This window comes from Lolium rigidum, chromosome 7 (assembly GCF_022539505.1).
Source record: "Lolium rigidum isolate FL_2022 chromosome 7, APGP_CSIRO_Lrig_0.1, whole genome shotgun sequence".
Classification (NCBI taxonomy): domain Eukaryota; kingdom Viridiplantae; phylum Streptophyta; class Magnoliopsida; order Poales; family Poaceae; genus Lolium; species Lolium rigidum.
This window is the reverse complement of record NC_061514.1, coordinates 237,752,155-237,896,333: the sequence shown is the minus strand read 5'-3', so window position 1 is coordinate 237,896,333 and position 144,179 is coordinate 237,752,155. Positions and strand designations below refer to the sequence as shown.

The window sequence follows — 144,179 nt, the reverse complement described above, 5'->3', positions numbered from 1 at the left end:
ACTTAGGGCAGAATATCTTCACGGTGCTAGACCGGTGAATATCTGATTGTCCAACAGGTAGACATGGTTGGCCACAGCAATAAACTCGTGGACATCGTCCGAAGTCATAGTTCTTATACTTCTCCAGCTGCCAAAAAAAGGGGACAAGAGTTGCCATAAACAAATTTCACCAATATGGGAGAATTTCAATTTTTTGTAAACAAATATGGTTAAGTATTAGCAAAGAAAGGTTAGCATAACAGGTACCATAGCAGCCAATCCTTTACTTGTCAGAATGTATCGTGCATGAATCAGCCCATACAACATCTCTGCAGCTGATTCAACTAACTCATTTTGTTCTTCCGTGAAAATATCACCTAAATATTCAAATAATCAAGGAGCATCAGCAAAAGCAGCAGGCATTGTAAAAGGGAGCATGCAGAATACCTTATCCAGGACAAGTTAGAGCAATATATTAAGCCACCAACCAAAGCCCGTGTAAATGACTCATGTTATACTATTGCATACAAAATTAAACATGACTTTCCATTTATGCTTTAGAATAATTACGATGCAAACTTTTACTATGGCAGAAAAGCTAATTGATGTTCACAACAAAGAACAAAATTCAAGGCCATTGAGAAATATTTTTGCCTGTAGCACCTAATGTAGTAATGTGTATTTATAAATAGAGCCCAAGCAACCAGTAAGTGCTGCCATCACTATGAAAAAGCCTTTGAGAACCTAAACTAGTACGCAAAAGAAGCCAAGTAACTCTACAGGGAAAACACAACTGCATCAGATCAAGTGCAGAAAATGCATCAAACATGTGGTTTTATTTGAACAATTAAATATTGAGAAACATACCATGAGAGGACTCGATATCCAAAATGAGATCAAGAGCATAATCATAATATGGAACTTGACTGCTAAGCCCACAAAGATTGAAGTCATCTTGTATGTAATCCTCATCGACTTCACAGAAGAACTCATTCCCTCTTAGGTTGCAATACCACGAAATCCATGAGGTGTCTTCTCCATCAGAACCACTAACATCTGATGCTTCACTGTCAGATTCAGACTCGCCTACAATGTGAAGAGCATGGAAGCATCAATGCATTTGTTTATAAAATACTATTTTTCTCGACCATGAACCTAGACGCAGATCGTTTGTGCATTAGAAGAAAACACCAAATGCAGACAGAGTTCACACCACCAAAGGTGGCCTCCGACCAAGAACAAAAACAGTGGAAAAAAAAAGAAACCTGCACAAACTAAGCTAGAAACAAAACAGAAAAGGTAGCAGCAAACCCCTAAGCTAACATATATGGCACAAACTAAACGTGCACAAAGATTCAATTTACCTTGGAGCAACTAAAATACAAGATACCGAGCAATAATCTTTATCTAACTAACAACACAAACTGCTACAGAAAGCAGAAACTGGATCTGGACTACACCAATTTCTGGACTACTCAATAGATCTGGACTACCCCATAGCAATCAAGAGAAATATAGGTATGATCTGTAGCCATTGGCAAGTCGGAGCTGGAGCGCTGCCAGCCGCGTGTGGCGGCGGCAGGGGATGGCTCCTGGGATGTGGGGGGGGGGGGGGGGCATCTCCCTCTCCTCTTATCCCTATTCGACAACTACTGTGGCTCGATGGATTCCGATGGGGGGACGATTCGCCCGTAAACTAGCACAGCCCCATACAAAAACATGTACATCTAAGGACAATTCCAAAGACATATATAAGTGTGGATTTTACAAATCACGCTGTAGCATTCTATTTCGAAGCAAACAATACACTAAGTCACAAACCCAAGAATATGTGTAGTGAAAGTAACACAAAATTCTGGCCCACCAAGGTAAAGAAAACCTCCTTGCCTGATGCGCTCAAATCTTCATAGTAATACTGCAATAGCACGACGGCAGGCACATGAGGATGGAACTTCAATCCATGACCCAATTTCTCCCACCCTTACAAGTTACAACCCAGCAACGTAACTCTATGACCACACGTACGGATCAGAGCACCACGGATTCGCCAGGACGGCACGTCGTCAGGTGGGGGAGACTAGAGAGAGGGGGGAGATCGCGTTACCTTCGGAGCAGCGGCCCTTGGGGAGGGAGGAGGGCACGACGAGGCGGTTGTGGTCGCCTCGGGCACCCGCCGATCCCCTGGACGTGGAGGGCGACGCGGCGACGGCCTTGTCCAGGTGCTTGTCGAGCACGTCGCTGATGCGCTTCCGGTCCAGCCCCGCCCCTCCCGCCGCCCCCTGCTGCTTATACATCTCCCGCCGCCGACGAAGACGCCGAACCACGCAACGCTGCTCCTTCGGCTGCCGCGCCGGCCGCCCTCTTCACGCGGGAAGCGCCATTGGAGAGGCGCGCGCGCGGGTTAGGGTTCGGGCGGGGAAGGGAGGAGGGGCGAGGCGATGGGAGGAGCACGGGAGGGAGGTGGCGCGAATTCCGAGGGCAGGGAGGGACGGGAGTGCAAAAGTGGAGGACGCGACCGGAACGAACAGTGACAGGCTCAGACAACTAGGACTACAGAGCCTATCGGAATGTCGTACAGATATTTTCGGCTGTCACCGCCCGGCATTGATTTGGTTTAGCTTTGGACAGCTTTGTTCTCAAGTTATTGGGAAGTTTACTTTTCGTCCTAACAAATACTCCTTCCAGTTTCGGTTTACTAGTTCTACATGTATCTCTAGATCGTTAATTTAACCAACTTAATATAAGATATATATTACAAAAATATATCATTAAAAACTTTAGATTTTATACTTTCTAATGGTATAATTTTTATCGGATATTCAATTTGGCTCTCAGGTCCAAATGATCCTGATATCCAGACCACTGCCTACTATGGGGATATGTGCTGGAGGAAGTATTCTGTCATGTATTCTAGTTTATGATGTCTTTTATGAACAGTCCCAAGGCCCACTTCTGTGCAGCATTAATACTCGCATGTCAGTTGTTCGCACGCGGTGGAGACGACCGACACGGTTGTGTACCGTGAAGCTAAATACCTGGACCTTTTTCAACTGCTAATCCTCCAATCTCCTCGCACGGAGCACCGAAAGAGCACGCCCATGGTAGTACATGTCTGGTCGCCGCAGACCCGCAGTTGTGGAGGGGGCGAGCCTGGGGTCAGCGATCTTGGCGTCGAAGAAGACGTGCCTGGAACAAAGGTCGTGGGAGGAAGGCCTGGTCTGCGTCGTGCCCAGTGCACCTTGGGCCTTGGCCGGCGCGCTATCGATGTTGAAGCAGTGGTGCCAGCAGAGGGCGGCTCGGCCGCCATTGACGTCCTTAGCTGGTGGTTCTCCAGTGGTGTGAGGCCGGCGAGCGCGCATGCACCACCACTAATGCGTGCAGCCTTGCGACGGAGCCATTGGCGGGGAGAAGGTAGATCGGACGACGCGGGCGACGTTATTTTCATTGCGAGACCTCCGGCGGGCCGGAGTAAGAGTGAGACCGCTTGTCGATCTAGTTCCTGGTGAACTCCCTCGCGTTGCACACGTCACACGTCTCCAAGGTTCTACGCGATGCATGCCGGGTCCAAGTTCTACTTGGGAATGTCATCACGGTATAAGAGCAAGATGTCCGTTGGAGGAACAAACATAGAACAGGGCTGCCGCCGCGTGGACATTACTGACACGAAGAATGCGTGGAGCATTACCACCTTCTTAGAGCAAAACTTCCCTGGTGAACGAGTTTAGGGACCCACTATTGACTTGCACTGATGGATACACCAACGAGTACATGTCCATCATACACACAACAAAGCAAACCTGTCCAGCTACCTCACGCTACACAAGGGGGTCGTGGCAGAGAAAACGGAACATGGCACCGCCTAAATATTCGTTCGCACTTTTGTAACACTCGCCACCATAACCTGTTTGCCAGACGCCATTGCTTCAGGCCAGACGAAGCACATCGCACGCCGCCGCACCGCACTCTACCTTTGTCCCGCTCGTCACGCTGCCACGACAAAGTTTTTCGTCCAGCTGAAGAAGCCACTGCAACCGAAGCATCCCCTGACAGTATTCTCCATGAGACGATCCGTAGTAACGCCGTCAGCCCGTCGCATTGAGTCGGCAGATCCGTGGGCCCATACCACATTAATTATCATGTACAATGATCCATTCCCAACAATACCAGCGCGCTGTATATTAGTTATATATACACTTTGGCACAAATCTCACCGTACCAATGTGTGGTCTAGATAACATGTTCATCTGGACCCATGTCCCAAAACGCTGCTCCCAATTTTTATGTTATATAATTAATATTATATGGAATAAATTGATAACCTAGGTACACGTGCATACCTAGTAAACTGAGATAGAGGAAGTACTTTTAAATAAACTCTTGAACTTTCATCCCTTCTCTCAGTTGAGTTGAAAAAATCTTTGAAAAAACAGTCCGGATTGGTTTTGATCCGGACCAAGTCCAAGCTAGTTTAGATGTTGAACCCAACATCTTAATACTAAAATTTAAAATCCGTGTGCCTTCTCTCTATCCTCTCGACTTCTCCCTCTACCAATTCACTTGAAGCACCACGCTACAAAGGCTTGCTTACTTTGCTTATGAACATCGTATTGCCTCTCTACCCTTGTGCCGTTGCCTTGAGTTGTTTGCCACCCGTGGCAGATATTTGCTTGGCTCAAGCAGGATAAGAACTAAAAGCGAATGATTCTGAAAATTAAAGGTTCATTTTAAACCAAAGAAAAGTTTTAGAAACAAAAGTGAACTTTTACTATAATTCAAGGACCAAAACTAGCCTTTGACAGATCATCTTTTTTAACTCCAAGTTTTTCTTTTACATTTTACTGTAGTACTCAAAATTACTGTAGCATCTACATTCAACATCCACCTGTCCATGCCAACTTGAAATCATCTAGGGCAAATAATTTAATTTTTTAAATGAATGATCGCCCTTTCATAATAGTGGGCCGCAACAACAACAATAGCTCTCTCATGAATCCCCACGCAAATCAGTTCTGATGCTAATTTGGCATGATAAGGTAGCCTAGTAATGAAGTAACATGATCAATTGCATTTGATTATCCAAGTACTAGCATTTCCTTTTTTGGTAAAGGTTCGTTCTTTTGCATTATTACCTTTTCTAAAAAGGAAGAAGGCAACGTAGACAGGCACAAACATATATTCTCCTCCAACTTGCATTTCCTTTTTTTTTTGTAGTTCAGGGTACATTACCAATCATGAACCTGCTTTATAAATTATAACTCCTTATATACTCTATATATAAGTATCATCAATACCTCATTAAAACTATTTACAGAAAAAACTTATCTACCAGTTTAATTTCTGAAGCAATATGCAAAATGACCAACATGTCTCACTGAGGATAATACAAATAAATCGGAACCCAAATCGAGTGTGAAAATTGAGGGTTTGAACCCATCATAAGGGAGTTCGTGCATCACTGTCCCACGGGAGTGCACAATAATTAAACTTCTGTTTTGCGATCACCAATGCCTGTGGCATGAAGAAGAAGGAAAAGGTAACCACGCACGCATTTAAATTATTTTAGGGTTTAGCCAGTTGAGATTACAGGTCATATCGTCCTCTAGCCACAAATGGGCAGCCATGAACATTACAATTTCTGGTTCCAATTTGGCTTCATTTTTTACATTGATTCACTCTGGAGTCTGAGCAATTCGCCTGCACCAGCAAGCAATTGGGGGAGTGCCTTCTAGAGGAACTCTTCATAGCTGTGACAGCTCTCTATGCCGAGTTATCGCCATCCATGAAGAGTGATTTTGCCTTGCTCATATCAGTGGATTCCTATTGACATCTTTGTACAGCAAGTACCTAGACTTGGTTTTACCAAGGGCAGCATACCTGGAACAGCAAGGCAACAGCCATGAGCTGCCTACACAATCCAAGTCCCTCAATGATAAAAACAAAGTCCGCAGACACTAACCACTGAGGCACAAACGGCGCCATCCAAATAGTATCACCTGCTTGCACCGGATACCTGTTTCATCAATGCAAAATAATCTATAGTGGGACATGGAACGTTATGGAGTATATATGCCACTAGCAAATAACAGGTGAAGTTACACTTTCAGATTAAAAAAAATGAATACATGCTTCAGAATAGTGTCGCAATTGTTAGTCAAACATATGCCAAAATGTAAAGAACAGCAGATGGAAGAAGCACAAAATGAAGCATAGTAATACATGGTAGATTATGCATATAAAAATTGCAATAGATTAAAAGTTCTGCCAGTAAGGTGGAGTAAGTGGTAATAACTCTATTGCATCACACACCTAATAAATCACACCCAAGATATGACCTCTTTCATGAAACAAACTCGATCTCCAGACCTAAAAGAAACAAAATGTTATAGATTGCGTCCTTACCAGCTGTCTCCCAATCGATATATTCCCTGTCCCTCTAAAAGCAGCAGACCATGTTGATTGTAATGAACCTCCTAGCAGAATCAAATCGAAAAAGAAGACAGAGCTTCAGAATAGGATTGGCGTCTACTGCCATGAATGTATGCATAAAAAATAGCATCACATATCCTCTGGTGAGAAGTTTTAGATTTATAAAATGGAATATGATCAAAGTTCGCCCGTGATAGTAGTCATTATGAAAAATACCATAAGATACACACAAAAATGTACAGACCTTCACATTGAGATACTCGCCTGGCTGAAAGTCCATTATCTGCAAGAGAGGGAGAAGGATATCAAAAAAGTACTCTTCAATCAACATTCCTAAAGAGACACTTATAATCCAAATGAACAGCTCTGGACTGTATATTATGTTCTTGGGCCCACACAACCTTACCTAGAAACATGTCATCAATATAACAAACTCTGAGTTGTATGGTTTAATTTGCAAGTTTGTTACTTGTGTCCTATAATAAGATTCACACAGCACAAAACCTTCCAATACCAAATGCTCGAATGCACACCATATTTCTTTGTTCCGCTAAAATCATTGGCTAAAACTCGAATGGCTCTCCTTTTCTGTGAGGGATGTTGATGATTAACTCGAAGTGGCTAAGAAAGACTTTTAAATACAATGCTTGGTTGGCTGAAACTCAATGGTGGGACGAACAATATGTTACGCAATAAGCAATTTAATTAGCACAAGATAATCAAACTTACATGGATATTAAAGTCATAAGGTAGAGAAGTGGGTAGCAGCTTCCTCAGTTCAAATACCTGGTGAAAGAACAAGAGGCAGAGGATTTCATGTCAGCACAGAAAACAGGATGTCTTAACAGGAAAAAAAAAAGCAACAAACGGTTGTATGGACGTTCAAAGGTGGGAAGGAGTCTACACTATATGGCAAAGATGATCAGGAAAGAAACAAATTGCGAGGGAAAGCAAGCCAGATGTCAGTATGTATCCTGGTTCCAAATACAATTAAGTTTGCTGATTAGTGCTTCCTTTCACATAGTATATGTAAAAATGTCTGATAAATGGCAGGCAATCCAAGTTACTTAGGTGCCTAGAGATTGTAGGAAAGATGATCCAAAAAAAAAGCACAGCAACATTATACCTCTCCTGGGGTTTCAAGAAGGGGCTGCTTATCTGTTGAACCAACAATTAGATCAGGATGGTAATCCCCAATGGCTGTGTACCTAAAGGGACATTATTGAAATAGAGCTTGGTATTAAAAGTAACAAGAAAAAAAAAGCATTAGCTTGAAAAACGTGTGTACAGTTGTACCTGAGTTAAGCACATAATTTTCAGAATAAAAAGGAAAAAAAGGATAATAATGATCATAATGATTAAAGGTCGATCCATTTCTACCATGGAACTTAATTCAATCATAGAGATTTAAAACATACGTAACTAGCAGATGAAGACCAACAAGATCAATATAGCTAGGTCTAAAATAAATGGTAAATACACATCAAATTTGTAAAGCAGTGGCAGATAACTGCTGTACCTCCTCTCAAAGATGACCAGGGTGCTTAGTTCATCTGAAGTCATAGAGTGCTTCATGTTTGGAGGAAGATAGGCATAAGAGTCTACCTGCAATCTCATCAAAACATTTATCAAACCAAACTATCCTGGTTAAGATTTACTTCTCAAAAGTTGGTAAACAAGGACAACAGTAAAAAAACATGATTATGGAAAAAAAAAAACTCCATTCTTTCAGGAGAAACTTATATGCCATTGGATAGTTCCAAAGAACCATGATCCGCAGTGCAGTGTGTACTAAATATTTCCTTATGTCCTGTCACGTTTAACACCTTACACACCTTACATGTTTTGTCCCTATTGACTACATTCCATGAGTAAAACCATAGTGGGCCTTTGCAAAGACCATTTTGCCACAGTGAGCACCACGGAGAAAATAAAGGAGCCAAATGAATCAGTATTGTTTACTGCCGACCAATCATAACTGAAGTGCCAGTTCGGTTAATTCAGTTATTTCAAATACAGAAGACAATATTGAATCTACAATTTTTAGCATATCGAAGACAGTTTCTGTTTTACAAATTTGTCCGTTATTATCTTTCATGAACTTCAGTATAAAATCAGCATCGGACCTCAGCCTTTTTAAGATTTATTTCATTTTTTTGCAACTTCATGAAAAACATGCTATGGCAATAATAACGACAAAAGCAAGACTAGAATACTAGATAGATCACAAATATGATCTCCACTGGAGTAGCATTGTCTTACAAGATCACAATCTGCAATGATTGTATATCTGCAAATGATGAGGCCAATTATAAATCTTAGTAACAAGTACAATGAATTCCAAAGGCCTGGGTTTTAGTCTGCCTTTGAACAGGCTGATGTAGGAAGAAATGCATAACTGAACCCAAAAGAAAATCCTTATGAATACATCAAGTTGGAAGCAGTGGTTTTTAAAGTAACCTAATGCTTATAAATAAATACACGATTAATCTTGTTAAACATTCACAAAAAACAAGCACCAATTTCATGAAATCTTACCAACAGAGAGTGGGATCTTTCGCTCTCCAGAGACAGTGCAATGCTGCCTTGAAGTACAAAAATAAGCCTGGAAATAAAGTGGGAGCACTAGAAATCTCAGTTAAGGGAGTGGTGGTAATTCCAAGTCAGGCCAAGAAAAGGGAGTTGATAATTGCATTACTTCATCCATCTATGGGCACAGTATATTTACTGACTTCACCGATATTGAACTCTACCTTTTAATTTTTTTTATAACATGTTCATAACAACAAAAACATGAACATAGGGCAGTACATACAAAAAAGAATCAAAAGATATCCATTTTTTGCCGCAAAACATCTATATTGTTCGTCAAACATTAGAAATTCATCTGTTACATGTGGCCTTGTAAAGATCAATGAAAGAGCATTGGCAGTAAACGGGAGAAATAACATATCTAACTAGATTCGCATTAAGATGCACAATTTTTCACCTAACATTAGGTATATCCATTTCTTACAATCTCTGAAAATGGTTATAATGCCAAGCATGCATGAGCATTTAACTTGTGGATTAAGCATTGAACCTTTCAACATCTTTCGGTGGTAGGGCTGATTTTGATCCATCTGCATAACACAACAAATAACTTATTTAGGTCTTTTGCCAGCAAATTAGTAAGTCTCAGCAGAAGTAAATATGACATATGAATATGTAATGATGTAGAACAAAAAAAAAGAGTTTTAACTTAGAGCTACTGAGCTTAGCATTTTGGCCCGACCATGTGATAGTACAGATCCAGATGCACAAAAGTTGCCCATGTTAAAAAAAAATACTAAATACAATGAATAAACATCTTGTCATCCATCTTGATAATTTTACAACTACAGTAACTAGTATTTTCTCATATGAGTTGATATATGCAGTCACATATGACTATACCCTTCCTTGTAACCATATGACACTAAACTGGAGAAATAGCATACCTTGCATGTTTGCCAAGTACATAGTGAAGTGTGCCCCAAGGGCTGGACTAATCAAATATGCTCCTAACGTGTTGGTCCTAAAGAGAGTGGATGAACAATTAATAATTTAATATAGCTGCATAACATCCATGAAAATTAGAGAGTATGTGGGAAAGGCAGAGCCGTACCAATCAGGCAAAGGACTGAATACATGGCTTTCTGGTGTTATTAAAGCATGATCCTTTTTGTAGACACTACGTGTGAAGCCAGGTAAATCTGGAGATCCATAAATAACAAAATTAGCACGAACTGGACAATATAAAAGCATCCATCTCTATTAAAATAGAATCATAGCTTAATAGCAAATGATAAAGGAACTCTCAAAGCTGTTAATACTATGCATACAGACATAAGCATAAATTGGTATAGAATTCTTAGCAAGAGTGTTATAGAACTATCTAAATTTATAATCTCGAGGCCAATCTAATCCACTTTAAATAAAAAAGAGACAAACTAGAGAGCTTGCAGATGATATCACTCTAGTCCTAGTCCCATGTGAGTGGATGACGAAAACCAATATTTCGTGAGCAATCGAGCACAATCAGTACCTCATATACAGCTCAAGTCTCATTCACACCAAAACTCCCTCTACGAACAACAGTAACATCAGGAATATTCCAAAGGTGCCCTGGTTTTCCTCAAATATGCACCCATGCAAAACACTCGCCCCTACCATTTTATCTACAATTACATCCAGAAGACTATCAAAATCATAAAACCACAACTAAACTGCAGTCCCGGCCCAGCACCCACTGGAAATGCCTGTATGATCTAAAAATGTAGGAAAATATTGGTTCCTACGGCATCACGGAACGACATCATACAGTTGTTGATATTGCTAAGAATCAAACATGCTTCTAATTTCCTTGGGTATATACTACCTAGTCAGTATGCATTTTTTTTTGTAACCTTTTTGCGTGGCCCAATATGGGCCATCAGTATCGCTGTTGTTCATCAGTTTAAATTGGGGCGTGCCATTTCCCCCTAGCTCGTTAGTTTTGCTTTCGCGCTAATTCTACCAGTGGCCGTCTACATCTGGTTTTTAGAAAAATAACAACAGCATTTCTGACGGCCACAGACATCCTAAAATCAGCAAGCCAACCCACGCAGGAGATGAGATGAGACGGCGTGTCCTAGTGCGACCGTGTAGAGAGGTAGGTATACCTTGCAGGTGCACGGGCGCGAGGGTGGGGTTGGTGACCTTCCAGTAGAGCGGAGGCCCCTGGGAGCAATCGCTGGACGGTTCCGCCGAGCAGAACCCCTCACCGGCGCCGGCGGCCGCCGCGCCTACGAGGGAAGCGAGCGGCACGAGCGCAAGCGCGAGCAGGGAGAGATGGTGGCCTGCGAGGAGCATCTCGCGCAGCGCGGGGTGGCGTGGAGTGAGGCCGCGAGGTTTTCGGACTGGGACTTGGGAGAGGGAGGAGGGGACGGCGACGGCGACGGCCGACGGCGGAGGAAGGCCCGTCGCGAGTGGAGTGGAGTGGAGCGGGTGATGTGATGAGCCTGAGCGCACCCGTGTGTGGGTTGGTGGTGGACTGTTGTTCATTCGCGGGCCCCATGGCGATGACTCGGATTCCACGAGGCCTTTTTTGCTTCCGTGCTCTCTTGGGCCATCAAAAAGAAAAACTTTTTTTGAGAACTAAAATGAAAAACTTTGGATACTGTTTTTTAAAATCAACACGGAGCGCTCACCAGCTTCATTCTTATTGAAAACGAAGCATATCAGCGTATCAGATTTTGCTGGAAGTTCAAACAGAAACGAAAAGAGAAAGCGGGGAAAGCACACTACGCACCTAAACCAACCGCCAAACTAAAATCCTTGAGACCCTTACTACTACCCAACAAGCTCATCACAAACTGATGATAGCAGGAAACAAGAGTAAAATCTATCAATAGTACCTGAACTTGTTGACCAAAATCACCTTGATCATCGTACATAGAGAATACAGATTTACGGTCATTCAATACGAGTTGGTGTGTCACGAAGGTCACTGGTGCTGTTGGAGCGGTGTATTTGATGACATGGCAAACTGCAGGATCCACCGTTAGAATTTGTTTTTGCAAATATACCTCCAAACTTACTAGCAACTGTCTATACATAAGGACTACAGTACATGACAAGTGGGGCGCAGGTCAAAGTTCACCCAATCAACACTAACCGTAAATAATTTTCCCCAAAAATAAAGCGACGAGCGATGGACGCTTTGGCTTGCCCCAATTCTGACTCGACGGGAAGATGAGGAGCGTGCTGGTGGTGGGCGACGTCTAGCACGCTCCGGCCGTCACCAACGCCACTGTTCCATCTGTCGCTGCCGGGGGAGTCCTCGCGTGGAGGGGCCCGGGCCCAGGCACGGACAAGCACACGCTCGTCCAGTGTCCACGCCGCCCTGCAGCTCGCCGGCCGCGCTCCTGACCGGAGCGGCACCTCGGAGAGGTCGAACCAGACGTCTGCCGAAGACGCGCACGAAGATCTGGCCGCCACGCCGCGCCCGCGCACCACGCGCACATTCAGGTACTGCACCGATCGTCGCGCTCGCCTTGCCGGTCGTCGTGCTGCTGCCGCGTCTTCTTAAGAGAGAATTCTGCAGGGCTAAAGGAGATTATGGCCGAGGGGTTAGTGGTCCGCGAGCATCATCGGCTTCATGGCCTGATGGCCGCCAGCGCCGGTTGCGGCATGGCCCCTCTCCACACGCTACACGACGAGCTCAGTCCCGTGCTTCTCGACCCACCGCGACTCCCTGGACCTTCTCGACCACGCATTCTCAGAGACCATGCGAGCACCTCCGCGTGGATTCCGACCACCGGAGCACCCACCCCGCCGCCGTCGCTCGTACGCCCCATCCTCCCGTAGCGGCGCAGCCCACCATCCCCTACCTTAAATCTCTCTCACCAGGCGGCTTCCTCTGCCCTCCTCTCCCGCCGCGCCCTCCCAGGCTCCCAGCACCACCAACGGCGCTCTCCCTGACACCCGCGCACCAGCTGCGCCATCCTCCGCGGCCCGCGCAACCGTTGCGCCACTCTACCGCCCCTGAACGCACGCTCCAGTGACGAGCAAGGAAGAGTTGTTTGGCGACCTGGATGGGCTCGCGGTGCCCGACGGAGGAAGTGTTGGGGCACCGCGGCGACGAGATGGGACAGGCAGCAGGGGGTGGACCGGTGGAGACAGAGGTTGGGGATGGCACCTTATCCCTTTGCTATTTTTATTTTTTTTTGATAAAGCCCGGTGGTTTCTTATTATTTCAAATAGTCCAAGTGGACGGTTAGGGGTTGTCAGATGGGCCCAGTAACTCGCCACGTCATCGAATACACAGCCCAACAACACCAGTGACCGTATGTGACACACCAACTCGTATTGAGTGACCATAAAATTGTATTTCTTCTGTACGATGACCAATGTGATTTTGATCAACAAGTTCAAGTACTATTGATGGATTTTACTCCAGGAAACAATAGACAAACTAGTAGCTGAACTAAAAAAAAAGGATCAACAACCCACACAGCTATATATCCCAAAAACTCTCCAGGAGCACCCTGCAACGATCTTCTCCTTTCTTGGAGCTGCTTCAGTTTGTCACAATGTGCGTATTGTCCGTTTATTCAGGGTGCTCCGTCAGGAAAGATCCGGAGGCATGGCCACCATATGGGGAGGGTGAAGTAGCCTTCCAAGATGAGAGCTAGTCGAAAGATGTGCATCTCAGTCCGGCATTAGTGATATCTTCAGCTTTCTTACGAGGCCAGCTTTGTACTTCTCCATCTGATCACATGCCAGGGATTTGAAAGGCACTTGCCAGGACCTTAGATATGTAAGGATCACCCCACACACTTCCAAATAATCCTCTTCATTAGAAAAGCTAATAGTCTTAGCAATCTCAACAATTTCAAACCACATATCCATCATATGTGGTGTAAAGGTTCTCCTGAAATCACATTTTTAGTTGCTGCCCATCCGAAATATCAGCAATAGATTTCATCTGCTGATTAACTATAAAATATATATCTCAATACTGAGTAGCAAGAGGTGCATTACCAAACCATGTATCCTCCCAAAATCTAACTAACTTATCATTGCCTACATTCCATTTGTACCCTTTCCAAAATGGATACTGTTTTTTCAGGACTAGAGATGATTTAATTACATTTGGGTCATTTACCAAACTATTAGTTTTTTACATTTGCAAAGATTTCTTCCTAGTTCCATTACAATGACAAAACCACGGAGCTCAGGAGAAACTAATACAAGCCTCCAACTGAGAATAGAGGTGAGATCAAACGTTTTCACCAAAAGTTTATCACAAAAATACCATGTAACACGGACCACCAAAAGACATTTTCAAGTGCGCACCACCAAGATTCACGTGTCTTCAGATGAAACACCTTCCTCACATCACCACGTGGATCGACGAACTCTCCCCCAGTTGATCATTGAGGTAGAACAGTGAGACCCGGTCGCCGGGAGATGCTCCCACCAATGATGATATCCAGGTGGAGAACCACCCAAAATCAGTGCAAGGGCATCAGTGCAAACTACTTCTTCAGATTGGTGCTCAACCTACCACAACTGACCATATTTCCCCTCCCAAACTTTAAAGTGGGCTTCCCGGTTTTTTGAGATATGATAGGATTCGGTGGCACATATGTTTCATATTTATCATGGTAGAACGGTTTAAAACTATAGTATTTTTAGTATTTGAAAGAACATCTCTCATAATATGTTTTGTGTGTTTGATGTCAATGTATGTGATACACTAATGTTTGGTTAAGTGGTACAGGGATTATATTGATACATGTATGTATGTGTGATGGATGTGGTGAGTCATGTCAAAAAGAAGCTGTAACAGGATCACCAGGCCGGATATTCGGGGCCGGATATTTCCAAAATATCTGGCCCCCAATTTTCGGCTAAGGACTTGAGGTTTTGTGGCTCAGTACCCCCCTGGACATGGGCCGGATATTTGCCCGGACTTTTGCCCGGATTTGCCCCAGGGCCGGATAATCCGGGCCGGATATTTCCAAAATATCCCCCCCCCCCCCCAAAAAAAACCGACTAAGGACCTGAGGCAATGTGGCTCTGGACAGGGGCCGGACATTTGGCCGGATATTTGGCCGGATTTTCCCTGAGGCCGGATTTTTGCTTGGGCCGGATTATCCGGCCCTAACTTAGGCCGGATTATCCGGGCCCCCGGAAGCTCCAACGGCTGGAATTTGGAGGGGGGTATTTATACCCCCTTCTTCTACCTTGCTCCTTGCTCAATCATTGCACAAAAATCTGCCAAGCTTCACCACCATTAGAGCCACCTCAAGAACACAAGATTTGCAAGATCTCCTTCCTCCCCCAACCAAAGCTCTTGATCTTTGGAGATTCGAAGGAGAAGACACCGATCTACATCCTCACCGAAGCGATTTACATTTCCCCTCATTTGTTTGAGGGCCCTCTTGCTAGTGTTCCTCTTTGGATCCCTAGTTGATTTGTGTTGATGTATTGTTGTTAATTGTTGTGTTGTTACAGATTTGGGAGCCTCCAATTCGGTTGTGGATGTGTGCCCCAAGAACTTTGTAAAGGCCCGGTTTCTGCCTCGAGGAAATCCCTTAGTGGAAGTGGGCTAGGCCTTCGTGGCGTTGCTCACAGGAGATCTGAGTGAAGCCTTCGTGGCTGTTGGTTTGGCTTTCGTAGCAACCACACTCCTTGAATGGATCGTAGCGAACAAGAGGGGGGTGAATGGCGCTACGGCAAGTTTTAGTCTTTTTCAATTTTTAGTGCAACGGAAGGTAAAGGTGATAACTTTAGCGATAGCGGTGATCCTACAATGATCCTAGGACAAGTGCAACAAGCAAAGGAATCAACAAGATAGTAAGAGTAAGGAGCGGGACAACCGGGGCCGCGGAGACGAGGCGAGGTTTGTTTCCCGCAGTTCCTTCCACAATAGGAAGTACGTCTGCGTTGAGGAGGTGCTAGTCTCACACAAGAGACTAGACGGCCACACCACGAAGGAAGGCCTCACCTTCTTCCTCGAGAGAGCTCCACGAAGGTGCTCCCCCTTCTCCACTAAGGCACCGGTCGAGGCGGTGATTCCTTCACAAGGTTGGGGCGAGCTCCACACCACAAGGAGGCTCCCAACAACCCATGGAGCTAGTACAACACCAAGCTAGCCTCCATGGATGCACTTCCTCCAATGTCCCACAATAGGAACCCTAACACCAAGCTCCACTAAGGAATATCAAGGATTGGTGAAATCTCTCTTGGTAGAACTATAGATCGGGGTCTCCTCCACCACTCCTCAAAATTTGGGCAAGATTGGTTGGATGGTTGGGGAGATCCTCAAGGATTAAGCTCAGCAACAATGGAGGAGAGAGAGAGAGGAGAGATAAAATCGTGTTGGGGAAGAAGGAGCCCTTAAATAGGCTCCTCCAAATCCAACCGTTATGCCCAGTTTTCGCCTAAGCGGTACTACCGCTTTGGGTAAGCGGTACTACCGCTCTGAGTTCGAATTCCCCGCATCTGGTCCACGTGGACGCAGAGCGGTACTACCGCTCGCGGTACCGCTCGAGGTACCGCAACGGGTCCAAACCTTACTGGACTCGAAGCGGTACCGGAGCGGTACCGCAGCGGTACTGCCGTAACTAGTTTACGGTACTCGACCGGTACCGTGAGCGGTACTACCGCTCGTGAGCGGTACTACCGCTCCAGGTACTGCAGAGGTACCGCAACTCGTATTGTGGGACAATTTCAGCGCAGAACTCAGAGCGGTACCGTGGGGCGGTACCTATAGAGGTAGCGGTACTACCGCTACAGGTACCGGTAGTACCGGCCTGGCTAAAACTGGTTTTCTCCCCTTTTTCTCTCCAGCCATGTCACCTCGCGATACACACACAAAACCAGAAAACCTATCAACTACGCTTCAGTCTTCCGATCTTGACGTGTCCAGCGAGGTCACCGTGCACTTGCAAATCTAACAATGATACTCACGGCACACGGTGAGATTACTCAAGTGTTGTCATCAAACACACAAAACTTGGGGTTTAAACTTTGCTCTTACAATCTCCCCCTTTTGGTGTTTGATGACAACACAAGACTTTACAATAACATATGATATTATGATGAGATACTTAGATTTGCAAAAACTCGACGGAGCTCCCCCTACACATGTGCATATCATGAATATGTATTTGAATACAAATACACATGTTCTAGAGACATCACTCCCCCTAGTTTCTACAAACCAAGCACATATGCAACATGGATAAATGACATGTTCAAGTAGCATATGCACAATATGGAGGCAACATAAGATCATGCAAGGAGATTTGGGTGAAGTTATCATACCATAGCCTTGAGAATACCCAAACTCACCATAAGATGCCTCCAAAGGGTTGTTGATGTAGCCACACAAAAAGATAAGCAACTAGAACCAAAGGGCTACAAACAACAAAGGTCCCCATCCACATAGGAACTTCTCCCCTTTGGCATCGGAACACCAAAAAGGAGGGTAAAGAAACTAGAAGGATGGAGAAAAAGAACATACAACCAAGCTTGCAAAAACCAAAAAGGAAAACAAGCTTGAATGAGGTTCTCCAAAAACACGAAGAAAAAGAAAGAAGAAGAAGGACAAAAAGAAAGGTCACAAAGAAACACAAAGAACCGAAAAACCCCTCAAAGAGGAGGTTGGTGGCCGAAGCCACCGTGTAAGAGTGTAGTAGTGTGAGGTCGCGTAGATGTATCTAGGACTCACGGACTACAACTCAACATGAAGCTCATAAGTCACTCAATTGACAAATAGCATATGTTTTGGATTTCTTTATGCATTATGGGGGAGGGATAGCTCAATAGATTTAAACCGCACTCCCCTATGTTCATGCGTGCCTTTCAACTAGATATAAAGGTTAGGAGTGGTATGTGCGCACGACGGTCAAGCAAAGTTCGATGGATCAATGATATTTAGCTCATGCCTCAACTCAATGAAACGCTTCTCATCCAAGGGCTTTGTGAAGATGTCCGCCAATTGCTCCTTGGTGCCAATGTAGGATAGTACAATATCTCCGCGAGCAATGTGATCCCGGATGAAGTGGTTCCGTATCTCAATGTGCTTCGTCTTGCCATGAAGAACCGGATTGTAGGCGATCTTGATTGCGCTCTCATTGTCACACAAAAGAGGCACCTTGCTATACTCGAGTCCATAATCCCGCAAGGTTTGCCTCATCCACAAGATTTGAGCACAACTACTCGCCGCGGCAATATACTCGGCTTCCGCGGTGGAGACGGAGACACAATTTTGCTTCTTCGAGGACCAACACACCAAGGATCTTCCAAGAAAGTGACAAGCTCCGGATGTAGACTTCCTATCAACCTTGTCGCCCGCCCAATCGGAGTCGGTGAAGCCAACCAAAGCAAAGTCCGTGTCCCTTGGGTACCATAGTCCGAAGTGTGGGGTATCAACTAAATATCGAAAGATCCTTTTGACCGCCACAACGTGGCTTTCCTTCGGGCTTGCTTGAAACCGTGCACACATACCAACGCTTAACATTATATCCAGCGAGAGGCACAAAGGTAAAGAAGCGAACCTATCATCGAACGGTAGAGCTTGGGATCCACCGCCTTGCCGGTCTCGTCAAGAGAGAGTTGACACTTGAGATGCATTGGAGTTCCAATCCCCTTGGCGTCCTTCATGTCGAAGCGCTTGAGCATGTCTTGGAGATACTTTGCTTGATTGATGAAGGTGCCTTGTCCCATTTGCTTGATCTCAAACCCGAGGAAGTACTTGAGTTCACCCATCATTGACATCTCAAACCTATTTGTCATCAACATAGCAAACTCATCATTGAATTTTGTGTTAGTCGAGCCAAATATGATGTCATCTACATAGAGTTGGCATACGAAAAGCTCCCCATTGACTTTCTTAGTAAAAAGAGTGGGATCGATTTTCCCCACTTCGAAACCACGGTCTTCAAGCAACTCCTTTAGATGCTCATACCAAGCTCTAGGAGCTTGCTTGAGTCCATATAGGGCCTTTTTGAGCTTGAAGACATGGTCCGGGAAATGGGGGTCCTCAAATCCCGGGGTTGCTTCACATACACCTCCTCATGTAGAGGACCATTAAGAAAAGCACTCTTAACATCCATTTGTTGCAACTTGAAGCCATGATGAGAGGCAAAGGCCAAAAGGATACGGATGGACTCAAGCCTTGCAACGGGTGCAAAGGTTTCACCAAAGTCCACGCCTTCAACTTGAGAATAGCCTTGTGCCACCAATCTTGCTTTGTTGCGGATGACCATGCCATGTTCATCTTGCTTGTTCTTGAAGACCCATTTGGTGCCGATAACATTGCGGCAATGATCGGGTCGCTTCATGAGAGTCCACACATCATTCCTCTTGAAGTTGTTGAGTTCCTCTTGCATTGCATTCAACCAATCGGGATCTTCAAGAGCTTCATTAACTTTGAGTGGTTCCACCATAGAGACAAAGGCGTGGTGCTCACAAAAGTTTGCTAGTTGCCTCCGGGTGGTTACTTTGCTCTTTAGATCACCAATGACATTACTCAAAGAATGGGACTTGAGGCGCAAGTGTCTTGCAATAGGATCTTCACGGCGAGTGACGGCTAAAGGAGAAGATTCTTGTGGGTCCTCTTGGCTTTCATCACGGTTTAGGTCCTCGCCTTGACCTTCATTGTTGTTGAAGTGGGCATCATCATCATGAGATCCGGATGACTCGGGGGTACTAGGAATGGTATTATCCATAAAGATCATCCCCGAGCCATTCGGAGAAGAACTTGAAGCTTGGCCTTGGTCACTTGATGTCGGTTGTTGTTGTAGATGAGCTTGTGGTGAATGTTGTTCTTGAACTTGCGGTAGATGTTGTTCTTGAGCTTGTTGAGGTGAGCTTGTACTTGATTGTTGTTGTAGATGTTGAGGTTGAACTTGAGGTTGTGGTAGAGGTTGGCTTGCATTTGTAAGATCAACGGAAGAAGCTTGGCCTTGTGGTGTAGATGGCTCCACTTGGGTGGAACTTGGTCCTTCCCCGGTACTCATAGAAGGTAGCTCTTGAGGTCGGCGAATGCCAACACCCATCCTTCCTATGGCATCCGGGGAATTGCATCTCCTTTCTCACAAGAAGCACTTCGCTCCTCCAAAGACCTATCATCTTCATCGAATGTCACGTCACAAGATTCTACAACCCGCCCATTTGACTTGTTGAAGACTCTATAGGCGTGAGAATCCGTAGCATAGCCAACGAAAATTCCTTCTTGAGCTCTTGAATCAAACTTAGATAGGCGTGTGTCTTTGACAAGCACATAGCATTTGCATCCGAAGACCTTGAAGTATGACACATTGGGCTTGTTGCCGGTGAGAATCTCATATGGTGTCTTCTCAAGACCTTTGCGAAAGTAGAGACGATTAGTAGCATGGCATGCGGTAGAGATAGCTTCCGCCCAAAAATTGTAGTTAGACTTGTACTCCATCATCATGGTTCGAGCGGCTTCGATCAAGGTTCGATTCTTCCTTTCGGCGACCCCATTTTGTTGGGGAGTATATGGCGTGGAGTATTGGTGTTGGATTCCTTCTTCGCCGAGGAAGTCATCCAAGGTGTAGTTCTTGAACTCCGTTCCATTGTCGCTCCTTATTGCGAGGATCTTGTTGTCGTACTTGCGTTGAACTTGATTGGCAAACTCCATCATGGTCCGTTGAGTCTCACTCTTGTACTTGAAGAAGAATACCCAACAATAGCGTGAATAGTCATCAACAATGACGAGGCAATACTTCTTTCCTCCAAGACTTTCATGAGACGGTGGACCGAAGAGATCAACATGTAGGAGCTCCAAGCATCTTGTGGTAGAGATGATAGTCTTGGCCTTGTGAGGAGCTCCATGCATTTTTCCTTGTACGCAAGCCCTACAAACACGATCTTTGCAAAAAGAGACATCTTCTTTTAGTCCGAGAATGTGGCCACCCTTGTGGAGACTTTGCAAAGTCCTCATGTTGACATGGGCTAGTCGGCGATGCCATAACCAACCCTTGTCACCTTTGGCGAATAGGCAAAGAGCGGAAGATGTTGTCTTTCCGGAGAAATCGACAACATACAATCCGTTCTCTACATATCCAACAAAAGCTACATTGAGTGTCTTGCTCCACAAGAGGACCACCATATGTTCATCAAAGAATGTGCATAGACCCATACGAGCAATTTGATGAACGGAGAGTAAATTGTAACCAAGGGTCTCGACAAGGAGGACATTCACAAGTGAGATGTCGGGTGTTACCACCACCTTGCCAAGACCCAATACCTTAGAGCACGTGTTGTCGCCATATGATACGGTAGAGTGAGAAGGCTCGAGGTCGACAACAATATTCTTGCTTCCGGTCATATGACTTGTGGCTCCACTATCAACCACCCACTTAGCGCCACCGGAAGCATAGTCCTACAAGGAATCAAGTCTTGGATTTAGGTACCCATTTTTCAATGGGTCCTAGCATGTTAGTAACAAGGGGTTTGGGAACCCAAATAGTCCAATCAACATTGTCCTCTTGAGGACCAATAAAGCGAGCACGAATATGTCCATAGTAATCAACAAAAAGAACATGAGAAGGGTTGTTAGAGCCGGCGAAACCCGTCGAGGCGGAGTTGGGTACTCCATTGTAATATCCCAGGTAATGGGGTTACAAAAATAGAGGAAACAGATGTGTGCATTGCATTCATGCATAGAAAATCTGGGGAATTTTCGCGCTTTAAAGTAAAACAGTCACAGTAACTGAAGTTTCACTTGACCTTGGTGGAATTGAAGTAGCCCATCAAGCCAAGCGTTATAAACCTCAAAGTGACTTTGCAAAAACCTTGTTTTGGGAAGAGATGATTTGATCTAAGGGGTTAGATCAAATGGAACTAATAATCAACACACCAACACTTTACTCAATGATCAACTACTTGATCTTATAAAAGATCACAATATGGCAATCCTTGTCATAACATCTGAACATCAATACAATTACAAACCAAGTAATAATAAAATGGGGAAACCATTCTTGACTTATCTTTTCCATGTCTTAAACTAATCCATGATCCTACCATGAACCTCATGGTATTTATTTCACTTCATTCTTGGAAACATGACATGGAGATTAACTCTATAAAGATATATCCTTCTCTATTCCATATTATTATACATCAAACCTAGAGAGGTGAGAGTTTTATATTATTTATTAGAGAAGCAATAACAAACCTGGAGCTAAACCTTGGATATACATCCAAGTATTCAAATCATCATCTTTAAGAGGAACCCTAGAATAACTGTTCCTAAATGAGAGAGAGCTCAACCTATGGTATTATACTCAAGATAATTGAGACAACCATAACCATGCTCATTCAAGAAACTATAAAAGAAAGTATATATTTAATTGATCAAGACAACACTTGATCTTGAGAGTGGGAAACCTATTAAATGAGAGATATCTTAGGAGCCAAACTTTGATCATTATAAATTGAGTAATGATCATAAACCCTAAGAACTTGAGGTAAAAATATTAAGAACAAGTTGATCATGCTTAATCCATGATCATACTCTTGAAGTATGTGAGGATAAGTTAAACCCTAATAGGATAAGCAGATATCATTAGCCACATGAAATTATAAGGAGATCAATAATAAGCAACCCTAGGATTAGATCCCAAACTTTACTTGTGAACCACTTGGTGATCATAAGTAGAATCCTACCATATCCATACTTCATAAATTAAACAACCTAAGAAAACCTTAGAGTTAAACTCTATGCTTTATATGGTGAGAAACCATATACCCATATGACCAAAGTTAACTATAAAAAGAACTATAACCAATGTAGTTACTTAAATGATAAATTGAGTTTAATAATAGAAGCCAATTGGTAGAAGATAAAACCAATTCCCAAATCCTTAGTAATAAGGGAAGCACATAAAATATTAAGCAAGTAACCATTTTATCATGGTTAGGGGAGATTAACCCTAGCTCATGCATTATGATGTCATCCCAATTCTATAAACTAGAATTGTATCTCAACCCTAGTTATGTATCACTATGGTGATCATAATATGAACCTAGGCCATAATTGAGATTCAAACCAATTGCCATTAGGTAAATATAATTAGAACCTTAGAATTTCTCACTAGTTAAATCCTATACTTAATTATGGAGCATATGATGAACATAGTTGAAAACCCTTTATTAAAAATCATGTGAGGTGATCAACCACTTACCTTTGTAATCAAGACCAAATCATTATGGGAACAATATTTACTCTAGGCATTTTCAAAGATAATAATAGTGTTCATCTTAAAAGAGGGTTATAAGAGAATTCACAAACCTATAATAAATAGGTGATCCCATAAATTAAAATGTAAGTGAAACAAACTCTCAATTAAGAAACCAATACCTCATAATAATCTTTAAAATGCTTTGAGCACCAATTTATACACTGTAAATAATTAAAAAGAAAGTTGTATTTCAAGGAGGAAAAGGAGTTTCTAAGACCACATAAATTCATGGCTAAATTAAAGATTTAAAAAGAAACCACAAGGATACAAACAAAATCATGCATTACACATTTATCTTGAACAATAAAATAATGCAATGATCATTGTTATCAAATCCTAATACCAATTGTCAAACACCTGCAAAATAAGAAGATTCAAATTTGAATTATAAAAACAAAAATTGAAAACAGAAAATAAAACAGAAAAAGAAGAGAAGAGGAAAAAACTCACCTGGACCTTACCTGGCGCGCAGCCCAGCAGCAGCCTGGCCGTGGCAGCCCAGGAACAGCCCAAGGCCCAGCCCCAAACCACAGCCCAACACTGGCCCGTACCCCTTCGCTCCAGATAAACTCGAAGAGGACGAGCGCGTCTTCGTCTTCTTCGTCTCTGCCTCGCCCGCACGCACTGGAGAGCGACACCGCGACGCCCACGCCACGTCCCGCGTTGCCGCCGCAGTTGTTGACCGCCAGCACACGACGGAGAACCTATAAAACGCGCCGACGCCCTCTATTCCTCTCTCCTCTGCTCAATTTTCCCCAGATGGAAACCCTAGCTACGCCGGCCAACTCGTCTCGCCGCCGATTGGGGAAGCCCCAGGCCCCGCCGTGACCACCGTCGTCACCGCCATGCTCGACATCATCACCGGGTAGGAGGAATCGAGCCAACGCGCCCGTAGTCGACCCCACCTGGTCGTCTTCCCCGACGACGGGAGCGACCAATTTCAGCGATGCCGCCCGCCATAGACCTCACCAACGAGCTCTACACGTTCCTGGTGAGCTCCTCAATCTCCCAGTAAGATCGCTTTGCTCGATCTTGTCCCGTAGCTTCGCCGCGTCGTTCGCCTGCAAGCTCCGCCACTTCGCCTCGTCGCCGGCCACTTTCCGATGACCAATAGAGAGCGGCGCCGCCATCATTAGGTTCCCCAGCATGCCGCGGTTTGATTAGGTGTAGTCGCCCGTCCTGGGGAGCAGCCTAGCTCCGGCGCCATCGCCGTTTGACCGCCGGCCAGAAGCTCCCTGGCCACCTCATCTATTTTGACTCGTCAATGCCCGCGTGGCAGCCAACCTGGCCACTGGCCCACCAGTCAGTGTCCCTGCGAGTAGACAGCCCGGGTAGGTTTAGCATTTCCTGTGTTTTAATTAAAAAATCACTAATTACTGAAACTTTGAAATAATTTAGAAAATCCAATTTAAGTCAGAAAAATATAAATAAGATATTAAAATTCTTAGAAAGGAAAACTCTATCTAATAAAAATATAAAAGGAAATTTTTATTTTTAATAAAAATTCAATTATTTAATACTTGTTATTTAAGCCTTTAATTTTAATTCTAAATTCAATAAAAAATTCAGAAATTAAGAAACCATTTATAAATTCAATAAAACCAATAAGCAACTAAAGAAAACATGTAAACTAATTTTCTTTATTTGCAATCATATAAATAATTATTAGAGAGATTTAAACCCTGATTAATAATTACCCCAATTATTAATTGTTTAAAAGAATAAAATGCCAAATTCAATATCAATTAATTTACAAGTTATTAATAACTTCAACTTTCAATTGAAGTTATTAACCATAGAACTATATGGTAAATAGCAAACCCTAGTTCCATATTGATTGATATTACAACCCCATAATTTCATGTGGTATTCTAAAACCCTAATTCATTAGGAACCCTAGCTCCACTAATCCAATTGAACCTTAATTTGTTTCTAACCTAATCCTAGGATAGAACATGAGATCATGTTACTCAATTATCATAGAGCCATGATTAGCAACTAAAGACATATCTATATTCACATAAAATGTAGAACCCTATCACTACCAATTTAGCATTCCATGTATGCAAACCATTAAACCAAGTTGATCAAGTAGGATCAAACCTAGTCCCTATCACCAAGGATATAATCCTTTATGAACCTTAATTAGCATCACACCCTTGTGATGAACCATAATAGCAACCATACCCAATATTGTGCATCATATACTATTCACACTAAACTCTACTAGTGTGAGATATTTACGAACCATCCTATTTAGGAGCCAATAATTCCTTACTTAGTGGATCCAGTAGCAAAACCTAGACAACCTCAACCCTAATTGATATACTTCTTATTATTTAAGAAGTATGTTCTTCAAAAGTTATTCTTTTGAATAAAATAGAGAGTATCCTCAACCCTACCTAACAGGACCTATAAACCCTAACTAGCTATCCCCAGCAAGGTATACCAACCTTGATAACAACTATTTATAATAAATTGCTCAAGATGCTTAGGCTTAACTCAACCCTACAAGTTCTAGCTATTGATGAATCCAACTAGGTTGTGATCCATCTACTACTTACTCCAGAAACCAATTAGAACCATAGTCAACCATAGAACCCCTCAACCTAATTATCATACTTGTTCTTTATTAAAGAACATGTTCTTCAAAAGTTATTCTTTTAAAGTATATGATAATTAATCATTAACCATGCCCTATAGTACTAAAACTGACCACTGTTCTCTACTTGTTAACATTATGCCTATTATCATTCTTTGTGTGCTCAATTGATTATTATGCTTTATTATCTACCTGTTTATAATACCAGGTAATCACACCTGAATAAGAACCTTGTATGTGAATCACTCTAAAAGTGCAACACACCCTGAACTAATCAATACAACTTACTAATCCTAAAACATCAGGGTTAGATCACGCTTAGAGCGATTGCATCTCATACTTATGCATTAATGCATCCTTGCCAATCTTTTAAACATCGTCCTTACCGGACGATGATGCTATTTCAGAATTTGGAGTTAATGCGTATCGAAGACCTTGCCTGCATAATCTTGCAGTCAAGAAAGGCAAGTTCATCACTTGCTCATGTCATTTGAGTATTTCTATCAAATTACTTGCAAAGTATTATGGTTATCACTATTGCATAAAAACCAAAACCACTACTTTCATAACTATGAATATGACTATGTGGTGGGCAATGGAACCATGGATTGTGTTGATATGGTGGAGGTTCCATTGCACGGGTTTATATCCATCTAGGATTAAACAACAAATGTCGCCGAGTGATTCTTGTGCCGTAATACCCGTGTTAACCATAAGATCCGGAGTGGGACGGAGTAGTCAAAAGTGTTTCCACCTCTCGTTCATCAACGGATGCGCTTTACCGTAGTACACTTGTAATCCAAGGGGGCAAGCTGGTGAGGCTGGGGAGTCCTAAGTCCCCACGGCATAGTCCGTAGTACACTTGTCGCCCGAAGGAGCAAGATGGTGAGGCTGGGGAGTCCTAAGTCCCCACGGTATTGCGGTCTAGGATGGGTTGCAGCTACCGGCGTAGGAGTGTATGGTAGAGCCCGAGCATCTGTTGTCGTGGTCGGGGTCCACCTTGAAATCTACAGGAATAATGGGACCGACGTGGACCCAGGGTCGGGGCATGCAACAAAGGGTGGGTGTTCGAGGTAGCGGAGGAACATGATTGGCTAGACCTTATACCGGGCCTCACACCAAAGGAAGTGTGGACGAGAACTAGACTCGGTTGGCACCAAGGTTAAGATCTCTTATGGGTAAAGCAACACACCTCTGCAGAGTGTAAAGAACCGTGACCTGTCACTCCCTGTTCCGGGATAAGGAAGCTGCGAACGCGGCCGGAAAGGAGCTCCATGAAGTTCTAGTAAACCGGTGAAGGCCGACGGACATAGTTCTTCTGAATAAAAGCAACCTCTTGAAGAAATGATTATGAAAACCTGCATTGGTATTCGACTTTCTGGTCTAATGCCGTAGCTAGTGCATTAAACACCTCTTTCCTATAATGAACTTGTTGAGTACGCTCGTACTCATCCCACTCTTAAATCCCCGGCTTAGATATGGAGGCACCGAAGGAGGATCTACAGTGCAACACGAAGACCGAGGAGTCAACAACTTCTTCAAGGGACAGGAACCTGTCAGAAGAGTCAGATACCACATCCAACAAGGAGAAACCTAGATTAGCAATAGAAAGGAACTAGCTGTAGGATAACGTTGCATAGAAAACAAAAAATTTCCTACCGCGAACACGCAATCCAAGCCAAGATGCAATCTAGAAGACGGTAGCAACGAGGGGGTATCGAGTCTCACCCTTGAAGAGATTCCAAAGCCTACAAGATGAGGCTCTTGTTGCTGCGGTAGACGTTCACTTGCCGCTTGCAAAAGCGCGTAGAAGATCTTGATCACGATCGCTTCCGGCGCCACGAACGGGCAGCACCTCCGTACTCGGTCACACGTTCGGTTGTTGATGAAGACGACGTCCACCTCCCCGTTCCAGCGGGCAGCGGAAGTAGTAGCTCCTCTTGAATCCGACAGCACGACGGCGTGGTGTCGGTGGTGGTGGAGAAGTCCGGCGGAGCTTCGCTAAGCGTGCGGGAACTATAGAGGAGAGAGGGGCGGCTAGGGTTTGGGAGGGGGCGCCGGCCATCTAGTGGTGCGGCCACCTTGTGGTGCTTGGGGTGGCCGGCCCCCTCCCCTTGGCCCTCATTATATAGGTGGAACCCCAAGAGGTGGTGTCCAAGTCTTCGAATAAGACCCGAACCAAAAACCTTCCATAGGAGGGGGGAAACCTAGCCAAGCTAGGACTCCCACCAAGGTGGGAGTTCCACCTCCCATGTGGGGTTTGGCCGGCCCCCTAAGGGGGAGTCCACTTGGGACTCCTCCCCTACTAGGGTTGGCCGGCCATGGAGGTGGAGTCCCATGTGGACTCCACCTTCCTTGGTGGTTTCTTCCGGACTTTTCTAGAACCTTCTAGAACCTTCCATAGAACCTTCCGCGACATTTTAATTCACATAAAATGACATCCTATATATGAATCTTATTCTCCGGACCATTCCGGAACTCCTCGTGATGTCCGGGATCTCATCCGGGACTCCGAACAAATATTCGAACTCCATTCCATATTCAAATACTACCATTTCAAAATCCAACTTTAAGTGTGTCACCCTACGGTTCGTGAACTATGCGGACATGGTTGAGTACTCACTCCGACCAATAACCAATAGCGGGATCTGGAGATCCATAATGGCTCCCACATATTCAACGATGACTTTAGTGATCGAATGAACCATTCACATACAATACCAATTCCCTTTGTCTCACGATATTTTACTTGTCCGAGGTTTGATCTTCGGTATCACTCTATACCTTGTTCAACCTCGTCTCCCGACAAGTACTCTTTACTCGTACCGTGGTATGTGGTCTCTTATGAACTTATTCATATGCTTGCAAGACATTAGACGACATTCCACCGAGAGGGCCCGAGTATATCTATCCGTCATCGGGATGGACAAATCCCACTGTTGATCCATATGCCTCAACTCATACTTTCCGGATACTTAATCCCACCTTTATAACCACCCATTTACGCGAGTGGCGTTTGGTGTAATCAAAGTACCTTTCCGGTATAAGTGATTTACATGATCTCATGGTCATAAGGACTAGGTAACTATGTATCGAAAGCTTATAGCAAATAACTTAATGACGAGATCTTATGCTACGCTTAATTGGGTGTGTCCATTACATCATTCATACAATGACATAACCTTGTTATTAATAACATCCAATGTTCATGATTATGAAACTAATCATCCATTAATCAACAAGCTAGTTAAGAGGCATACTAGGGACTTCTTTGTTTGTCTACATATCACACATGTACCAATGTTTCGGTTAATACAATTATAGCATGGTATGTAAGCATTATCATAAACACAAAGATATATAATAACCATTTATTATTGCCTCTTGGGCATATCTCCAACAGTCTCCCACTTGCACTAGAGTCAATAATCTAGTTTACATTTGTAAAGATATAACACCTTGGCCTTTCGGTGCTTTATCATGTTTTGCTCACGGGAGAGGTTTTAGTCAACGGATCTGACACGCTCAGAACCGTATGTATTTTGTAATTCATTTGCGTCTCAACGCATCACTCATTTACAAATGAGTCGGCATTAAATATGTTTGGTCTTCTCGGTGGAACCTTAATTCCGCGGTCTGAAATATGTCACTAATATTGTCATACACAATATAGCTTCAAAGTCCTGACACTATCGGAACTACACCAAGTTCTCAAAGAACCTTTTGATTTAACATCCTTTGTCATTGTCAAAATAATGACATACTCTGCCTTCTTTTGTAGAATCCGTCACAATATTTAGAACTCTTCTAAATCTAGCATAGACAACTTCTAGCTCATTGTGCTACCTTTTAAACAACACTTAGTCTAATTTGAGATTGAAATTATATTTTATATGTGACAAAACCAATATCGGTGTAACACCTTACAGCGATTTGTTTGTCATTTCTTCATACAAATATATATATATATATATATATATATATATATATCCTTAGTTCTTCTAAAGTACTCAAGGATATTCTTACTGTCGTCCAATGATCATCATATGAATCATTCTGGTATATGCTCATAACACTTCATAGCACATGATATCTGATTGTGTACATATTATTCGTGATCTATAATCACTCATGTGTTTTTACTCATTGAGTGTCAGATACACTCAAGTCTTGTTAAACCTTCACATGACAAGAACATTTTCTTAATATTTCTATATTGAACTACTTCAATATCCATCATATGTACTTTGACTTAAACTTATTTATGTGTTTCAATCTATCTTCATAGATCTTGACACTAAATTTGTTTCAGTCCATATCCTTTCATTGAAGTTAATTCTCAATGAAACCTTTTTAATCAAGTATATAATTACATCATTTATAACCAACTATATGTCACCTACATAAAGTATTATAAATGTGTCTTAGCGCTCCCACTTAATTTCTTGCAAATGCAAGCCTCTTCATCGTCTCTGATGAAATCAAAAAACTCTTTGACTATTTCATCTGGTGAAGATTCCAACTCCGTGATACTTACTTCATCCAATTGAAGCTTGTATACCTATCTAGTATTCCACGGACCAGCAAAACTCTTGGTTGTATCTTGTATACATACTTCCGTTAAGTAGTGTATTTTGCCATCCTACTAGCATATCTCATAAAAGAAATATGTAGTGATTACTAGAATAATCCACATAGACTATAAGCATTGCTACGGAAGATCTAATCTTATCGTATTCAACTCTTTGAACTTTGTCGTAAACAATTTTTCGATAAGTCAAGCTTTCTTCAAGGATATTTCATCCAAGTCTATCAATTTCATAGATCCATTTACTTTCATAAAGTATTCATCTATCTTGGATTTCATGGCGCATGGCCATTTTAACGGAGTCAGGGCCCATCATAACTTCTTTGTTTTGTAGTTGGTTTATCATTGTTAAAAATCAATCCTTTGTCCACAAATCATTTATTTGATCACAAAGTAAACCATACCTACAAGGTTCAATATGTACTTCGATCTCCATGGCTAAAACACTTTGTAGTCATGAGAGCCATGATCGTCGTGGCCGCTTCGAAACCAATTCGATGCTGCGCTACTTGATCATTATGCTCAGGTTCATAAACCTTATCAAATTATATTGTCCTCCCACTCAAATACTTCACTCGAAACAATTTCTCGGAAATAAGAAACATTGACAAACACTTTTGTCTTTATCTTGTGGGAAGAATTCCCAATTAAATCTCTGGGATAACCAACAAAGACATTCATCCGATTTTGGTTGACTATTAGGGTTTATACCCATGCCATAACTTGTATGGTGTCATTTCAACGGATCATGATGATGCTCTATTCAGTGTAAAAGCGGTAGTCACTAAAGCATAATCCACAAAAATATAATGGCATCAATATTTTATCTCATCATTGATCCAACAAGGTTTGGACATATCTCTTGGATACTTCATCATCACTATGATACTCCAAGAAACGTAAGTTGTAGAACAATTTCATAACTCTCTTAGATGTTCGCTAAAACTCGTAATTCAAATATTTCCACCATGATCCAATCATAGATATTTGATTTCTATTACGATGATTTCCACTTCATACTGAAATTTATTTGAATCCATTCAAATGTTTCAAACTTCTTCCTTATTGAATATATCCACATATATATACTCAATTCATTGTTGAAAGTTTTCATGAAGTAGAAGAATCTCCCGCACACAACTATGCCCAGTGAACCACATACATCATCATGTATTTTTCCACTAAGTTAGTTGTCCGTTCAACTTTTGGCCTATGAACGGTATTTTTAATCATTCTCTTTAGAAAACATTTGCAAGCGCCAAATGATTCATAAATCAAATGACTCCAAAAATCCATTTGCATGGAGTTCCTTCATGCGTTCCTTTCTAACATGACTTAAATGGCGGTTCCACAAATAAGTGGAATTCAAATCATTTGCCTTATGGCATTTTAGCGTCAGTGTTATGTATGTTTGTTTCACCATTAAGATTTATAATAACTTATCCATCGTATATGGAATAATGTCATAATTTGAACAACTCATTGTTTTCATTTGACCAGAGCAAAATAACAATTATTAAGTTCTTTATTATAAATTCTAAGGGCTAGATAGAATGCTAATGATGAACATAATAACACTTTATTTTGTTCCAGTCGTGCATTCCTATCATATTCCTTGTCAGTCACTTAGGCCATTGTATTCTTGTATTGCGTTGTTTTGTATGACACTTCATACCAACCAATATAGTACTAATACCCAAGAATTTCTTAGTGTGACTTAACTAGGAATACAACCATAACATGTATATCATTTATATACACCTGAGCTAGACTTTCTAGTCTTTTCTTTTCTTTTTGCCAAAATATCTTTTGTAGTTTCTCTTTTAGCTTTCCTCATTATTCAGAAAAACACTTCAACATCAATAACTTCTAGATTTGTTGGTCTAATACCAATAACCTTGAGGTTCTTATTTTGAAGTTAATCATCATATGACAAGTGTTCCAGATTTCACTTATTAGTAACTATGATGAACAATTTCACTCATAATTTTATCCATCAATTCATGACAACCTTTTGAGACCATGTCTGTACATGCTAGGCTCATAAAGTTTAACCTTAGTATTCGCATGTGCAAACCTGGCTTGCATCCGTTGTAAGCACACGTAGAATCTATAACACCCGATCATCACGTGATGCTTCGAAACGACGAGTCTTAGCAACGGTGCATACTAAGGATGATAACTTCATGGATATGCGAATATTATTAGTGCCCCAATAGTTGGAGGATTGTGACGTCTGGCGTCTTCAACCTTCATACATTCCCATAAAACTTATGAGTTTATGTAGTCTCACCGAATTTATATTCTATCATCTTGCAATAAGGTCTTAGATATCACATATATCTCATACCTTGATTATTTCTGAAAACTAAATTTTCAGCTCCTTACTTTTCAAACAGATTTGAACTTCAAGTTTCACGGAGACAAGATAACTTTAAGTACTAATTGAAACCATAGCTCTTTGAATCAACAAAGTGAGGTTTACTAAAAGTTTGCAATAGGACTTAATCAATTCTTGATTCTTTAACAATACGGTACTAATCCGTAAAGTTTCTTGTCAGATTTTAACAGTATTTCTATCTCAATTATAAGACTAGCGCATAGTAGTAAACGGATGCCAATACTACAAAATTAATACAAAATACTACTCGAGACTATGTTTATGATAATTAGTTCATGTTTTAATCTAATTACTAATGAACTCCCACTTAATACAACATCCCTCATAGTTGTAAAGTGGTACACGATCCAAATCCACTACACCAAAACCGATCATCACGTGAGATGATGTAGTTTCAATGGTGAACATCAACATGTTGATCATATCATCCATATGACTCGTGTTCAACCTTTCGGTTTCCATTGTCCCGAGGCCATGTCCGTACATGCTAGGCTCGTCAAGCAAACCCAAGTATTCCGCGTGTGCAACATGGCTTACACCCGTTGTATGTTGAGTTTATCACACCCGATCATCACGAGATGCTTCAAAACGTCAAACAATGCAACGGTGCATACGAGGGGAGAACACTTTATTATCTTGATATTAATGTGAGGGATCATCTTATAATGCTACCGTCGCGTTCTAAGCAAAATAAGATGCATAAAGGATTAACATCACATGCAATTCATATGTGATATGATATGGCCCTTTTGTCTTTGCGCCTTTGATCTTCATCTCCAAAGCACGGACATGATCTCCATCATCAACGGGCATGATCTCCATCATCGTCGGCGTAGCGTCAAGGTTCATGGCGCCGTCTTCATGGTTGTTCACCTCATGTAGTAACTATTACAAGTACTTTGAAATACTACCCAACATGAAATTTAAAAACAACCATAAGGCTCCTGCCGGTTGCCACAATACAATAATGATCATCTCATACATATTCATCATCACATTATGGCCATATCACATCACCAAACCCTGCAAAAACAAGTTAGACGTCTCTAATTTGGTTTGCATATTTTACGTGGTTTAGGGTTTTCGAGTAAGATCTAATCTACCTACGAACATGAACCACAACGGTGATACTAGTGTTGTCAATAGAAGAGTAAATTGAATCTTCACTATAGTAGGAGAGACGAGACACCCGCAAAGCCTCTTATGCAATACAAGTTGCATGTCGAACGAGGAACAAGTCTCATGAACGCGGTCATGTAAAGTTAGTCCGGGCCGCTTCATCCCACTATGCCACAAAGATGCAAAGTACTCAAACTAAAGATAACAAGAGCATCAACGCCCACAAAACCATTGTGTTCTACTCGTGCAACCATCTATGCATAGACACGGCTCGATACCACTTGTAGGATAACGTTGCATAGAAAACAAAAATTTTCCTACCGCGAACACGCAATCCAAGCCAAGATGCAATCTAGAAGACGGTAGCAACGAGGGGTATCGAGTCTCACCCTTGAAGAGATTCCAAAGCCTACAAGATGAGGCTCTTGTTGCTGCGGTAGACGTTCACTTGCCGCTTGCAAAGCGCGTAGAAGATCTTGATCACGATCGCTTCCGGCGCCACGAACGGGCAGCACCTCCGTACTCGGTCACACGTTCGGTTGTTGATGAAGACGACGTCCACCTCCCCGTTCCAGCGGGCAGCGGAAGTAGTAGCTCCTCTTGAATCCGACGGCACGACGGCGTGGTGTCGGTGGTGGTGGAGAAGTCCGGCGGAGCTTCGCTAAGCGTGCGGGAACTATAGAGGAGAGAGGGGCGGCTAGGGTTTGGGAGGGGGGCGCCGGCCATCTAGTGGTGCGGCCACCTTGTGGTGCTTGGGGTGGCCGGCCCCCTCCCCTTGGCCCTCATTATATAGGTGGAACCCCAAGAGGTGGTGTCCAAGTCTTCGAATAAGACCCGAACCAAAAACCTTCCATAGGAGGGGGGAAACCTAGCCAAGCTAGGACTCCCACCAAGGTGGGAGTTCCACCTCCCATGTGGGGGTGGCCGGCCCCCTAAGGGGAGTCCACTTGGGACTCCTCCCCTACTAGGGTTGGCCGGCCATGGAGGTGAAGTCCCATGTGGACTCCACCTTCCTTGGTGGTTTCTTCCGGACTTTTCTAGAACCTTCTAGAACCTTCCATAGAACCTTCCGCGACATTTTAATTCACATAAAATGACATCCTATATATGAATCTTATTCTCCGGACCATTCCGGAACTCCTCGTGATGTCCGGGATCTCATCGGGACTCCGAACAAATATTCGAACTCCATTCCATATTCAAATACTACCATTTCAACATCCAACTTTAAGTGTGTCACCCTACGGTTCGTGAACTATGCGGACATGGTTGAGTACTCACTCGGACCAATAACCAATAGCGGGATCTGGAGATCCATAATGGCTCCCACATATTCAACGATGACTTTAGTGATCGAATGAACCATTCACATACAATACCAATTCCCTTTGTCTCACGATATTTTACTTGTCCGAGGTTTGATCTTCGGTATCACTCTATACCTTGTTCAACCTCGTCTCCCGACAAGTACTCTTTACTCGTACCGTGGTATGTGGTCTCTTATGAACTTATTCATATGCTTGCAAGACATTAGACGACATTCCACCGAGAGGGCCCGGAGTATATCTATCCGTCATCGGGATGGACAAATCCCACTCGTTGATCCATATGCCTCAACTCATACTTTCCGGATACTTAATCCCACCTTTATAACCACCCATTTACGCAGGTGGCGTTTGGTGTAATCAAAGTACCTTTCCGGTATAAGTGATTTACATGATCTCATGGTCATAAGGACTAGGTAACTATGTATCGAAAGCTTATAGCAAATAACTTAATGACGAGATCTTATGCTACGCTTAATTGGGTGTGTCCATTACATCATTCATACAATGACATAACCTTGTTATTAATAACATCCAATGTTCATGATTATGAAACTAATCATCCATTAATCAACAAGCTAGTTAAGAGGCATACTAGGGACTTCTTTGTTTGTCTACATATCACACATGTACCAATGTTTCGGTTAATACAATTATAGCATGGTATGTAAGCATTATCATAAACACAAAGATATATAATAACCATTTATTATTGCCTCTTGGGCATATCTCCAACATTAGCTTCCTAAACTTAGCTCCTATTTAGCTAGAATCTATTCATAGCCCTATAACTAGTCAAATACTCTACAAATAGAGTTCGTGATAGGATTAGACTACGAGTCGTTCTTCTGGAGTTTATTTGCAGTTTTACCTCATTGTAAAGTAGGAGGCTGTGATGATCTTATGTAACAGAGTCAATGTTGTAATTCTATAGACATGCCTTGGACCCGCAAATGTTTCTGTTGTACCACTCTGAGCGATATAATACTAGTGGAACGGTGTTTCATTGGTGTTATATCAGACTTGCATACTACACCATGCAGTGGTATGCCGGGTCACCACATCCATCCCTTCTTGAGCTAGCATCACTCTCCTCAAGGTTGATCTCCATGTTCTCCTTGTTCTTCTTCTTCTTGGTCCTCTTATTCATCTTCCTCTTTGGCTTGGTAGCCACTCCTCCTTCATTGCAAGAGCCCTCTTCGGCTCCATCTTTGGCTCCAATGACTCCTTCCAAGTACTTGGTTTGAACTTGGAGTCTATCAATTTTGGCCTTCAAACGATTGACTTCATCTTCATGTTCCGGGTGTGGATGACAAATATCAAACACTTGTACTTCCTTTGCCTGTTTCACCCGGAAATGTTCCATCAAAGTTTCTTCTTGGAGAGAGTTCATCTTCATGAGCATACACTTGTCACTCTCCAACTTGGCAATGTCACTTTCATGAATGCAACACGCACGGTCCTTGCTCAAAGGAAAATACTCCTTCAATGCTTCCTCTTGCATGGTATTGACCTTGATGCGTGTAGTTGACACGTCCGTTGGGAACCCCAAGAGGAAGGTGTGATGCGCACAGCGGCAAGTTTCCCTCAGTAAGAAACCAAGGTTTAATCGAACCAGTAGGAGTCAAGAAGCACGTTGAAGGTTGATGGCGGCGGGATGTAGTACGGCGCAACACCAGAGATTCCGGCGCCAACGTGGAACCTGCACAACACAACCAAAGTACTTTGCCCCAACGAAACAGTGAGGTTGTCAATCTCACCGGCTTGCTGTAACAAAGGATTAACCGTATTGTGTGGAAGATGATTGTTTGCGAGAGAAAACGAGTAAAGCAAGTATTGTAGCAGATTTGTATTTCGAGTATTAAAAGAATGGACCGGGGTCCACAGTTCACTAGAGGTGTCTCTCCCATAAGATAAAAGCATGTTGGGTGAACAAATTACGGTCGGGCAATTGACAAATAGAGAGGGCATAACAATGCACATACATGACATGATAAGTATAGTGAGATTTAATTGGGCATTACGACAAAGTACATAGACCGCCATCCAACTGCATCTATGCCTAAAAAGTCCACCTTCGGGTTATCATCCGAACCCCTTCCGGTATTAAGTTGCTAACAACGGACAATTGCATTAAGTATGGTGCGTAATGTAATCAACAACTACATCCTCGGACATAGCGCCAATGTTTTATCCCTAGTGGCAACGACACGGCACAACCTTAGAACTTTACGTCACTCGTCCCGGGTGTCAATGCGGACATGAACCCACTATCGAGCATAAATACTCCCTCTTGAAGTTAAAAGTAAAAACTTGGCAGAGCCTCTACTAGTAACGGAGAGCATGCAAGATCATAAACAACACATATGTAATAACTTGATAATTAACATGACATGGTATTCTCTATCCATCGGATCCCGACAAACACAACATAGAGTATTACAGATAGATGATCTTGATCATGTTAGGCAGCTCACAAGATCCAACAATGAAGCACAATGAGGAGAAGACAACCATCTAGCTACTGCTATGGACCCATAGTCCGGGGGTGAACTACTCACTCATCACTCCGGAGGCGACCATGGCGGTGTAGAGTCCTCCGGGAGATGAATCCCCTCTCCGGCAGGGTGCCGGAGGAGATCTCCGGAATCCCCGAGATGGGATCGGCGGCGGCGGCGTCTCGGTGAGGTTTTCCGTATCGTGGTTTTTCGCATCGGGGGTTTCGCGACGGAGGCTTTAAGTAGGCGGAAGGGCGAGTCGGGGGCACGACGAGGGGCCCACACCATAGGGCGGCGCGGGCCCCCTTGGCCGCGCCGCCATGTGGTGTCGCCACCTCGTGGCCCCGCTTCGTATGTTCTTCGGTCTTCGGAAGCTCCGTGGAAAAATAGGCCCCTGGGTCTTTGTTTCGTCCAATTCCGAGAATATTTCGTTACTAGGATTTACGAAACCAAAAACAGCAGAAAACGAGAGCGGCACTTCGGCATCTTGTTAATAGGTTAGTTCCGAGAAAATGCACGAATATGACATAAAGTGTGCATAAAACATGTAGGTATCATCAATAATATGGCATAGAACATAAGAAATTATCGATACGTCGGAGACGTATCAAGCATCCCCAAGCTTAGTTACTGCTCGTCCCGAGCGAGGTAAAACGATAACAAAGATAATTTCGAAGTGATATGCCATCATAACCTTGATCATACTATTTGTAAACATATGTAGTGGATGCGGCGATCAAAACAATGGTAATGATATGAGTAAACAAGTGAATCATAAAGCAAAGACTTTTCATGAATAGTACTTCAAGACAAGTATTAATAAGTCTTGCATAAGAGTTAACTCATAAAGCAATAAATCAAAGTAAAGGCTTTGAAGCAACACAAAGGAAGATTAAGTTTCAGCGGTTGCTTTCAACTTGTAACATGTATATCTCATGGATAATAGTCAACATAGAGTAATATAACAAGTACAATATGCAAGTATGTAGGAATCAATGCACGAGTTCACACAAGTGTTTGCTTCTTGAGGTGGAGAGAGATAGGTGAACTGACTCAACATAAAAGTAAAAAGAATGGTCCTTCAAAGAGGAAAGCATCGATTGCTATATTTGTGCTAGAGCTTTTATTTTGAAAACATGAAACAATTTTGTCAACGGTAGTAATAAAGCATATGAGTTATGTACATTATATCTTACAAGTTGCAAGTCTCATGCATAGTATACTAATAGTGCCCGCACCTTGTCCTAATTAACTTGGACTACCGGATCTTTGCAATGCACATTTTTTGACCAAGTGTCACAATGGGGTACCTCCATGCCGCCTGTACAAAGGTCTAAGGAGAAAGCTCGCATTTTGGATTTCTCGCTTTTGATTATTCTCAACTTAGACATCCATACCGGGACAACATGGACAAAAGATAATGGACTCCTCTTTAATGCATAAGCATGTGGCAACAATTATTATTCTCATATGAGATTGAGGATATATGTCCAAGCTGAAACTTCCACCATGGATCATGGCTTTAGTTAGCGGCCCAAAGTTCTTCTCTAACAATATGCATGCTCCAACCATGAAGGTGGTAGATCTCTCTTGCTTCGAGACAAGACGGACATGCATAGCAACTCACATGATATCCAACAAAGAATAGTTGATGGCGTCCCCGGAAACATGGTTATCGCACAACAAGCAACTTAATAAGAGATAAAGTGCATAAGTACATATTCAATACTACAATAGTTTTTAAGCTATTTGTCCCATGAGCTATATATTGCAAAGGTGAATGATGGAATTTTAAAGGTAGCACTCAAGCAATTTACTTTGGAATGGCGGATAAATACCATGTAGTAGGTAGGTATGGTGGACACAAATGGCATAGTGGTTGGCTCAAGTATTTTGGATGCATGAGAAGTATTCCCTCTCGATACAAGGTTTAGGCTAGCAAGGTTATTTGAAACAAACACAAGGATGAACGGTACAGCAAAACTCACATAAAAGACATATGGTAAACATTATAAGACTCCATACCGTCTTCCTTGTTGTTCAAAACTCAATACTAGATGTTATCTAGACTCTAGAGAAACCAAATATGCAAACCAAATTAGCAAGCTCTAAGTATTTCTTCATTAATGGGTGCAAAGTATATGATGCAAGAGCTTAAACATGAGCACAACAATTGCCAAGTATCAAATTATCCAAGACATTTTAGAGTTACTACATGTAGCATTTTCCAAATCCAACCATATAACAATTTAACGAAGAAGAAACTTCGCCATGAATACTATGAGTAGAGCCTAAGGACATACTTGTCCATATGCTACGAGCGGAGCGTGTCTCTCTCCCATAAAGTGAATGCTAGGATCCATTTTATTCAAACAAAACAAAAACAAAAACAAACCGACGCTCCAAGTAAAGTACATAAGATGTGACGGAATAAAAATATAGTTTCAGGGGAGGAACCTGATAATGTTGTCGATGAAGAAGGGGATGCCTTGAGCATCCCCAAGCTTAGACGCTTGAGTCTTCTTATAATATGCAGGGGTGAACCACCGGGGCATCCCCAAGCTTAGAGCTTTCACTCTCCTTGATCATATTGCATCATACTCCTATCTTGATCCTTGAAAACTTCCTCCACACCAAACTCGAAACAACTCATTAGAGGGTTAGTGCATAATAAAAATTCACATGTTCGGAGGTGACACAATCATTCTTAACACTTCCGGACATTGCATAAAGCTACTGGACATTAATGGATCAAAGAAATTCATCCAACATAGCAAAAGAGGCAATGCGAAATAAAAGACAGAATCTGTCAAAACAGAACAGTCCGTAAAGATGGATTTTATTAGGCCACCAGACTTGCTCAAACGAAAATTCTCAAATTGAATGAAAGTTGCGTACATATCTGAGGATCATGCTCGTAAATTGGCTTAATTTTCTGAGCTACCTACAGGGAGATAGACCCAGATTCGTGACAGCAAAGAAATGCTGGAACTGCGCGATAATCCAAATCTAGTACTTACTTTACTATCAAAGACTTTACTTGGCACAACAAAACTCAAAACTAAGATAAGGAGAGGTTGCTACAGTAGTAAACAACTTCCAAGACACAAATATAAAACAAAAATACTGGAGTAAAAACATGGGTTGTCTCCCATAAGCGCTTTTCTTTAACGCCTTTCAGCTAGGCGCGAAAGTGTATATCAAGTAACATCGAGAGATGAAGCATCAACATCATAATTTGTTCTAATGATAGAATCATAAGGTAACTTCATTCTCTTTCTAGGGAAGTGTTCCATACCTTTCTTGAGAGGAAATTGATATTTAATATTACCTTCCTTCATATCAATAGTAGCACCAACGGTTCGAAGAAAAGGTCTTCCCAATATAATGGGGCAAGATGCATTGCATTCAATATCCAAGACAACAAAATCAACGGGGACAAGGTTATTGTTAACCATAATATGAACATTATCAACCTTCCCCAAAGGTTTCTTTTTAGCATTATCAGCGAGATTAACATCCAGATAACAATTCTTCAATGGTGGCAAGTCAAGCATATCATAGACTTTCTTAGGCATAACAGAAATACTTGCACCAAGATCACATAAGGCATTACAATCAAAATCTTTGACTCTCATTTTAATGATGGGCTCCCAACCATCCTCTAGCTTTCTAGGAATAGAAGTTTCAAGTTTTAGTTTCTCTTCTCTAGCTTTTATGAGAGCATTTGTAATATGTTTTGTGAAAGCCAAATTTATAGTGCTAGCATTGGGACACTTAGCAAGTTTTTGCAAGAACTTTATAACTTCAGAGATGTGGCAATCATCAAAATCTAAATCATTACAATCTAAAGCAATGGGATTATCATCCCCAAGGTTGGAAAAAATTTCAGCAGTTTTATCACAAGCGGTTTCAGCAGTTTTAGCGAGTTTCGAGTAATTTTGCGCGCTTTGCACTAGGAGTAGAAGCATTGCCAACACCAATTATTTTACCATTGATAGTAGGAGGTGCAGCAACATATGAATCATTAGCATTGCTAGTGGTGGTAATAGTCCAAACTTTAGCTACATTTTCCTTTTTAGCTAGTTTTTCATTTTCTTCTCTATCCCACCTAGCACGCAGTTCAGCCATTAATCTTATATTCTCATTAATTCTAACTTGGATGGCATTTGCTGTAGTAACAATTTTATTTTCAATATCCCTATTAGGCATAACTTTCGATTTCAAAAGATCAACATCAGAGGCAAGACTATCAACTCTAGAAACAAGAATATCAATTTTATTGAGCTTTTCCTCAACAGATTTGTTAAAGGCAGTTTGTGTACTAATAAATTCTTTAAGCATGGCGTCAAGTCCAGGGGGTGTATTCCTATTATTGTTGTAAGAATTCCCATAAGAATTAGCATAATCGTTACCATTATTATAAGGATATGGCCTATAGTTATTACTAGAATTATTCCGATAAGCATTGTTGTTGAAATTATTATTTTTAATGAAGTTTACATCAACATGTTCTTCTTGGGCAACCAATGAAGCTAATGGAACATTATTAGGATCAACATTAGTCCTATCATTCGCAAGCATAGACATAATAGCATCAACCTTGTCACTCAAGGAAGAGGTTTCTTCAACAGAATTTACCTTCTTACCTTGTGGAGCTCTTTCCGTGTGCCATTCAGAGTAATTAACCATCATATTATCAAGGAGCTTTGTTGCTTCACCAAGAGTGATGGACATAAAGGTACCTCCAGCAGCTGAATCCAATAAATTCCGCGAAGAAAAATTTAGTCCTGCATAGAAGGTTTGGATGATCATCCAAGTAGTCGATCCATGGGTTGGGCAATTTTTAACTAGAGATTTCATTCTTTCCCAAGCTTGAGCAACATGTTCATTATCCAATTGTTTAAAATTCATTATGCTACTCCTCAAAGATATAATTTTAGCAGGGGGATAATATCTACCAATAAAAGCATCCTTGCATTTAGTCCAGGAATCAATACTATTCTTAGGCAGAGATAGCAACCAATCTTTAGCTCTTCCTCTTAATGAGAAAGGAAACAATTTTAATTTTATAATGTCACCATCTACATCTTTATACTTTTGCATTTCGCATAGTTCAAAAAAATTATTGAGATGGGCAGCAGCATTATCAGAACTAACACCAGAAAATTGCTCTCTCATGACAAGATTAAGTAAAGCAGGTTTAATTTCAAAGAATTCTGCTGTAGTAGCAGGTGGAGCAATAGGTGTGCATAAGAAATCATTATTATTTGTGCTTGTGAAGTCACACAACTTAGTATTTTCAGGGTTGGCCATTTTAGCAATAGTAAATAAAGCAAACTAGATAAAGTAAATGCAAGTAAACTAATTTTTTGTGTTTTCGATATAGCAAACAAGATAGCAAATAAAGTAAAAATAGCAACTAATTTTTTTGTGTTTTGATATAAGTGCAGCAAACAAAGTAGTAAATAAAATAAAGCAAGACAAAAACAAAGTAAAGAGATTGAGAAGTGGAGACTCCCCTTGCAGCGTGTCTTGATCTCCCCGGCAACGGCGCCGGAAATTTGCTTGATGCGTGTAGTTGACACGTCCGTTGGGAACCCCAAGAGGAAGGTGTGATGCGCACAGCGGCAAGTTTCCCTCGGTAAGAAACCAAGGTTTAATCGAACCAGTAGGAGTCAAGAAGCACGTTGAAGGTTGATGGCGGCGGGATGTAGTGCGGCGCAACACCAGAGATTCCGGCGCCAACGTGGAACCTGCACAACACAACCAAAGTACTTTGCCCCAAAGAAACAGTGAGGTTGTCAATCTCACCGGCTTGCTTGTAACAAAGGATTAACCGTATTGTGTGGAAGATGATTGTTTGCAGAGAAAACGAGTAAAGCAAGTATTGCGGCAGATTTGTATTTCGGTATTAAAAGAATGGACCGGGGTCCACAGTTCACTAGAGGTGTCTCTCCCATAAGATAAAATCATGTTGGGTGAACAAATTACGATCGGGAAATTGACAAATAGAGAGGGCATAACAATGCACATACATGACATGATAAGTATAGTGAGATTTAATTGGGCATTACGACAAAGTACATAGACCGCCATCCAACCGCATCTATGCCTAAAAAGTCCACCTTCAGGTTATCATCCGAACCCCTTCCAGTATTAAGTTGCTAACAACAGACAATTGCATTAAGTATGGTGCGTAATGTAATCAACAACTACATCCTCGGACATAGCGCCAATGTTTTATCCCTAGTGGCAACAGCACATCACAACCTTAGAACTTTCTCATCACTCGTCCCGAGTGTCAATGCGAGCATGAACCCACTATCGAGCATAAATACTCCCTCTTGGAGTTAAAAGTAAAAAACTTGGCCGAGCCTCTACTAGTAACGGAGAGCATGCAAGATCATAAACAACACATATGTAATAACTTGATAATTAACATGACATGGTATTCTCTATCCATCGGATCCCGACAAACACAACATAGAGTATTACGGATAGATGATCTTGATCATGTTAGGCAGCTCACAAGATCCAACAATGAAGCACAATGAGGAGAAGACAACCATCTAGCTACTGCTATGGACACATAGTCCGGGGGTGAACTACTCACTCATCACTCCGGAGGCGACCATGGCGGTGTAGAGTCCTCCGGGAGATGAACCCCCTCTCCGGCGGGGTGCCGGAGGAGATCTCCAGAATCCCCCGAGATGGGATCGGCGGCGGCGGCGTCTCGGTAAGGTTTTCCGTATCGTGGTTTTTCGCATCGGGGGTTTCGCGACGGAGGCTTTAAGTAGGCGGAAGGGCAGAGTCGGGGCCCGACGAGGGGCCCACACCATAGGGCGGCGCGGCCCCCTTGGCCGCGCCGCCATGTGGTGTCGCCACCTCGTGGCCCCACTTCGTATGTTCTTCGGTCTTCCGGAAGCTCCGTGGAAAAATAGGCCCCCGGGTCTTTGTTTCGTCCAATTCCGAGAATATTTCGTTACTAGGATTTCGAAACCAAAAACAGCGAAAAACGTGAACGGCACTTCGGCATCTTGTTAATAGGTTAGTTCCAGAAAATGCACGAATATGACATAAAGTGTGCATAAAACATGTAGGTATCATCAATAATATGGCATAGAACATAAGAAATTATCGATACGTCGGAGACGTATCAGACCTCCATGAGCTTGGCTTCCCTTCTCTTCAAGGAGGCTATTTCTTCCTCATGATCACAACAAGTGTCCTTCTCCTTGCTCATGCGGAGACATTCCACCAAAGACTCTTCTTGCTTGCTACTCAAAGTCAATAGCTTGGCCTTGGTGGTCTCAAGAGCGGCAATTTCTTCTTCATGGTTGCAACATGAGGTCTTCTCTTTGACCAAGCGGTAATATTCATCCAAGGCTTCTTCTTGAAGAGCATTGACCTCCAAGAGAAGAGCATTGTGCTTCCTCAAGGAAGCAACTTGATCAACAAGCTCGTCATGGCAGGAATTGGGGTCTTCATCATCTTTCTCTTTGTTGGCTTCCTCAAGAGAGAGCATCTTCTTTTTGAGCTCACCAATAAAATCAAGAGCATGGTCTCGATCCTTGGTGAGTCGAGCAACAATAGCCTTGTTGGAGTCTTCAAGGACGATGACACTAGCTTCAAGAGACATGCGCAAATTTCGTTCATCTTCAAGCTCTTCTTTGAGAGAGGCAATCTCATTTGCCGCTTCCCTTTCCAACCTCTCCTTCTCCTCTATAAGGTCTTGTGCCGCACCGAGTTGACTCAAGAGAGCCCCAACATGAGTCTTGGTATCCCCTTGCATGTTAGTGAGAAAAGAATCCAAACCCATAATCTCACGTTTAACGGTGAGACTAGTGGCATCATCAATATATAAGGCATTAGTCGAGGATGATGGTTTGGAGGGGGATTTTACCTCCGTGGATACCTTTGCCATAAGGCAACGAGCATTATTGGTGACGAGGTTCTCGTTGGGAGAGTCAAAGAGGGAGATAGAGGGAGTGGTAATGGCGATGGCGGCCACTCCCTCTCCTTCCTTGTTGGAGCTCTTGTCCCCACGTTCTTCATCCTCATCGGAGGAGTACTCTTCTCGAATGATGAAGGCTCTAGGCTTCTTGGTGTAGGAGACATTGTCGTCATCGGACTTGGGGGAGAACTTGGAGAATCCTTTGGAGAGTGATTTGAACTTTTCCTTGCGGATAAGCCTTCCACCATGATCTTCTCTTCTCTCAAACATACAATCCGCGACAAAATGATTCTTGTCGCCACAATTGTAGCATGTTCTTACCTTTTGCCCCTCTCTTGGGCTCTTGGAGAAACTTCTTGGAGAATCACGTGATCTTCTTGGTCTTGTGCTTCGAGACTTGTTTCCATCCCAAAATTTCTTGACGGCGAGAGCCATGTGCTCATGATTATTGATCTTGAGATCATCCAGTCCCCACTCAACGGGATCCTCATCGCTTTCACTAGCCTCATGTACCCTCATCTTCAATGCAAGGTTGGGCTTGCGGGAGTTGTGGGCGCGAGCAACAAGATCCTCCGCATTCTTCTTGGAGATGTCCAAAGTGATGACTTTGCTAAGAACTTCATCGGATGTCATAGCACGGAAGGAGGCGTTTTGGCGGATGGCCGTCAACTTCACTTCCTCATAAGGGAGGAGAGCATTGTAGAACTTGCGCTTGATCCAATGATCATCCACAAACGTTGCTCCAAGATCTTGCATTTGCACGGCAAGAGCGATGAGGCGCCGATACATTTCTTCGGGGGACTCTCCTTCAATCATGACAAAGTTGTCGGCCATATTGTTCACTTCATCAAAACGAGAGCTTTGGATGCTTGCATTTCGAGGAAGAGCTTCTCAAGTTTATCCCATGCTTCCTTGGCGGTCTTGAGCGAGCGGATATGAGCACGGTCCTTGGGCGTGATGGCCATGTGAATCATGTTGATGGCGGTGGCGTTGAGTTGGTCATCCACCACTTCTCTTCTTGTCAAGCTCTTTGGGTCTCGTGGTGAATAGCCCTCCTCGATGATACGCCAAACCTCGGTAGATGCGCTGCGCACATGAGAACGCATTAAGAATTGCCAATTTTCAAAGTTGTTTGCCTCAAGTAACGGTGGTGAACCATGCGACAAGATATGTGGCATAGGTATTGGAACATTTACGGTGTAATCACTTGGTGGTGGCACCTCATGATAACCCCCTAGACGTTCCGCAACCGGTGTCCCATCCTTCCCCTTTGTTGAAGTGCCGGTCTCCCCAAGCCCTTCCTTTTGTGGATCTTTCGTCGCTTGCGCGACAAAATCAACAAGAGGAAAGGGGTTAGCTTTTGGTGGGGGATCCTCGGCACTTGCTTTAGGATCAACAATAGGGTTCGGTTTTTGAGCAACCAACTCCATCATCATCGCCTTCATTTGGTTAACGATGGATGACTCCCATTTCTTGAGGTCATCCAACGTAGCCGTTGTGGTATCGACAGGAGATGATGGAGCGGGTGGCACAAGGGAAGGTGACCCATTCGCCACACCCGCATCTTGTTCGGCCATTTCTTAGGCGGTAAAGCCCGAGCAAGAAAACCTTGCTCTGATACCACTTGAATGGATCGTAGCGAACAAGAGAGGGGGGGGGGGTGAATGGCCCTACGGCAAGTTTTAGTCTTTTTCAATTTTTAGTGCAACGGAAGGTAAAGGTGATAGCTTTAGCGATGGTGGTGTTCCTACAATGATCCTAGACAAGTACAACAAGCAAAGGAATCAACAAGATAGTAAGAGTAAGGAGCGGGACAACCGGGGGCACGGAGACGAGGCGAGGTTTGTTTCCCGCAGTTCCCTCCACAATAGGAAGTACGTCTGCGTTGAGGAGGTGTTAGTCTCACACAAGAGATTAGGCGGCCACACCACGAAGGAAGGCCTCACCTTCTTCCTCGAGAGAGCTCCACGAAGGTGCTCCCCCTTCTCCACTAAGGCACCGGTCGAGGCGGTGATTCCTTCACAAGGTTGGGGCGAGCTCCACACCACAAGGAGGCTCCCAACAACCCATGGAGCTAGTACAACACCAAGCTAGCCTCCATGGATGCACTTCCTCCAATGTCCCACAATAGGAACCCTAACACCAAGGTCCACGAAGGAATAGCAAGTATTGGTGAAATCTCTCTTGGTAGAACTATAGATCGGGGTCTCGACCACCACTCCTCAAAATTTGGGCAAGATTGGTTGGATGGTTGGGGAGATCCTCAAGGATTAAGCTCAGCAACAATGGAGGAGAGAGAGAGGAGAGATAAAATCGAGTTGGGGAAGAAGGAGCCCTTAAATAGGCTCCTCCAAATCCAACCGTTATGTCCAGTTTTTGCCTAAGCGGTACTACCGCTTTGGGTAAGCGGTACTACCGCTCTGAGTTCGAAATCCCCCAGATCTGGTCCACGTGGACGCAGAGCGGTACTACCGCTCGAGGTACCGCAACAGGGTCCAAACCTTACTGGACTCGAAGCGGTACCGGAGCGGTACCAGAGCGGTACTGCCGTAACTAGTTACGGTACTTGAGCGGTACCGTGGGCGGTACTACCGCTTGCAAGCGGTACTACCGCTCAAGGTACCATAAAGGTACCGTAACTTGTTCTGTGGGACAATCTCGTGTGCAATCCTCAGAGCGGTACCGTGGGGCGGTACCTATAGAGGTAGCGGTACTACCGCTACAGGTACCGGTAGTACCGGCCTGGCTAAAACTGGTTTTCTCCCCTTTTTCTCTCCAGCCATGTCACCTCGCGATACACATACAAAACCAGAAAACCTATCAACTACGCTTCAGTCTTCCGATCTTGACGTGTCCAGCGAGGTCACAGTGCACTTGCAAATCTAATAATGATACTCATGGCACACGGTGAGATTACTCAAGTGTTGTCATCAAACACACAAAACTTGGGGTTTAAACTTTGCTCTTACACTCCTCCAAACGTAGACGTACCTTCTTGCTAAGGAAGGGAACTACGGGAATCATCTCTGTGTCATCGCGTGCTCCACTCTCGGTTACCTCTATCCTATTCTATCTCCTATATATTGCGTAGCTATATCTTGCTTAGTTGGTTACCTTGTCATATAGGTAAATTCACTTAGTTGCATATCTAGAGAATTTACCTTTGTGTCAAGTCTAAATTGAAAAAGAACTAAAAATTGGTTAGCACCTATTCACCCCCTCTCTAGGTGCGGCATACGATCCTTTCAGTATTCCACCTCGTCCCCCAAAGGATAGCATAAGTAACTACATTAAAATGCAAGGATATTTTCTTACATAACCATTTAGAAGCAATAGATTCAAAGTCAATGTCATTTATTATTGGAGATATTAGCAATTTTTTGCATGATTTAATCTATGAAAAATAAGTAAAACATGACTAAAAAGGTTGAGATTAAACAAGTCCTGCAAATCACCATTGAGTAGAAAAACAAGTCTAAACGGATTGCTAATAGCAATATGTTAGGCAAGAACAAGCCTAAACACATTGCTAGGAAATGGAATTGAAGCATCATCTCTGAAGAGGTCATTGATGCCGGGGAAGAAGTCATTGTCCTGGAAGTAGTCGTCAGCGTCCATTTCGACGTCCGTGATGAAGAAGCCAACAGTCGTGCTAGAGCGCTCCCCAAAACCTTATCGCCCCACTCCCGTACATGATCACAAGAGACGGGGTTCTGGAGGCCTGCTGTCTCGTCCAATGTTGCTTGTCGGTAGACAGGATGGGGAAGTCTTGAGCAGCATTGTAGTAATTTTGGAACCGAATGGTACACGCATAGAAATTGTGGCGCTATGTATTGTGCCTATCTCTGGAGAGGAGCGACATATTTTATATACAGAGAAGAGGAGGCGAACAAGCAACGATGGGAGGAGAAACTGGGAATTGAAAGGTGAACCGAACAGGCGGCCACTGAAGACGAACATCCTTTGTATTCATTTTCCACTACATAAAAATGTTAGAGCTTTTGTCAACCCCTTCAAATTCCATTCATGCATGACAAAAGAATTCTTGGCTCCTCAACCAGTGTGCGGAGGTGTGCGATGTCGATTTCCTCATCTTGCTTGGCCAAGATCTCCGCAGCTTTCTTCATATTGTCCTTTGGAGTGGCGAGTTGCAAAGTTGATCTTTCGGGGTCCAATGGCATCCCGGCGGATTCTATCTGCTTCCTTCGCAGCATCCTCCATCATGGTTTCCCATTGTGCTCGGAACTTTTTAGCCTCTGCCAAGCATTTTGCGGCTTCGCGTTCTCTCTTGAGGAAACTTTCCATCACTTCTTCTGCTTGTTGCCTCTCCTCCAGCATTGTTGCTGCGGTGTTGGAAAATACTTTAGCTGCAGCCAGCATCTCCTTCCTTTTTGCTTCTAGGGCTTCAAGATCCGCGGCCTCTTCTGGAGTTATTGGTTTGTTGAGGATTTCGGAGTCCGCGATGGCGCCCCGGCCTGCCTGTTCGACGAGCTCTTCTGCGGACAAATTCCCCCCATGGCCGGAGATATGCCCTTCTCCGGAATCCGGCACGGCGCGGTATCGAAGACGCGAAGGCGGAGTTTCCGAAGTGGACGCACCTAGGAGTCCGACGTCGGTCGGGGTTTCTTCTTCGTCAGCATCCTGCTCCAGCCCAGTTATGGTTGCAAGGACCTGCTTGGGCAGGGCGGATTCTGCTTCAGCTTCCTCGTCAGCTTCCAGCTCCTTCGTGAGGCAATTGTACTCCTCTGTGTCCAAGGTGGTAGCATCGTCTGAGGATGGGCTTAGGTTGCCCAGGATTGATTCCTCCTTATCTCCGGCATCTTCTTGCTGATCCGGAACGTCGCTGTCTCCGGCAGCCTCCTGCTGATCCGGGGCGTCGTTGTCTCCGATAGCCTCAACCTGCATGGGTCCGGATCCTTCCTGGGGAGGGGCAGTTCCTACGGTATGGGCGAGGAAGTGCACGAAGTGGCACCTTTGCTTCTCTAACACCTGGGAGACCTAGACGGATCTGCATTGGTCTTCCACCGTAATTTCCTGCTCAGGTGGGCTTTGAAATTTCCAGATCTAAGGCGGAATCTTCCTTAGGAAGCTCCTGCATCTCGGATCGGATCTTTGCGATGGCGTCCTGCTCAGTGGCGGTCGCGTCAGCGTGACTTACCAGGGAGTTTCCGTCGGAATCGACGGTCTCGCCGATGAAGATGTGTACCCCACCAATCGGGATGATGGAGAGCTTGACGGGGTCTGTCCTAGCCGGAATCCAGCACTCGTCCCGGGGGACGATCGGAAAGTTGCCGGCGTACAAGACGCGCCCCACTACGATGGTGTCGCCGATGCCTCCGAAGGTAGAACCCTCCCGGTTCCGGCCTCCAGACGCCTCTCGCCCCACGGTGGGCGCCAACTGTCGTTGCCTATTCGACGGTACCTCGGAGGAGGGATCCTCACGAGGGGGAGAAGAAGTAGGGGCCATTGGGCGGAGTGTCCTCGGGACGGTGGTACACGATTTACCCAGCTTCGGAACACCTGCACGATGACAGGGCCTACTGCTGCTTGTCTGAAATTATCTGCACGCTCTCGCGTTGTTACAATGAGTTGTGGTTGTGGTTGTGCCTCTAGGGCTCCCAGGATCCGGCTTACAAAGACGCCCGGATCTAGGGTTACACGGAGAGTCCTAGCCGGAATATAAGATGCCTAACTACGGAATATTACATTCCCGTGCACGTCAAGGATCCACCTTTCCTTATGCATCGTATTGGATCCGGATACTTCATGGGCCTTCACAGATCCGACTATCTTCATAGGACGGTTAAGATCCGGCTCCTGTTACATGGGCTGGACTTCATCCATCTTGATCTACAACAACTAGGCCGCCCGATGGGCCACATGCCACCATCACCGTCTATGGGCCACCCGAGCTTGCCGGATCTAGGTCACGCTGTTGATACACCCATAAAGTATACCGACAACATCGGTAGAGGAGGAGGAGTGTGTGCAGGAGTCCTCTTCTCATGCTCGTATAACAAATGGAACAACTTCCCCATAAGGAGGCCCAACTCTCTCTAAACTATGAGTGTGAGGCTAAGCATTTGTACCACCTCTTACCATTCATGAATGGGCCGACTGGGCCTTTCTAATTTTTAGGAATTGTGGACTAACTTACGTAGGCTGAGACTATGTTAGGCAAAAATTCCAAAAATCTCCCACCAGATGCCAGAGGCACATAAAGTTTGCCTTTAATTTTAGAATATTTTCTTATATATCAGATTTATAGTGGAGATTGTTAAGTTAAACTTCCACCTAGAACTCTATGTTACACTAGATTGTTACTTAAACAATGAACTAGGCCTTGAACTGTAAGTTTTCTACCAATCTAGCTTCACACAAAGCCTTGACCGATAATAGGTTCTCGTAGGGCATCCCCGCGGGTTTCCTTTCATGAGTTCACGGTAGAGAACACCCATCTCACATAGACTGCAACGTTTAACAGCCGGACTCATATATGTGTGTTCTTCAATACATGTTTTGAAGGACAAAAACTCCGCTTAAATAAGCCATTAAGAACACCTTAAGACAAAAATCATCCTACCATGCAAATTAGGAAAATATTGCATCTTCACAGAGTGGTATTATACAAAATTAAGGATACTCTCCTCTCAGGTGACCAACAACTTTTTTTTCGAAATGGGGGTATACCCCAGCTTCTGCATCATGATGATGCACACGACCCTTTATTAAATAAAGGTTCAAAAATGGTACTATTTACAACTCAAGCATCGCCAAGGATTGATATAAAAATCAACCAGCGAAAAAAGCATAACATAGTATGAGTACGCATCAACAAAGCCTCCTAGTATGACGCCAGCCAGCCAGGCACAAGATATCCTGAGGTGACCAACAACTTGTCTCCCAGTTCTATTTCACGGGAATTATACATAGAGTGAGTCTCATACCCATCTCCTTCGATGCATGATATATCACATTACATGATAGATCATTTGTGCAGGATCTGCCAAATTTCTATATGTATATATTTATATAATCAAATGCAATAACTCCAGAGTTTCTCATTTTTTGAAAATTTTTAGTCTCCTCTTCACATGCCTTGGTGACTTCATATTATCATTAGAACTATTTACCTTGATGATCACAATTTGATGATCACGGTTCATTGGAATATCGGGTATTGGTTTTCCAACCACATGTACGTTCATCAAGAGCTCACGAAGCCACTCTGCTTTATCCGTGGCCTTATCTAATGTTATGTGTTCTACTTCTATTGTTGAACTCGTTAACATGGTCTGCTTGCAAGACTTCTAAGAAATAACACATCCACCCAAGTGTAATAACACAGTTTTATCTAAATAGACATGTATCTATACATTTAAAACATGTCTAGATACATACATTTATAGACAAAGTTGAATCAATTAATTTCGAACATGGGAGGTATATAGAAACCGAAGTCATCGCATAAAGTATCTTCGATACTCAAATTATATCTATGAGAATCATAGTTTTTGATATAGAGTTAAAAAGCGGGCCCCTTGTGGCTTGGGCTCCATTTGGGTTCCTCTAAGCACTTGCAGATATTTACTTGCTCTTAAATAAACTTTAGTTATTCGCAAAATAAATAAACTTTAGTCGCAAGCTGAGCTAAACAAAATAGTCAAACCAGTGAGGAATTTTCTCCCCACCGCTCTTGTAAAAAAAAATTGACACCTTCAAAATATGTTTTCTTGATAGAGGAAGCATATGCACCTGAGAGCCAAATTGAATTTTTTTCCTTTAATATTCCCTTGAAAGACCGAGACCAAGTGGCTTTCCTTTTTTGTCTAAGCGAACAATAGAGAATATATAGAAACATAAGTCTACTATGTAAAGTCTCTTTAGTATTCGAGTTCTACCTATGAGACTCAGAGTTCTGGATATAGAGTTCAAAAAAGGCTTCTTGGAGCTTAGGCTCCATTTGGGGTTTCAGTAGCATCTACATATATTTATGTTCCATTCTATAGTGCTTATAGTTTTTTGGTACGGAAATTAGCGCAAGAGTATTTTTTACACAAAACCTCGTGGCTGAACGATTTGAGATCAGACCATAATAAATCCCACAAATCTATCTGGTTGACTCTCCATATATGTGCATCCAGGTTTAATTAAGGAAAGAAAACATTGCTTCCTAAATCTAAGCAATCCTTGGGGCCATGCATTATGAATCTCAATTAATTGTTTCCTATTTTGTATGGATTTTTTTTTCATGCATGTCGTGTGGGAGTTGACCGGTGGAGGGGGTAATTGAAAAAGCCAAGCTACAGCCCTTATATTGTGAAACACATGCCAAAAATCTATAGGCACTATAGAAAGGAACGGAGGGAGTAGTTTGCAAGACGCGCTGAAGAAACTAGTAAAACTAGTGATATAGCAAATAGGAACACAAGAACACTTACTTCCTCGATAGCACTCGAAAATGCCATGTTAATAAGGCAGGACACGTCAGGTTGATGTTGCCCTAGAAAATCTTTTACGCCGCCCGATGTACCGCGAAATTCCCATCGAAGTCTCAAAGATACAATGCCACTCCACGAACTAGGGCACACGAGTCGAGAAACCGAGAAGTGTGTGTGTGTGTGTGTGTGTGGGGGGGGGGGGTTCTGCTCAAAGCCAACACTCGCGTATGGGGCAAGCACACGAGCACCAAACCGAATACTAAGTTGTCACTGCACACTGAGTTGAAACGTGAAGGAACTTGATAATAAACTCTCTCCAGTTACGTACTGCTAAAAGAGAGAAGGGGCTGACTTAAGAACGGGAGATGGAGCTTGTCACCGGTGCACGACGTCTAGCACACGGTTTTCAACGAGCCTGGAGTGAGGACCGGATCGATCCCATTTTTCCCTGGCCGCCATGGTTGCCCAACAACCTCCCCTTTTCTCTATGACACTTGGCGCCAGTAGTTGTCTATCTTTATCTACATGTTCGTAATTTTTGAAAACAATAAAATTGGGAAATTCTTAGAAACACATTCAAAACATAAAGCATAATTAATATACAAGCAAAGTATCTATCTCCTTAAATATTAGATGAAACTCCTAGAAAATGCTTGAGAATTTTCAGAAGTTTGGTCCATGGAGAAGGTGAGAGCAACATCGTTTTGCTCATTATCAACAACGAGTAACGACATGGAGGTTGTATAGTTCAATGTCGACGGTCAAAGGATAGTTGAATACTGTGTCAATGTGCTATTTAAGGGCCTCCTTTGGATTACAACACCAAGAAATATGGGAATAGGAAAAAAAACATAAATCTGACGTATACTCGGCGCAAAACAGATGAGTGGGAAATACATAAAAACTTAGAAATAGTCATTTGAATGAAACACATGAAAAATATGATTAAGTTCCATTGTTTTACATGAGTTTGGATTTTCAAATTAAGCGGCATAAGAACGGAGTAGGCATTTTGGCTAGCGGTTGACAAATACAATCCATAGGAAAGAACCACAAGAATTGTAATTAGAAGAAGGTCCAAAGATATTTTCTACAATACAAAGAGGACCAAATACATAATACATTGACCACATGTCCATATATAGTTGCCGATGGGTGTGTAACACGTGCTCACGCTCAATACCTTCTCGAATTAAAAGATGATGATCACATATTCACAAAGCATATCACAATTTACAACCACCATCACTCCTTAATTAACCATGGCAAGAGACCAAGTAGCCTGTCCTCATCAAAGAGATATACTAGTAGTACTAGTAGATAAAGTCTATTTAATATCAAGAAGTAGGTTATGAAACTCTCAGAGTCTTGAATCTAGAGTCTTGAGATAGTAGTTGCCACATCACCAGATCATCCCCACGAGATGATCCATCGATTTCGCATTGAAAACCGAACAATCCACCTCTCCGTCCAGGTCTCCATCTCCGGTACGTGCGTGTGCCCCATCGGCTGTTGGCGTGACGTCCGGTGGCGCTGGCGCCGTCCGTAACCCACACGGCGCACCCACCCTGCCCGTTTACCCCGCCATTACCCACACACGCCCTTTGCTTATTAGCCATCAATTCAATCCCCAGCGCGAGAGCCAACGGAAAGACGCTGACGAGCCCCGGAAGCGAGGGAAACATACCCGCCCGCCGGAGCCGGAGCCGGTGCCCGAGCCCGGCCCCACGGCCCCATGCCCTTCCTCTCCACGCCGTCGTTCGACCTCTCCGCCGGCGCCGAGCCCACCCTCGGCCCGCGCCCTCCTCCTCCTGCCCCGCCCGCCGCCGCGGCCCCTCCGCCGCAGCAGCCGCAGGTCTCCGAGGCGGCGGCGCGGCGGCTGCGGGAGGCGGAGGAGCGGCTGCGCGAGGCCATCCAGGAGCTCCACCACCACCACGGCCGGGACGAGGAGGGCGGCGGCTGGGGGTGCTGCGTGCACCAGGGGGAGTCGTGCCTGGCGCACGCGGCAGGGAACCTGTGCCAGACCTTCCTGCTCTCCTACGGCGTCCGCGTCGGCATCGGGATCCTCCTGCGCGCCTTCAAGCTCGCACGCCGCAGATCCTACGGCTCCCTACTCGATCTCAAGGTGCTGCCTCGTACTACTAGCTAAATCTAGATTGGGTTTTGTGGGGAATTCGTTGCTAGAATGTGGATGGTGTTCATGTTACAGCCATCACTATCTCTGCGATTATTACTATACTGTACTTGCTTGAATAGGTAGCAGTTAGTTGACTCTATTATTTGTCCAGGAGTGAAATATTCTAGCCAGCTGTTGATAATAAGTACAGTACATGCTACTTGTACTACTCCAGTCAGATTGCTTTAACTCATGTGCTTATTACAGAATGTTTCCTGTTATGCATTCAATAGGTATCATGTGGTTGCCCACAACCCCCTTCCGTTACCAATGGTCCTCTGTATGCAGTCTACTAATAATGTTCCATTACTGCTGTACTCACCTTCTCACTGTTTTTTTTTTCATCTCTTTCTTACACCCCTCTGTTTGCTCAATCGTTGAAACACAAATATGCCAAGTGTACCCGAAATTATTTATACTTCTTATACAGATCTTCTACTTATTTACAGCAACTGGTTTCGGAGAAAGATCTAATAGTAAGGGAGGAAGCTTGCCGGGTAGGGCTACTTTTTGGAGGATTCACAGGATCCTATCACGCACTTCGATGTTTCCTCAGGAGATTTCGCAAAAAGGAAACACCATTCAATGCGTAAGTAATTTATATGCATTGATGGTTATGACACATGTTCAATATAAGTGTAGATCTAATTATTGCTTGGACCTTCCTGAATATGTTCAAAATATGATAATTTCTCCTATAATATTTTTGTCAAACGAAATTCATGACTCAACTGGAGGGCGTGATGGACCAGAATATTATCAGGTTCCGTGGCAGGCTTGGCGATACTTGCACTCGATGATTCAAGTAGGAGACGTACCCTTTCTCTATATCTTCTAGCAAGGCTTGCTCAGGTCAGCAACAACTTTACACGTTATCATATTTACTTTGCATATAAAGTCTATTGTCCTCATGTTCTACTGCTTGATCATTGCAGTGTGCATATAATTCTGCAAAGTCCAAAAATAGATTTCACTTTTGGGGAAGCCATTGGAGGCACGGAGATGCGTTGCTTTTCTCTCTCGCATGTGCCCAGGTAACAAAATGAAATCCATGTCTTGCTTTAATCTAATGACGATTCTTTCATGGAGGGAAAAAGTCGTGTAATCACCTGGATTTATCTTTCCAGATTATGTATGCTTTTGTTATGAGGCCTGAAAGCTTACCGAAATCGTACCGAGACTTCATCCAAAAGACAGGACCAGTTGCGGAACCTGTTTACAAGGCTGTCAGAGATAGCTGCAGAGGTGGTCATGTGGATCTCATTGGCCTCTTGGCCTTATTCGCAAACAAGAAGAATTTGAATTTGATGAAATTAACGGAAAGTCCATCCATTATTCCATGCTCTGTGATTCATCCTGACAGAGCATCATGCTTGGCTCATAATGTTACTGTCACTTCATCAACATTCAAGAAAACATTCCCTCTGTACTTCTCATTGACATTTGTCCCCTTTGTTGTTCTACGTCTTCAAAAGGTAACTTACTGCCCACTATGTTTCATTTGTATAGTAAAAGACTCTGCTGTAAAACTCAGAAGTGCCACGTGATTGCATCCACATGCGTGGTGTATTTGTTTCAGAGAAAATTTGATGCGTCAAGTAAAAACTAATGTTACAAAATACCTTGCAGTTATATTGTGCCACCATATTTGTACCTGCTTCATACATGTTTAACTTTTTCTAAATGCAAATGTGCTCGGATCATTCTTTGCGTTATATTGTGCTGTTGGAACAAAATATTGACCTCAAGTCCTAAACACCAACAATAGCCTCTTGTTATTTTGTTATTATTTTAGTATGTCTGCTCATGTATATCCATCTTCTATGTTGATTAACTAACACATAATATTTATTCATCAAAATGTCAGTTTTTGGAATCCCCAGCTGCAACTTGCTGGCGTGCTCTTGTGGGTGCAGTTCGATCTACCACCTTTTTGTCTGCTTTTGTCACTCTCTTCCAGGTAACTATGAGTAACTAGCATGTTCCTTTACACATAACTGGTTCATGGTTTTAATACCTTTTTTCCATCACTGGTAGTCTGCCATCTGTTTGCATCGTAAAGTTGCAAGCAAAGACCACAAACTTGTGTATTGGTTTGGTGGTTTAATTTCTGGTCTTTCGATTCTCTTGGAGAATAAAGCTAGAAGAGCGGAGTTAGCTCTCTATGTACTCCCCCGTGCTGGAGAATCCCTATGGTATATATTGATCAACCGTCACCTCCTCCCAAATATAAAAAATGCCGAGGTAAGATTTCTATTGCTATTTTCCCATTTGACCTCAGCTCTCAAGAGAAAATATTCGATGTTTGCTTGTAGTCTGTCCTTAAGTTAGTCTTTAATTAATGTAACCTGAGTGAAAGGCCATGTCAGCTAAAAATTTCCTTACCCAAGAATTCCAGCATTTTATGGTTGTAGCATGGTGTGCTGTTTGCCGTGATCACTGGAAGGGATCCTATAGTACACATGCCGTGTTTGGAGATATTGTAGTGCAGTATGCTGAGATGCAAATTATAGTGGAAGATGTCCTTTGAAGAATCAGTATGATAACTTTAGATAGTTAAATGATAGCAGCACAAGTTGTGATCGGGGCTTGACTTCTAGATGCTGGATTAATTCCAACAATAAGGGAATTGTAAGTGGGTAGTGGAGTTGCCCGTCAGGTAGTCATGTGTCATCTGAATGACGTGGTCAAGTTTGTGTAATGTCTGGAGAAACTGGCAGTTTGGTGTCTTTGGTTTGTGCTCAAATCTAGCACACAAAAACCAAACCAAATTTTGCCGTCACTTCAGGTGGTCATGCTGGTATCAGGTGCTGGCCAAGTTTTGGTTAAAAAACTGTTACATAAACCAAACCAAATTTTGGAGATATTGTAGTGCAGTATGCTGAGATGCAAATTATAGCGGAAGATGTCCTTTGAAGAATCAGTATGATAACTTTAGATAGTTAAATGATAGCAACACAAGTTGTGATCGGTGCTTGACTTTTAGATGCTGGATTAATTCCAACAATAAGGGAATTGTAAGTGGGTAGTGGAGTTGCCCGTCAGGTAGTCATCTGTCACCTGAATGACATGGTTAAGTTTGCGTAATGTCTGGAGAAACTGGCAGTTTGGTGTCTTTGGTTTGTGCTCAAATCTAGCACACAAAAACCAAACCAAATTTTGCCGTCAATAAAATTCAGGTGGGTCATGCTGACCATCAGGTGCTGGCCAACTTTTGGTTAAAAAACTGTACATAAACCAACACCTAAGTGTTGGGCATCAAAACCAAGTGGTAGTCAAAGTTCCCAAAGTCTGGTAGAAAAAACTGACTCTCAAGGTTATGAACCCAAACAGCCACAGCAACCAGAAATACTATCAGAGTCTCTTTCATTTTTCTTTTGAAGGAATGTAAACAATAAACCCATAGTTAAACGAGAATAAAATCTTCTAGAATTAATCTGGGGCGCAGTGCAGAATCTGCAGCTGACATTGTTGTAGTGTTTTGCTGTCGATACTTGAATTACGACAACTAGTATCTACTTTTTCCTCTGCTTTTTCTTTCTATGATTTATTTCTCTCAGCCTTTTAGACCCATTGTCCCAAAGATCAAGAAAAAAATCATACGTGGCATTTCTGTAGAAGTAACATTGCAAAAATTGCAGGTGGCTCTTTTCTGCATGTGCATGGGAGGAATCATGTATTTTCTGGAGTACGAGCCAGACACCATGGCTCCATTCCTCAGAGGCCTCATCCGGCGTTTCCTGGCGAGCAAGATAACCAACCCAAGTCCACCTCCGAATCGCAACACCTCCTACTCCTACCTTCAGGCGTTGAATGTGTTGGAGCAACCAAAGGCGCAACCCGGCCCGGAGAATGGCCTACCTACATCGGAGACATACACCCTTGAATCAATTCCTGGACTTTAAGAGTTAGAGTTAGACATCACACTCGTGGTAGTCTGTTAGTCTATGACCGCACACGTGGAAATAAACAAATCCTGACCTAAAACATCTATATGGGATGTGCCATCCTTAATCCTTATGGGCAGGGTTCAGATTTATGCAATGACACGGGGTAGGTAGGGGTATTAGCACCCCCTTGCAGAAATAAATAGGGGTGCCAAGTATCTGTCAGAGAATGGAGCATTTCTAAATCGATTCTTATTCTTATATATATGTTACACGTGTGAAAAGACTGTAAATCCGTGTTCAAGAGTTGTCTATGTTAAAAGACTTGCAAGACCAATGTAGCAGCCTGATGTTGAATGGCAACTGTTTGATCCCTGGATTTTGTAACATTGATATATTCCTCTTTCTATCTTTACACATGTTTCAAATAGATGATGTCCTTGTCAAGTAAGTAGTTTCGGGAGGATAAATCTTGCGTTCACAAGGACTGAGGAGAAGGTTCAGTCGGGTGTTTAGGTTCTTGCCACGCAGGTGAGCCTCCCATTTCTCGCAGTTCGGTTCTACCAATGAGATCCTGATACCGTAAAATGTCAAGTAAAATTATGTTGACACTGTAGCTGTTGTTTCTATTGTATGTGACAATACGCAACAAAGCTGTCGTGTCAGCTGCAATGAACCCGAAAACCCCGCCGGAACTGAACTTATCTAGCGGATTTACGGGTCTGGGTCAAATTCGCTGTAGACTAGAGTCCGAAACGGTGGCCCGGCCTGTAAAAGTTTCTTGGGGGTCCGAGAAACGCGAGGCTCTCCCCGTATTAAAACGGGCCGCGGAGGGGAGTTCGGTTTCCAAACCCTACTCCCCTCCGTCGCTGCCGCTCGCTCCGCCGCCTCGCTCCACCTCCTCCGACGAGAAATCGTCACATCGCGCCGCCGCTTCGCCGCACCTCGACCTTCCCATGGCTAGCCGCGGAAGCTCCGCTAGGGGAGGCGGTGGTTTGGGCAGCGGGGACTCGCCGCTGCGGCCCCCCGTTTTCCGCACAGAGGCGGAGTGGCGCAAATTCAACCGGTCGGAGGGCGCGTGCAAGGGCAGCGCCCGCCGGTGGACCTCCGCCTCCGTGCTGAAAATTTTTTGCAAACCCCAACCTCAACGACAAGAGAGGCCGACGGGAATCTAGGACAATAAGCCATCAACGTCGTCGCAGCCGACACCCTCGAGATCGAGAAGCTCAGGGAAAATCATTCACCATCTCGGCACCGTCGCCGCCATCAACGAAGTGTCGATCGAGATCCCTACTAAAATCTCCGAAGCAGGGGAAAACAGTGACTCTAGCCAGTAGATCAGGGCCTCCGTGTACTCCTACATCGGTCGAGCTAGCGGATGAGGAGGGGGGCGACGATCTATTTACAAGGGAGGAGTGGCGGCGTGGAACGCCCACAAGATCACCTCCTCCCAGGCAAGCTTGTCCGTTGGACACAGCTGATGACCATCTGCTTGTGCGAGAGAAGCATCGTCGTAGTACATGTCTTCGAAGTCGCCCTTCAACACACATGCGAAAGAAGTCTACATAACCCCTATGTATTGTGTTTAGAACGGAGAACCCCTAACTATTAACTACTAGTTGAATGCCCGTGCGTTGCTACGGTTTTTTAACGTAAAATTCAAGAATAAGACATTGTAACATTAAATCGGCATATGAAAAAAACACAGTCACCCCTAGCTCACCTCCTCCCATCTTGACGCTTTCGAGCAAGCTCCCTAAAATATCTCTCCTAATCTCGATACAGAATTTTTCAAAGAAGATTCTTTTTCCTAAATTGTGCTCAAATCGAGCATATATATTTTATAACATTATATATGTGCTAACAATGTCATTTTGTCTCATCGAGTTTGTTTTCATCGTAGAGATAAAACAAAATGATACCTTTTTTTTGCTTGCTTCTAGCTTGTATTCACGGGGGTGGTAGGCTGCCCATTTTACGAAGATCAAAATATTATATATTTAACAACAAGCAATAACAGTAATCTAGAATAGCAAGCACGCATCAGCGGCTCTCTCTGTGTGTTTCTCTCTATCCCTTTCTTCCTAATATCCTCGCCGCATGCCACCTGTTGTCTTCTCTTCCCACCACGATCACTCACACAACAAGCCCCACAGATGCATGTTCTCTTGCAGCAGACGCTCTGCGATCACTCACATTATCGAGTTGGGTTGTTGATATTATAGTATGGTGAAAAAAAAAGAGCACACGCCATGATAACATCTGCAACGGTTATCATGATTTTGCTTCACTTTTCAGACATATCAATTATCTTCGTTTTGGGAAGATGGAGACTAAATTTCTGATAGCTGCATTTGCGCAATAAAACATTAAAGAACAGAAATATTTTTTTATAACGTAAACAAAGATGATGTTATTTTCAGATAAGGATTACTGATATAGCTTCAAATATAGTATGCATATATGATAATAATTTAGGCATCAATAGTTCAATCCCACGTCAGAGAGTATAGAAACCCATAGAAACCCAAGAGCGTGTTGCTTCTCCTTCTTTTGTGTCCATATGTATTGTGCCATTGCCCACCTCAAGTTCTAAAAAAAGGATAATAAACACAGTGGGCTGGGACTGCCGATGATGATTCAGTTGAATTACCAATACCAGGACCAACTGCATAAAAGCCTAGCTGAGAGGAAAAATACCAGAAATAAGAAAGAAAAGAAGAAACATAGCATCCTCACCGTCAGAATGGGCCTAGTTTGCTCTTGTACCTGCGTCCGGACGGTTACCATCACTAGCGGTGGAGGCGGTTCCCTCCCGCGTGATTGCTTCCCTGCTGCTTCTCGCTCCCGGCTGGTTCTTCCCGTTTTGTTGGGCTCGTTTCGTTGGTCACTGTGAGACGATGATGATGTGTGCAAGGCCGTGGTGTCGCACGTTGGTGGGCGGCAAGTTTGGTGGAGCATGATAGAGCGTCTGGGGCGGGGATTTGGGGGTCGGGAGAAATCGTTGTCGGTCGGCGCCACCCTCCCTTCCTGAAGAACGTCGGGCGTACTCCTTCCCCTCGCCCCTTCGCGTACCGGGGGAAACCCCAAGGACCTGTCTGGACAGCAGCGTCGTCATCATCACATTCCTTCTTGAAGGTGTTGCTTGGTACGCGGTGCATCAGAGTGCTAAGAACGTGGTGGGAATTCTCCAGAGGGCATAGAAGTTGCGGAACATTTTCGTTTTCGTTGATCCAATATTGCTGACATTAGTTTCTCTTTTGTTTCTTTTGGACTTGCTTGTGCTGAGGCTCCGGCAGTTGTACTGTGTGGTTGCTATATTAATATAGCGGAGCAAAATCCTATTTCAAGGATAAATGAATACACAAGAAAAACCTCTTTAAATGAGAATTTATATACGAAAATAGATTGTTTCTGGAGATGTGAAAGGATCTATTCTTCTCACTTTCCTAAAATAGGGCACCTTTCTAAATTATTGCTTGTATCCAAATGTATATAAGCCAAATTAAGTGCTCTAAATTTTCAGCATGTAAAAGATGACCAAGTAAGTATATTAGTTAGACAACAGGAACCATATTTGGTTTCACCTCAATTTTGTGTACAAGTATCTTTTCAACTCTCTGCCGATATCTAATAAAATTTAGCATTTACTTTTATAATAGTTATTCTTATCGTGAACATCAAAGTGAGAAACAACGATTTAATGTTTTACCCATATATATTTGAATTATTTATCCCCTCTCCTACCTAACCTTATTCCCTTTATTTCGGTTGAAAACCCAGTAGGACTGTACCTGTATTTCATATAGGCTGACAAAAAAAATCTAATTAGCATTAGGATTATGCAATTAAGTGGTCACTAAGTCTCATACGTTGTCTGGATATCTTCGAAACGCCGTGCTCTTTGTGCATGAAACATTACACCTGGTAGATTTCAAAATCTGAAAACTGATCCAAAAAAATAACCTGTTAATACAAAGAATCTAATAAATTGTAGATTTATTTTTCCAGCTAAATAGGGAAACACAAAGAGAGCATACGAACAATCTACGTTGTATGTTGTTGCTGCGCACTGTAGTACTGCTGCCTGGCTCAGCAAATGATCTATGTTTGTTGCCATGCTCCCTGAGCCATGCGTCTATTCCTGCGGCTGCTCTGGTACATACTCCATGCCGGCTAAATCTGTAGGTCGCAGGAGCAGAAGAACAGAGCCGAGCAGGGTAAGGTGAGCCGTGAGCGCCGAGCAACCGAGATAATCGCGGTCTTCAGATGCTTGGCCGTGAATCGCTCAAACAAACATGCAAAGAAAATAGCGGGCTGTATTTAGGAAAGTGCATCGTTCAATCGGCCGGCATATGCTCCTGGTGTAAATCAGGCTACCATTGGTCCAGGTGTTTTGGTGGGCCCGTACATAAGCTAATCATTTTTCTGATACAGATACTACTCCGTACAATACGCGCCTCCACCAAATCACACCCCTCTCTCTCCTCTATCCTCCAAAACAACCAGTAGTGGGCGGCCGTCGGGGCACATGGCAGAGGCGCGGCGCGCGCGCGAGGAGCTGATGGTGGAGGCGCACCGCCGTCGGGCGGGAGGACGGCAGAGGAGCCCGCGCCGCCATCATGCAACCGCCGCTCGTCGCGGCGCCCTCCGCCGCCAACCTCAACCACGCGCAGGCGAGCACCATGGCGAGGCAAGTTTGGGGCGGGGTGTAATATCCCAGGATCTGGGGTTACAAAATAGAGGAAACAGATGTGTGCATTGCATTCATGCATAGAAAATCCGGGGAATTTTCGCGCTTTAAAGTAAAACCGTCACAGTAACTGAAGTTTCACTTGACCTTTATAGAATTGAAGTAGATCATCAAGTCCAGTGATATAAACCTCAATGTGACCTTTTCTAAAACCTTGTTTTGGGTAGAGATGATTTGAGCTAAGGGGTTAGATCAAATGGAATTAAAACCAACACAAGAACATATTAAACAAGGATCAACTACTTGATCTTATTAAAGATCATAATATGGTATTCCTTGCCATAACATATGAACATCTATTCAATTGGAAATCAAGTAACAATAAAATGGAGAAACTATTCTTAACTTATTTTTTTCATGTCTTAAACAAATAAATAGTCCTACCATGAACCTCATGGTATTTCTTGAACTAAGCTCTTGAACTTAACACTAACAAAAGCTTATCATTAAACCCTAGAGATGGGAGAGGTATATAACCATTAAAGAGATAAGAAGCACACTCTAAATTATTAACACTTAAAAGTTAAGCAACCACCTTGAGGTACAATTGAATTCACTTTAAAACTAAATACCAAATATAGCAAAATACAAGGACCTAAGTGCATAAAAGCCACACCTTCTGATTTCAATCATAACTTATTAAATATGTGGAATGTCACAAAACTAAATTCGTTTACATTACGAATTATAGTTCAAACTATTTGAATAAAATAAACTATGAGTATTTTGAAACTCATATGATCATGCCTTGGTGAAATCAAACATCACCATTCAAAATTGGGGTATAATCCTTATCTTTGACATTTTGACCCCAATTATAATATAAATACAATCACATATGATATAGTGACTCATCCAGAAGCATGAGATCATTCACAAGATATTTAGTAGCAAAAGCCACTTGGCTATCCAAAAATAAATCACATGAGAGGATAATACCCATGCCACATAGGATGAAAATATCTACATAACTTGAATCCTAAGCTATGCCACCTCATGCTCAAAGGATTGCTATGGATGAGAGCATGACAACCAAGCACATTACTCATCAAATTGAAACAAGAGTCATCAACTTAAGTGTCAAGCTATTAGAGCATGCCTAAGCCTATAAAAGGAACCCTCTACCTCATTCATTCCATCATCTTGCACCATGATGCAAGAAAAACCAACACATTGAGCCACCCCATAAAATAGTTAGGATCAAGATGAAGCAGCTAGGAGGTGGAGGCATGCCACAAGATGCAGGTTTATCGGATTTCTCGAAGAACAAGCTACATAAGCTAGCAAGGTAGAATTCTTAGGCAAACCACATATTTAGTTAATCACATCATCATTCCTTGAGTAGAACCATAGATTATAATCCAAGTCCTTGTAGAATGAGAGGGGTAATTGGTACAACCATATCTAAATATTTCTAGTAATAACTTAGGAAGCCAAACCTTGATCATTATAAATTGTGTAGTGATCATAAACCCTAAGAACTTGAAGTAGAAGATATAAACTCATAAGAAAAGCTTAGAGTTAAAGTCTATAATATATATGGTGATAAACCATTCATCATTATAACCAAAGTTAACTATAAAAAGAATTACAGCTACTTTAGTTACTTTAACCATAGATTAAGAATATAATAGAAATCTATTGGTATAAGATAAAACCAATTCTCAAGTCCTTAGTAATTAAAGGGGAACATAAACAACTAAGCAAGCAACCATGTTACCTTGGTTAAGGGAGATTAAACACTAGCCAATAAAATATGGTGTCATCTCACTTCTACAACCAGAATTATATCTCAAACCTAGTTGTGAATCACTTGGGTGACTACAGTTATAAATCCAGACCATAATTGAGAATTGAACCAAGTACCATTAGGTGAATATAATTAGAACCCTAGAATTGCTCATTAGCTAAATTCTATGCTTCACTAATTAAACCTTAACAAGCAAGTGCTCACATAAGATTATGTGCAAGTGACCACATTCCCAAATAAGAGGTCAAATCTTTAGACACATTTTAGTACATGAAATCATGCCATTAAAGCCACCTTCTTATTTGCAAATCAGTAATAAATATTACCATGAAATTGTTTCTTGCAAAGTAATACCAAATAAAACCTACATACCACTAAGTGAGAAAAATATCATTGGAAAATAATTTGAATATTTTCAAGATGATATTCAAATTCATGTCAACAAAAATATTTAAATCCAAATACCAATAGTAATTAACAAAACAATGTTTTAGTACATATTAAATTTGTTAATACACAACAACAATCTTTAAGTGCCTGGAATGAATATTACTTGAATTCAATCAATCAAATTTACAAAATATGATTGAATTCAAAACAGTATTTAAATTAACAAAATGGAAAACAGAAAAAGGAAAACTGAAATAAAAGAAAATGTAGAAACAGGCTCACCTCGGCCGACGCAGCCCAGCAGCAAGCCCAACAGTCAAACCCACCAAGCAGCCCAGCAACCGCAGTCCAGCATAGCCCAATGTACCCCTTCGTCTAAATTAGCGAGAGGAGCTCGTCCTCATCCTCTCAAGCGCGCATGGACGCCAGCACGAAGACGTGCTCTGCCTCCTCTCTCGCTGGCGACCTCTCCGCGATCGGCGTCGTGACGAGGCACGTTCCTGGCGCCGTATAAAGCTCCCCGAAGAACCCTAGCTCGGGATTTTCCTCTCTCTGCTCAATTCTCCCCAAAACCGAAACCCTGGCTCCGCCAGTATCCATTACCGCCGGCGATGGAAGCCACCCCGAGCCAAGCCAAGCACACCAGCGTGACCGCCGTCCTCGACTTGCTACTCCTGCAGAAGGATCGAGCCGGAGCAGCACGTAGCGCCGACGTCGACCTCATCGCTCCGACGGCCGGAGCTGGCAATTCCGGCGATGTCGACCACCCCTTGCCTCGCCATCAAGCCCTGCATGCTCAGGGTGAGCTCCTCTTCCTCCTCGTGTGCTCGGCATGCTCGATAGTGGTCTAGATCGTTGCCGTGTTTGATCACCTACGGACGCCGCCGCAGTACCTCGCCGCCGATCAAGCTCCGGTGACCATACCGGAGCGGCGCCGCCATCATCGGGTTCGCCTCGGCGTTCTCTTTCCAACCAGCACACGCACGCCCTCGCGGGTGGCCGGAATCGCCGGCGACGTCCACCTTTGGTCGCCGGTGAGGCACTTGGTTGCCACGTCGGCACCACGTGGCCGCCAACATGGACACGGCCCACCAGTCATGGACTGTGTGGGTGTCCTGTCCGTGTAGCTTTAGTCATTTTCTGTTTAGATTTAAATCCAGAAAATTGCTGCAACTTCAAACAAATTTAGAAAATTCAATTTAAGTCAGAAAAATAAAAATAAGACATCAAAATTCTTATAAAAGTAAATTCTATTTAATAAAAAATATAATATGAAATTTTTATTTTTAATAAAAATTTAATTGTTTAATACTTGTTATTTAAAGCCTTTAATTTTAGTTCTAAATTCAGTTAAAATTCAATAATTAGGAAGAAGGTTTAAAATAAATAAAAACCAGAAAGTAAATAAGGAAAACATTAAAATTAATTTTCCTTTTCTATTAACTTATTAAATCCTTATTAGGAGGATTTAAAACCCTAATTAATAAATGCCTTAATTATTAATTGTTTAAAATAATAAAATATCAAATCTAATATTATTTTTATTTCAAAATTATTAATAACTTCAACTTTATTAATGAAGTTATTAATCCAATAATTATAGGGTAATTAGGAAACCCTAGTTCCATTAGAAACAAAGTGATAACCTCATCATTTCATGTGTAATACTAAAACCCTAATGCCATTTAGACCCTAGATCCATTACTTCTTATGAACTCTAAATTGTTCGCAAACCTAAAACCCTAGTAACATGTGAGCATGTTACTCCATTAGTAATCATAGATTCATATTTAGCATCTAAATGCTTGTTCCAAATCCACATAAAATATGGGTATCCCATGTGTTCATCTTCATCAAACCTAGATAATCAAAATAGGGTGAACCAAGTGTAAACCCTGGATCCTATTACCAAAGCCATCATCCATATTCATTCCTACTTAGCATCACACCAATGTGATGAACCTCAGGAGCAACTATGCCAAAACCTGAGCATTACCTAACCATATTCCACTAAACCCTACTAGTATTGGATATTTATCAACCACCCTATTCAGGAGCCAATTACTCCTTACTTAATAGAACCAACAGTAAAACCTAGACCACTTCAACCCTAATTGATATACTTCTTATTAATTAAGAAGTATGTTCTTCAAAAGTTATTCTTTTGAAGAAAATAAGGAATCATCATCAACCCTGCTTATAAGGACCTATAAACCCTAGCCAGCTATCATTAGCAAGATAAACCAACCTTGACAACAACCATGTTTAATGAATTGCTTAGGATGCCTAGACTTATCTTAACCTTACAAGCCCTAGGTGTTGACGAATCCAACTAGGTTGTGATCCATCTACTACTTACTCCAGAACCAATTAGAACCATAGAAAACCATAGAACTCCACAACCCTAATTATCATACCTGTTCTTTATCAAAGAACATGTTCTTCAAAAGTTATTCTTTTGAAGTATATGATAATTAATAATTAACCATGCCATATAGTGTTTAAACCAACCACTATTCATTACATGTTAGGATTATACCAAATGTTATTGTTGTGTGCTATTAATGATATTATTATGATATATTCCAGCACATGTTTATGATACCAAGTATTCAATCCTAATAAGAACCTTGTTTGTGAATCACTCTAAAAGTGCAACACACCCTAAACTAATCATTACAACGCACTAATCCTAAATCATCGGGGTTAGGTCACGCTTAGAGCGATTGCATCTCATACTTATGCATTATTGCATCCTTGCCAATCTTTTAAACATCGTCCTTACCGGACGATGATGCTATTTCAGAATTTGGAGTTATTACGCATCGAAGACCTTGTCCGCATAATCTTACAGACCAAGAAAGGCAAGTTCATCACTTGCTCATGTCATTTGAGTATTTCTATCAAATTACTTGCAAAGTATTATGGTTATCACTATTGCATAAAAATCAAAACCACTACTTTCATAACTATGAATATGACTATGTGGTGGGCAATGGAACCATGGATTGTGTTGATATGGTGGAGGTTCCATTGCACGGGTTTATATCCATCTAGGATTAAACAACAAATGTCGCCAGTGATTCTTGTGCCGTAATACCCGTGTTAACCATAAGATCCGGAGTGGGACGGAGTAGTCAAAAGTGTTTCCACCTCTCATTCATCAACGGATGCGCTTTACCGTAGACACTTGTATCTGTCAGGGCAAGCGATTGGCTGGGGAAGCCTTAAGTCCCCACGGCATAGTCCGTAGACACTTGTCGCTCGAAGTGCAAGCAGTTGGCTGGGGAAGCCTTAAGTCCCCACGGTATTGTGGTCTATGATGGGTTGCAGCTACCGGCGAAGGAGTTTGGTTAACGAGTCCCAAACTGTTGTTGTGGTCGGGGTCCACCCGTGAGTGGGAATAATGGGACCGGCGAGGATCCAGGGTCGGGGTATGCAACAACGGGTGGGTGTTCGAGGTAGCAGAGGAACATGATTGGCTAGACCTTATACCGGGCCTCACACCATAGGAAGTGTGGACGGGAAGATTGATGGCGTGTATTTCACACGTTCGTTGGGCAACCCCAAGAGGAAGGTATGATGCGCACAGCAGCAAGTTTTCCCTCAGAAAGAAACCAAGGTTTATCGAACCAGGAGGAGCCAAGAAGCACGTTGAAGGTTGATGGCGGCGGGATGTAGTGCGGCGCAACACCGGAGATTCCGGCACCAACGTCGAACCCGCACAACACAACCAAAGTACTTTGCCCCAACGAAACAGTGAGGTTGTCAATCTCACCGGCTTGCCGTAACAAAGGATTAACCGTATTGTGTGGAAGATGATTGTTTGCGAGAGAAAATAGTAAAAACAAGTATTGCAGCAGATTTGTATTTCAGTATTAAAGAATGGACCGGGGTCCACAGTTCACTAGAGGTGTCTCTCCCATAAGATAAAAGCATGTTGGGTGAACAAATTACGATCGGGCAATTGACAAATAGAGAGGGCATAACAATGCACATACATGACATGATAAGTATAGTGAGATTTAATTGGGCATTACGACAAAGTACATAGACCGCCATCCAACCGCATCTATGCCTAAAAAGTCCACCTTCGAGGTTATCATCCGAACCCCTCCGATATTAAGTTGCAAAGCAACGGACAATTGCATTAAGTATGGTGCGTAATGTAATCAACAACTACATCCTCGGACATAGCGCCAATGTTTTATCCCTAGTGGCAACAAGCACAACACAACCTTAGAACTTTTCGTCACTCGTCCCGTGTGTCAATGCGGGCATGAACCCACTATCAAGCATAAATACTCACTCTTGGAGTTAAGAGTAAAAACTTGGCCGGAGCCTCTACTAGTAACGGAGAGCATGCAAGATCATAAACAACACATATGTAATAACTTGATAATTAACATGACATGGTATTCTCTATCCATCGGATCCCGACAAACACAACATAGAGTATTACGGATAGATGATCTTGATCATGTTAGGCAGCTCACAAGATCCAACAATGAAGCACAATGAGGAGAAGACAACCATCTAGCTACCGCTATGGACCCATAGTCTAGGGGTGAACTACTCACTCATCACTCCGGAGGCGACCATGGCGGTGTAGAGTCCTCCCGGGAGATGAATCCCCTCTCCGGCGGGGTGCCGGAGGAGATCTCCAGAATCCCCCGAGATGGGATCGGCGGCGGCGGCGTCTCGGTAAGGTTTTCCGTATCGTGGTTTTTCGCATCGTGGGTTTCGCGACGGAGGCTTTAAGTAGGCGGAAGGGCGAGTCGGGGGCCCGAAGAGGGGGCCACACCATAGGGCGGCGCGGGCCCCCGGTGCCGCGCCGCCTTGTGGTGTCGCCACCTCGTGGCCCCACTTCGTATGTTCTTCGGTCTTCCGGAAGCTCCGTGGAAAAATAGGCCCCCGGGTCTTTGTTTCGTCCAATTCCGAGAATATTTCGTTACTAGGATTTCGAAACCAAAAACAGCAGAAAACGAGAACCGGCACTTCGGCATCTTGTTAATAGGTTAGTTCCGGAAAATGCACGAATATGACATAAAGTGTGCATAAAACATGTAGGTATCATCAATAATATGGCATAGAACATAAGAAATTATCGATACGTCGGAGACGTATCAAGCATCCCCAAGCTTAGTTCTCGCTCGTCCCGAGCGAGTAAAACGATAACAAAGATAATTTCTGAAGTGATATGCCATCATAACCTTGATCATACTATTTGTAAATATATGTAGTGGATGCAGCGATCAAAACAATGGTAATGACATGAGTAAACAAGTGAATAATAAAGCAAAGACTTTTCATGAATAGTACTTCAAGACAAGTATTAATAAGTCTTGCATAAGAGTTAACTCATAAAGAAATAAATCAAAGTAAAGGCATTGAAGCAACGCAAAGGAAGATTAAGTTTCAGCGGTTGCTTTCAACTTATAACATGTATATCTCATGGATAATTGTCAACATAGAGTAATATAACAAGTACAATATGCAAGTATGTAGGAATCAATGCACAGTTCACACAAGTGTTTGCTTCTTGAGGTGGAGAGAGATAGGTGAACTGACTCAACATAAAAGTAAAGAGAATGGTCCTTCAAAGAGGAAAGCATCGATTGCTATATTTGTGCTAGAGCTTTTATTTTGAAAACATGAAACAATTTTGTCAACGGTAGTAATAAAGCATATGAGTTATGTACATTATATCTTACAAGTTGCAAGTCTCATGCATATTATACTAATAGTGCCCGCACCTTGTCCTAATTAACTTGGACTACCGGATCTTTGCAATGCACATGTTTTGACCAAGTGTCACAATGGGGTACCTCCATGTCGCCTATACAAAGGTCTAAGGAGAAAGCTCGCATTTTGGATTTCTCGCTTTTGATTATTCTCAACTTAGACATCCATACCGGGACAACATGGACAACAGATAATGGACTCCTCTTTAATGCATAAGCATGTGGCAACAATTATTATTCTCATATGAGATTGAGGATATATGTCCAAACTGAAACTTCCACCATGAGTCATGGCTTTAGTTAGCGGCCCAAAGTTCTTCTCTAACAATATGCATGCTCCAACCATGAAGGTGGTAGATCTCTCTTGCTTCGTACAAGACGGACATGCATAGCAACTCACATGATATTCAACAAAGAATAGTTGATGGCGTCCCCAGAACCATGGTTATCGCACAACAAGCAACTTAATAAGAGATAAAGTGCATAAGTACATATTCAATACCACAATAGTTTTTAAGCTATTTGTCCCATGAGCTATATATTGCAAAGGTGAATGATGGAATTTTAAAGGTAGCACTCAAGCAATTTACTTTGGAATGGCGGATAAATACCATGTAGTAGGTAGGTATGGTGGACACAAATGGCATAGTGGTTGGCTCAAGGATTTTGGATGCATGAGAAGTATTCCCTCTCGATACAAGGTTTAGGCTAGCAAGGTTATTTGAAACAAACACAAGGATGAACGATACAGCAAAACTCACATAAAAGACATATGGTAAACGTTATAAGACTCCATACCGTCTTCCTTGTTGTTCAAAACTCAATACTAGATGTTATCTAGACTCTAGAGAAACCAAATATGCAAACCAAATTAGCAAGCTCTAAGTATTTCTTCATTAATGGGTGCAAAGTATATGATGCAAGAGCTTAAACATGAGCAAAACAATTGCCAAGTATCAAATTATCCAAGACATTTTAGAGTTACTACATGTTGCATTTTCCAATTCCAACCATATAACAATTTAACGAAGAAGAAACTTCGCCATGAATACTATGAGTAGAGCCTAAGGACATATTTGTCCATATGCTACAGCGGAGCGTGTCTCTCTCCCATAAAGTGAATGCTAGGATCCATTTTATTCAAACAAAACAAAAACAAAAACAAACCGACGCTCCAAGCAAAGTACATAAGATGTGACGGAATAAAAATATAGTTTCAGTGGGAGGAACCCGATAATGTTGTCGATGAAGAAGGGGATGCCTTGGGTATCCCCAAGCTTAGACGCTTGAGTCTTCTTAGAATATGCAGGGGTGAACCACCGGGGCATCCCCAAGCTTAGAGCTTTCACTCTCCTTGATCATATTGCATCATACTCCTCTCTTGATCCTTGAAAACTTCCTCCACACCAAACTCGAAACAACTCATTAGAGGGTTAGTGCATAATAAAAATTCACATGTTCAGAGGTGACACAATCATTCTTAACACTTCTGGACATTGCATAAAGCTACTGGCCTTTAGTGGATCAAAGAAATTCATCCAACATAGCAGAAGAGGCAATGCGAAATAAAAGACAGAATCTGTCAAAACAGAACAGTCCGTAAAGATGGATTTTATTAGGGCACCGGACTTGCTCAAACGAAAATGCTCAAATTGAATGAAAGTTGCGTACATATCTGAGGATCATGCTCGTAAATTGGCTTAATTTTCTGAGCTACCTACAGGGAGATAGACCCAGATTCGTGACAAAGAAAGAAATCTGGAACCGCGCAAGTAATCCAAATCTAGTACTTACTTTTCTATCAAAGACTTTACTTGGCACAACAAAACATAAAACTAAGATAAGGAGAGGTTGCTACAGTAGTAAACAACTTCCATGACACAAATATAAAACAAAAATACTGTAGTAAAAACATGGGTTGTCTCCCATAAGCGCTTTTCTTTAACGCCTTTCAGCCTAGGCGCGTAAAGTGTAACTCAAGTAACATCGAGAGATGAAGCATCAACATCATAATTTGTTCTAATAATAGAATCATAAGGTACCTTCATTCTCTTTCTAGGGAAGTGTTCCATACCTTTCTTGAGAGGAAATTGATATTTAATATTACCTTCCTTCATATCAATAGTGGCACCAACGGCTCGAAGAAAAGGTCTTCCCAATATAATGGGGCAAGATGCATTGCATTCAATATCCAAGACAACAAAATCAACGGGGACAAGGTTATTGTTAACCATAATATGAACATTATCAACTTTCCCCAAAGGTTTCTTTTTAGCATTATCAGCCGAGGTTAACATCCAGATAACAATTCTTCAATGGTGGCAAGTCAAGCATATCATAGACTTTTTTAGGCATACAGCAAATACTTGCACCAAGATCACATAAAGCATTACAATCAAAATCTTTGACTCTCATTTTAATGATGGGCTCCCAACCATCCTCTAGCTTTCTAGGAATAGAAGTTTCAAGTTTTAGTTTCTCTTCTCTAGCTTTTATGAGAGCATTTGTAATATGTTTTGTGAAAGCCAAATTTATAGCACTAGCATTGGGACTTTTAGCAAGTTTTTGTAAGAACTTTATAACTTCAGAGATGTGGCAATCATCAAAATCTAAATCATTACAATCTAAAGCAATGGGATTATCATCCCCAAGGTTGGAAAAAATTTCAGCGAGCTTTATCACAAGCGGCTTCAGCGGTTTTAGCAGTTTCAGGTAATTTTGCGCGCTTTGCACTAGGAGTAGAAGCATTGCCAACACCAATTATTTTACCATTGATAGTAGGAGGTGCAGCAACATATGAATCATTAGCATTGCTAGTGGTGGTAATAGTCCAAACTTTAGCTACATTTTCCTTTTTAGCTAGTTTTTCATTTTCTTCTCTATCCCACCTAGCACGCAGTTCAGCCATTAATCTTATATTCTCATTAATTCTAACTTGGATGGCATTTGCTGTAGTAACAATTTTATTTTCAATATCCCTATTAGGCATAACTTTCGATTTCAAAAGATCAACATCAGCGGCAAGACTATCAACTCTAGAAACAAGAATATCAATTTTATTGAGCTTTTCCTCAACAGATTTGTTAAAGGCAGTTTGTGTACTAATAAATTCTTTAAGCATGGCTTCAAGTCCAGGGGGTGTATTCCTATTATTGTTGTAAGAATTCCCATAAGAATTAGCATAACCGTTACCATTATTATAAGGATATGGCCTATAGTTATTACTAGAATTGTTCCGATAAGCATTGTTGTTGAAATTATTATTTTTAATGAAGTTTACATCAACATGTTCTTCTTGGGCAACCAATGAAGCTAATGGAACATTATTAGGATCAACATTAGTCCTATCATTTGCAAGCATAGACATAATAGCATCAACCTTATCATTCAAGGAAGAGGATTCTTCAACGAAATTTACCTTCTTACCTTGTGGAGCTCTTTCCGTGTGCCATTCGGAGTAATTAACCATCATATTATCAAGAAGCTTTGTTGCTTAACCAAGAGTGATGGACATAAAGGTACCTCCAGCAGCTGAATCCAATAAATTCCGCGAAGAAAAATTTAGTCCTGCATAGAAGGTTTGGATGATCATCCAAGTAGTCAGTCCATGGGTTGGGCAATTTTTAACTAGAGATTTCATTCTTTCCCAAGCTTGAGCAACATGTTCATTATACAATTGTTTAAAATTCATTATGCTACTCCTCAAAGATATAATTTTAGCAGGGGGATAATATCTACCAATAAAAGCATCCTTGCATTTAGTCCAGGAATCAATACTATTCTTAGACGAGAGATAGCAACCAATCTTTAGCTCTTCCTCTTAATGAGAAAGGAAACAATTTTAATTTTATAATTTCACCATCTACATCTTTATACTTTTGCATTTCACATAGTTCAACAAAATTATTAAGATGGGCAGCAGCATCATCATAACTAACACCAGAAAATTGCTCTCGCATAACAAGATTAAGTAAAGCGAGGTTTAATTTCAAAGAATTCCGCTGTAGTAGCAGGTGGAGCAATAGGTGTGCATAGGAAATCATTATTATTTGTGCTAGTGAAGTCACACAACTTAGTATTTTCAGGGTTGGCCATTTTAGCAGTAGTAAATTAAGCAAACTAGATAAAGTAAATGCAAGTAAACTAATTTTTTTGTGTTTTTGATATAGCAAACAAGACAGTAAATAAAGTAAAGCTAGCAACTAATTTTTTTGTGTTTTGATATAATGCAGCAAACAAAGTAGTAAATAAAATAAAGCAAGACAAAAACAAAGTAAAGAGATTGGGAAGTGGAGACTCCCCTTGCGGCGTGTCTTGATCTCCCCGACAACGGCGCCAGAAAATATGCTTGATGGCGTGTATTTCACACGTTCGTTGGGCAACCCCAAGAGGAAGGTATGATGCGCACAGCAGCAAGTTTTCCCTCAGAAAGAAACCAAGGTTTATCGAACCAGGAGGAGCCAAGAAGCACATTGAAGGTTGATGGCGGCGGGATGTAGTGCGGCGCAACACCAGAGATTCCGGCGCCAACGTGGAACCTGCACAACACAACCAAAGTACTTTGCCCCAACGAAACGGTGAGGTTGTCAATCTCACCGGCTTGCTGTAACAAAGGATTAACCGTATTGTGTGGAAGATGATTGTTTGCAGAGAAAATAGTAAAAACAAGTATTGCAGACAGATTTGTACTTCAAGTATTAAAGAATGGACCGGGTCCACAGTTCACTAGAGGTGTCTCTCCCATAAGATAAAAGCATGTTGGGTGAACAAATTACAGTCGGGCAATTGACAAATAGAGAGGGCATAACAATTCACATACATGACATGATAAGTATAGTGAGATTTAATTGGGCATTACGACAAAGTACATAGACCGCCATCCAACTGCATCTATGCCTAAAAAGTCCACCTTCAGGTTATCATCCGAACCCCCTCCAGTATTAAGTTGCAAAGCAACGGACAATTGCATTAAGTATGGTGCGTAATGTAATCAACAACTACATCCTCGGACATAGCGCCAATGTTTTATCCCTAGTGGCAACATCACAACACAACCTTAGAACTTTCTGTCACTCGTCCCGAGTGTCAATGCGAGCATGAACCCACTATCGAGCATAAATACTCCCTCTTGGAGTTAAGAGTAAAAACTTGGCCAGAGCCTCTACTAGTAACGGAGAGCATGCAAGATCATAAACAACACATATGTAATAACTTGATAATTAACATGACATGGTATTCTCTATCCATCGGATCCCGACAAACACAACATAGAGTATTACGGATAGATGATCTTGATCATGTTAGGCAGCTCACAAGATCCAACAATGAAGCACAATGAGGAGAAGACAACCATCTAGCTACTGCTATGGACCCATAGTCTAGGGGTGAACTACTCACTCATCACTCCGGAGGCGACCATGGCGGTGTAGAGTCCCCCGGGAGATGAATACCCTCTCCGGCAGGGTGCCGGAGGAGATCTCCAGAATCCCCCGAGATGGGATCGGCGGCGGCGGCGTCTCAGTAAGGTTTTCCGTATCGTGGTTTTTCGCATCGTGGGTTTCGCGACGGAGGCTTTAAGTAGGCGGAAGGGCAGAGTCGGGGCCCGACGAGGGGGCCACACCATAGGGCGGCGCGGCCCCCCCAGGCCGCGCCGCCTTGTGGTGTCGCCACCTCGTGGCCCCACTTTGTATGTTCTTCGGTCTTCTGGAAGCTCCGTGGAAAAATAGGCCCCTGGGTCTTTGTTTCGTCCAATTCCGAGAATATTTCGTTACTAGGATTTCGAAACCAAAAACAGCAGAAAACAGGAACCGGCACTTCGGCATCTTGTTAATAGGTTAGTTCCAGAAAATGCACGAATATGACATAAAGTGTGCATAAAACATGTAGGTATCATCAATAATATGGCATAGAACATAAGAAATTATCGATACGTCGGAGACGTATCAAAGATCACCCGGTTGGCACCAAGGTTAAGATCTCTTATGGGTAAAGCAACACACCTCTGCAGAGTGTAAAGAACCGTGACCTGTCACTCCCTGTTCCGGGATATGGAACTGCGAACGCGGCCGAAAAGGAGCTCCATGAAGTTCTAGTAAACCGGTGAAGGCTGACGGACATAGCTCTTCTGAATAAAAGCAACCTCTTGAAGAAATGATTATGAAAACCTGCATTGGTATTAGACTTTCTGGTCTAATGCTGTAGTTAGTGCATTAAACACCTCTTTCCTATAATGAACTTGTTGAGTACGCTCGTACTCATCCCACTCTTAAATCCCCTGCTTAGATATGGAGGCCTCGAAGGAGGATCTACAGTACAACTCGAAGGCCGGGAAGTTAACAACTACTTCACGAGACAGGACCTTGTCAGAAGAGTCAGATACCTCATCCAACAAGGAGAAAACCTAGTTGGACATAGAAGGGAACTAGCTTCCTAAACCTAGCTCCTATTTAGCTAGAATCTATTCTTAGCCTTTTTAGCTAGTCAAATACTCTACAAATAGAGTTCGTGATAGGATTAGTTTACGAGTCGTTCTTCTGGAGTTATCTGCAGTTTTACCTCATTGTAAAGTAGGAGGCTGTAATGATCTTATGTAACAGAGTCGATGTTGTAATTCTATAGACATGCCTTGGACCCGCATATGTTTCTGTTGTACCACTCTGAGCGATATAATACTAGTGGAACGGTGTTTCATTGGTGTTATATCAGACTTGCATACTACACCATGCAGTGGTATGCCGGGTCACCACACGGGGCCGGCATCGGCGACAGGGGCGGCGTCGAGGCGGCGTCGGTGACGGGGCGTCGTTGAGGTGGCGTCCCGAGCGAGCTCGGGATGGAGCCGGCGACAGGGACAGGGCGTCGTCGAGGTCCGGGCGAGCTCGAGACGGGGCCTGCGTCGGGGACAGGGCGTTGTCGACGTGGCGTCGGGGACGGGCGGCGTCGAGGTGGCCCGAGCTCGGCGTCGTCGAGGTGGCGTCGAGGTCCGGGCGAGCTCGGGACAGGTCCGGCGTCGGGGACAAGGCGGCGTCGATGTGGCGTCGGGGACGGACGGCGTCGAGGTGCCCCGAGCTCGGCGACGGGGAGGATGCCGAGGTCGTGCTGCAGCTCCCGCACCAGGGCCGCGACCTCGCCGGAACTGCAGCAGCAGGCGCATGCGGCTGCGCGCGGCACAGTCGGCCACACGGTAAGGATCGGCGGCGGTCAGGTCCTAGGCGGCGACGCGGGGAGAGGTAGGGGAGGGGATGGATGGCAGGGGAGAGAATGCGATAGGAGGGATGAGGGAGGACCACACATGTATTTTTTTTACTGCATACGTACATCACACTGCAGCAGTGGACCCCACATTCAATCTCTGGACCAATGAGATGCTGACTTAGTCCAGGTTCATATACCGCCGTGTTCTATTAGTCCACTCTCGCTGTATTTACCATCTAAGCAAACACATATGGCTCACATCTTGTAGCCGATCTACACGGTGTTTCTCCTGGAGAGCACCGAGATCCATCACTGCGAAGTTTTGTAGCAGACTAATCGATTTTGGAGAGGTGGAGATGGGCGACAGTCAAAGATTCGGCGACATCTGCGCTGGTGACGGGCGGCGACAATGACCTCACTGGTGCGATGGCGAAGGTCCGCGCCGGTGCAGCCGTAGAAGGTCCGTCGTCGGTGTGGCTACGGTCGTCCTCGATGGTGCATGGGCAATGGTCGGCGTCGACGGCAACAGGTGTCGGAGGTGCGGCGACGTTTGGGGGAGAAGAACCGACGCGTTCGTGAGTGTTTTTGTGATAGGAAAAGAAGGAAGCCTATAATGATTCGATAGGTAGGGTAGTAACGGAATAGGAAAGCAAGATTTGTTTTGATCTGGCAATTAGAGAGCAGGGTAGTAAAGAAAGGAAGGTAATGATTTTTTTTTCTTTTGATCCGACGGTGAATGTTGAGGTGGAGATGTTGAAAGTAATTGGATGGTCAGGATGTTCCCGATCTCCTTCACCAAATACGTTGTATGACGTACGACCAACTGAAATATAATAGTAAAGACTGGTACATATGACCCCCTAGTATGGAAAACCAGCCAAATTAACTCCTCAAGCCGTCAGGGCTGTTTTGGCTGACATGGACAGTGGTTTTGTGCCACGTACTGCGATTACAGTTAACTGTCACGCGCGAAAGAAGTCCACTCTCTCCTCCATCCACATCCACTCTCTCCCTCACCGCCGGTACATCCGGCTGCGCCGCCATTGCGCCACGTTCCAGGAAAAGCTCCTCGCGACTGGGAGAGAGGTTGCATCCGGCGCCGCCGTCCCGATTCAAAGAGATTGAAGCTCCTCCCCGATTCGTCCCCGACGGGAGAGGAATCAGAGAGGTTGGAGCTCCTCCCGCGTTCGCCCCTCATCGAGCAGATGTACGTCCGCGCCAGGGAGAGAGAGGGGTGGAAGGAGAGGATGTGAGGAAGGGAGAAGCCGCGGTGATGGCGTCCCCTGCTCCCTGCCCGGGATGTTGCCCCGCAGACCACCAGCTATGATGGTGGTTGCAGCCATGGTGATGCAGACGAGGAAGATGGAACGAGCTGAACCCCAAGACTGCTTCTCCGGGCTGCTCCTCCCCTTTGGGCCCTTCGTCCGCCTGGTGTGTGCCCTCTCCTCTGTCTGTACTCTGTACTGCTCGTCTGTTTGGCTGACGATCAATCTCTCTGTGTCCACGATTTGGACTGATAAATTGGGCATGTCAAGAAGATCACCAGCTCTCTCAAGACCGATGTGAAGCCCTGCAGATGCAAATTAAGGTGCAGAGGCAGTTAAACAAACAACTCGAGGTGCGGTACTGAAACTACTTGTTAATAAGCTCTTAACAAAGATCGTTCAATACACGCATACAGCAGATGGAAATCAAGATAACCTAAATAGAGGTTCCAGCTAGCACAGTCGGGTGCCAACCAGAGAGAAAATGATAATTTATTCCAAATGCAAAAAATCTAGATCATACAAACTTGAGTATGACATACATTCCAAAATGTGTTCCCCAACTGAATTTACCGAACTGTCAAAAACATCACCTTTGTTTGTCTGTAGTCTGCTGGTACTCTACCAAGCCTAGTGCTAGCAGAAACTGCATGTGTTGCATCTGAGACATCCCTGGTTTGGCTTCTGCTAGATGAGCTAGCGCTGGGCATCGGTAGAAACAGAGAACCAGCATCAAACAAAATGCGCCGTTGGGCCTTGCCGCCGGTGCTAGCACTGCTACTCCTTCCTTCCTCACCTCCTCTCCGTCCACCCCTCTCTTTTTCTGGCGCAGACGCACATCTTTCCAACACATGCTAAGCAAGTGTGCCAGCGTCTCCTACGGCGTCTTCATGTGCCTCGAGTGCTCCGGCAAGCACCGAGGGCTCGACGTCCACATCAGCTTCGTTGACATAAGTGTGAGGATCATCTTTTGATCCTGATCCTTATAATTGACCACATCTCATGTAGACTTAATATGGCTATTGCTGTAACCCAGCAGAACTCCTTCGAATTACCATTAGCAAAGTACGTCTGAGATTACCATTGGTTACTCCAGGCTTATATTTTGTGTTTGGTGCCAAGCTTGAGGTGTCATACCTGAGTCATGTGCATAGATGCAGTCGTGTCAGAATTCAACCTTTTCTCAGTTTCAGTTTTTATCTCATGAATGTTCTTACCATTTTACCTTTTCAGGGATTAGGATGTCTTTCGCTAGTTGCAGCATCTGCTGCCCAATCTGCTGCTAGTGTTGTCCAAGTTGGCACAAAAGAGATCCAGTCAAAGGTACCTTGAATGCTTTGCCTGATTCATAATATGCAAGAGTTGAATTTCCCTAGTCTAATTTATCTTGAGTGCTTTTCCTGATTTGTAGGATGCAAAGGTGCCTAGTCTAATTGATCATGGAACTTGAGTTGCTCTTTGTTCACTATGCTCATCTAATATCATGGTTAAACTTGTTGTAATAATACATTTCACCAAACTCACTTGAATACTGTTATGATAGCGAGGTGTGGTCTCTTTGGAGCAGTCTTAACTCAAAAAATTAATCTCTTATCATAGTTATTTGTACTGCACCTGAAGTTGAACAACATTTTTGCTCATAGTTCATACTTCACACTTCCTTGATTGAGCATACCTTGTCACATCCCATTTCTCAATGGGAACAATATTACTCCGTCCGTCCACAAAAGGATGTCTCAACTTTGTCTAAATTTGTATGTATATCTACACACTAAAACATGTCTAGATGCATGCATATTTTTACAAAGTTGAGACATCCTCTTGTGGATGGAGGGAGTACTACATTTAGATCGTTTGTCGAAATGTTTTATCCTTTGTTGCATTATCATCTAAATCTTCCTTCCACACATGATGAATACCCTCCACAACTTTCTCCTTCTGTATTGGCTTAGTCATGTGGAGATCCATCCCTGCTTGGATGGTCTTCTGCAGGTCCTCCTCCTCCGAGTGCGCAGTCAGCGCGATGATTGGGGTGCGGATCCCGTAACGGCTTTCTTCCTCACGGATGCGCTTTGTCGCTTCGTAGCCGTCCATCACGGGCATCTGGAAACAAAGAAGATTGAGCAGTGTCAAAACTGTCATAAGAAACAAAAGATTGAATTGACTTGCTTGGCATCGACAAATGGCAAATGTACCTGGCAATCCATGAATATCACGTCATAGGGCAAGGCCACCCATTCCTCTGAAGCAACACCACCACTTGCAATCTCAAGAGCATTGATGAACATTGCCACAGCCTCGGATCCATCCGCTGCTACCACAACAGTTGCACCCAGAGTACTCAACATTTTTTTCTGGATAAACTGCAGCACCCTTGTGTCTTCCACCAGTAGGACGCGCTTCCCTTCCAGAGGCTTGTCATCTTCAAGCTTGCGCGGCTCCTGGGGCACTGCTGCCGCAGTCGTGGTTTCAGACGACGCGGCAGTGGCCTCCAGAGGCTCCTGGGGCACTACCACCGCAGATGTGATTTCAGACGATGCGGCAGTGGCCTGATCCGCTGCCAGCAGCTCATTGATGGTGATCCCGACCTGATGTGAATGCTGTTGCGGAAACGGAGAGGCCTGGAGCTCTCTCATGACCTGGAGGAGCTTGCGCAGCCGGGAGCCGTGGATCGGCTTGCGAAGGTCCATGTCGCAGCTCGCCGCCTCCTTGAGCCTCCTCAAATCCTCGGAGGACGTGTTGAGGTCAGTAATGCACGCCACCCTGCACGGAACTTGGTGCTTGATCCTCGCGAGGCTGGGCGCCTCCTGGAGGATCTCGTTGAGCCTCCCACCGGAGACGTCGACGACGACGAGCAGGCCGAACGGGTGGAGGTGCCCTGCGTGGTTGCCGCTGTTGTTCCGCAGGACCTGGGTGACCATCTCTTTGGAGCTGAAGCACCGGTCAGCTACACCATCCAAGTCATCACCGCCGCCCTGCGACGAAGAGATCGACGCTGGCCTGGACGGCGAGGCGCCCACGGCGGCGCGTGCCTTCTCCATTATCGGGGCGAGGAGCTCGGCGCATGGGACGGGCCAGACCTTCATCCCGACGTTCTCCATCCATGTCTGGAGGATCCGCTGGGTCTCGTCACCGTGGACTAGGAGGACGCACTGCCCACCCTTGAAGCAGCCAGGCTCCCTGAACAGGGACGGCGCCGCCCTCCCGTGCTCGATGTCCTCTTCAGCGTCGCTGATCTTGTGGAAGATGTTGAATCCGAAGCACGTTCCCGCTTGTCCTAGCTCTTTGTCCTTGATGCTTATTTCGCCACCCATCAAACGTACCTTATCAAAACAAGAACAACATATAAGTAACAACATTGTAAGAAATACAAAGTAAAAAACCATCACAGCCTGCAAACCAAAAAGTACACTAATACACAATACCTTGTGCAGTTGTGTTATTAACAAAAGCAACAGTGTTGTCTCTAGTTTTTAAACCTAGTGAAAAAATAGCTTTTGGATCAATATGTAGCCATCCTAATTCACAAAGCAAAAAAAAAAAAAAACACCGTTATTTTTACTAAAGTTGCAAAAGGAAAAGAGTATAAATTTTACTAGTCTATAATTTATGCATCCGGTCATACAAAGCAAAGGATTTTCAGGTCTCTAAAACGCAATATTGCAATTTCATTCCCATTTGAATCCTATGGGATTTTTATTTCTTTGATTGCATCACAGAAAAAAACAAAGGGTATTCTAAAAAAATCAAAGGATTATTTCCAAGAGGGTTGAGTGGATATAAAATTTATCATCAATATAGTGCAAATGAATCCTTAGAAAAAAATCCTTATCTCTATTACTTATAAAGGCACGAAGCTGCGTAGGAAAATAAGATCTGAGGCGTCTATCTAACTACGTCAACAGTCTAGATTCATTTGTTCTCCCTGCCCCTTGTGTGAAAATTACGTGATCTTCTATCCCCGCAAGGCATCATCTCCGTCACGCCCACTATCCCCGTCCGCACCAATACATCCCCTGAAAAAACTAGGTCTAAGAAAAATCAATGCAACATGATCTCGCCCTTGCAGAGATGTGTCGCCGCCCCCATGCATGCCGCCTGCCCTTCCGAAGCTGCACCGTCGCCTCCATGCCTGCTGCCTTCCCTTCCGAAGCCGCGCCCCGCGCTTGCCCTTGTGGCCCCTACGCCACAACCTCCATGTCTGCACCCGCCTGCTCGCATCCGCTTCGACGGTGCCGTTGCCATCCTCCTGGCTGATGACGCCATCCACAAGCTCCTTCCGCCGCAAGGTCGACGATGCCATCTAAGTTCCCAGGTATCCAGCCCTACGCCGCCACCTCCGATCCCCTCCCCCTCTTTTGCCGCTCCGCGCATCAACAGTGCCACCATTCTCCTTGCGCCTATAGCGCACTGCCCCTCCTTCGAGAGATGCGGGTGTGGATGAGCGCCGTATCCTTTGTTTGCTACCCAGCCACCACGGAGACGGAACCGTTGTCGGTGGCATGCCCTCCTTAGGTTGAACATGGACGCGGATATGATGGCTGGAGGAATCGTCGGAGCGCGGCGTAAGCGAAGCCAGGAGGGGAGGGGAAGTGCGTGCATGTCTTCCGCACGCACCATCTTGCCCTACCTGGTGTTGGATGGCTGGTCGCCCGGTCGGACGAGGGCTGCCGGATGTTGGCTGATGTCAAGCGGCTCATTGTCACAGGTGCGTATTGACCTTACCTAGCCATAGTTATGTTACTTATTTTTTCTGGTTCAGAGGCTCAAAGGGGCTCAAGCTAAGTGCTTAAATGTGAAGTTGCAAGTAGATGCTTTATAAACTGATGAAGCAAAGATATGTATGCACATTGTTTGAGTCATCGCTAACAGAAGAAGGAAAAAGGCTAATCTATCCAAAGAGTTGTATCGGATTCTAGGCAAAGGTAATGCCATTTTTAATGTGGAACAATTCCACTGTCATTTCTTCTCCTTGCGAGCATTCATGTTTCTAGCACCAGGAGTGAAGTGTCTGGACCAAGCCAACTAACAAATTCAGGGAATGAGTTATAAATTGATACGAAAAGAAAAAGGAGAAGGAAAAAAAGGAAAGGCAATTCTAGGCCGATGGGAAAATGAAAAAAGAATTTACCGAAAAAAAGGATGGGACCTACCTAGATAGCACCCATGTCAAACAAGCTACATGTCCTTCTCCTTCACATACAACACGTGTAGTCAAGTGAGTAAAACAACTATTTTGATCGATCTCCTATTTTTGGTTGTAGGTTTACAAAAGAAGAAGCAATTAGACAGACAAAGGCCTAAGCGAGCACCTTTGATCCTTGGGGTTCATTGAATCTTTCCTTCACAGGTTGTTTCTCTTTTTTTTTTTAATGGTAAAGTTTTGCAAATATGAGGGTATTATTTGACTACAGAGTGGATGGGGATATTTCAACCTGGATCATATAAGTAAACTTAAGGACAAGGTAAATTCATGTTCATGGGTCTATGCAGTATGGATCTTCCAACCAGCTCATATCAGTTACTCTGTGCATCTTTATTGTCCACATTGAATAAAGAAAGAAAATAACATGAGTTCTTGCCATATTTCAGCACACAAACAATGAGGTCAGGTATCATGTTCCTTTCATCTTCATAATATTTTTCGCAAAAAAATATTGTACAGCTTTTCAGGTTCATTTGGCATCAAATTGAGATCTCTGTTTATTTCTGCAAATCAGTCTGTACAGGTTCAGACTACTGAGACTACAGATACAATTTGCTTGAAACCAATGAAACATACCATAGATCATGATTGTAAAACATAGCAGATTTTAGAGCTGCTGGCAAAGAAAAGTTTATATTGTAGGTAGCTCTGATTTGTTAAATGATTCACTGTCAAAATTGTTGTTAGATGTTAACGACTTAAGGCATTCTTCTTTGTGCATATTAACATAACCTCTGATTTATATGATGTTTTATTGCATAGTAATCGTCTTAGGCTGTTTTGACATGGGTGAAAGGGGGATGATCAAAATGAACTTTAGCAACTATGTTTACATCTTGGGAGAATCCTGTGGCCGGGATGGTGGTAGCTTGAAATAGTGGTTGTAGTTCTTGACAGTTGTTAGTTGGGTTTTCATCAAGGAAACAGATGTTATTAGATTGTTTAGTAGTTCAAAAATTGCAATATCCGGACACTACTGCGCTAGCTTCTTCAGTTTTTTACTACTTTTTGTGAAAGATTTTGAAATAGAGAACCGACAATATATTTGATGTAAAATGGCGAGGGAGAATTTTTATTTAAAAGAAGTTATGGAAATATATTTTTCTGAATATAATGAAGTGCAGATTGTACTGCAAAAAAAAATCATGTTCCAGGCATGTTCATTATCCCTTAGAATTTTGTATTTGTTTTAGCCCTCATGGGATGCTATATTGGATTCAAACTTACTATGTGATCTATACAGGATTGGGGTTCATGTGTCTCTGGACTTAATATTCTAATACATGCTAATGGTCTCATCTCTACTCACGTTTTTATGTCCTGATATGGATGAATAACTTACGATTTCATTACGCTGTCAGATGAGCAGTGAAGATTTCAGAGCTAGGTAATGTATAATTGCCAGTTTATTTTCCTAATATGGAGGCGAACGATATATTAGTATCTGCTCTATAATATACTCATTGTTAATTTTCTCTAGAGGATCTGATGTTGCTAACAATGACACTTCATTCTGCAATACTTATATGCCATCTGACATGAGTGATTTTGGGTTGTTCTATTACTATTTGTGCTATAGAATTTTGGTTTACAAAAATGTTATGTTCGTATTTCTTAACATCATATCATATCATAAGATGTTATTCATCATTTGGTAACGTCTTCACATTGTAATTTGTTGAGATTTACTTTCGTTGTACTCTTTTATGTTATACTACCTTGTTGAACCAAATCCATGGAAGAAATTTTAGTGAGGATAGTTAGCTGTCACCACTGAAAATTGGTGCTTCATTGCTTACTTGCGGGTTTTGCAGGTTCTTTTCTTTAGAGTTTTTTATTTGTTTTTGCAGGAGACTAGCAAGGCAATATACTACAGATTGGTCACAAGGTGAGGATATAGCATGCAAACTTTTGGCCAATATACTACAAAATTTATGACGAGTATTGAAGTGAAGACAGCTGGTATTAGCTTGTGGACCTTAGTCCTTACATATGGTGTCAAGCTAACTACATCTTAGGACCATCATTTTTCGAAGTTCTTCTGATTTGTGTTTTAGCAAAATAGCATATCATTTCTGATCATACAGATGAATTCTCACAGCAAACATGAATTGTTGTTGTCGGATCAAGTTTATTTTTCATGCTTTGACTTCAAAGGGCAAATATATTCAGACGTTTGTGTAAGTTTTAATAATACATTTGCATGCACACAGTTGATAGGATTAAGCACAACAGAGTTAAATCGGATGCCTGACTTTCTTCCCTTTCATCTGCCTCTATGACCATGCAAGGTCTGCAGTTCTATTCATCTATCGATTATGTGTACATCTTTTGTGGCATTTTGGATTACTTCTGAGAAGATTGACATTTAGAGCTTGCACAAAGCAAGTATGTTCACCAATCATTTTGACAAGATAGTGTAGCAATCAAATTGTTTCATACATCCAAACAAGAAGATTTAACTATAAAGATATACATTGTATTATTTTGCACGAAGATGTATCAAGTTGATGTGTTGCATCAAAATGTTGTGTTTGACCTTTATGTTTTTTTCTATTACTCGACAAACGTGCAACACACTTACTAGTGTTATTAAGTCCTATGGTCAAGCCGCAAACAAATTTTCTATGAATTACAATCCTCCCAATTTCCTAATTTCCTATGAAAATCCTTTTAATAAAATAGAGCATTAAATATGAATAAATAATATAAGGACGGAAGCCACTTACAAAGGATTGGACAATGCCTAGGCCTAGGCCGGTGCCACCATGCCCTTCTTTTACCTGAACGTAGTTTTCAAACACAGATTCCCTTTTCTCCTTTGGGATCCCAACACCTGTATCTACTACCTCAAAGTAAAACTCAATGGCGTTAGGATCATTCTGAAGAAGTGATCGGTGAGCATTCTGCTCGGCACCTTCTTCCCTCGTTCCTAGCAGCCACCGACAGAACACGCTCCCACGCCAGCATGGGGCGAACCTAGATGGGGTGCTGATCATGGAAGTCCTTGCGATAGGGCGGTTGGCCCACGCGCGGAGCACGACGTGGCCGTCGTGCGTGAACTTGATGGCATTTCCAAGAAGGTTGTCGAGGATCTGTTTGAAGCGCTTGCAGTCACCGATGACCGCATCGCATCGAAGGACAGAGAAGTCACAGGGATCCCAAACCACCTCAACGCCTCTAGACATACCGACGACGTTCGCCATGTCCATGGATTCTTCAAGGACGTCGGCCACGCTGAACTGCACCTCCTCTAATTGCATCTTCCCGGACTCCACCTTGCCCATGTCTAGTATGGTGTTAAGTATATCTGCAACACACGCGTTACATATATAGGCTGAATCAACATATGCTGAACAAAGAAACTTGTTGCGCATCCGAGTACGCACATAACCAAGAGGAGCCACAATGTGCTCCTACATCCGAAAACATACACAACCAAGAGGAATCGTACATTTGATAAAATATTAGCCTAGCTCTTTAATAGACAAAGACTAAACACATGGTGTGGCTAACATGAATGCGACCATCTATGTGAAATTGTGAACTACTCAAAACATTATATATATTCTTTCTTGAAAACTAAATGAATGTTAACTTGTCAAAAAACAGAACTGCGCACTGTAGAAACTATGGACTACATTTTTTCTACTGGAAAGGTACAACTGAACTGTTGCACACTTTACAAAAAAATTATGAACTCATTATTTGTGCAACCTCGCTTTATATGACGTGCAAATATGTAGTGATGTGATTACATTAATTAGCTAAATTACCATGGACGGATCACATCTTCCAAAAAAGTGACAAGTATACATGGCATGCATGGTACGTAGAGAGATATATGGATGTATGGAACTGACCAAAGAGCTTCTTGGTGCCAATCTCCATCTGGTCGAGGTAGTAGGTGAGGTTGGGGTTTGCCCGTGCCTCCGTCCGGGAGACATCGATGAGTCCAACAACGGCGGCGAGCGAGGAGCGGATGTCGTGGCTGGCGGACGCGAATGCGTTGCTCTTATTCATGCTCTTGCGCTCTGCCTGCTGGAGCGCTTCTTTCTGCCTCATGAGGTCACCCTGGAGCGCCGCCTCCCGCGACCCCGACCGCCACAACGCTCGCGCCATGAAGAAGCACGCCACAACCGCCATGACCGCGAGCAAGCACACGACAGAGACCACGGCCACCCCTATCTCGCGAAACATGGTCTCCTTTTGCCACACCAGCCGGAGTCCCTGAAGAAGAAGGAGATGATTATCTCTATAGTTGTTAGTACTACGATGTTGCGTCGGCGACCAATCCGAATTTTTCAAGCATGCTGCGTCCGTGCTAGCTGCTAGTACGATGAAAGGATCGAAGCAAGGAAAAAAATTTCATGGAGATTCAATCTTCGGATCGAAGCAAATCTGTTTTCCATCACTTCCCCTCATGGAAAGTTTCTAGTTTTTACGTACGCATGCACCTTATCATCGTGGATAGTTAATGACATTTATTTTATGAAGATTTTGCAGATACTTGACTCCTTAATACATGCTAGGGTATAATTACCTCATTATTAAAAGCTTAATTTGGTAGTGCTGTGTTTGCAAAGGGAGAAATATGGGTCGTCCGTATAGTCTAACATAGCAAGATTAAGTGTAAAACGAAAATAGCATATCAAGTTATTAGCACACCTTTGGCATTAAGCCAATAACATTATACAAACTGATCCCAAACTATTATATTGATAAGTAAACGGGCATACTTTGCCTACTTTCCACACGTTCAATAGCCCACTATCACCAATTCACCTTTCACCAACAACTTGATAAAAAATTCAGCACTAGGCCTGATTCATGCATGAAAATCCATGTGTTTTCTCTCTGTTTTTCAACTAAAAGAATAGTTAAACTAAAACAAAAAGGCGAATTACATCAGATTACCATTAGTACAACGTATACGTACCTTGCTTAATTCAGTGCTGCGGACGTACGGCAAGCGGCAGCCACCGCATTCACCGCTGCTCAGCTACCTAGACTAGCCGCCATTCAAATCCAAAGTTCACGTCTTTGCCGCCGCCGGCAGGCGTCCCGGTAAACACTGGTAGCGAGATAGATCGATGATCGATCGATCTGATCGACTGGCGAGAATAGACCATGGCGAACGACTAGGCGTCCACGATCGATAGTAGTACATGGGCTCGTGTAGATGGCCTGTTCCAGTTTCCTGCTGGGCTTTATTTCGTGCTACAGAACTTTGGGCTTAAGTAAATTACCTAGTTATGTACTGCATTAGCTCATACGTAGACATACTGGTATTGGACTGGACCGGCGCGTCGAGGTCGGTTCCTGCCCAGACGGGCACCTCGCCAAGCTCCACGAGGTTGGGCACGGACATGTATGCGAGGAAGCTGCACGCGCTGGCTGTGCGGAAGGCGAGCGCGGGGACGCTGAGCTCCTCCACGACATTGATCGCCAACGGCAGTATCCCGTCGTCCGACGCATGTCACGACCTAGCGCCCCGCGCGTTGGGACCCGAGAAGTACGCGGTAGGAGACGCTTGTGTCATTGTGTGTGCGTCTAGTCGTACTCAAAGCATGGGACTACATGCACGCAAGGTGTTCGACGAAAAGCGCGGTGAGCCATGAGGGACTTCTTATCCTGCTTCGGGAAGAGCAGCGTCCAGATCGCGGACATGGCATCGTCGTCGACGTCGAGAGCCGGCACCAAGGGCAGCGCGAGGGCGCACAACCTGGTCACCTGCCTGTACCGAGCGTAGCTCTCCGGCCGGCCCTGCGTGATCTCGGTCACCTGGAGTAGAAGCCTTACGGGAAAAGGGCATCTCCAGCCGATCCAAATCGGCGACCCACGGAAGGATGCATTTCACGGTTCGATTGGCCCAGACACCGCGCACAGCTGGCTAGTTGGCCACAAAAAACAAATAGAAAGGCACGAATTTAAAAAAGCGCGAAAACATAATTTACATAGTTTTAAAAGTAAAACCTAAACCAAAATCACGCGCCGCCGTCTTCTTCGTCATCGGAGACAAGGTCGACGAAGGGCAGGGGCGCCCACAGCTGTTGCGCCCAAGCAGGCACCTCCGCTGACTGTGCGTACCGCAGAGGCGGCGACACGTAGTGCGGAGGAGGCGCAAAGTGCGGTGGTGTCGGTGGCGGAGGAGGTGGAACCTCCTGGCCGTCCCACGCTGCCTGTGGTGGAGCTGTACGATGTCCTCCAGCCTGGCCATGACCATTTGGCCTCCTGGTGGGCCAATGACGCGGCCATGGCGGCAACCGTGGCCGCATCCTCGTCGTAGTTCTCCGGGAGGACCGCCTCCAGCTTGACAGCGGCTAGAGGCGCGTCCTCCATCTCGTCGTCGTCCTCCTCCTCGACCTCCTCATCGTCGTCCTCGCTGTCCTCGTATAAGACCTCGTCTTCGCTGTCGGGGACGTTGTCACCGGGCATGAAATCCTGGCGGCCGCGGATAACCCGGTGCGCCTCCTGCTCACATGCGAGGAACATGCGCCAGTAATCCTCCCGCCAGTACACCTCCTGCTGCTGCATCGCCGGCGGCAGGCGGTCGATCCGGTGGCGCATCTCCTCGCGCAGGGACTGCAGGTCCGTTGGAGGTGGCGGAACAGGGATCATCCCCCTGTTCAAGTGTCACCCGTGCGGGAGGGAGACGTCGCGTTGGCGGCAGGGGTCGCCCTGCGCCCAACGCCTCTGCGCTTCCAGCACTATCGCCTATGGCGGCATGTCCGGTGCGTAGGAGGATCCTGCACCGCCGCCGCCTATGGATCAGCGAAGATATGCGGGTGCATGGGTGGACGCAGGAGGCGGGCGCGCAGGGTTCCGCCGTGGCGGAGAGTCCTGGCGGTGCCGCTGGCCGGACAAGGAACTAGCCTCATGGTCGTTGCCGGATTTCTTCATCCAGCGGGGCAGGTTCATCGTAGGCGAGATCGTGGCAATGGTGGCGGCGGTGGGAGTTGGGGAGAAGATGTGGGCGCGGCCGTGGCTCATGTAATGCTGGCCATCAATGCCAGCGCAGAAGCTGAGACAAAGACGACACGCGCAGCTTCCAGCGCCATCGGCTTCAATGCCGGCGCAGGAGTCCAGGCTGCGGGCGAAGACTTCAGCGGCGTCCTTGATGGAAAACGCTGCCATCGGTTAGCCTTCTTCCATCGAGTCACTTCCATGCGGGCCCGCAGCACGCGCGGCCGAACACGCACGCTGTTCGGCGCAGCTTTCGGGACGACGCATCGGTTCCCAAATTTGGGGTGCGGATGGGTCACGGTCAACGGGTCAGTCCGTTTGCATCGTCCCGCTGGAGCATGCGTGGCCTATCCATTTGTACGTGCGAACCGAAACGGATAGCCCAGAACTATTTAGGTCGGACCACTAGAGACGCTATATCACACGTGCGCTAAAATAATCGGTGATATACAACGTGCGCGGTCGTTTTGCGCTCTCCAGCATGCGTTGTAATACTTTTTCCACGTGCGCCATTTTGCGCCCTCTGACGCCCTAAAATTGACGCTTCCGGTCGAGCGTGCTATCGTTGCGAACACCCAAACGCCGCCTGGAAACTTCCCCCGCGCCCGGGCCCTCGATTACCCCTCGGCTCCGTGATACGTCTCCGACGTATCGATAATTTCTTATGTTCCATGCCACATTATTGATGATATCTACATGTTTTATGCATACTTTATGTCATTATCATGCGATTTCCGGAACTAACCTATTGACGAGATGCCGAAGGGCCAGTTCCTGTTTTCTGCTGTTTTTGGTTCCAGAAATCCTAGTAAGGAAATATTCTCGGAATCGGACGAAATCAAGGCCCAGCATCCTATTTTTCCCGGAAGCATCCGTAACACCCGAGAGAGGCCAGAGGGGGGCCACAGGCCCACCACACATGACCCTGGCGCGGCCAAGGGGGGGCCCGCGCCCCCCTGCTATGTCGTCGCCTCGTTGACCTTCTGACGTCGCCTCTTCGCCTATATAAAGGTCCCTGACCTAAAACTTCGAGACGAAAAAGCCACGGTACGAGAAACCTTCCAGAGCCGCCGCCATCGCGAAGCCAAGATCCGGGGGACAGGAGTCTCTGTTTCGGCACGCCGCCGGGATGGGGAAGTGCCCCTGAAGGCTTCTCCATCGACACCACCGCCATCTTCATCAACGCCGCTGTCTCCCATGAGGAGGGAGTAGTTCTCCATCGAGGCTAAGGACCGTACCGGTAGCTATGTGGTTCATCTCTCTCCTATGTACTTCAATACAATAATCTCATGAGCTGCCTTACATGATTGAGATTCATATGATGATGCTTGTAATCTAGATGTTATTATGCTAGTCAAGTGGGTTTTACTTATGTGATCTCCGGAGACTCCTTGTCCCACGTGTGTAAAGGTGACAAGTGTGTGCACCGTGTGGGTCTCTTAGGCTATATTTCACGGAATACTTATTCACTCGTTATGAATGGCATAGTGAAGTGCTTATTTATATCTCTTTATGATTGCAATGTGTTTTATATCACAATTTATCCGTGTGCTACTCTAGTGATGTTATTAAAGTAGTTTATTCCTCCCGCACGGTGTAATGGTGACGAGTGTGTGCATCCGTGTTAGTACTTGGCGTAGGCTATGATTATGATCTCTTGTAGATTATGAAGTTAACTATTGCTATGATGGTATTGATGTGATCTATTCCTCCTACATAGTGTGAAGGTGACAGGGTGCATGCTATGTTAGTACTTGGTTTAGTTGTGTTGATCTGTCATGCACTCTAAGGTTATTTAAATATGAACATTGAATATTGTGGAGCTTGTTAACTCCGGCATTGAGGGTTCGTGTAATCCTACGCAATTAGTGGTGTTCATCATCCAACAAGAGAGTGTAGAGTATGCATTTATCTATTCTGTTATGTGATCAAAGTTGAGAGTGTCCACTAGTGAAAGTCTAATCCCTAGGCCTTGTTCCTAAATACGCTATCGTTGCTTGTTTATCGTATTATCTGCGTTACTACTGCTAGCGTTACTACTGCTCATATATATTCATACCACTCTGTATTTCACTATCTCTTCGCCGAACTAGTGCACCTATTAGGTGTATTGGGGACACAAGAGACTTCTTGCTTTGTGGTTGCAGGGTTGCATGAGAGGGATATCTTTGACCTCTTCCTCCCTGAGTTCGATAAACCTTGGGTGATCCACTTAAGGGAAACTTGCTGCTGTTCTACAAACATTGCCCGAAGGATCCGTTCCCCCTGCCGCGCATTGACCAAGTCATTGATTCGACGGCGGGGGCGGAACTTCTGTGTTTTCTTGATGCGTATTCCGGGTACCATCAGATCCGGATGAAGGAATCCGACCAAAAGGCGACTTCATTCATTACCCCGTTTGGTACTTACTCGCTATGTTACTATGCCCTTTGGTTTGAAAAACGCAGGTGCTACTTACCAACGTACGATGCAGCGGTGCTCGAAGGACCAAATAGGCCGGAACGTGCACGCTTACTGCCGACGACATCGCGGTCATGACCCGGAAAGGATCCGACTTGATCAGCGACCTCACAGAAACCTTCGACAACCTCCGCAGGTACAAGATGATGTTGAATCCGCTGAAGTGCGTCTTTGGCGTGCCAGCCGGAAAACTTCTTGGCTTCATAGTCTCTCACAGAGGCATTGAGGTGAACCCGGAAAAGATCAAGGCAATCCTGTGCATCAAACGACCAACTTGTCTCAAAGATGTGCAACGGCTAACTGGTTGCGTTGCAGCAATCAGCAGGTTTGTTAGCCGTCTTGGCGAGAAGGCGCTACCTCTGTACAAGCTGCTGAAGAAAACAGACAAATTTGTCTGGGACGACGCAGCCGACGCAGCTCTTCGTGGGTTGAAGGAAATACTTACCTCCCCACCTATCTTGGCAGCCCCAACAGAGTCAGAGCCAATGCTCCTTTATCTGGCGGCCACCAACAAGGTCGTCAGCCTCGTCATCGTGGTGGAGCGAAAGGAAGAAGGTCATGAATATGACGTCCAAAGACCTGTCTACTACATAAGCGAGGTGCTGACGGAGTCAAAGCAAAGATACCCTCACTTTCGAAGCTAGCTTATGGAGTATTCCTAGGCAGCCGGAAGTTGAGACACTACTTTCAAGAGCACCCGATAACAGTTGTGAGCAAAGCTCCGCTGTCAACAATTCTCAACAACGCTGACGCAACAGGACGAACAGCTAAGTGGGGCATCGAATTATCCGCCTTCGACATCGCTTACAAGCCAAGGACTGCGGTCAAATCCCAAGTCTTGGCAGATTTCGTTGCGGATTGGACAGAAGCTCCGGATGCAAGTCTGGAGCCGGAACCAGAAACATGGGTCATGCACTTCGACGGATCAAAGCAGCATCAAGGCTCAGGAGCCGGAGTCACCCCGAAGTCCCCTACCGGAGAAGAAGCTGCGAGTATGTTACTGCGAGATCCACTTCGAAGCTACAAATAACATGGCGGAATACGAGGCTCTACTACACGGACTGCGCATCGCTAAGGAACTAGGGATCAAGCACATCATTTGCTGCGGAGATTCCGACCCGGTGGCACAGCAAGTAGCCGGAACCCGGAACGCCGTAAATTCCGTCATGGCGGCCTACAGAGACGAAGTTGACGAGATCGCCAAGAGCTTCCTCGGATACGAAGTCAAGTACGTCAGAAGAGACGACAATACAGCGGCAGATATGCTATCAAAGCTCGGATCCGGCAGAAAGCCAATTCCGCCCGGAATTTACCTAGAGCATCTCCGGATACCCTCGGTGAAGGGCGCTAACCCGGAAAACCCAGAAGTGGCAGTGTCTCCGGCTAAAGAGGTATTAGCTATCATTCCGGCCTGGACACAGCCTTTCCGGACTACCTCATCGATCGAAGTTGCCGGAGGACGAGGTCCTCGCACGCCGGATCATCGGACGAGCACGATCCTACACAATTGTCGATGGACAGCTCTACAAACGAAGTGCAACAGGGGTATTTCTCAAATGCGTATCAAATCGGGATGGCATTGAAATCCTCGGAGAGATCCACGCGGGGGCTGCGGGCACCATGCCGCTCCCGGATCACTCGTTGCAAAAGCTTTTCGGCTAGGTTTTTATTGGCTCACAGCTAAAGAAGACGCTGATAAGATAGTCAAGACCCGTCGAGGTTGTCGGTACTACGCTACTCAACCAAACGCTCCGGCCCAAGAGCTGAAGACCATACCTATCACCTGGCCATTTGCGGTGCAGGGGCTTGATATGGTTGGTAAATTAAAAAGATCATCTCCTGGTGGTTGCGAATACCTCTTGGTCGCTGTTGACAAGTTCAGCAAGTGGATCGAGGCCAAGCCAGTGAGAAAAGCCGACGGTGCTACGGCACTAAAATTTGTCATCAGCCTCGTAATGAGATTCGGCATCCCACACAGCATAATCACAGATAATGGCACAAACTTCGCTCAGGGAGAATTGAAGGATTACTGTGAGACAATGGGGATTCGTTTGGACCTTGCATCTGTGGCGCACCCACAATCCAATGGTCAAGTCGAAAGAGCTAACGGTCTAATATTATCAGGAATCAAGCCACGCCTCGAAGAACCGCTGCGAAGAGCAGCCGGAGCTTGGGCCGACGAGCTGGACGCTGTTTTGTGGAGTTTGCGAACTACCCCTAACAGGTCAACAGGGTTTACCCCTTTCTTCCTGGTATACGGATCCGAAGCCGTGATTCCCTCCGGCATCATCCATGATTCACCGCGAGTTTCCGCCTATAACGATGAAACAGTCGACGAGGCTAGACAGCTATCTGTGGACCTGATCGAAGAAGCTCGGAATCTAGCCGACCAGCGTTCCGCCATCTACCGGCGAAGCTCCGACGCTATCACAGTCGTCGAGTTCGGAAACGCTCCTTTATGGCCGGAGACCTGGTCCTCCGCCTTCGACAGGTGAAAGACCATAAGTTGCAATCTCCATGGGAAGGACCCTTTGTCGTTAGCAAAGTGCTTCATAACGGATCGTACTACCTTGTCGATTTCCGTGAGCTGAGGGATAGACACTGCTAGCTGGCGCCGGAAACGCAAGCGTGAGGATCCGGATGACATCTACGATGAAACAGATCGCCCTTGGAATATAGCACAGCTACGTCCTTTCTACACTTAGCATATTTTTCCGAAGTTACAAACTCTGTAATAGTTATACATGATCAATGAAATAAAGCTTATGGTTCACTCTTTGAGTCTTTTACCTCCTTTACTTGTTCATTTTAGATCATGTATGTTTTTTCCGACTAAAACCGCAGAGTTGGATGTTTTCCGCCTAGGCGTGTATAAAAGTTGTGATTTCTAAAATCGTCCTTTAGGACGTAAGCTTAAGTTTTCTGATTAAGTGGTTATCTATTGCGAACTCGTGGATTCCTAGTAGCGATTTCCGGCACCTATGCACTGAGGGCTTGTTTCCGCGGTTATGGACGGATTGCCATTGGGCTTCGTCGCCGGCGGCGGCGTCTCCGGCTAAGGTTTTCCGGCTCGCGGAAGGTCAAGCGGGCAAGCCGGAGAATAACGAGATCAGCACTTGCTTTCAGACAAAAAGCGAAACATGCACATAATATTAAACGGATAGCGAGGATAAGTGTTTCCGCCCCACGCATAATTGTTTCGTTCCTAGCTACTTAAGAATTTAAAGTCTTATTACAAACCCTCGCTGGGGCCAAAATGATGCAACTTGTTTCATTGTTTTAAACGGGAACTCTACTCGGAGTCCTCCTCTTGATCTGCTGGTAGGCTGGAGCCGTCGTCATTGTCACCGAGATCCGGCTTGAGTCGTTTCCGAGTTTCCTCCGGAATGCTCGTTGCTTGGACCCGGATCCTTCCCCATAAAACTACGGCTCGCTTGCTTCCTCCTCCGCGTCGGAAAAACCTTCGGGCAGGTTGTGCTTGTTGTACCAGAACGAGTGATCCACTCGCCGACAAACAGCTCTTCATAGCCTTCGGTTTCCGCGAGAAGGGCGCTCATGTCGGAACTCTCGGGGGCTCCGCGGGCAGCTTGCGCCGGATTGAGCGAGGGAAGAAAGCCTTGCAGGTGGCCGGGACCAAGGAGGCGGCTCCGCGCGCTGAAGATTTTGCCGGTCCTTGATGAACTCCGGCACTGTCGCATAAGATTGGTCATCGTATCGATGAGCGAGGTTTTGGCCTTCTTTAGCGATAGAGCCGTGGCAATTCCGCGACAGGCTCCAAACAGTGCATCAATGGAGTTCCGCACTTCCTCGTAGGCTTCCGTCCTTGTCAGGTTTGAATCTTTCGTCCACTCAAAGCCAAGACTTGCTGTGGAAGAAAAGAGGTTCAGTTCCGTCAGAGAAAACATGAAAGATGGTCGGAGCAACGACGCGGAAGAGTGCTTACGGAAGATAAGTTTGTCAATGGCTTCCGCCTCCGTTTCCGGGGCTTTGTTCTTGGCGAGTGTGGAGATCACGCGGCCTTGGCTTCTCTCCGGCTTGTCGATCAACTCCGCCTTCTCGCGGGAATGCTTCTCGGAGAGTTCTCTTCTTGCTTCGGTCTCTTTGCTTGAGGATTCTTTCATAAAGTTACGGAGGGACTCGTTTTCCGCCTCAAGCACCGTGACCTTGGCGGAAAGCTCATCAAGCGAGGAGCGCTTAGCAGATTCTTCTGAAGGCAGACAAGTTGCACGTATTATGCATCATGCATTATGACTCAACACAAAAAGTAAAAAATCCGGATCTTGTACCTTTCAGGCGGGTCTCAAGCAGATGGATAGCCTTTTGGCTGTTTTCCGCGTTCTGGCGCAGCCCCTCGATCTCCGTGATCTGCTCCAGCACATGGATGCGCAAATCTTCATGCAATTTCCGTGTGGTCTGTGAAGCAGCAGGGAGTTAGCCGGATATTCAAAATCTTGGAGGCTAGCGAGGAGTTCAGTTTGGGATATGAAAATTTTAAATTTCTGTCTTAAGTACATTACATTTAGGGAAAGCATCGGATAATACATGTTATTCGGAACTATATCACCCAATGCTTGGGGGCTAGTATTACCTGCCGCACTTCCCTGTGCTTGGCGAAAAAATCCTTCAGGTTCTCCTCCCGAGTCGGCGAGTTCGCGCACCTCCTCCTCCGGTTTTCCCCATACCGTGTTCAGCATGACGGAAACCTTCGCGTGACGTTACGCAAGAGTAAGCTTTTGGAGGGACGGAGTTGGTTGAAGGTTGACGCGGGTCGCGTTGGTGACTTGAAGTAGCTTGGCTTTTTGCTCCTGCTCTTCTCCGGTTGGCCCCGCGAGCGGAGCTTGGCTGATCAGGCGGAGGAATGGGCGAGGAGGTCCCCTTGGCGGAGTCGCCTCGGTAAACGGGATCTTCGGGAATGTCGTCAAGGTCAATGACGTCCTTCGGATCCGGCTTGCTGGCAGATGAGGCCTTCGGCGGAACTTCCACCTCAGGAGTGATAGGGACAGAAGCCGGAGATGGCTTGACCTTCTTCTTGGTGACCCTTGGGGCCTTGGGAGGTTGGCTTCCGGAGCTACAAGAAAAGCATGCAAACATAAGAACAAGTGTTAAAAATGGAACTTGGATCTCAGAAGGGAGACGCTTACCCGGAAGGTTTGAAAAAGTGCTGGATGGCAGGCTGCCCTTTGTTGCTGGTATTGATCAGCGCAAGGCGCTTCTTTTCCGCCTCAGCTTTCCGAGTAGCCGCGATACTAAGTGTCTCGCGGGGCGTTTCGTTGAGGAGGCTGGAAGGGGCTGGCCTTTTCCTCTTCGCGGGCGGCTGGTTTCAGGAGCTTCCGCCTCCGATGCGGCTTCTGGATCCGGGTTACCGGTAGATGGGACTCGGAGGAGGTTTCCGAGTTCACTCTCTTCAAGCGCTTCGAGCTAGTGCAAAGATAAAAACTTAGGCAAAGTTTGAAGAAAAACAATAGATCAAGTCCAGATGCCGTACCGCGGTTCCGGATCCCTCCGTGTGGATGTCTTTGTTGCATACGTGAACATGGAGTTCACGCGGGATCTTGAGGAGGAGCCGGATCCTCTTGTCGATAGCGTCGGCGGACAGGTTATCTTTGGTGGCGCGCATTGAGTCTTCGCGCCCTGTGTATTCAAACATCAATCGGTCCCTGTATTGAAGCGGTTGGATCCGCTTGGTAAACCAGGAGAGGGTCAAATCCTTCCCTGTGAGCCCCTCCTCCGTAAGCTTGCAGATCCGCCTTACTGCGCGGTTCAGCTGAGGCGAGTCGGAGAGGTGAGGGCACTGTGTCCATGCCGGAGTCTCGTTGGCGGGGCTGTTCTTGAATGTTGGAAGTTTTTTGTCGCTCGCCGGGTCGGAGACGTCCTTCAGGTAGAAGAAGCCTCCGGACCAATACCTCGCGGATTCATGGCGATCGGTGTGGGGGTAGACGCGACCGGGCGGAGGAGGAAAGTGATGGATCCGCAAGTTGGCAGTTCGGAAGTTTGGCGGATCTTCTCTTTCTTGACGGTGAAGAAGTATTGGAACAAGGGAAGCTGCGGAGTTACCCGGAGGTGGCCTTCGCGAGAGCGACGTGGTTGCCGATGGCGAGCACGCTATTCGGGGATATGTTATGAGGTTGGAGTCCGTACGTCTTCAGAATCTCCCGGAAGAAATCCGAAGGCGGGAATGAAAATCCACGCTCCACCAGTGCCTTCGTCAGCACCATTTCGTCGTCCCTTGGAGCCGGAGTTGGTTCATCTGGAACTGACCTCCAGCTTCCGGGTTGCGAGGAAGCCTTCCGACTCGAGATTCTTCAATTCCATCTCGGTGGTGGTACGGGGCCACCATTTCCCCTTAGCTTCGGAGTCGCGCTTCCGAGCCTTTGATTTCTTGGCAGCCTCTTCGTTTGCTGCTCCGACCGGCCCACCCCGGAGGTTTTTCCGGGTGGGCGAGGTTCCCTCGGTCTCCTTGCCGGAATCCTTTGAAGGATCCAGCCGATGGGAACGAAAGGAGGAGGGGCGGAGGAGATTGGCGTCGCCATGATCGGTTCCGAGTTCGGAGGCGGAGTCGTTGAAGACATCTCGAAGAAAAAAGTTGGCGGAAACTTTCTTTAGTCGGATCCCACTTCATCTTCCCCAAGTTCATCCCTACCAACTGCGGTGCGAAAGTTGAGTTCGAAGTTTACCGTAATGGCGTGCGGTGGCCGGAGTTGCGGAAGCTCGTCGGAGTTATGAACACGAAGAACACTGCGGTGGCGGGTGTGCTCCGGTGATGCTCCGGCGGTTCTCCGGTGGGTTCCGGCACGGCGGCGGAGAAGCTCTCGGGCGGCGCTCGGCGAGAGCGAGAGGAGGGGGTGAATGAGGGGTAAAGGGGTCGACGGCTGGTATTTATAGGCTGAGGGGATGAGATTCGTGTTCCGCATCCCGTGGTCGGAACGCAAGCGTCGCGCCGTTGGATGTGTGCCACGTGTCCCGAACCCTAGCAGTAAAAATGGCTAGAGATAAGTTACCGCGCGAATCGCGCAAAAATGGCGCTGGAATTGGCGGAACCGTTTGAGTCTTTTTAAGATTCCGGGTAGTTGCGTGAAGATGAGTTCTCTCATTCGAGCAGGGAGTAACCCGGAGATGTTCTTTTTAACGTCGATGGATGAAGTCCCGCGGGGTGGGAGCATTTTCCGACTATAAGTTGGAGAAAAGAAGAAAATGCAAAGTTGGAGCTCTTCAAGTTTCTCCGCGTTACCAACGTTTGCTGGAGATTATTATGAACCAGCAAGGCGGAAACTGCAGGTGAAACTCGGAGAACTCTGGGGGCTACTGTTGTGGGTATACTTCATAGGTGTACCATCGACAGTGCCTAGATCCGGCAAGCCCGGGTGGCCCACGGACGGTGATGAGGCATGTGGCCCATCGGGCGGCCCGATTGCTCGTTGATCATGAAGGAAGAAGTCCAGCCCAGGATCGGCGGGCCGGATCCGTACCGACATAGGAGTAACCCGGATCCATGGAGGCCCATGAGGAACCCGGATCCAGTACGACGTGTATGGAAGGCGGATCCGTGACGTGCACGGCAAGATATTGTACCGTAGTTAGGCTGACTGTAATCCGGCTAGGACTCTCCGTGTAAACCCTAGATCCGTGCGCCTTTATAAGCCGGATCCCGGGAGCCCTAAAGGGACAAGGCCAACTCATTGTAACAACGCGAAAGCGCCAAGATAATTCCAGACAAGCAGCAGTAGGCCCTGTCATCGTGCAGGTGTTCCGAAGCTGGGTAACTCGCGTACCACCGTCCCGTGTGCACTCCGCCCTATGGCCCCTACTTCTTCTCCCCTCGTGAGGATCCCTCCTCCGAGGTACCGTCGATTAGGCAACGACACCGAGGCCAGCCGCAGTCCTGGGAGATTCCCGGCTCTACGGTGTTGCCCGTCGCTGCCCGCCGGTGGGTTTCTGACCGCAACACATTCTGGCACCTAATCAGATAAACATGTGCGATACATGTGCGGTAAAACATTGGGGGCCGATAGACAGAAAAAATCGGCCCGTAAAATAAATAAAAAAATTCGCATGATATGCGAGGAACAAAGCCGATGCATAGCCATCAACTCTAGCAAAATTTTGTGCTTGACGGAGGGTCTACCAGTGGCATGTGCAAAATACAAGGGCCTCCAGCTCCGTGTCAGAGGTGTTCTATTTCTGAGCCGTTGTGTGATCATCTGCAATATCGACTTTCAACGAAGGAGGGGTGATCGGCTCTGGCTGGCTCTGCACGGTAGTTCTCTCAGACATGATCGAGCCTAGGTCCATGTGTCTGAATTGCGTGTCCTCGCCTCTGTTTCGCCTTGACTGAGACTCGGGGGGCAGCTGGCCTGGTGGATGCTCTGTTTTTGAAAGCCGATTGGGTGGCCATCGGCTAGTCCTGCGTCGCGATTTTCGTCAAGGGTGATGATCCAGCAGAACTCAAATTCATTGGTCGAAAAGATGAAGGACGGATTATGAGAGACCGATGCGTTGCCATCGGCTCATTGAGCATTGGCTAAGAGATGATCGGCAGAATCAGTATGAGGGGAAATCGGCTAAATTGGCATAAAGGGAATCGGCAAAATCAAATTGGGGAAATTTCTTCATTGATAAACGAGATTTCTTACATAGAAGAGCTGATTGCTCTCAAAAGGAATTACTAAGGGGATACATTGCCCCGTCTACTACTACTGATCCTATGCTAAGGGTCCTATCTACGGCCGTCGCTGCCCTCGTCGTCACCATCGTCGCCGCTGTCGGCGCTACTCCCGGCGGGCTCGTCGTCGCTGCTGTAGCGGCCGCCGGCAGGACCTTCGTTGTCCTCATCCTCGTCGTCGTCGTCGTCGTCGTCGCTGTCGAAATCACTGAGATTCCCCGGCCAGGGGCAGTGGCGCTTGGCCGGCGGCTCGTCGGAGGAGTTGTCGTCGTCCTCTTCCTCCTCCTCCTCCTCCTTCACTTCCTCGGAGGAGGTGAAGTCGTCCCAGGAGAAGCGATCGTCATCGCTCTCCTCCTCCGATTCCCCGTCGGCAAGGAAGCGGAGGTCGCTCTCCCCGTCCGTCGAGGACTTGTCGTCCTCGGACCAGACGGAGAAGTCATGGCCGGGCTCCTCCCCGGCTTCTATGGCGCGGCGGATGTTGGCCGCATGGACCTCCTGTGGGTCCCATTTTGGCGTCGGCTCGTGGGAGGAAGAGGACTCGATGGAAAGTCCCAATGAGGCGGAGGAAGAAGAAGACATGGTGCGCAGGAGGGCTTTTGGAGTGCTAATGCGGAGAGGATGAGGAGGAGAACTGTTCGATGCGGTTAAATAAAAGAAGTGGGGGTTTAATGTTCGAACAGTTTTCGAGGAGGTGGTGCCAAAAAACTGTCAAATCGTGCAGAGAAGTTGGGAAGGCAAGTCGTCATGATGAAAAATACTGCGACGGTTCTGCTCTGCCATGACATGACCCTTCGGAGGAAACAGAGTGGTTTTGAAATTATCATTACCAAAACCAGGGGGGCATGTGTTATCACCAGATTTTGGCCAAATCAGGAGATGGGCCGTAAGTGAGATGGGCTTGAAGGACATACGCGTGGAGGATCTCTGAAGCGGTCTGACACGAAGAAGTTGGGCTAAATTGCCCGTGTATCTGTATTATAGTAGATCGCATCTTAATTTGGAAGTTAGAGTTTTACCCGTGCACGGTTAGGTGCACGCCTGAATTAGAAAGTCCCCCGGACTATAAATATGTATCTAGGGTTTATGAAATAAACAACAACCAACGTTCACCACAAACCAATCTCGGCGCATCGCCAACTCCCCCATCTCGAGGGTTTCTTCCGGGTAAGCACCATGCTGCCTAGATCGCATCTTGCGATCTAGGCAGCACAAGTTTATTCGTCTTCCATGCGTTGCTCGTACTGAAGCCTTTTTGATGGCGAGCAACGTAGTTATCATAGATGTTTTAGGGTTAGCATTGTTCTTCGTATCATATGCTATCGTCGTGCAACCCTTAGGCATCTAGCCGCCCTTACGCCTGTCACGGGTGTAAGGGCGGCACCCCGCTTGATCTTTGTTTAGTAGATCCGATCCGTTATGATTGCTCCTTGTTCTTCAAGGATTAGTTTAATATCTGCATTGTTAGGCCTTACAAAGGGTTGGAGGATCCAGCGGCGTGTAGGGTGTCGTTTGCTAGCCCTAGACAGGACGTTCCGAGGATCAACCTCGTGTTGGTTTTTAGGCCCTGTCTAGGATCGGCTTACGATCACCGTACGCGAGCGCGAGGCCCATCACGAGTAGGATGTTCCGATTATGCGGTGAAAACCCCAGATCGTAGTAGGTCGCTTCAGCTTTATCTTGATCAAGCAGGACCACCATCTGATCGTACACCTCGTACGCATCATGGGTGGATCGGCCCTTTGAGCCGATTCACAGGACAACCTGAGAGCCGATCGAGGATCGTATTTAACGTTTACGTGTATGCCATGCAGGAAATTAAGCGAGGCATCATCCAACACCTCCTGACCAGGTATAGGTCAGGTGGCACGCCCTTGCATCAGCATCGGACGTGTGCGCAGAAGGCTTTGCGGGCCGTCGCTCGGAGGGACCAGGGCCAGCCGCAGTCCTGGGAGATTCCCGGCTCTACGGTGTTGCCCGTCGCTGCCCGCCGGTGGGTTTCTGACCGCAACAAATGGTGACAGTGTGTGCATCCGTGTTAGTACTTGGCGTAGGCTATGATTATGATCTCTTGTAGATTATGAAGTTAACTATTGCTATGATGGTATTGATGTGATCTATTCCTCCTACATAGTGTGAAGGTGACAGTGTGCATGCTATGTTAGTACTTGGTTTAGTTTTGTTGATCTGTCATGCACTCTAAGGTTATTTAAATATGAACATTGAATATTGTGGAGCTTGTTAACTCCGGCATTGAGGGTTCGTGTAATCCTACGCAATTAGTGGTGTTCATCATCCAACAAGAGAGTGTAGAGTATGCATTTATCTATTCTGTTATGTGATCAAAGTTGAGAGTGTCCACTAGTGAAAGTCTAATCCCTAGGCCTTGTTCCTAAATACTGCTATCGTTGCTTGTTTACTGTATTACTGCGTTACTACTGCTGCGTTACTACTGCTCATATATATTCATACCACCTGTATTTCACTATCTCTTCGCCGAACTAGTGCACCTATTAGGTGTGTTGGGGACACAAGAGACTTCTTGCTTTGTGGTTGCAGGGTTGCATGAGAGGGATATCTTTGACCTCTTCCTCCCTGAGTTCGATAAACCTTGGGTGATCCACTTAAGGGAAACTTGCTGCTGTTCTACAAACCTCTGCTCTTGGAGGCCCAACACTGTCTACAAGAATAGAAGCTCCCGTAGACATCACTCCGCACGGTCGCCGGCGACATTCCAACGATGGACAGATCCTCAGCTACTCCACCGACCCCTCGCTACTCGGTTCCCACCATAGCTGGTGCTAGGACGGCAGTTCCGCGTAGCCCGCGCCAAACCGTAACACCGTCACCGCCGTCGGGAGCTCCCACAATAGCGTCCTCGTCCTCTTCGTGTCACCACCGCCGAACTCACAGCCTGACGCCACGCCGCCTCCGCCCGCGTCGAAAAGAAGGGCGGAGCTTCTAAGCGCCCGACCGCGGCCGCGGCCGCGAGCGCCCAAATGCCGGTCAAGAAGGCGGCCAAGAACACTGTTCCTCGTCGCCCCGCTCTACCTCCTACACCGACAACGAGCGCTCCACAGCAGCCACCGTCTCCGTCGGGGGGATTCATGGCCTCCTTGGTGGATCCAACATCTTCTACCAATGTTGATGCCTATGGAGATTCGTCGGTTCATGCCAACACCACTGTCCAAAACTCTAAAAAATATGAAACACAAAATGTCTATGAAGATGTTGAAAAATGTTGTGTTTGTGTGTGTTTGAGTCAAATTTGTGTTGAACTTAGTTGTGTGGAATTATCCTTTGCATTTGAACTATGTCCTGAATTTGAACTATGCTATCTAGGTTGAGATTTGGAGATTTTAGAGCCAATTTGTTTGATCTTGGTGTTGAAACCTTTTTGCGGCAGCGCCGCGCTGCATTTTAGCGTCTCCGGTGGGTGAGTGTTTTCTGCTCGTTGCCGCCCTCTGCGTTTTAGCGCCTCTGGTGGAGGACAAGCAGACATCGCACACTAAAAAGGATCTAGCGCGCTGTAAGCCGTTTTAGCGCGCTGCGATATAGCGATTCTGTTGGAGTTGCTCTAAGGGCATCTCCAGCGGGACGACCCAAAACAGCGACCCATTCGGTCCGCTTTGGTCTTTTAGGGTCGGCCCGCAGACATATTATGGGTGCGTGCCAGGCCTGCCAGGCCTGCACTCACAGCGGCGCAACCCATTCTGTTCGGGTTGGCCATTTGGCGCGCCGACCGTAAACAAAAAAATTTGAATAAAGTTTGAAAAGTGTGTGCTGACGATGCTCACGGATGTCGTCACGTTTGGACTCCCAGAGTAGAGTGTCGTAGTCAGAGAAGCTTTTTCTCCACAAGGGTGATTCGAGCGTTTATATCGAACTCTCGGAGAATTGTCTTAGAGGTATCTCCTTTTCCTCTTCTTCTAGCAAACCTGCAAAGAAAAGTTTTGCCTTGTGTCCCCAACTCCACCGTGTGATTGTAAAGCATAAGGTTTCGTATTAGTGATTGTAGATAAAACAAAGTAATAAAAGTAATGTAAAGCAAATAAACTATGTAAACTAAATAAGAGCGATAAAGAAATAGTTGTTTTTGGGGTTTGTCTGTGATTAAATAAACAAAGTATTTTTGTATTTTCGAATTAAAATAGTGTTGCAAGTAGATAGTATGGTAAATGTAATGGGAAGGTGTTTCTTATGATTAAACTTGGACCAATGTTCATACGTTCACTTGTCTACTCTCTTTTGAAGTTATGGTGGCAAGTAACAATTAACCAATGAGATAATATTGGTGGAACTTCAATAGTGTTTGATAAGCATTCGTATGGGCATCACGTCCTAACATAGAGATGATGCAAGAAAGGGAAAACTCTAAGCAATCTTGTATTAAGAATTAACAAAGCACAACTTTAAGTACTTTCACATGATGTTTGAATATCAAATATGCTACCTTAAGCAAACAAGATTATCACTATTATCACATGATAAACATAGCACATGAATTCACTTTATCCCTAGTGAGGCAATAAAGGAAAAGGTAAAACCAAAATATATTATGATTTTTTTGTCACTATTCAATCACTGAAACCATGATTCTTGAATGGATCGTAGTGAACAAGAGGGGGGTGAATGGGCGCTACGCAATTTTTAACCCTTTTCAATTTTAGTGCAACGCGGAAGCAAAGATGATAGCTTTGATGTTCTAGGTGATCCTAGTATGATCCTAGGCTAGTGCAAGAAGCAAAGGAACCAAGGAAGATAATAAAGTCGAGGAGCGGGACAATCGAAGGGCGCGGAGACGAGGCGAGGTTTGTTTCCCGCAGTTCATCCCACAAAAGGGAGTACGTCTGCGTTGAGGAGGTGCTAGCCTCACAAAAGATGCTAGACGGCCACACCACGAAGGAAGACCTCACCTTCTTCCTCGAGAGAGCTCCACAAAGGGGCTCCCCCTTCTTCACTAAGGCACCGGTCGAGGCGGTGGTTCCTTCACAAGGTTGGGGCGAGCTCCACAACACTAGGAGGCTCCCAATACCCTATGGGGCTAGCACAACTCCAAGCTAGCCTCCATAGGAGAACTTCCTCCAAGATCCCACCATAGGAACCCTAACAACAAGATCCACTAAGGACTAGATGGTATTGGTGAATTCTCTCTTGGTAGATCAATAGATCGGGGCCTCCTCCACCACTCCTCCAAATTTGGCAAGATTGATTGGGTAGGTGGGGAGATCCTCAAGGTTTGAGCTCAGCAACAATGGAGGAGAGAGAGAGAGAAGAGCTAAAATCGGGCTGGGGAAGAAGGGGCCTTTTTATAGGCCCCTCCAATCCAACCGTTATGTGCAGTTTCCGCACAAGCGGTACTACCGCTTGCGGTAGTACCGCTCTGGATTCAAAATCCCCCACAGACTTAGCCATGTGGGCTCACAGCGGTAGTACCGCTTGCGGTACCGCTTGAGGTACCGCAATGACCTCTGTGAGTCCCTGGACCCTCGCGCGGTACCTAAGCGGTACCACAGCGGTGGTGCCGTAACTTGCGTTACGGTACCTAAGCGGTACCGAGGCGGTACTACCGCTCAAGGTACCGTAGAGGTACCGTAAGGCTCTCTGTGGGACTTTTCAGTGCAATCTTCCAGAGCGGTACTGCGGAGCGGTACCAGTAGGGTAGCGGTACTACCGCTCCTAGTACCGGTAGTACCAGTCAGGCAGAAACTGCTTTTCATCTTTTCCTCTCCAACCATGTCACCTCGCGACACACACACAAAACCAGAAAACCTATAAGCTACGCTTCAGTCTTCCGATCATGACGTGTTCAGCGAGGGCACCGTGCACTTGCAAATCTATCAAAGACAATCTTTGCGCACGGTTAAATTCATTCAAGTGTTGTCATCAAACACACAAAATACGGGATATAGACCTTGCTCTTTCAATCTCCCCCTTTTTGGTGTTTGATGACAACACAAGAATTTGCAATGGCATAAGATCTTATGATAAGGTTCTAGATTTGCAAAAACTAGACGGAGCTCCCCTAGACGTGTGCATAATTGGATTATGCATTTGAATACAAATGCACACATCCTAGATAAACAACTTCCTCTAGATTCTACAAATCATGCACATATGCAACAAGGATATTTGACAAGTTCATATAGCATATGCACACTATGGAGGCAACATATGATCATGCAAAGAGCTTTGGGTGGATTTGTCATACCTTTGCCTTGAGAAAACCCAAACTCACAATAAATGCCTCCATGGAATTGGTGTAGCCATCAATAGATAAACAACGAAGACCAATATAGGCTACCACGAATAAGTCTTAATACAAACCGAGGGGGATCGGGAGATCCGCAAATAGAGTAGCAAGCATACGAATAAGTTCCAAATAACTAGGGATAAGACATGATGCCAAGGACGAAAAACCAAAATGAAACACCGAGCCCTTGGCATCCCCATGCAAATACCCGTCCTAATAGATCAACTTCTCCCCCTTTGGCATCGGAACACCAAAAAGGGAGAGGAAGCATGCTAACGTCCCAAGGGGATCACTCATCATCATCATCCTCGTCTTCATCATCCTCGCCCTCATCGTCGTCCTCCTCATCACCTTCACCTTCCACATCCTCGTTCTCCTCGTCCTCTTCATCTTCATCTTCATCTTCAACTCGGCCCTTGCCATGAGGTGGTGGAGAGGGGCGAATAATGCGCTCGGGGATGGAGTCCTCGGAGCTTGAACAAGTGTGCTTGGACTTCCATTCACCGGGAGGTGTGATGTTGTCCTCGGAGCCCTCGGAGACGGGAAGGCCCATGTGCCTCATCATCGCCTTTTGGCATTGGCGAATCTTCTTGTTGTCATGGTGGGCTTGATACATCTTTTCTTGGAGGTCCTCCTTGAAGCAAAAGGACTTCTTGAGGCGAGCGGTGAGCTTGGCGAAGAGACCTTTGGTCTTGACGGAGGTGGGCACAAAGTCGGAGTCATCACTATCGGCTTCCTCCTCCTCCGTGTCCTTGGGGGCCTTCTTGCCATACCTTGGAAGATCATGCTTTTTGACTAGGGGGCTCTTCTCCTTATGGATAGTGAGAGGGCGGCATAGCTCTAGAATATCTCCATGGCGAGCTTGTTCCCATTTGAGGCAAATGAGCCTCATGATGTAGGGTGCGTATTGAGGAAGCTTGCGGAGGAAGGCACAGTCACGCATCTCATGCCATATGTAGTCCATGACATCCAATTGTTTGCCGCTACCCCTCATCTGATCGGTGCGCACAAGGAGGTTCACAAGAAAGCCATGCACCTCATCTTGGTTGGTGTGCTTGGGGTTGATGGTGCTCCGGTAGATGTGGTTCATGATGTCGTAGATGGGTAGAAGATGATAGGCACTTCCACACAACATTCTTCCGGGGATGTAGAGGTTGGCCATCTTCTCCTTGGCCATTGGCTTGGCTTGAAGGTGAATCCGGAAGAAGTTGATTTCGTTGTTGGGGAGATCATAGCCAATGCCCCTAGCAAACTCCTGCCACGTGGCCTCCATCACGAACTCCTTGGTCATCCACTTTAACGAGCGGAAGCCACCTTCGTCTTAAAGAAACACCACAGTGGCATAGAATTGACATATCACCTCCTTGGAGAAGTTGTGGGAGAAGGTCATCAAAGGAATAAGACCTTGCTCTTCGCATATCTCGAGTGCTTACCCAAAGTATTCGGGCTTAGATTGGAGCTTTTCCATGTTGATGGAGTATTGAGGTCAACAATTGAACTCCTTTGACGCATAGACGTCATTGTAAATCCTCTCTTGATCGGCGTGGTAGAAGAAGTTGTTGGGACACTGACGAGGGTTCTTTGGCACCAAGTAAGGGTTGGCTCCCGTACTTGCAAGAATTGGGCTTTCTTGAGAGAAGTCATAGACCTTTGGGGACGCGAGGTGGTCCTCTTGCTAGCTGCCGCTGCTGCTGCCCTTTGGCACCTGGTGGTCCTTGGCGAGACAATCTCTTCTTGCTCTTCTTGCTCTTGGTCACGGGGACAACAAGATGAGAGTTTCTTGCCCTTCTTCTTGCCGCTATAGGATGGACCTGTGAAACAACATAGGTTTGGGAGGGAATAGGGGTTAAGTGCACAAGCCTTGGAGTTAAAGATCAAAAAGGACACTAACAAGCAACAGGAGTGAAACCAGTCATAGCGGTAGTACCGCAACTTAGACCGGTAGTACCGCTTGAACCGGTAGTACCGCTCGTGAACGAGCGGTACTACCGCTCGAGCTCAGCACAACTAGATCTATGTCGAGATACATGGCATTGAAGTTCATAGTCTCACATAATGTTGCTAGCTAGTATCCTTGTACATGAAAAGGCTTCCTAGGAGGGTTCTCCACCAAAAACTCCAACAAACCCTAACCTATGCATCTAGGGAATTCAAAAAACCCTAGAGAGAGAGAGGTTCGAGCCCATACCGGAGGACATGGTGGAGGAGAAGGCGGGGAAGCTTCTCCACGGAGGAGATTTGGCCGGGGATGGCCAGAGGAGGAGATCGCGGCCGGTCTCCTCGAGGTCTTGGAGCTTGGGGACGCCTTTGACTCGTGGTGGGTGGGGAAAAGTGGTGAGTTGGGAAGTACCCGTCCCACCCGGTACCTTAAGTCAAGGGCGCAAGCGGTAGTACCGCTCGTATGAGCGGTAGTACCGCTTACCGGTACTTGCCCGGTACCTCGGGCGGTTGTACCGCTCCAGGGCAAACTCCTGACGGTCGTCAGGACACTGCACCGGGGCGGTAGTACCGGCCTGAGGACCGGTAGTACCGGCCTCCAAAGCTTAGAAACACTCAGATTTTGGTGTAGACTTGTGCTTTTAGATAGAAATGGCTCAAGAGGTGGGTATTGGCTTAGGATTAGATGTCGAAATTGTTAATGTACTACTCAACCAAGCTTGCAAGAATCAAACATGAAAAGCCAAGCTTGGGTGAATCTCCCACAAAGAACATGGAGAAAAGAAAAACCAAATGCAAAAAGAGGAAAGAAACCAAAAGAAGATCAAAGAAAACAAAAAGAACCAAAAGAGAACCAAAACCAAGGGGAGGGTGGCCGGCCACTCTTGCCTCCAACCTTGGCTGCCCCCCTTTGTGGCCGGCGCCCAAGGCACCCCCTCTCCCCAAACCCTAGCGCCCCTCCTCCACTACTTCTCCCGCATATGCTTAGCGAAGCTCCGCCGGTGATCTCCATCGACACCGCCACCATGCCATCGTGCTGCCGGGATTCCGAGGAGGATCTACTACTTCCGCTGCCCGCTGGAACGGGGAGAAGGACGTCGTCATCAACACCGAACGTGTGACCGAGTACGGAGGTGCTGCCCGATTGTGGCACCGTCAAGATCTTCTACGCGCTTTTGAAAGCGGCAAGTGATCGTCTACCACAGCAACGAGAGCCTCCTGTCGTAGGATTTGGAACTCTTCAAGGGTTAGTCTCGTTCATTGATACGCGTACAGCACGCGTCCGTTGGGAACCCCAAGAGGAAGGTGTGATGCGTACAGCGGCAAGTTTTCCCTCAGTAAGAAACCAAGGTTTATCGAACCAGTAGGAGCCAAGAAGCACGTTGAAGGTTGATGGCGGCGGGATGTAGTGCGGCACAACACCAGGGATTCCGGCGCCAACGTGGAACCTGCACAACACAACCAAAGTACTTTGCCCCAACAAAACAGTGAGGTTGTCAATCTCACCAGCTTCATCGTAACAAAGGATTAGATGTATAGTGTTGATGATGATTGTTTGCGAGAGAACGAGTAGAACAAGTATTGCGAGTAGATTGTATTCGATGTAAAAGAATGGACCGGGGTCCACAGTTCACTAGAGGTGTCTCTCCCATAAGATAAATAGCATGTTGGGTGAACAAATTACGGTTGGGCAATTGACAAATAGAGAGGGCATGACCATGCACATACATGATATGATGAGTATTGTGAGATTTAATTGGGCATTACGACAAAGTACCTAGACCGCTATCCAAGCATGCATATATGCCTAAAAAGTCCACCTTCGGGTTATCATCCGAACCCCTTCCAAGTATTAAGTTGCAAACAACGAGACAATTGCATTAAGTATGGTGCGTAATGTAATCAATAACTACATCCTTGGACATAGCATCAATGTTTTATCCCTAGTGGCAACAAGACATCCACAACCTTAGAACTTTCCGTCACTCGTCCCGCATTTAATGGAGGCATGAACCCACTATCGAGCATAAATACTCCCTCTTGGAGTTAAGAGTAAAAACTTGGCCAGAGCCTCTACTAATAACGGAGAGCATGCAAGATCATAAACAACACATAGGTAATAGATTGATAATCAACATAACATAGTATTCTCTATCCATCGGATCCCAACAAACACAACATATAGAATTACAAATAGATGATCTTGATCATGTTAGGCAGCTCACAAGATCCGACAATGAAGCACATGAGGAGAAGACGACCATCTAGCTACTGCTATGGACTCATAGTCCAGGGGTGAACTACTCACTCATCACTCCGGAGGCGACCATGGCGGTGAAGAGTCCTCCGGGAGATGATTCCCCTCTCCGCGAGGTGCCGGAGGCGATCTCCTGAATCCCCGAGATGGGATTGGCGGCGGCGGCGTCTCTGGAAGGTTTTCCGTATCGTGGCTCTCGGTACTGGGGGTTTCGCGACGAAGACTATATGTAGGCGGAAGGGCAGGTAAAGGGGCGTCACGAGGGGCCCACACAACAGGCCGGCGCGGCCAGGGCTTGGGCCGCGCCGCCCTGGTGTGTCGCCACCTCGTGGCCCCACTTCGTCTCTCCCTCGGACTTCTGGAAGCTTCGTGCAAAAATAGGCCCCTGGGCGTTGATTTCGTCCAATTCCGAGAATATTTCCTTACTAGGATTTCTGAAACCAAAAACAGCAGAAAACAACAACTGGCTCATCGGCATCTCGTTAATAGGTTAGTGCCGGAAAATACATAAATATGACATAAAGTATGCATAAAACATGTAGATATCATCAATAATGTGGCATGGAACATAAGAAATTATCGATACGTCGGAGACGTATCAGCATCCCCAAGCTTAGTTCTCGCTCGTCCCGAGCAGGTGAACGATAACAAAGATAATTTACGGAGTGACATGCCATCATAACCTTGATCATACTATTGTAAGCATATGTAATGAATGCAGCGATCAAAACAATGGTAGTGACATGAGTAAACAAATGAATCATAAAGCAAAGACTTTTCATGAATAGTACTTTCAAGACAAGCATCAATGAGTCTTGCATAAGAGTTAACTCATAAAGCAATAAATCAAAGTAAAGGTATTGAAGCAACACAAAGGAAGATTAAGTTTCAGCGGTTGCTTTCAACTTATAACATGTATATCTCATGGATATTGTCAATGTAAAGTAATATAACAAGTGCAACATGCAAGTATGTAGGAATCAATGCACAGCTCACACAAGTGTTTGCTTCTTGAGGTGGAGAGAGATAGGTGAACTGACTCAACATAAAAGTAAAAGAAAGGCCCTTCGCAGAGGGAAGCATTGATTGCTATATTTGTGCTAGAGCTTTGGTTTTGAAAACAAGAAACAATTTTGTCAACGGTAGTAATAAAGCATATGTATCATGTAAATTATATCTTACAAGTTGCAAGCCTCATGCATAGTATACTAATAGTGCCCGCACCTTGTCCTAATTAGCTCGGATTACCGGGATTATCGCAATACACATGTTTTAACCAAGTGTCACAAAGGGGTACCTCTATGCCGCCTGTACAAAGGTCTAAGGAGAAAGCTCGCATTTGGATTTATCGCTTTTGATTATTCTCAACTTAGACATCCATACAGGGACAACATAGACAACAGATAATGGACTCCTCTTTAATGCATAAGCATGTAGCAACAATTAATGTTCTCATATGAGATTGAGGATATATGTCCAAAACTCGAAACTTCCACCATGATTCATGGCTTTAGTTAGCGGCCCAATGTTCTTCTCTAACATTATGCATGCTCTAACCATTAAATGAGTGGTAAATCTCCCTTACTTCGGACAAGACGAACATGCATAGCAACTCACATGATATTCAACAAAGAGTAGTTGATGGCGTCCCCAGGAACATGGTTATCGCACAACAAGCAACTTAATAAGAGATAAAGTGCATAAGTACATATTCAATACCACAATAGTTTTTAGGATATTTGTCCCATGAGCTATATATTGCAAAGGTAAAGAATAGAAATTTTAAAGGTAGCACTCAAGCAATTTACTTTGGAATGGCGGAGAAATACCATGTAGTAGGTAGGTATGGTGGACACAAATGGCATAGTGGTTGGCTCAATGATTTTGGATGCATGAGAAGTATTCCCTCTCGATACAAGGTTTAGGCTAGCAAGGTTATTTGAAACAAACACAAGGATGAACCGGTGCAGCAAAACTCACATAAAAGACATATTGTAAACATTATAAGACTCTACACCGTCTTCCTTGTTGTTCAAACTCAATACTTGAAATTATCTAGACTTTAGAGAGACCAAATATGCAAACCAAATTTTAGCAAGCTCTTTGTATTTCTTCATTAATGGGTGCAAAGTATATGATGCAAGAGCTTAAACATGAGCACAACAATTGCCAAGTATCAAATTATTCAAGACATTTTAGAATTACTACATGTAGCATTTCCCGATTCCAACCATATAACAATTTAACGAAGAAGATTCAACCTTCGCCATGAATACTATGAGTAAAGCCTAAGGACATATTTGTCCATATGCAACAGCGGAGCGTGTCTCTCTCCCACACAATGAATGCTAGGATCCATTTTATTCAAACAAAAACAAAAACAAAAACAAACCGACGCTCCAAACAAAGCACATAAGATGTGATGGAATAAAAATATAGTTTCGGGGAGGAACCCGATAATGTTGTCGATGAAGAAGGGGATGCCTTGGGCATCCCCAAGCTTAGACGCTTGAGTCTTCGTAAAATATGCAGGGGTGAACCACCGGGCATCCCCAAGCTTAGAGCTTTCACTCTCCTTGATCATATTGTATCATCTCCCTCTCTTGATCCTTGAAAACTTCCTCCACACCAAACTCGAAACAACTCATTAGAGGGTTAGTGCATAATAAAAATTTACATATTCAGAGGTGAAACAATCATTCTTAACACTTCTGGACATTGCACAAAGCTACTGGACATTAATGAAACAAAGAAATTCATCCATCATAGCAAAAGAGGCAATGCGAAATAAAAGGCAGAATCTGTCAAAACAGAACAGTCCGTAAAGATGGATTTTATTGAGGCACCAGACTTGATCAAATGAAAATGCTCAAATTGAATGAAAGTTGCATACATACCTGAGGATCACTCACGTAAATTGGCATAATTTTCTGAGCTACCTACAGAGAGGCAGGTCGAAATTCGTGACAGCAAAGAAATCTGTTTCTGCGCAGTAATCCAAATCTAGTATGAACCTTACTATCAACGACTTTACTTGGCACAACTAGGCACAAAACTAAGATAAGGAGAGGTTTCTACAGTAGTAAACAACTTCCAAGACTCAAATATAAAATAAAAATACTGTAGTAAAAACATGGGTTGTCTCCCATAAGCGCTTTTCTTTAACGCCTTTCAGCTAGGCGCAGAAAGTGTGTATCAAGTATTATCAAGAGATGATGCATCGACAGCGGGGTTTGGAGTTTTCTCAACCATGCATAGTATTTTGGATACATAAGTTTCAGCAGCTCCCTTTTCATTAGTCTTGGGCTTGCTATTCTCATCAAACAAATTTTCAGGAACAAGCCAAGCATAATTATCATCTAGAGCTCCATGCATCGCTAGGAGCTTACATGGTATTGGTGCTTTAATCTCCCCACCATCATCAACACTATTGGTGTACTTAATTCTATCCATATCCATTTTTTCAAGTGTTCTTTTAAAATCGGTGATCGTACCAAGCCTCTCATGCTTACTAAAAACTTTTCTAGCTTCTCTAGCTATATCTGCAAATTCTCGCACTAAGACTTTTAGAACAAAATCTCTCTTCTCTCCCCGCTCCATATCGGAAAGTGTAAGAAACATGTGTTGTATCATGGGGTTGAGACTAATAAATCTAGCTTCCATCATGCGTACCAAACAAACAGAGGCATCTTCATAAGTAGGGACAACTTTTGCAAGGGGTATATCTTTAAGATCTTCATGCATACTAACATGGGTGAAAAATTCTTCTATATTATCTCTTCCAATTATAGACCCTTGTCCCACAGGTATATCTTTTACGGTAAAATTAAAAGGAAACATGTTGAAATAAGTAAAGCAAATGCAAGTAACTAATTTTTTTGTGTTTTTGTTATAAAGTGCAAGACAAGTAAATAAAGTAAAGCTAGCAACTAATTTTTTTGTGTTTTGATATAATGCAGCAAACAAAGTAGTAAATAAAATAAAGCAAGACAAAAACAAAGTAAAGAGATTGGATTGTGGAGACTCCCCTTGCAGCGTGTCTTGATCTCCCCGGCAACGGCGCCGTGAAAAAGAGCTTGATACGCGTACAAGCACGCGTCCGTTGGGAACCCCAAGAGGAAGGTGTGATGCGTACAGCGGCAAGTTTTCCCTCAGTAAGAAACCAAGGTTTATCGAACCGATAGGGAGCCAAGAAGCACGTTGAAGGTTGATGGCGGCGGGATGTAGTGCGGCGCAACACCGGGGATTCCGGCGCCAACGTGGAACTTGCACAACACAACCAAAGTACTTTGCCCCAACGAAACAGTGAGGTTGTCAATCTCACCGGCTTGCTGTAACAAAGGATTAGATGTATAGTGTTGATGATGATTGTTTGCAGAGAACAGTAGAACAAGTATTGCAGGAGATTGTATTCGATGTAAAAGAATGGACCGGGGTCCACAGTTCACTAGAGGTGTCTCTCCCATAAGATAAATAGCATGTTGGGTGAACAAATTACAGTTGGGCAATTGACAAATAGAGAGGGCATGACCATGCACATACATGATATGATGAGTATTGTGAGATTTAATTGGGCATTACGACAAAGTACATAGACCGCTATCCAGACATGCATCTATGCCTAAAAAGTCCACCTTCGAGGTTATCATATGAACCCCTTCCAGTATTAAGTTGCAAACAACGAGACAATTGCATTAAGTATGGTGCGTAATGTAATCAATAACTACATCCTTGGACATAGCATCAATGTTTTATCCCTAGTGGCAACAGCACATCCACAACCTTAGAACTTTCTCGTCACTCGTCCCGCATTTAATGGAGGCATGAACCCACTATCGAGCATAAATACTCCCTCTTGGAGTTAAGAGTAAAAACTTGGCCGAGCCTCTACTAATAACGGAGAGCATGCAAGATCATAAACAACACATAGGTAATAGATTGATAATCAACATAACATAGTATTCTCTATCCATCGGATCCCAACAAACACAACATATAGCATTACGAGATAGATGATCTTGATCATGTTAGGCAGCTCACAAGATCCGACAATGAAGCACATGAGGAGAAGACGACCATCTAGCTACTGCTATGGACCCATAGTCCGAGGGTGAACTACTCACTCATCACTCCAGAGGTGACCATGGCGGTGAAGAGTCCTCCGGGAGATGATTCCCCTCTCCGGCAGGTGCCGGGAGGCGATCTCTCGAATCCCCCGAGATGGGATTGGCGGCGGCGGCGTCTCGCGGAAGGTTTTCCGTATCGTGGCTCTCGGTGACGGGGGTTTCGCGACGAAGACTATATGTAGGCGGAAGGGCAGGTAAAGGGGCGTCACGAGGGGCCCACACAACAGGCCGGCGCGGCCAGGGCTTGGGCCGCGCCGCCCTGGTGTGTCGCCACCTCGTGGCCCCACTTCGTCTCTCCCTCGGACTTCTGGAAGCTTCGTGCAAAAATAGGCCCCCGGGCGTTGATTTCGTCCAATTCCGAGAATATTTCCTTACTAGGATTTCTGAAAACAAAAACAGCAGAAAACGACAGAATCGGCTCTTCGGCATCTCGTTAATAGGTTAGTACCGGAAAAAGCATAAATATGACATAAAGTATGCATAAAACATGTAGATATCATCAATAATGTGGCATGGAACATAAGAAGTTATCGATACGTCGGAGACGTATCATTCATCCCCTCGTTGCTACCATCTTCTAGATTGCATCTTGGCTTGGATTGCGTTCTCGCGGTAGGAAATTTTTTGTTTTCTATGCAACGTGTCCCAACAATTACAGCTGGGCAATTGACAGAATATCGACCATACATGACGAGATAATTACTATGAGATTTGTTTGAGATTACAACATAATACATAGACCGTAATCCAACTGCGTCTATGACTAACAATCCACCTTCTGATTATCGTCTGAACTCCTTCCAGTATTAAGTTGCAAGCGACAAATTATCGTATTAAGTAATGTGTGTAAAGTAAACAATAGAATTACCCTTGGATAAAACATTGTTTTTTTCTCCCTAGTAGCAACATCACATCTACAATCTTAGAAGTTATTGTCACTCTCCCAGAAAACTAGAGGCATGAACCTACTATCGAGCATAAATACCCCCTCTTGGAGTCACAAGCATCTACTTGGCCAGAGTATCTACTAGCAATGGAGAGCATGCAAGATCACAAATAACATATGACAATAATATATAATCGATCTCAACATAGTACACAATATTCATCGGATCCCAGCAAACACAACATTTGACATTACATAAGGATGATCTTGATCATGTAGGGTAGCTCACAAGATCTAAACATGAGGCACAAATTGGAGAAGACAACCATCTAGCTACTGCTATGGACCCATAGTCGAGGGATGAACTACTCATGCATCACTTCAGAGGCGGGCATGGCGATGTAGATGCCTCCGGCGATGATTTTCCCATCCGGCAGGGTGCTGGGAAGAGCTTCAGAACCCTCCCGAGCTAGGGTCTTGAATGGCGGCCGCGACATAACTTTTCGTGGATGGAGGCTCGGGTATTCAGGATTTTCCCGAGATCGTGAATAAATAGGTGGAGGGGTGATGTCGGTGGAGGCCAGGGTGGCCCACACCACCCCTAGGTGCGGTCCCAGGCTAGGCTGCGCCTAGGGCTGGCGTGGCCATCCTGCTGCCCCGTTCGACTCCCCTCTGGACTCTGTCTTCGTTACGAAAAAATATTGACTTCGGTTTTTTTTCGTCCAATTCCGAGAATATTTCCTATACAACTTTTCTGAAATACAAAACAGCAGAAAACAGGGAACTAGTACCGTGGCATCTTGTTAATAGGTTAGTGCCGGAAAATGTATAAAAGTATGTACAAAACATATATAAATTGGTGTAAAACAAGCTTGGCGCATGAAAAATTATAGATACGTTTTAGATGTATCAATACTACAGCAAATAAAACAAAAGAAAAGAAAAAAGAAAAATAAAGACGCTCCAAGAACAACACATAGCATATGAAGCAATAAAAATATAGTGTCTTGAAAGATGACCTGATACCTTTGTTGATGAAGAAGGGAATGCCTTGGGCAACCCCGAGCTTTGATACTTGTACCTATTGGATATTTTTTGGGGTGACATGGGCATCCCCAAGCTTGAGCTTTTGCCTATCCTTCATCTAATCACATCATTCTTCTCTCCATACACTTGAAAATTTCCTTCATACAAAACTTCACACAATTTTCATTAGCAACATTAGTGCAATCAAAATAACAAATCCACTTTGGTTCAGTTGTAACATAAGTCAAACATCCCTTAAAACATTAACTAATGTAGCAACTTATTTTACCTCTCTTTCTCTGAAAAGACCTCAAAAAGAAAAATATTAAGAGCAAATGCAAATAGTGGCAAAAATCTGTCAAAACAGAACAGCAAGTAAAGATAGATTTTTTTTCAAAAATCCTATGATGCTCAAATCGAAAAGTGAAAAACTAATGAAAGTTAAATAATAACCCGGGGCATATGATAAAGGGATTTCTATTTTCGTGCCCCTGGTTCGTTAGTTGTACTCAGTTTTCCCCAGCCCCTTAGTTTTTCCTCAGTTTTCCCCTCCCTCTAGTTTGAAACCCGTCGCAGACGCTCAGACGGGAGGGTTGCCGTCTCGGTCGGAGGCCTTCACCGTTACCGGTGACGGCTAGGGAGCCGCGTTGGTGTTGAATTGACCGTTTCTTTCGAACTATGTTGATCGTTGACTCGAGGAGCTCACCCAAAGCTTTCCACTCCGCCCGATCATCGGAGGAGCTCACACACCGCCCCTCCGCCGCCACGCCGTCCTGCCCTCCTACCTTATGGCGTCGTCCGCCGCCGAGCCGCCCCCGCCCCCACCACCACCCCCGGGAGGCGGAGAGGGATCCGCCTCCACCAGATCTAGATCTACCCCTGTCGCGGTAGAGTTTGTATATCCGTCTGGTGTACCGCCTCTTCCCGTCAGCCGCGGAGAAGATTGGGAATCGGAGGGATCTAACGCATGGATTCCATCTGGGTAAGCATCGTCTGCCTATGTGAATTAACAATAGGCAGTTTTTGAGCGCCAATCGTTGTTGCTCAACTAACTCGCGTTGCTTTTCGAATAGGATTGATCCAGTCACTGGCTTTTCGGCTGGTGGTTAGGCTGGATTCTAGCTTTACGCGTGATTCTAAACGCCAAATGAATGGGTTTTACTTCCCTGCGGTGATTGCAACCACCATCTCGTTGAGGGATTTGAAAGCTAACATCATCTATAAGTACTCCTGGAGCCCTCGCGATGCAGTTCATTTCGAATATTTCAACAGCACGGAGCGAAGATTGGTTCCACTAATTTCCGATGATGATCTGGGAATTCTTTTTTGCTTTGAATGCTTCTTGCCGTTTCGGTAAAATTCGTGTCCATGTGGACAGGGGCCAGGCATCATCTCTCTCTGGTGCTGGGGCATCATCAGGTGGTCGGGCATCATGTCTCTCTACTGCTCGCCGCCTCTTCTAACGGTGTGCGCGGCGGCGCTCCTTGTAGGTCCACAGCAGCACCATCTCGTCCCGGTGCTAGTGGTAGCCGGATCGTTCGTACGGTCGATGTGGAGGACGATGCGGACATTGAGGATCGGTCTCCTCAAGATGATGAGGATGAGTTGATGTTTCCTGAATTGGTAGATCGATGCAAGATAGCGAGGCAATGGAGGATCAATACATGGAAGATATTGCTTTTGGTGCCGATTTGATGACACTGATGATGAAGAGAAGAATGAGAATGATGACAGCCTCGTTTTAGCCGATTACGAAGGTGAAGACTTGCCAACAATTGAGTGGAACAGGGAGGATCCCCAACTTGTAGAAGGCACCGTGTTTCAAACGATGATGGACTGCCGTAATGCAATTACTACATATCACATTCTCACTAAGAATAATTTTGAGGTTGTTAAAAGTGAGCCAGGTAGGTTCACAATTAAATGCCCATACCCAAGGTGTAGGTTTAGGCTGCATGCATCCACAATACGCAGAAGCAGCTTGGTTCAGGTAATACGCCAACCAGTTGTGTATTTAGATCACGGTGTAATTTTTTTTTATCTATTACTGACATCCCTTATCATTATGTTTCAGATAAAGAAGAATAAGGAGATCCATAGGTGTCCACCTCTAGGGGGAGAGCCAGAGCTGAAAACAAAGCTAGCGAAGACTAGGTGGTTGGCGGATATAATCCTAGATTGGCTGAGAGAAGATCCTTCACTTGGTCCAACAGAGCACTCGTAAAAAGGTGGTTGAGAAGTATAAAATGGAAGTACCTTACATGAGGATGTTCTATGCAAAGGAAATGGCTCTTGACAAGATCAATGGTCCATGGAATGAAAGCTTTCGGTTGCTTTACACTTTCAAAGCTGAAGTGGAGATGGCTAGTCCGAGCGAGTGTTGTAGCGATAGACAAGCATACAGCTTCCCTACAAATTGAAAAGCGGGAAGGTAATGCACAAGGAATGTTTCAGAAGGGCTTTTGTTTGTTTCAAAGCTTGCTGGAAAGGCTTTTTGGACTGGCTGCAGGCCTTATTTGGCCGTGGATGCATCAGCTCTTCATGGCAGGTTTAAAGGACAACTAGTTGTCTGCTATCGCAGTTGATGGACATAATTGGATGTTCCCTGTTGCTTATGGGGTTTTGGAGGTTGAGTCACGGGAAAGTTGGACTTGGTTTCTGCAGAATTTGCGCGATCTTATAGGTCATCCACCAGGACTTGTTATCCACACAGACGCTTGCAAAGGTTTGGAGACTGCGGTAGAAGCAGTATTCCCTGGAGTGGAGCATAGGGAATGTATGCGACACTTGGTACAGAATTTTACAAAGAAATTCAAGGGTAAAGTTTTTACTGACAACCTATGGCCAGCTTCATACACATGCAGCTCTAGGAAGCATCTGTTTCACTTGGATGTGTTGTATAAACAAAAACCTGGGGTGAAGGAGTACTTGGATGAACATCATGGTAGGGTGTGGTCAAGAAGCCAATTCAATGAAATTTGCAAGGTAGACTATGTAACAAGTAACCTTGCGGAGAGTTTCAATTCAAAGGTCAAGTCATTGAAAGGGCTTATGTCGTGGCAAATATTTGATAAGATTAGGCAGATGATCATGATAAAGATCGATCTGCGTCAAAGAATTGCATCCACAAATTATGTTGGCCATCTCATGCTCCCATCTTTGATTAAGTCTTTGCATGAGAGGGCAAAACAATTGAGGATGCAATGCGTCAGAAAAGGAATGGAGGTCGAGGTAACCTACAGCGACAGTAAAAACAGGCAGTGGAGGTATCCAGTGAGCTTGGTTGATAGGACATGCCATTGTAGGGGATGGCAGATCCGTGGGATACCCTGCATACACGCATTGTTTTTCATGAGTGTTATAGGGGGTGCAGATGGTGAAGTTGATCAGTATGTGTCAGAGTATTTCTCTGTTGCCAAATTTAGGGCTGCATATGCTATGAATGTTCCTACCTTGTTGGGAAAAGACCAATGGATGAAAGTCGATCCAGAGCTTCAAACTCGTACTCTCCAGTATTGACTAGACCGGCGAGGTAGGCCGAGGAAAAATAGGATCGAGCTAGTGCGAGAGGGTGGTGCACCGATTCGAAAACGTAAGTGCAAACGTTGTGGAATCCTCGGACACATTGCTAGGCTTTGTAAAAATGGAGTTGACCCAGCTTTTGGAATGGAAGATCAGGCGGGAGCAGAAAATGCGAGAGGAGAATGAAGCGAGCAATTCAACTTGAGATTGAAGCAGCAGTTCAACATGAGGTGATTGAAGCAGCAAATGCAGAGGAGATTGAAGCAGCAGTTCAACATGAGGAGATTGAAGCAGCAAATGCAGAGGAGATTGAAGCAGCAATTCAACATGAGGAGATTGAACCGATGGATCGAGAGCGGAGGGAGCGAGATGGATGTAGAGCTCGCTTGAACCGATGGATCGAGAGCAGAGGGAACAGATGGATGTAGAATGGCTTCAACCGATGAGTCTAGAGGAGAGGGAACAGTATGGTCGAGAATGCCTCGAAAGTAGTAAGGCCATGATAGAAGCTAACTTCGAAGAGTACATGGCGGAAGAAAAAGCACAAGCTTTGCGAAGAAGAAGAACAAGAAAGAGGGCAAAAGGAAGGTAGAAACCGGTAATATCCCTGGTAGGGTTACCCGGAGTAAGGTGGTGGCCCCAGCGAGTCACACCAGGAGCAAGAGAAAGATTTTATTCTGAACAACTAATTTGAATTTGTATGAACAACTTGTATTGGGGTTCCCTTTGTATTGGCGATCCCTTTGTGTTGAACAATTTGTATTGGGGTTCCTTTGTATTGAGGATGCCTTTGTGTTGAACAATTTGAATTTCTATGAACAATTTGAATTTGTATGAACAATTTGTATTGGGGTTCCCTTTGTATTGGGGATCCCTTTGTGTTGAACAATTTGTATTGGGGTTCCCCTTGTGTTGGGGATGCCTTTGTGTTGAACAATTTGAATTTGTATGAACAATTTGAATTTGTATGAACAATTTGTATTGGGGATGCCTTTGTGTTCAACAATTTGAATTTGTATGAACAATTTGTATGCCACATTTAAGCCACATTTATCATTTTCTCTAGGGTTTAGGGTTTAGGGTTTTAGGGTTTTAGGGTTCAATTCAAAATAATTCAAAACATGGTGGAACCTTCCCATGGAGCCTTGTTATGTTACCTACAACCTAGAGAAATAATAATGGAAAAGGAAATATAGAGATATAAAGTTTTATGCCAAAAGCTTCAAAACCACTTCCTAGTCCATGAGCTACTAGATATGAAGAAGCAGTGGCTTTTCGCTCAATACACCTCCCAAATACCCACTATGCTTACAAACTTTGTCCAAATGAGTCCAAATTCGTCACACTTGTGTATCTTTGAGTTGCAAACAATATCTAGTCGGCCAAAATGTAATATATTGTTCAAATAACACAATTTTACAATTTTTATGCCAAAAGCTTCAATTTCCCTTAGTCCGTTTATTATTTGGGTGCCCCTGTTTTACTTAGTGTTACTCAGTTTTCCCCTCCGGGCCCACTTGTTTTACTCAGACATACTCAGTTTTGCCCTTCCGATAAACATTTCCTCACTTTTCCCCCTCTCAGTTCTACTCAGTTTTCCTAACTTGTACTCACTGGCTGATCTCTGATTGGTCGAGATGTATGTCACACGGATCTTGGTTGGATGAAAGCTCAACGAACGCTTGCACCGTTCGATCATTTATGATCGGACGGCCTGTATCTCTCTCTCTACCACGATGGACGCATACGGAGACAAGAGCAGAGCACATACCTACCAACCCTGGCAGTCGCATATTCCAGCCGCATCCTCCTCTCTCGTATTTCCTCTCTACTACGGCGGTCGCGGCGGCGCGGATCTAACCGTGCGTGCGGCGGCGTGCGGCGGCGCAGATCTAACCGTGCGTGCGGCGCGGCGTGCGGCGGCGCGGATCTAACCGTGGCGTGCGGCGGCGTGCGGCGGCGCGGATCTAACCGTGCGTGCGTCGGCGTGCGGCGGCGCGGATCTAACCGTGCGTGCGGCGGCGTGCATCTAACACGTGCGTGCGCCGTGGATCTAAGAGTGCCGGTGAGGATCTAACCGTCAGAAATAGTTGAAATGTCTCTCTCCGTCTCACTTTCGATTCTATTCTCAGATCTGTTGAATGATGAAGAACACCAAGACGGCGGCCGTGCCGACAGTGGTCATCGATGCCACGAACATTGAAGCCATCGCCTACAACATCGCTTCGACGGCGCAGACCCGAGCCTTCAATGTCGGAGCTCGTTGATGTCTCACTTCCGGTGCCGAGAGTGCGAATCGATGCCAAGACGATTGAAGCCATCGTCTACAACCGCGCTGCAAAGCCGCCGATCCAGCCCTCCGCAGATCCGTCGCCGATGAAGTACACCAAGACAGCCGGCGGTTCCGACACCGGTCATCGATGCCACGAACATTGAAGCCATCGCCGATAACATCGCTTCAACGTTTGATGGCGCAGATGACCACCCCTCAGCCCGCCCGTCGTCCCGGCCTTTCTTGCCCATCGCTGCGCGACCGTGTTCGACGCCGCAAATTGGGATAAATTATTATAAATTTGTATTTTTCAATTTCCAAATGGGATAAAATTGTTCGAACTACTACCTCCGTCTCAAAAAAAGCTTCTTCACGTTCTTGATGTGTCCATGTACATCCGTATGTATGATTTGAATTCTATCCCAACTTGATTGGGAAGATATTAATATGTATTTGATCCGGAGGCTGGTACATGCTTTCACTTTTGGGATCCCTTCACTTTTATAAAATGTTCATGCATGCTAAAATTATCGTGCACATTACTTAGCACAAGTAGGAAATTGTACACCGAAATACAGTGCTTAGAGCCACAACAAAATACAAGTGGTTAGAGCCATCTACCGAATAACAATTCTATACTAAATCGTCTACCGTAACCACATAACCGCTAGGACAGGGATGACACCTAATAAAACCTGCACGTATGAATCTACTTTTCTCCTCTCCCATCACTTTAAGTTCATGTTCTAGATTTTCTACCACTTGATCAAATACGACAAGATCTGTCTCAACTCTCAACTTCTCCTTGCGAATAAGCTCTGAATTCTTCTTTTCTTCCTCCACAATACGCTTCAGCTCGAATATCATCAGGTTTTTACGGGCCAATTCATCACCTAAATTGGCCACCTTCTCCTCCAAATCCATCCTCCGGCTACACCACTCGGGTTGATTCATCTTGGTAAGCAATGTACCATGGATCATCGGCTTTCTCGGCTAACTGTAACAATAATGGAAAAAAGAACAACTGAAATCACCCCAACAGGCCATGGCGGAACTTCAAATTCAACGGTAGTACAGAGAGCTGAAGCTATATACCCGCACTTCCGACGAGGTAGGAGAAGTAGAACGTGGCCACGACATGATCGAATCCCCACCCTCGCCGGTGTACCCGCTACGACGAGACATTGAGGACTATTTCGTACCCGCAAACTCCAATAAATTACGGGAACCGAATCGATTAGGGGGCGGGGGAGGCAGAAGCGGAGGTCTACCAATTGGTGCGCGGAACAAATCCCGGTCGTCGTGGGCGGCGGATCCGCTTGCGGCGGACTTTCCCGCGGTGGGTACAATGCGTGCGGACGAAACAAGTGCTCGGAGCCGTGGTTGACGTGCAGCGCCGCAGCTTGTACGACGCCGCCGGGGGACGAGAGCCGGCGGCGCGACGAGGCGCCGGCGCGCCGCCGGCGATGGCTGCTCCGTCCGACGGTGGGGAACGAGCTGCCGCCGGTTCTCCGGTCTAGCTTAAGAATAATTAATTAGCGAACTTGTTGCTTCTCTCTATGATATTCTCTAAAGACATATATCGGAGCGGCAAGATATGATTTTTTCTCTCTAAATAAATAGACGACCCCACTCGGTCATTGGCTGCGGCAGCCCCACGAGCGGCAATATATGTCTTTTCCCGAAAAATAGACGACCCCACTCGGTCATTGGCTGCGGAGGCCCCACGGAGCGGCAATATATGAGTTTCTCTAAATAAATAGATGACCCCACCGGTCATTGGCTGCGGCAGCCCCACGGAGCGGCAATATATGTCTTTTCCTCGAAAAATAAACGACCCCACCGGTCATTGGCTGCGGAGGCCCCACGGAGCGGCAATATATGAGTTTCTCTAAATAAATAGACGACCCCACCGGGCATTGGCTGCGGCAGCCCCACGCAGCGGCAATATATGTCTTTTCCTAAAAAATAGACGACCCCACCGGTCATTGGCTGCGGAGGCCCCACGGAGCGGCAATATATGAGTTTCCCTAAATAAATAGACGACCCCACCGGTCATTGGCTGCGGCAGCCCCACAGCAGCGGCAATATATGTCTTTTATCGAAAAATATACGACCCCACCTGGTCATTGGCTGCGGCAGCCCTATAGAGCGGCCCCATTTGTCATTGGCAGCACCGCGTATAAAATCATGAAATAAAACGGCCCACACGTCAGCCGATAGATGGATGGCTGCTCCGACGTGTCTCCCGACCCTACCCGTCGGCACGAGACGGTCGGGGAGGAGCTGCCCCCGTGCGGCCCCACCCGGTCGGACTAACGGTCAAGGCCTCCGACCCGACCGGCTACCGGCCGTTCCAGCACTTGTGCGTGTTTCAAACTAGAGGAGGGGAAAACTGAGGAAAAACTAAGGGACTGGGGAAAACTGAGTACAACTAACGAACCAGGGGCACGAAACTAGAAATCCCTATGATAAAATATTATTAGATAAATCCAACGTTCTGGCTGAGAATACTATTTTTTTGGTGGCAGCACAGAATCTGTTTCAGGACAGCAACTTCCCCAAATCTTACCTTCTTCCTATTAGAGGCTATTCTCGTCACAAAAAAAACAAAGGATAAGGAGAGGTTATTACATAGGTAACAACTTCCAAGACTCAACAAAGCAAAAAGTACAGAAATAAAACATGGGTTATCTCCCAAGAGTGCTTTTCTTTAACGCCCTTCAGCTAGGCGTAGAAAGCTTGAATCAAGTATTTTCAAGTGAAGAAGCATCAAGATCAATGCCAGAAGTCTTTTCAACAAGGAATTGTATTTTATCCATATAAGTTTTGGAAGACCCTCTCTCAACACTCTTGGGTTCACTACTTTCATCAAATAGATTTTCAGGAACAATCCAATCAAAATTCTTTTCCAAAGCTTCATGCATTCCTACGAGTTTGAAAGGTATTGGTATTTTGATTTCCTCCCTATTTTTAGGTTTGGTTTTGTCTATCTTTTCAAGTGTACCAATAACATCTACACATGAGCCTAGCATGTTAAACCGATCAAAGACTTTCCTATTTTCTATAACAACATCTCTAAATTCTTTAAGAAAAGTTTCCAGAATAAATTCTATCTTTTCATCATCCTCAACTTGATGAAGTTTACGAAACATTTGCTGCATTATGGGGTTAAGTTTAACAAACCTAGCGTCGAACATTTGAACTAAATAAGCTGCAGTAGTTTCATAATTAGGAGCAAGTTCTACTAAGGATCTATCCTCAATATCTTTGTGCTTACTAACATGATTAAAGAATTTTTCAATGTTATCTCTCACAATTATAGAACCACTACCTATTGATAGGTATTTCAAAACGTACTTAGGGATCAACATAATGAGCTAAAAATAAAGCAACAAAATAACAACTATAAAAGAAACTATTTTTTTGTGTTTTTGATAAAAGCAAACAAGACAAAGTAAAATAAACTAAGAAAAATAATAACAAAGTAAATAGATTGGAGATGAGAGACTCCCCTTGCAGAAATCCTCTTTTTCCCCGGCAACGGCGCCAGAAAAGAGCTGTTACCGTGGGAGTTGGCAATCTCTGTGGTGTAAATTTTCTTCAGTTCCCCGGCAACGGCGCCAGAAAAGAGCTTGATGTTGTGCAGAGCACGCAGTTTGAAAACTCCAAGAGGAAGGTGTGATGAGCACAGCATAAAGTTTTCCCACAGTAAGAAACCAAGGTTTAATCGACCAGTAGGAGAAAGAAACCACTTCTGAAGGTGTTGCTAGCTGACTTTGGCAGGACGCACTAGCGGTGTCAGCAACAACGTGAAATCTGCACACAACACTACCAAAATACTTTGCTCCAACTTACAGTGAGGTTGTCAATCTCACTAGTTTTGCTGAAAACAAAAGATTAAACGTATAGTGTGAAACGAGATGTTTGTTTGTAGTGAAATAAAGAGAACGGTGCTTGCAGTAGATGGTTTTATCAATGTAAAAGAAATGACAGGGGTCCACAGTTCACTAGAGGTGTCTCTCCATAAAGATAAATAACATGCTGGGTAAACAAATTACAGCTAGGCAATTGATAGAATAAAGACAATACATGACAAGATGATTACTATGAGATTCATTTGGGTATTACAACAAGATTCATAGACCATAATCCAACTAAATGTATGAATAATAATCCATCTTCAGGTTAGCATCCGCACCCCTTTCAGTATTAAGTTGCAAGAAATAGATTATTGCATTAAGTAAAGTGTGTAAAGTAAACAACGAAATTATCCTTGGACAAAGCATTGTTTTTTTCTCCTTAGTAGAAACAACACATCTACAACCTTAGAAGTTATTGTCACTCTCCCAGATTACTAGAGGTACGAACCCACTATCGAGCATAAGTATTCCCTCTTGGAGTCACAAGCACATAACTTGGCCAGAGCATCTACTAGCAACGGAGAGCATGCAAGATCACAAATAACATATAAACGGGTCTATAATCAACTCAACCATAGTATTCAATATTCATCGGATCCCAAAGAAACACAACATGTAACATTACATAAAGATGATCTTGATCATGATAGGTAGGTCACAAGATCTAAACATGAAGCATAATGAGGAGAAGACAACCATCTAGCTACTGCTATAAACCCGTAGTCCAGAGATGAACTACTCACGCATCACTTCGGAGGCGGGCATGGTGATGAAGAGGCCTTCGGTGATGATCTCCCTCTCCGGCAGGGTGCCGAAAAGATCTTGAGAACCCTCCCGAGCTAGGGTCGACGATGGCGGCGGCTACGTAACTTTTCGTGGATGGAGTCTCCGGTGTTTAGATTTTTACCGAACAGATGAATATATAGGCGGAAGGGCGAGGTCGGTGGGTGCCCGAGGGGCCCACACCACACCTAAGCGCGGCCAGGGGGTGGGCCGCGCCTAGGGGTGGTGTGGCCACCTCCTGGCTCTTCTCTGTCTCCCCTCTAGACTCCATCCTCGTGACAGTAAAATAGAAACTTCGGCTTTTGTTTCGTCCAATTCCGAGAATATTTTCCGTACAACTTTTCTGAAATACAAAAACAACAGAAAACAGGAACTGGCACTATGACATCTTGTTAATAGGTTAGTTTCAGAAAATGCATAAAAATACCACGAAGTGTAAACAAAACATATAGAAATTGATGTAAAACAAGCATGTAGCATCAAAAATTATAGATACGTTTACAACGTATCAGTCAGTCGCTGGATCTTGAACATAGGTGGCTGGGGTATACCTCATCTTTCCTAATAAATTAAGCTAGGCTTACTTTTTTTTGAGGAACACAGTACAAGCGCAGTCGCCCACATACATGCGCATACGCTCACTCATATGAATGCACACATGCACACCATACCCCTATGAGCACATCCAGAAGACTGAGCCGGCGGGTTGGATCTTGAAATTAACGAAGTCACCACAGGCGCTTCGCTGTGGATGGGAACGTCGCCTCCCACTGAATAAATATTCCACCTTTACAAGACAACAAATGTCAAACCTGGGGTTTGAACTCTGGTGGACCGGCGGTACAACCACCCTCCTAACCACCCAACCTCAGATTAGTTCTCCTAGACTTACTTCTTTGATATCATAGAACTATTTGTTACTGGTAGAGCTAAGCACAAATCTGCTTGTATCTGCATGTAAAAAACATATGCAATGTAAACAATCAACATGCCGCTAGTGTAATGTAAAATGAGCTGAACACGTATGGCGAAACAACACCTGCCGTTTGCAATCGGCCAAAACGCAGACACTCGACTTTGAATTACCGTTTGTAAATACCCTACATTTTGCAAACGGTTGCCGAAAATAAGTCACATGTCAAATGAGGCCCGTTCACACAATGTAGACATTGTGCCAGTTGGATACACCGTGTTTGACATACCATTTCGACTACGTGTGAAGGCTTGATATGTACTAGTCTATATCTATACGTAATAATAAAGAAAATAAGGTTTCTTGTTCGTCCGTCTATTTTTACCACTGATTTTCGCTGAAATTACAGCCCCCTGCCACCGGCAAGTTAAACAAAACGCTTCGTCCCCGTTCCTTTATATTTTCTTATCCCCGACCCCCGAACGAACCCTCCTGGCTACCACCCTCCTCGATCTCCGTCCACCGTAGTGGCCGCCCTCCTCCGGTCGGTAGAATCGAACGGAGGTTGCCCTGAACCCCCGCCCTGTCTTTGGTGTGCTCCCGCGGCCGATTCCCCGTCCCCGCTTCCTCTGAATTTGACCGGCTGCAACGCCATCTCCCCTGCTGCCGCCCCATCTCTCCCATGGAACGCCGCCTACCAAGATATTGTTTCCTAGACAAAATTTATGATGGATTCAGGCGTCTGTGTACTGCAGCCAAGCAGAGGCGACGGGCAGCGCATCTGGAGAAGGCCGGCGGTAGAGGATTGGGTGGCATGGGCGCATGGCGAGCGCTGGCCGGGATGACGGAGCGTTGCACGGCCGCCGGCAGCTTACCGCGTTGGTGAGGAATCAGAGGAAATTTCCAGCCGGCCGGTGTGGGATGCAGCGAGCTCGGCCAGGAAGTTAGCTGGAGGGGGGGAGGCAGCTCCGGCAGCGAGATGCGTGTGTGAGCGGTTGAGACTTGTGGGAGAGTTGACCGAGAGAGGAGGCGAATACAGCGGTCGCGTGATTGCCTCATACGTAGCTTGCTGCTGGGCCCCTGGCGGCCAGGTCTCCCTTTAAAATGTATTTTTATTTTCGTTTTAAAAATGGAACTGTCTATGGATTTCAAAGGCTAAAAAATTGCAGATTTGTTCTTAGCTTTGATAAGTGCTGGATCATGCGGACATGCAAATTATTTGATAAATTTCTTTTTATGCTTGTAAATTAGGATTCACTGTAAGCAACATTCAGCTATATACACTCAAATTAATGTATTTTCTTTTTTGTTCTAAAATATGAGTAGTTTCACATTTATATGATGCATGTGAGATATTTAAGATGGTAACATTGAGTTGGTACACAAGAGTAGAACGAGATTGTCCCAATTTGTTTCTCCACATTGATTTGAAGAGCATGATGATCCATTGGACTCCAATTTGGTTGAGGTTTCATCCACACGTTTTACTCGACGACGATGGTAGTAGAGAGTCCCGACCTATCGAGCGAGATAGATTTTCACTATTCCACACTGGAAATTCATGTCATGCCATGATTTTCACTATTGCATGGTACAAAAGGCGTACTGGCCAACAACTCCATGCCATTTGGATTTAACTTATGTACAGATGTGAATATATGAAACATATTTCATTTAATGCTGCCCCGTTGCAACGTATTTCTAAAAAATATTTTGCTCTTCCGCAGCAACGCGCGGGCACTGTCCTAATAAACCCAAAGAAAAATAGCTGACGCATGCCCAGACATCCAAACATCACAAATGTCATTCTCGTTCAATCTTAGAATAGCATAGACACGTGTATTGAGTATTTTTTTTTCATGTAAGAGTCAAGTATAACAAGGTGCAACAAATAAAAGTAGCACAATTCACCATGTGCAATCGTTTTGGTGCAACTTACAAAATATAAATAGAAGAATATTTCACACCTAAGAACCTCTTTAAGAACTCTATTAGGTGAATGGACGGGTGAGAGACACATGAAACCTGAGGTTGTCTACGTGAATATGCAAGAACCAATTAATCAGAGTTCAGAGTAGCCTAGAGGCTAAATTTAATCAACGTGAAATGCTTATCTACTTAATCAATTAAAATTCTTAATTCACAAATTAATAATGATCAAGTGAATGCCGAATGAAGCAATCAAACTCTAGTGCGATGCGTAAGATAAACGTATGGCCTTGTTAGGTTTTTCTTTTGCCGGTCTCAAGGTGGTTGTTGAGAGATTGGATTATAGGATAAATAGCCACGCCATCAAGAGGAAGATTTATGTTGGGTAAACTTGATCACATCGTCTTAGGCAGATCAACCCTTGCATTCTTTGCATCCCCTTATTCTTGTTGCTTCTTCATGTTTGGTTGTGTGAGATTCTTGAGCTTGTTGCTAGATTTTCAACAAGTCCAAGTTCATCGAAAACGGAAATCATATGCATCTTCTTATGTTGCGTTTTTGAGTTATGACAATTTTACCGGTTGTTAGTTTGGAAAGGTTTTCCTACTAAAATTGTGTAAAAATATCATGTGAAGATTCCAACAAAATTAGTTTCATCTTAATCGAAGTTCGGGAACTTTGTGAAACTGTAGTTCTTTCGAGAAAACAACCGTTGGAGGGTTTCTGGTGAAATCGATGCAGAAATCGGCGGTGCTGGTTTTTCTCCTAGAATTGTTTGGCGCTCCTTGGATTGCTCCGGTATGTGCCGAATGGCACATCATAGAGCGGTGTCGGCGAAACCGAAACGGTTCCGGTTCGCTGCTTCGAACCCGGCACGCCGGTCTCGGACCATCCCATCCTTGTGAACCGCAAATACAGGCGAGGGTTTTGGTCCGCTGGTTCACGGGACTATTCCAGTGGGAGGACCGGTGTCACCGGGTCGCGAGAATTCTCCCTAACGGCTAGTTTCGTCCCTTGGACTATAAATAGCCCTCCTCTCTCTCTCTCTCTCTCTCTCTCTCATAGTCCATTGCTAAACCTCAAAAGTTTTCTTCCTCTTCCTTCCCTCCTATGATTCTTGCATCTGCTTGAAGGATTTAAAAGAAGATCTAGATCTACAATCTCCACCAGTAAATCCCTCCTCTAAGTGAGGAGTAGTTTTGGGATCTAGATCTTGGAGTCATTTCTTGATTTCCTCCATTGTTCTTTCTCTCTAATTATTTCCTAGCACTTGTTGCTTTGGTGAGTTTTGAATGTGAATGTTTTGAACACATTTGGTTTCTTGCTTTGCATTCTTGCATAGTGTTGAGATCTCCATTTCGATTAGTTTGATTGAGAGACTGTGAGCTTGTTACTCTTGGAGAGTGATCTCCTAGTTGGCTTGGCAGTTAGTGCTCCGGTGACCTCTTCGTGGAAGATTGTGAAGAGGCACGAGCTTCTCCTTCGTGTAGCATGTGAAGTGGTTGTGGAGCTTGCCATCTCCGGAGTGGATGAAAATCTAGCCATAAGGGAAAGACCTTTGTCCTTCATGAAATTGGTTTGGAGAAGAGGTGAGCCTTCGTGGTGTTCATGAGACTTTCATGGTATCCCACATCTCTACAATGTACCTCACTCCGTGTGAGGGCTTGGTATCCGCGTGCCTCGGTTATCTCTATACCCGAGTTTACTTTCTTTGTGATAGAAACCGTGCTTGAAGCACTCATATCTTGCTATCACTTGTGTTATATATATTTTGTGACTATATTGCTTAGCTTGTGTTGTTGACTTGTTGTTGATGCACTTAGTTAAGCCTAGCTTATTTGTGTTTTGTGCTTGTAAAATAAACGTTAGTTTAATTCAGCATTCTTACAAACCAAATCCATAGTAGTTTAAAAATGTCCATTCACCCGCCCTCTCTCTAGGCGACATATCATCCTTTCAACCTCCTCATCTCTCCGAAAGTTGAGTGATAGCTGCGAGCAGGTCCTCTCTAACGGTGTCCCAACAACACTAGAAAACGAGGCCAATGAAATCGTCGGATCAGGGAGCCTTCTCCGAGGGAAAGCCGAGGACCAATTTCTTTAATTCCTCCATCTCAAAAGGGGCCTCAAGTGTGGATAGGTCCCTTGCTTGGTATCAAGCTATTCTCAACTGAAGGAGGCCATGTTAGGTTCAGCCATGCCGAGACATCTCTGAAAATAAGCCCATAAGTCCTTTTGTTTCTCCTAATGGGTGAACACAAGCCCGTCAAAATGTGCAAGTTGACGATGTATTTCTTCCTTGAGCCCATAACTCCTCTTATTTCTCTTAAGGGATGACCACAAGCCCTGTCAAAGTGCGCAAGTTGATGATGTATTTCTTCCTTGTCCTTCCGTTTGCGTGCAAGTACAAGAGTCTCGATTTTCCATCTCCAAGGCGAATGTTTGAGAGCTGCGCGCGCTGCCTGATTCTTATTTTGGTGATGGAGGCCATGCCCTAAATCCAGGCCCTAAGAGTGACTAAATAGGCTCCTTTCCTGACACGTAAGAGGTCATTCTTATGGCTCAGGATGAACCTCTTAATTTAGGATGGTCGGCCTCATTTTGATTCTAAAGTCATGCTAGGTTGTTGACCCATCATCAAGTTCCCCATGAGTAGCAGTGTTGGTGCGGTGGAGGTCTGTTAGTTTGGACAATTCCGCGCCGCTCCCAAGATAAGGCTCCCTCAACTTGGATCAAGCTGTTGTCTTGTGTTGTTTTTCTCTTTACTTTTGCAGCCCCGATAGGTATAAGTTTATTATAACTTGTGGTCGGTTGATGACTTCGTTACTTCAAAGCCGGTCGTATTTTGAACTTTCCGCCTAACACTCGCTTAACCTAGGTCAGTGCACTTAACTTCAAGGCCTGATTTTGTAGTGCACTGAAGTTGAGTTGGAGTCTACTAAACACTTCCTTAACCTATGTTTGCACAATGGCACTAAACAAACACTCTGGTATTGTTGCCATTGGCGCAAGGAGGAATCTTTATCTACGTTTCATTGGCCCGACGCTCCCTGACAGTTTACTGGAATACTTCCGACAGTATATTTCTTAAAGATGTCCGGCTTCACTTTGTAATTCAGCAACTCCTGTGTTAGTTTGACTTGATCTATTTTCTATACATCCATGCGGATCGGATGCATGCCAGACTTTTTTAGAGTAACATGACGAGTTAAGGTCGTGAGGAAGGTGACAAGAAGCTTCAGAGAAAGAACCTCGTTAGTTGATTTAGACGACTCGAGGAGCAACAGGGGGTTAATCAATACTTATCACTCTAGCCAGTTGATCTAGATCGCGCCATCAACTGATCTTGTCGGTGATTGATCGCTGGGCGTCTCAGGGATGCGTCTCATTGGATCCTCGTGATTAATTGCAAGCTAATTGGATCCTCCTTATGAGCTTAGCATTATCCTCTGAATCTTAGCATGCTGTCAGTAACTCAGTATCAGATGGCTGGATGCAGCGGTTGACTTCTTACTTTCTTTTTTGTATCCACGTTCTTAGCATAAGCGCTTGGGTGAGCCACCGAGGAGTGAACAGAGAGCACTGAAGAGCTAGAACTAGCATCTGGCTTGCTGCTTGTCGAGCGAAAACTCTCCTTTTTATGCTGTCGCGCGCCCCGAGCGTCCCCACCATGAGGCGACACCACGCGGCCGACCTGCCGCCGTCGGTGGGCGGCGACATACTGAAGGCGACTAATGACAAGTTGGGGAAGTTCGACAAGGGCGGTGGCCGCTGCTCCCGCGTCTGCTCCCTCCTCATCCTCGCCGCCACCGTCTCGATGCTAGCGCGCCACTGCTACGACTTCGGCGTCGCCGGCAGTAGCGCTACCGGCACCGTCGCGCGCGTCGAGCACGGCCTTTCGTCCTCGCGGCACCGCACCCGCAAGATAAACCCGATCGCCCGCGGCAAATCGCCGTTCTCCGATCCTTTCATCTCGCCGCCGCGTGACGCCGGCCACACGAACAGTGGCAAGGCATTGCCCGATCCTTTGGCCGCGTCGGTGCAGGTCGATACTGGCTCGTCCGTCATAGGACCTAACGGTGGAGGCGAGCAGCGCGGAGAGCACGCCTTCGCCCGCGCGCTCGCGGCGGCAAACGACAGAGGAGACCTGTGCGGCGACCGGTACATCTACGTGCAGGAGCTGCCTCCCCGCTTCAACACCGACTTGCTCCGGGACTGCGGGACGCTCTCCCCGTGGGCGGACAAGTGCAAGCACACGGCCAACGGCGGCTTCGGCCCGCAGCTCAGTGGCAGCCAGGGCGGTGTGCTCCAGGAAACCGGATGGTACGACTCCGACGAGCACATGCTCGACGTCATCTTCCACGACCGGATCAAGCGGTACGAGTGCCTCACCAACGACTCCTCCCTCGCGGCCGCCATCTTCGTCCCGTTTTACGCCGGCCTCGACGTGGCACGACACCTCTGGGGGCACAACGCCTCGTCGCTGGACGCGTTGGCGCTCGACATGGTGCGCCTGGTGACCGCGCGCCCCGAATGGCGCGCCATGGGCGGCCGCGACCACTTCTTCGTCGCCGGCCGCACCACGTGGGACTTCCGGCGGCTGGGCAATGGCTCCATCGGGTGGGGGAGCAGCCTCCTCCGTCTGCCGGCCGTCCGGAACATGACGGCACTAGTCTTGGAGGCCAGCCCGTGGAACCTGAACGACGCCGCCATCCCGTACCCGACATCCTTCCACCCGGCGACCGACGAGGGCATCTTCTTCTGGCAGGACCGGGTGCGCGGTCTGAAACGCCAGTGGCTCTTCTCCTTCGCAGGCGCGGCGCGCCCCGAGGACGCCAGGTCCATTGCAAGCCACCTCGTGGAGCAGTGCGCGGCGTCCGCTGCCTGCTCGTTGATGGAGTGCAGGAAGGGGCCGGGCAACAGGTGCGACTCCCCGGCGGGAGTCATGAAGCTCTTCCAGAGCTCGACGTTCTGCCTACAGCCGCAAGGCGACACGTACACGCGCAGATCGGTGTTCGAGGCCCTGCTCGCCGGCTGCATCCCGGTCTTCTTCCACCCCGGCACCGCGTTCGTGCAGTACACCTGGCACCTGCCCAAGAACCACGCCGAATACTCTGTCTACATTTCGGATGAAGACGTCCGCCGCAACGTGAGCGTGGAGGAGAGGCTGAGGAGGATACGGCCGGACGACGTCGAGAGGATGAGGGGAGCGGTCGTGGGCCTCATCCCGGCGATGATCTACAGCGACACGTCGTCGAAGCTTGAGTCGACTGTGAATGACGCGTTCGACGTGGCCGTGGAAGCCGTCACTAGGAAGGTGACGAAGATCAGGAAACGCATCGTGGAGGGCCTTCCGGAGGATGAGAAGTTAGAGATGTATAGTTGGAAGTATCCATTGTTGGGAGAAGGGCAGAAGGTTGAAGACTCCCATGAATGGGACCCATTGTTTGCCTCCAATTAGATCGTACTCTTGTTGCATTGTGTGTATTTTGCAGGCAATTTAGTGAGTAATTGTTGATCTCCTTTCAAGCTTTATGTAGCACAGGTCGAAACCACAAGTGTAGTCGGAGCTACGCATACTTTCTTTTCAAAGGATTTGACTATTTATCAGTCAACTTAGAATTAACTTTTCGTTGTTAATGAGACGATGTCATCAAATCTAAGTTGCAACATAAGTTGTAACTCATAACTAGCACGAATTTCAAAGCAAAACTAACAACCTAGAGTATTTTTTTAGTTGTATCTCAACTTGCAACTAAAAAAAAGTCACAGTTGCAACTAAAAGAAACTCAGTTGCTATCTACTTTGCAATTCATATGAATGAATCACGATACAACCAAATAGTGTAAAGTGAGCACAAACTTAGTTCTGAGCTAGATAACAACTAGCAAATCCCATGTGTGACTATTTCTCAGTCGACTAATAAATAACTTTGTTTTCAGTCAGACGAGTTCATCAAATCTTAGTTGTAACATGAGTTGCAACTCATGACTAACATGAATCACAAAGCAAATCTAATGGTATGGAGTATTTTTCTTGGTTGTATCTACAGTTGCAACTAAAAAAACTCAGTTGCAACCTAACTTGCAACTCATATACATGAATCACGATGCAATGAAGCTGTGCAGAACTTGACTGAGCACGAATTTGGTTCTCCGCTAACTAGCAAACCCTTTAAAAAAAATTAAACAATATTATAAGTTTTTAAAATATTATTAAAAAATCTACATGAGTAATGAAGTGTTCTATCAATGTGCAACATATAAACTCCTGATACCTTATATTCTTCTGGGGTGAACAAAAGTGCAAAATCTGATATCTAAAGTGTGAATAGTGCAAAGTTTTAAACCCCGAAAATTTGCAAGATTTATTAATTTTGCACCACCAAAATTATATAGTAGTATTTAAAGTTGAATTTTTGTACGTTGATAGAATACATCATTATATACATCCAATATTTCTTTTGGAGTTTTTGGAACCTTAAAGTGCCTTTTTGAATTGAAAACGAGTTCTTAGCTCTGGCTTAGAAAAGCTAACTTCATGATTTTATGATATTTGGATAAAGTAGTCTTCTTGTCTACTATCAAACCTCGAAAGGTGTGGAGGCCTTTAAGTCAATTGAGTATGAGAATAGTATGGTGTTATTCATGCTCTAGTTTTACATCTGATGTTGTAATCCTTGTTTTCGAAAATGCCTCATTTGTTTTAACGACTCTCGCATCATGAAGAAAGATGACTCTGTCTATTAAATTTCTATCTTGCTCGGGGACGAGTAAGAGTCTAGCTTGGGGAAGTTGATGATTGCAATTTTTAGCATGTATTTACATCGTTATTTTATCAAGTTGCCATTGAGTAGCAGTAGGATTTTTGTATTTCACCGCGCTACCGCGTCCTTTTATGCTTGTCTACACAGGATCTTGAAATAATAAGTCGGTGATGAAATATTAATGAAAATTGTCATTTTCTGACATTTTGACGCGATATAAATCTTTTTTGCACTTAATTATGTACCTGGGCGAAAGGACAATGCGAGGAAAACTTCCAGTAGCTTTAACATGCATCAGTACGGGCAAGGCCCGCCCGTACTACTCTCCAGAAGCACCGCCTCGTCAAAATCTTCCACCTCCCGCAGACGGATCAGAGATCAGAGATGCACAACTCCGCGAAATAGAGAAACACCGCCCCAGATCAGATCTCAAGAAGGAAATTTGGAGAAGACAAGATCCGGCTGCTACATGGATCTTCGGAGGACAAGGCATCATCCCCTTCATCATCAGCAACCGCTGCACCATCACCGTCATCACCCTCCAATCATAGTTGTAATCTTGATTGCTATTTTGGATTTGTATTCAAGTTCGTTCCATTCCTTTAATCTCCTTCATAAGATTATGATGATGTTCTTGATTGTCTCCATGTGTGAGTATTCCTATTAGTTTTTGGGGAGATGGAGAAACCCTAGCATGAATATGAGATGAATCTAAGATGATCTATGGTTTTAAGTATTAATCACTACAAGAAAAGTTGCCATGGCCGACGAAGTTGAAGTCGCGCCGTGGTTGCTGGTGTACCATGGCCGACGATTTTTGGTCCCTCCGTGGTGCATGTCAAAACTTTTTTTTTCTCGTTTTTGAGGCCACCTAGCCCGACGAAAGCGGCCAAAACGTCGCGTATGGTGGCCCGGGACGTGGTGCATCTCGAAATCTCGGGTTCGCCGGCCGAGTCAACGCAAATCCGCACCGCCGAGGGATGTAGGGCCAGATGGCAGCCTCTCTGGCATTGTTTTTTTTCTCGATCGCGCCATCTCGTTCAACGTTCTCCGATCGAGCCGTTTACGATGCAGGATCATGGGTCCCGCATGTCATCCTCTATGAACCAAAATTCTTTCTATTCTTGGATATTTTTTTGACCCCCGATTTCTGGCTACTTCCTTTTTCTTTTGATCCCTTGCCGCCTTGGAAACGTTGAGACCGCCGTCGCTAAATGGGACCCGCATGTCATCCTCTATGTGCAATCAACTTTCTTTTCTTGGAGTTTTTTTGGCACCTCAAATTTGGTCACTTGCCTTTTTCTTTCGATCCCCCGCCGCCTCTCAAACGGTGATACCGCTGCTGCTAACTCGGGACCCGCATGTCATCCTCTATGCACTATAAAACTTTCTTTTCTTGAATTATTTTTGGCACCTCATATTTGGTCACTTACCTTTTTCTTTCGATCCCCTGCCGCCTCTCAAACGGTGATACCGCTGCTGCTAAATGGGACCCGCATGTCATCCTCTATGTACTATAAAACTTTCTTTTCTTGGAGTTTTTTTGGCACCTCAAATTTGGTCACTTGCCTTTTTCTTTCGATCCCCCGCCGCCTCTCAAACGGTGATACCGCTGCCGCTAACCGGGACCCGCATGTCATCCTCTATGTACTATAAAACTTTCTTTTCTTGAATTATTTTTGGCACCTCATATTTGGTCACTTACCTTTTTCTTTCGATCCCCGCCGCCTCTCAAACGGTGATACCGCTGTCGCTAAATGGGACCCGCATGTCATCCTCTATGTACTATAAAACTTTCTTTTCTTGAATTATTTTTGGCTCCTCATATTTTTTCACTTGCCTTTTTCTTTCGACCCCCTGCCGCCTCTCAAACGGTGATACCGCTGCTGCTAAATGGGACCCGCATGTCATCCTCTATGTACTATAAAACTTTCTTTTCTTGAATTATTTTTGGCTCCTGATATTTTTTCACTTGCCTTTTTCTTTCGATCTCATGCCACGTTTGAAACGTTG

At 44.9% G+C, this 144,179-nt stretch overlaps 5 protein-coding genes and 1 long non-coding RNA gene across 8 annotated transcripts in view; 3 read left to right on the top strand and 3 right to left on the bottom strand.

Annotated features, from left to right (window-relative positions):
* LOC124670506 (putative casein kinase II subunit beta-4) overlaps positions 1 to 2,288 on the bottom strand; it is a 3,039-nt gene extending 751 nt beyond the window's left edge. For both annotated transcript variants that reach the window (XM_047206996.1, XM_047206997.1), the window contains exons 1-4: positions 2,084 to 2,288; positions 847 to 1,065; positions 247 to 356; positions 1 to 127 (exon numbers count right to left, since the gene is read on the bottom strand). The exon at positions 1 to 127 is cut by the window's left edge. In XM_047206996.1, coding sequence (XP_047062952.1) covers positions 1 to 127; positions 247 to 356; positions 847 to 1,065; positions 2,084 to 2,273 — 646 coding nt within the window. In that variant the 5' untranslated portion in view covers positions 2,274 to 2,288. The remainder of the gene's footprint in view (positions 128 to 246; positions 357 to 846; positions 1,066 to 2,083) is intronic.
* Positions 2,289 to 5,506: 3,218 nt separating this feature from the next.
* On the bottom strand, positions 5,507 to 11,403 carry LOC124677596 (probable (S)-ureidoglycine aminohydrolase). Its single transcript, XM_047213572.1, has 12 exons — positions 11,088 to 11,403; positions 10,052 to 10,139; positions 9,885 to 9,961; positions 9,488 to 9,527; positions 8,944 to 9,010; positions 7,925 to 8,010; positions 7,532 to 7,613; positions 7,135 to 7,191; positions 6,650 to 6,688; positions 6,379 to 6,449; positions 5,936 to 5,989; positions 5,507 to 5,853 (listed from the first exon to the last, which is right to left on the bottom strand). Exons 1-12 carry the CDS (start codon positions 11,275 to 11,277, stop codon positions 5,781 to 5,783), a joined length of 924 nt encoding a protein of 307 aa, XP_047069528.1. The 5' UTR covers positions 11,278 to 11,403; the 3' UTR covers positions 5,507 to 5,780.
* A 44,457-nt stretch (positions 11,404 to 55,860) lies between these two features.
* LOC124673943 lies at positions 55,861 to 60,619 on the top strand. Of its 2 annotated transcripts, XM_047209984.1 has the most exons (8): positions 55,861 to 56,251; positions 56,752 to 56,891; positions 57,055 to 57,154; positions 57,238 to 57,336; positions 57,430 to 57,777; positions 58,170 to 58,262; positions 58,340 to 58,546; positions 59,944 to 60,619. In XM_047209984.1, the coding sequence occupies exons 1-8, from the start codon at positions 55,862 to 55,864 to the stop codon at positions 60,205 to 60,207; spliced, it is 1,641 nt and encodes a 546-aa protein (XP_047065940.1). In that variant the 5' UTR covers position 55,861; the 3' UTR covers positions 60,208 to 60,619. The 2 variants fall into 2 exon arrangements, with proteins under 2 accessions (XP_047065940.1, XP_047065941.1); XM_047209985.1 differs by lacking the exon at positions 55,861 to 56,251 and having other exon boundaries at positions 56,775 to 56,891; positions 57,066 to 57,154.
* A 22,511-nt stretch (positions 60,620 to 83,130) lies between these two features.
* Positions 83,131 to 91,862, bottom strand: LOC124672569 (probable histidine kinase 2). Its single transcript, XM_047208777.1, has 5 exons — positions 91,794 to 91,862; positions 90,355 to 90,721; positions 89,221 to 89,801; positions 83,481 to 84,608; positions 83,131 to 83,388 (listed from the first exon to the last, which is right to left on the bottom strand). Exons 1-5 carry the CDS (start codon positions 91,860 to 91,862, stop codon positions 83,131 to 83,133), a joined length of 2,403 nt encoding a protein of 800 aa, XP_047064733.1.
* On the top strand, positions 85,477 to 88,682 carry LOC124673789. Its single transcript, XR_006992818.1, has 2 exons — positions 85,477 to 86,210; positions 86,550 to 88,682. It is a non-coding gene; the product is annotated as an uncharacterized LOC124673789 (long non-coding RNA).
* Positions 91,863 to 139,070: 47,208 nt separating the features above from the next.
* LOC124672568 (xyloglucan galactosyltransferase KATAMARI1 homolog) lies at positions 139,071 to 140,861 on the top strand. Its single transcript, XM_047208776.1, has one exon. It carries the CDS (start codon positions 139,071 to 139,073, stop codon positions 140,859 to 140,861), a length of 1,791 nt encoding a protein of 596 aa, XP_047064732.1.
* Positions 140,862 to 144,179: the final 3,318 nt, after the last annotated feature.

What these genes read in the sequence shown, in the direction of transcription:
- LOC124677596 (XM_047213572.1), bottom strand. Translation starts at nt 11,277, where the DNA reads ATGCTCCTCGCAGGCCACCATCTCTCCCTGCTCGCGCTTGCGCTCGTG. An exon ending in CTGGTCATCTTTGAGAGGAG is followed by an intron (nt 7,614 to 7,924) that starts GTACAGCAGTTA and finishes ATGTCCCTTTAG; the next exon opens with GTACACAGCCATTGGGGATT. An exon ending in GCGAGTATCTCAATGTGAAG is followed by an intron (nt 6,450 to 6,649) that starts GTCTGTACATTT and finishes TGATTCTGCTAG; the next exon opens with GAGGTTCATTACAATCAACA.
- LOC124673943 (XM_047209984.1), top strand. Translation starts at nt 55,862, where the DNA reads ATGCCCTTCCTCTCCACGCCGTCGTTCGACCTCTCCGCCGGCGCCGAG. An exon ending in GCTCCCTACTCGATCTCAAG is followed by an intron (nt 56,252 to 56,751) that starts GTGCTGCCTCGT and finishes ACTTATTTACAG; the next exon opens with CAACTGGTTTCGGAGAAAGA. An exon ending in TCTCTCTCGCATGTGCCCAG is followed by an intron (nt 57,337 to 57,429) that starts GTAACAAAATGA and finishes TTATCTTTCCAG; the next exon opens with ATTATGTATGCTTTTGTTAT.
- LOC124672569 (XM_047208777.1), bottom strand. Translation starts at nt 91,862, where the DNA reads ATGTCCGTGCCCAACCTCGTGGAGCTTGGCGAGGTGCCCGTCTGGGCA. An exon ending in GAACCGACCTCGACGCGCCG is followed by an intron (nt 90,722 to 91,793) that starts GTCCAGTCCAAT and finishes CTTCTTCTTCAG; the next exon opens with GGACTCCGGCTGGTGTGGCA. An exon ending in TGATATTCATGGATTGCCAG is followed by an intron (nt 83,389 to 83,480) that starts GTACATTTGCCA and finishes CTTTGTTTCCAG; the next exon opens with ATGCCCGTGATGGACGGCTA.
- LOC124672568 (XM_047208776.1), top strand. Translation starts at nt 139,071, where the DNA reads ATGAGGCGACACCACGCGGCCGACCTGCCGCCGTCGGTGGGCGGCGAC.